Below are 127,499 nucleotides of genomic sequence, written 5' to 3'. Positions count from 1 at the left end.
AACTTAACTGGGTGGCGCCAGCCAGGCGGCGAGGAAAGCATGTAGTGACTCTACAGGGAATTTGGTTTTGACCGTAGAGGTGTCGGAGGGGGATCACGTTAACAGCTCGCTGATCATTGGGTAAGAGTGTACCACGTGACAATGGGCAAATTTGAAGTGATTGGTCCGTCTCTGGAGGGAGAGGAGGCCCTTACGAGTCTAGAAAAGGGGTGCCAAGAGGATTCTCGGGGGATTCGGCTCTTGACACTGGGGCCTAAAGTAAGGATTTTAATTTTGGGAGTTTTGTATTGTAAATTACTGTTGACTTGTCGCTTTGTTTTGAAATAAACGTGGCCACACTGGCCATCGTAAACCAACCAACGTCGTAATGTGTCCAGCGGGATCGAACAATTTTTAGTTTTTTTTTTTTTTTATTATTCGACTTCCTGGGGGACGTTCATCGGACGAACACCATCATCGGTCGTCACCATCCTGGCCGGCCCCCTACATCGTGTTGCGACCGAGGAGTTCCCCAGGCAGCCTCAGGCAGGGCCAGGCGAGGACAGGAACCGCAGGCCGACTCCAGGCAGGGACATCAGGAGACGGGAGGGTGTCTCGCGATAAACTCTGTTGTAATACATATGTACAGAAGTTTTGGTTCGTCGGAGAGCACACTCGCGGCCTCTCGTTTGCTCTTTTTATACAGTCGCTGTTTATGTTCCAGCGGTTGGCAGCCAATGGTGGCCGAACTGCCAACGGACGTCACGTTCAGGCCCCGCCCCCACACCTCTCGAGCGCGCACACACATACACGCACACACTGCAGCGTCGGACGGGCTTCCCAATCCGGCGCCGGGGCATTCTTGACCTCAATAAGCCGCGCCAGGAGTCGGTGACGAAGGGTCCGCTGTCAGCTCGTGAGACGTTGACCGTGATGGAGATGATCCCCTCATTATGCGGCGTCCTGGCTCGGGAAAGGTTTAGCGGGATAATCCGCAAGTGGCGCCGGACGAAAACTTGAGCCGAACGTACTCGGCCGGAAGTCCCGCCGCCGGCGTCGTCCCCCGGAATCCTCTCTCGGCAGGGCAGCTGGTTCCTGGATGGACTCACCCCCGCAGCCAGAGAGAAGAGTCCGGCTCAGCTCCGCTCCCAGGTGTGGCGCCGTCCACGCGGCGCCGGGCGACGTGTTCTGTCAACAACGGCTCAGACGGCCGGTCGCCGATCCTAAATGCGAAGGCCGAACCCCGCCGGGTGGACAAGAAGGGGAGGCGAAGGAAGGACGTGACCTTCGCCAAGGCCTATCGCAACAATCGGAAAGTTGACTCCGGCTTAAAGGGATAGATAAGTATATAGAAACCATGCTTATAAATTAAGGTGTTTTCTTTTGTTAGAACTTTCTAGAGTTGCGTCAGCATTGTTTTTTTAGCTTTCTTTGTGTGTGTCGGCGTTTTGGAGGGAACATTTGCGTGGGCAGAGCGGCCGAGAGGTGGGAGCGGTACCCCCGCGGTCGTTAGGAAACGTCTCGGGTTTCGGGAGTCTGCTCGGACACATCCCTGGGACAGCCCGTTCTTGGGGCTACGTGTGGATGTTAACCGAGTGTGTCTGTGTAAAGAGAGTTTTGGCGTTTAGTGTAAAATTGTCGCTTTTTGCCCGATGCAATAATTTAGCGGTTGGCGCCAGCCAGACTGGAAAAAATGCAGAGGACGACTCTACAAGGAATTCGGGTTTGGCGGTAGGAGCACCAGGCTGACAGCTCACCGACGATTGGAGAACAGTGTACCACGTGTGAGTGGTGGAATTTGAAGAGATTAGTCGGTTCCTGAGGGAAAAGGAGGCCCCTACGGGCCTACAAAAGGAGTGCGGAGAGGATTTTGGAGGGAGATTGGGATTCGATTGAGAGAAATTGGGGCCGAGGGTCGAGACTCTAGACGAGTCAGTATGGTCTCCCAAGTTGGGACTTGTAACTAGAGTGTAAATAAATGCATATAGTTCTCTACAAGCAGTGAGTCGACCCGTCACTCAGCGACGTTCGTGCCACCTCGCTCCAGACCATGGGAGCGGAACCTGCCTTCCATACCACCGGGAGGACCAACACCTTAACTGGGATACTTCAACGAAATTTGAAATATACTCTTCGAGTCTAGAAATAGGCTGAATATAATCCACAGACAATCGCACGTTTGTATTTTGAGCCTGGTGGCCGTATTTTTTGTTATAGACGGCCCACTCTTGCAAGCGCTAGGAAAGCAGCCAGCGGAGAGCACGTCACATCCGGCGCAATCGTGACGTACTTTGTCTCGGGATGAGCTTGCGGCGAGGCTGACGTCGTCAGGATGCCCTTGGTGTGGCAGCCACCGAAGCGGTCGAAGCACACCAGCAGCCACCACAACTAACCGCAAGGCTGCTTTTGTGTGAATTTCGAGTGACGGGTTAATCTTCTATGAACTTGTAGGAGAAAAGCGACATCTGGGACACACAAAAAATAGTCCCGTTGAGTGGCGAGTTCCTCCCTCCCCTCTTCTCTTGTACTGGCCGTAGCGTAGAGCTATCGGGATGACGTCGTCACTACCTGTCAAGGTTACTAGACGGCCATTACAAACGAGGCTTTAGCGACATCCACCAGGTGCTCTTTGCTAATCGTTTATTTTAAAATTCCCTTTCGCGTCTTTTTATTGGTGTGTCCGATGTGATACTGCGCCTTTGAACACGCACAGACCAAGAAATAAGCGCCGAAATTTTGTTGTAGTATCCCTTTAAAGGGGGACTCCGGCGTTTCCTTCTTAGTCCCCGATTTGCCTGAAAATTGGCTAAACACATCAACGAACATTGCTGAAATGTAACCCAAATATTGGGTCGCACTAATTTCTTTTTCTCGCGAAGTTATTGGATTTAAAAGGGTCGTCCTCATCGTGTTTTTAAAAGTAAAAGTCTACTGGCAAGAATGAAAAAGTGACGTCAGGGGAAGGCAGGCGTTCACTCTTTGGACTGCAGACTTTGTTCCCAACTGATTACGAATAGTTTCATGGTGTCAAATGGATGCTTTGGAAGCTCGTTTCAGCATCCGCGCAGCAGCACGAAGCAAATGCTCGGCATCGTCCACTTTTAAGACTGCCCGCTCGATCTGCAAGCCTGCCTTCCCCTGAAGTCAGGGCGGGGGATCGGTGGCCGAGTGGGCTAGCGCACTCTGGATCGGAGCTCGTGGAGCGAAGGCTCACACCGCATAACCCACGAATCCTGGGTTCAATCCCCGCCCCTGCCAGTTTCAATCGGGATGAGCATTATGCCGGCGTGCGGTCCTGTATCACTACTGCGTGGTACACGTTAAAGACCCCATGCTGTTGTACCGCACTGGCTAAATTGCTCATCTACAGCCGACACACCAGACGCCCACTGACGCAGACTAACTTCCCGCTGTATAAACATACACATTTTTTTGTTTTTTAAGGCGCGGCGTTGAAAGAGCACGGGTATATTTGAATGTTGGTTTTGGGCACAATTTTAACTTTCTGATTTCACGATAACTATTCTATATTTCACGACACTGAATAGTTTACCGGAAAGGGTAAATTCCGGTCATTCTGAAAATATACTTAGTTGGGTACCTCAAGAAATCACCAAGCTTTTTTTTTTTTTCTTTTTGGTCGATTGGTGTTAATGCAGAATGTACCAGTAACACCAGCCAAAATCACGCTGCGACATAAACGAACCTCACCCACAAGGTGGGTGAGGTTCGTTTGCTACCTTTTTGGCGGCAAGTGTTGTACTTGTAAATTGCATTATGCGGTAAGGAGTAGCCGGCGCTGCTATAGCAACAGCCAATGTCTCCTTTTTAGTTATTAAAGAAAGAAAGCATTATGCGGTGCTGAACGTTTTGTTTGAAAAAAAAAGAAAAAAAAAGAATGAAGACTTTTTTTTTTAAAGTCATTTTATTTCAAGTATGCAGATCGGGAATCGCTGGACATTTTTTTAGTCATTGTCCTGAGATGTGGTTGCAATAACAGCTATAGCCACCGAAATACGTCAAGCAAAAAGTGAATAAAACGGCCGCCGCAAAGCAGTACGGAGGTCCCGATTGAGATAGGCCAACGGAGAGAGTGCTCAGGGAAATTCCAATGTACAGAACACTTCGATACGCCCTGCTATGTCTCGTGCCCTGTAATCTTACACTCAAGTGAGCTAACGTGCAATGGGGTGGATATACATTATGAAGCAAAATCGCAAAACAAATCGAAAAACGCTTTTTTTTTTTTTCTGCCGCTCTGTAAGGTTTTGTTTACAGCAGGGTTGAAAGTTGGGCAAGTTGGTAGCAGTTCATGATAAAATATAAAGCGCACAAAACACAAGGACGTCCTTTTGCGCGCGCGCTTTATATTTTATCATGAAGGCTGTTTACTTTTGTTTTTGCCTGAGCTTTCTTTCGGAATCTGATGCCTTTTTGCTTGGTGCTGTTATTGTAGCACCCTGGCACACGATAGGTGAGGTCCCTCATTGAAACCCGTGAGTTAACACCCGACGAAGCCCCGTGCTAGTTCAAACATTTCCAAACGCCCGCCGGGCGTACTACGCGTAGTAGGCGCGGCCGGAAGACTAGGGAAAGCTACAGGTACCAGAATGCACCGCGGCAGCGATGGCGTCGCGCAACTCCTTGTGGAATCGGTCTGTCTGGGCTGGTAGGAGGAGTATAGAACATAGTTTTATTTGAAGAAAATACATTTTCTTCAAATAAAAACTAGCAGCGCTCCTAGCGGTTCAGAAGCACTCCAATAGCAGACTGTCAACTATAGTTTCGGTTTTGGTTTCGCCGGGTTGTGCATCTGTCGTCTGCTATCAGAGGTCTGCACACCATTATGCTTACGTCGTCGTGAATTGCTCCACACTTACACGCGATGCAGGACGTCCGCGTTTCTTCCCGTCGCTACTTATCAGACACAGCGAATAACGAAACAATTACGATTTTACTGGCACGGGTGACGGGGAGCGAGTGAAAACGCCTCAGTGAGTCAAGCGCCGAATGCTGTGCCAGCTCCACTGCGTGCACTTATTTACAACCTCGAGAACAGCCTCCGAGACTAGCACTCCAGTTTTATAACAGCCTTGTGCCCATGGCCAATTTCCTCACAGCGACGTAGCAAGATGTGCATGTTTGCGCTTGTACGCGTTCTCGAACGTTCGTCATGCACCGGGTTAGCCCGATTGAAAACAGCGATCGGCGAAGCCTTTGTCAGTTGTAAGAAATTTCTCCTTGGAGACGACGTCGTGCGGCATAGCCCCTATAAACGAAGACAAGCTAGACCAATTTGAGTGAATGTTTGTTGTCATTCCCCTCTTAACAGTGCAACGATTTTCAGACTTTGGCCATTTAACTGCGGAAATTATTCTGCGTCACCAATGGAACGAAAAACCGTAAACCGCATTTTCTTGCGAGCTAGTTCTTATTTAAAAAAAAAAAAAAAAATGAAACAAATCGAAGGTCGAAGTGCCTCTCAACTCTCCACGCCGGCTTTCGAGTGACGTACTCTGGGAGTTCACGTGGTTTCCCCTTGGGCCCTCTCTTAAGCCCCCACCCGCTTCCTCTGTGATTGTCGACTTTCAAAGGATTAGCCTCGTCGAAGGTCGCGGCGAGCGATGGACACAAAGGGCGGTTCGCCACGGGGCTGACGGCGAGTGCAGCAGCGGAGGGGGACAGGGTTTGTTGACTTCCGCGTACAACCCAGAGATGCCGTCATTTCAGTTCCCGTAGCCGCCACAGGCGGCTGCAGATCGGCAAATACTTCGTTTTTTGCCTTGAGGTTACACAGCAGAATAGCAGTTTAGAGAAATGAGCTGCGTTTCTGCATTAATAAAATGCAATAATGGCTAAGCATATTATTCTTACATATTCGTAAAATGAATTTAAAGATGATCATTTTTATACATTTTGTGTCGTTTTATATTCAGTTCGTTGGGAACGAATCTGCGAATATGTTTCTAAAACATGTTTATTTGTCGTGTTTCGTAATTTTTTCCTTCAAAATCTTTTATTGTAGTTTTTAATATTATGTGTACATGTCGTAATCCTTTCATAAAGCAAGTAGAAAAAAGTATCAATACATGCTTGCTTCGGGGCGAAATTAACGGCTATTCAAAGTACCACAACGAAACCTTAATTGGCAACGTCCACGCCTTGAGCTTCGAAATTTTACATTTCCGGGAGAAAATTAGCTACGGCGTTTGCATATGGCCAACTTCTCCCCTCAAGAACATGGCTCTAATGTATATTTAACATACATATAAAGAACATGACCCGGACCCTCATTGCACAATCTGACTGGAAACACCCTCTATTACGCTCTCCAGAGGCACCGTTCAACCGTACACGGGGACACATCCCTGTTTGCTTCATTTTATTTAGAAGCAAATTCCCAAAGGAATAACTGGTCTTTTCTGCCGTGGTGTTGCTGCAGCTTACTGGTGACAGCAAGTGGCACGAAGCTTGGGATTGCTCTAGCCGCTGGGAGAAGCAATCAACCACCGTACCTCCCCTCTAGCCCACTATAACATCCATGTCGAATTCGGTCCACGCTGCGCAGCTGGGAAGCCACAGTTCTTTCTCAAACCTCCGAAGTCAACCCTTTCTTTAATAAAAGAAAAATTACACACATCAGCTTTTTAGAAAGGAATGCTTAGTTTTTGGTGACAAAGCAAATATTAGATCAACAAAAAAAAGATCCAGGCAATGATTTGCTTGTGATGTCTTCCCTCAGCAGACGCCCCCTTCTCTTCAAGCATGACCCCTAATGAACCAGAAATTTGCCGTGCTCTTTTGGCTATGCGTTTATTATTCCTATGTGAAACTATGGCACCTGGAACGCGTCCCAAACTGCTGTGTTTGGCATTCCGCCCGTGCATCGAAGGTGGTCCCGAATTGGCAACAAACGGCATCACAAAAGCCAAAGTTTCATGCTGGTAAATGTCAAAATCCTAACAATTAAATTAAAAAAAAAAAGCAGGAATGCCACTGTCGCTGTTGTCGCGGGGTGCCCGAGTCCTAGCCGCCGAAGCTTCCGTGGACTGTCAAGCTGAAGAGTGACCTGTAGCAGTTAACAGATGTCAGCAACGTCCCCCATGCCGCCGCAATACCGCCAGGGTGGCGGCCGGCCACGACACGACGCTTCCCCCACGTCATTAGGCGGAAATCGAAGGACCACTTTTCAGGATGCAGTAAACGCACCGGTCGGAGACACGTCCCAGGCACCACAGTAAAACTAAAGGAGTCTCGGGACAACCATTACATCTGGCAGTGCCTGGACCACCGGGGGAAAGTGACCACGTCCTTGATGTTGTGGATGCCCAGGAAGTACTGCAGCATCCGGTCAAATCCCAGTCCGAAGCCTCCGTGGGGCACCGATCCGAACTCCCTCAGGTCCAGGTACCTGGTAGGAACCGTAACGGTCGACACAAGAGCAGAACGAAGCCAATCGTAAGCGCTGACACCGGTCAACACTTTCTAGGTAACGAAGCCACAGTAAGGGCTGTCTACACGGGTCACAGACCCGCACAACGTTTGCCGGACGGAAAGACTCCGCTGGCATCCTTGGACAAAGGCATGCTCATGACGAAGTAGTCCCAAAACGTGCCCACTCACAGGCTCCCCCGGCTATCAGTCAAGTCCTCTGCTGTTGTCAGGCTCCAACCTCCCAAAAACACGAGAGAAGGAGACAACAGCGAGGAAGCGAGAAGGAAAGCCGTGCTGAACTCGTACATGCGCACCAAAATTTTCACAAACTAAAAGGAAAAAAAAAAAGTTTTTCTGCTGTTGTGCACGGCACAAGCTGCGCCTTGTGTAGGCAGCCGTATACTTAATCTCTGGTGTTACCTAAAGAAGGCCAACAAGGGGCACAGATTGGAGGGGACGTACTGTGTCAGGGTTATGAGGGGGTGGCTCCACACGAATGTGCCGTCGTGCATCTCACAAATCTCTCGAAGGTTGTGGTTGTCGCATCGTCTGCTAGCTTAGAGCCACCTTGAAAGTGTGCTCACATTATTAAAATAACGCAGTTACACATATCCAGGAGGCACATGCAATGTCCAAAGAGCTTTCAGCTCGTCATACTTAGGTGCGAGATCTACATTTCGCAAGTGCAAAGCGAAACATATCCCCCGCCCCAAACCAAGCGCTCCTCGAGGCAGCTTTCCCGCGAGCGCAAAAGTCAAATTTGGCGGATGTTACCCCTTCTCAGCCAATGAGAAGTTGATGGAGCTGCTGTCTATCCGAGTGCGCGGCAAAAGCCGGTATGTACTGGTGGCCGAAGTTTGAAACCGGAAGGTTCATTTTGCAGCAACAGAAAGGACGAGCGCTAGCCCGTCCAACCAACCAACAAGCTCATCAATCCACTCTTTTTAACAGAAATAGCTTCTGGAGCACAAGCATGTATGTATGTCATTCCCATTAATTCCATAAACTACATTATGACATTTACGTGGGTCTGTCCAACTAAAAGCCAATGCCATCTATGCTTCTCTGTACAGCCAATCACACATCAGCATACATTGCAAACTAGCGTTGGATTCGCTCGAAGACGCAAGTAGCTATTGTTTTTGAATACACCAAACAAAGAAACAAGAACATTGTGACAAGGGCCACTCTTTTTTGTATACAAAAAAGGCCCATTGCACCACTCACTTCCCAACAGATACTGCTTTATAAAAGACGTAGCATGAATATCTCTGAATGGTGTTAGGTGTGGGATCAAAGGTAAATTAAAGAGTATTCCACCGGAACAATGTTAAGTAAAATAATTTTGAGGAAAAAAAAACAATGTCTAGTTGAAGCTTTGGAGGTTGCCATAAAACTGAAAAATTTTAGTTCAGTTAAAAAATAAAGCATTTGTCATTGAATAATGTACATCCATGGTATTCTGTGTAGAGATTTTTTATGCAAAATCATTCTACGGGTGACAAATGTCCCTTCTTAGAAATAGTCAAGCTGAACTCAAAAGTTTATTCCCAAGCCTGCAATTGTCGACTGCTGTCCCACTAGAGCGACAGACAGCAACAAACGACAGCGACACACAACGAGCGACAGACGACACCGACAGACAGCCTGTTTGTCGAAGTCCGCCGTCCCACTTGGCGGCATACCTCGGCATACCTCGGCAAACCTCACTCATGAGGGCCCTCACTCACCCTCACTCACCCTCATCTTCACAGGTGAGGTGAGGGTGAGTGAGTTTCTGAACCAGGAAAATTCATGAGTGTGAGGGTGAGTGAGGGCCGTGATGGCTGTGAGGGCGGTGAGGGCGGTGAGGGCTGTGAGGGCGGTGAGGGCCGTGAGGGCCGTGAGGGCCGTGAGGGCCGTGAGGGCGGTGAGGGCCGTGCGGGCGGTGAGGGCGGTGAGGGTGGTGAGGGTGGTGAGGGCCGTGAGGGCCATGCAACTCGGAGCAATTCGAATGCGTCTGAAGCGGCTGCATCCAATCAGGGACGCAAAATTTTCACGTGATACCTCGTGCCGGTGATGATGACACCGAAAGACTTGGTTCTGGTTTGAAATCGATAGTTTTTTTGGAAATAAACTGTTTCAGAAAGGTGCATTAGTATTTTTAATGAGATTTAAATGCATAAAAACACGTTTATAATGCGTAATTGTGTCTAAATAGTGCAAGAAAAATAAAATTTTATGATGACGATGGCAAATTGCAGCAATTCGTTGCTGCGTGTGATCGCGGGCGGCCCGTGTTGCTGGTGTTGCGACGTAAAGTTTCTGGGCGAAATTGCCCCATCTGAAGCTGGCCTGACTGGCGTGAGGGCCATCAGTGCGTGAAGGGGGTGAGGGGTGTGAGGGCCGCAAGGGCGGTGAGGCGCGTGAGGGCGGTGAGTGGCGTGAGGGCGGTGAGGGGTGTGAGGGCCGTGAGTGCGGTGAGTGCGTGAGGGCCGTGAGTGTGGTGAGTGCGTGAGGGCCGTGAGGTTCAGTGAGGGTGAGTGAAGGCCTGAAGGTGAGTGTGACTGTGAGGGTGAGGGTGAGTGAGGGGCTGAAGGTGAGTGTAGCTGTGAGGGTGAGGGTGAGTGAGGGGCTTAGGTAAGTGTGGCTGTGAGGGTGAGGGTGAGTGAGGGCGACCTAAAATGCCGACCTCTGCTTGGCGGACACGACGCAGAACACAGGGACAAGGAAACTTGTTTCCTAGTGGGACTGGAGTTGTCAACAAGACACTTCGAAATACACAGACAAACTGAGTCTGGCGACGCGGTTTTCGTGTTTTGCTCTTTGGGCATAAAACGCGCCGACAAACACGGTGAAAGAGGAGACGATTATTTTATTTCTTGATTAAAGCTTCCGCTTGTCTTCATTTGCTGTTGGCGACTTTCCGCAAACAGTCGTGACAATCGACGCCAAACTTTTTCCGAGCTAGAATACCCGAATCGTTCCTTTTTTGAGTCGTTCGAGAAATTCTAGGTGAGCGCCACGGAATTTCACGCCGATTTTGAGAATGTTTATAACCTTGTATCCGAATGATCGAGGGCAAGCGTTTTTTTTTTTGGATGACAATAAGACATCTCGACTATCACAGAACGTAATGACAAGTCTCTCGTCTACCGGAATGGCTTGTCGCGGAATGTCGTGTCATACTTCGTGTTGAGAGGTCTTACTCTGGTTAGTCCTCGAACATGAGTGTATCCATCCTGATGCAGGGCCGTAGACCTCGGCGTCTTGAAGCACCACCGCACCAAGTTTTCGCGAGCAAAACCAACCACAGCAAATTCCCTTTCGCAACACGACCGCCCGGCGCCAGCAAGCAAGCCGCGCCCGCGACCACTACGAGCATTCGAGGGAACGGAACTGCGGGAACGAGGAGTGGCCGCCAAGGGCTTCTCTGAAGGTCCAGCGGCGAAGCGAGCCATGGGAGGAACGGGAGGAAGGGTATAAGGGTGGGAAGGGAGGCAACAGAAGGCACAACCGGGCGAGGAGGATAAGTTTGTCTCCGAGACATGTTCCTCAGTGGGACTGCTTGCTGCGCTTTAAGTCCAACGACAGACAAGAACTCGTCCGTCGTCGATCGTTTGTCGGCGCGTGTTGGCGATTATCGCGGGCGTTGGTCGTTGTAGTGGGACAGCATCGGTGACACGGAACTTTGTGGTGTCGTCGGACAAAAATCGGTGTTTGTCGCTCTAGTGGGACGAGGCTATAAAGCCAATGGGTTATGCTCAGCCTTTACTGACTGCGCCCTCAAACAGTCGGAAGCCTGCATGGAGGTGGAAACTAAACAACAAATCTTACGTGAGAAATCAGACCTCTAGTGCTGCCAGGCTACACCTAATCAAGAGTATTTGGAAATCCTCTAGCTTTACCTCGTGTATCTTTCACCAAATCTTAAATTTAAGAAAACAATTGCAGCCAATAATGCATGCAACTCGTCACAATCTCAGTTCACAACGAGACATCACAATGCAGTGATGTCTCGTAAATATGGACGCCTCCGTTCCCCAAAAAATCGTCCATAATGCGAGTTGTCCACATTAACGAGACAAAAATGCATGTATTTTCCCAGTTTGTCCCCAAAAATAGTGTCCATATAGTAGCGGGGTACCCATATTTACGAAACGAAAATGCATGTATTTTCCCAGTTTGTCCCCAAAAATAGTGTCCATATGGTAGCGGGGTACCAATATTTACGAAACAAAAATGCATGTATTTTCCCAGTTTGTCCCCAAAAATAGTGTCCATATAGTAGCGGGGTACCCATAGTAACGAAACAAAAATGCATGTATTTTCCCAGTTTTTCCCCAAAAATGATGTCCATATAGCGGAGTATCCATATTAACGGGGTCCATATTAACGAGACATGACTGTATATACTAGCCGTAGTTTCATTTGAAAAATATTACTGCAAGACAGAGTTATAACATCAGTATTCAACAAGTATAACTTCTTTTTCTTAAATACCTGGTGCAAGGGGAGTGCTTTTCTCTTGACACGTGGCGAACTGCAGTAAAGAGGTACACGCAGGTTTCTTAAATACCTGGTGCAAGGGGAGTGCTCTTCATTCGACACGTGGTAAACTGCGGTGAAGAGGTACACGTAGGAACGCCATGTCTACTCTGCGGGTATCGCTTCTATGCGGTGCATCGGGGCGCAACGAGCAATGTATGTTGTAAAATAAAAAGAAGAAAATGTGGAGATGCTTGAGCCGGGAAGAGGGAAGGAAAAACAACTTCGAAGACGAGCAGAAATTGAGGCACCAGCCCCTTTCCAGGAAACCAGGGAGAGGGACGGAGAGCCGCAGGGAGAGCGCGCCCCACCGTGGGGTCATAAATGACGAGCCCCCCTCTTGGACCAACGCTTGGTGCGGGCGACTTCTCCCTGCTTGTTCGAACGACGGTCAAAGGAGGACGTGCCTTCTCTAACTTTACTTAAATGAGTTTTCAATATAAATAAACCATGTTCTGTTACTCTAAAAACCAACGAGTCCTTTCCCTAATTCCACACTGTTAAAAAGTTGGTGCCGAAACCCGGAAATGAAGGAAATTAGGACATGACTTCAACGCAGAACATCCAACGACTGAAAAGTGAAAACGACGAATGAGAAGAAGGCAGGAGCCATCTTGGAAAGCCATCTTGGATTCGCCAATGGCTGAGGCAACGAGAAGAAGGCAGGAGCCATCTTGGATTCGCCAACGGCTGAGGAAACGAGCTCCGGATCATGGAACGACTCAAGGGGAAATGAACTGCACTGCGAACACAGGTGACCAAACTCCTTTCTGAAATTGATTCATACATCGAAAGCAATGAGAAAAACGAAAAGAACCTCAGCATCTCCTCCGCAAGGCTTGGCACCCTCCAAGCCCAACTGAACGAGGTGGACGCCGCCATCGGGCCACTAGTGCCGGAAGGAGAAGCCGAGCAAAACTTTGTGCGAACAATTGAATACAATGATCGGGTCGTCACCTGTACTGCAACACTTCAGGAACAGCTGAAGGAAGTCCGAGCAACGGCACTACGAAATTTGGATTCATTCCCGATGAGCAAAAACGATTGCCTGCCGAGTGAAGCTCCCGAAGCTCGAGCTACACAAGTTTGACGGCAAAAGCATCTCTTGGCAAGAGTTCTGGGAGCAGTTCGAGCAAGTAATACACACCAACGACCAGCTAACGACTTTGGACAAGTTCGGGTACCTCAGGGCTGCGGTGACTGGCGAGGCGTCAAGTGCCATCAGCGGTTTGCCTCCCACATCACGGTGCTACGAGGACGCCGTGCTTCTGCTGAAGAAACGCTTCGGAAATAAGGACGTCCTCGTTCAGACACACATGCGGAAGCTCCTAGATCTACAGCCAGTGCGAGACACCGACGACGTCCGGGCTCTCCGTCGACTCTACGACACCATCATCTCCCATCTCCGAGGACTGGAGGCACTCGGACAAAGGCATCAGACCTTCGGTGCTCTTTTGTTTCCTGTGGTTCAGCGTGCACTCCCAAAGGAAATCCTGCTGGATTTTAACAGAACGATCATGAACGAGCAAGCATCGGACGTGTCGACGCTGGACGCTTCAGCCGGAGGCATGTCCACGAGATCCAAGGACTCTCAGGAACGACCGACGGAGACAAGCACCACTGAACAAGGTATCGTGACACTATTCTCACGACTGCTTGCCTTTTTGAGAGTCGAAGTCCAAAGCCGCAAGAACCTAGCTGCACAACAAGCTATGGACACGAGGCAACAGCCACGTGGATTCAGTTCAGAGAAAAAAAACGAGAAAAAGGGAAGTCCCGGAGAACGCTATCAATCCTCCGCAGCATTACAGCATCAATCAACGAAACCTGATAGCTGTTCGTTCTGCAAAGTGAAAAACCACGCGACAGCTGCCTGCCCTGCTGACATTTCAATCGAAGAGAAGAAAAGACTGCTGCGCTTGGAGAGACGATGCTTCCGTTGCACGAAACCTAATCACCGCTCGAATGAATGCAGAAGCAGCATGCAATGCACGAAGTGTTGGAGACAGCATGCGACAACGATGTGCGACCCAGGCTACACGCCAACCAAGGTAGAAGCAAACCAAAACGCGATAACGAGCACTCCAGTGAAACTGGAATCGGCCACAAGCGGAGCTGCCGGGCCAGCTGTCCTCCTCCAGACTGCAACGATCTGGTGTGCAAGAGAAACCAAAGGGACGCTCGTCCGAGTTCTCTTCGACGGAAGGAGCCAACGTTCGTTCATTACAAAGAACGCGTCCGAACGTCTCCAGTGCAAGATCTTGGGACACGAGACACTGACCGTCGGAGTATTTGGCGGACACCAATCAGAACGAGTATTTAACAGGGTACTGGTTTCATTAACAGCACGAAACGGCAAGATACATAAGCTCGAAGTTCTTGAAATGGACGTGATATGCGATCAGAAGATCCCTATCCCCGAACCCAACCTGAAGAAACTACTCGGAAAATTGAGGATGGCCGACTCAACTAACAACGAGCAACGTGGTGATATTGACTTTCTCATCGGCTCAGAGCACTACTGGGACCTTGTGACGGGGAAATCCAAACCACTAAAAGAGAAACTAAGAGCGGTCGAGACCGCATTCGGATGGAGTATCCAAGGTCCCGTGAGAGCAAAAGTTCACGACGTACAATGTACCCAAACGATCGCCCTCAAGACGTCCGTGGCAGAGGCTGAAGCAACAGACTGCTTAGAGCGGTTTTGGACACTGGAGTCAATCGAAGTGACTGAAGACGAAGGAATTAACTCGGCAAAACAACGGCAGCTAGACTTTTTCGAGGAGAGCATCAAACGAGTTGGTTTCCGATACGAAGTTGCTCTTCCCCGGAAACCAAACGTGAATCTCGACGACAACAGGGAAATAGCAGAAAAACGACTGACCCTGCTGACGAACCGTCTCCAGAAAACACCGGACCTGCTTGGCGAGTACGACGCTGTAATGAGACAGTACTGTTCGAAAGGAATGGCGGAGCCGGTAACGAGGAACGACGTCGACGAGCAGAAGCCGACCTACTACATGCCACATCAAGTGGTGCTCCGAGAGTCAAGCGGTACGAAGAGGTTGCACGTCGTGTTTGACGCTTCATCGCATTGCAACAAGTCAAGGTCACTAAATCAAAACCCCAAGAGCGGACCTAACTTGATCGTTGACCTCGCTGGCTTGCTGCTCAACTTCAGAAGCCACAGGATCGCGTTGGTGGAGAGAAGGACGATTGAGGTCCTTCAGGCAATGAGCTCCACTGCAGTACCTTCAGTACTGAACATTGAACACTACAGCGATGCAGCACGCCTCTTTGGGGTGACAGAGTGGATTCTGCGCTATGTCGGCAAGCTACGGCATGTAAGCAGTAACGCCGGTCAACTTACAGCCATCGAACTGCATCGGGCCGAAAAATACTGGATATGTCACGCACACCGGGCAGAACTTCTACGAGAAATCGAGAGTACGCAAAGAGGGGAGCGTCTTCCATCGGACTCGACTCTACGAGACATCCCAGTGCACATTGGTGATAACGGCATTCTCCGTGTCACCGGTAGGCTTCAACAGAGTGACAAGCCGTACTCTGAACGACACCCCAGCGTATTGACAGGCAGACATCGCTTGGGAGAATTGTTCGTCCGACAGTCGCATCGTCAGGTGCTACAAGGGGGAGTTCGGGACACCCTGGTCCAGCTCAGAGAGAGGTACTAAGTGGTGTGAGCACGGCAACTGGTGAAGAAGATAATCAAGGGATGCGTGACGTGCCAGCGCTTCAATGCCCGTCCGGCGCAGAAGTGACCGCTCCGCTTCTACGAGACCGAGTGACACAGGCTCAACCCTTCGAAGTCACTGGCGTCGACTTTGCAGGACCACTGCTGGTAAAGGGAAAAAACAAACTGCACAAGTCCTATGTGACTTTGTTCACTTGCGCTAACGAGAGCGATTCACTTGGAGCTCGTCAGAGATATGTCCACCGAGTCATTTTTGATGGCGCTGAGACGTTTCATCTCACGAAGAGGTGTCCCTCGGACCATTTACAGCGATAACGCACTCTCATTCAAGAAAGCCAACAGAAACCTCAAACAACTATAAAGCGCTATTCGTAATCCCGAGGTCCTTGGTTACGTTACCAACGCACGAATCGAGTGGAAATTCATCGCTGAGCGCGCCCCATGGTGGGGCGGGTTCTACGAGCGCCTCGTCGGATCAACGAAGCTCTCACTAAAGAAAGCGATTGGTGCCAGATGTTTAAATTTCGACGAGTTGGCAACAACACTGACCGAGATCGAGCAGTATTGAACTCGAGACCGCTTACTCATGTCTACGATAAATCCGGAGAGCCCGAGCCACTCTGTCCGTCGTTCTTTTTGACGGGCAGACGACTGACGACGCTGCCAAGCATGGGGAGGAAAGATGTCGAAGGTGTTCACACCGACCTCCGCAGGTTTTGGACCCACCGACAGATGATAACGGAAGCCTTCTGGCGCCAAAGGAGCCAAGAGTACCTGGCGGAACTGAGGAACGTGCAAAGCCAGAAACAACGCCAGGGGAAACTGCTCGAAGAGGGTGATCTAGTTCTTCTCCATGACGGCCCGCGGCCCCGACAGCAGTGGAGACTCCCTAGGATCCAGAAGGTGTTTCCGGGAAGAGACGGCAAGGTACGATCATGCCTGCTCAAGATGCCCGGATGGTCAACGCTCAAAAGACCCATACAGTTATTGTACCCTCTAGAGATCGCATAACGGGACAAAAAAATGACGCTGTCATTTTGGGGGGGAATGTGTTGTAAAATAAAAAGAAGAAAACGTGGAGATGCCCGAGCCGGGAAGAGGGAAGGAAAAACAACTTCGAAGACAAGCAGAAACCGAGGCACCAGCCCCTTTCCAGGAAACCAGGAAAGGGACGGAGAGCCGCGGGGAGAGCGCGCCCCACCGTGGGGTCATAAACGACGAGCCCCCCACTTGGACCGACGCTTGGTGCGGGCGACTTCTCCCTGCTTGTTCGAACGACGGTCGAAGGAGGACGTGCCTTCTCTAACTTTACTTAAACGAGTTTTCAATATAAATAAACCATGTTCTGCTACTCTAAAAACCAACGAGTCCTTTCCCTAGTTCCACAATGTACTCAACGGAGTTAATTAACTAGCCCGCTAGAACTTCGAGTATGGTCACTGCTCGGTACGAAGAACAAACAAAATAGTATGTAATTCTAATTCATCCCCAAAGGCACCCCTCAAGCCTCCGTGATATCACTGCTTCTATTTAACATCACTACGAAGGACCCTCCCCTGCTCTTGAAAAATATCCTGCATCTAAGGCACGCACTCTACGCGGATGACCTCACCCTTTCAACCCCTTTGGGATCCATGGGCGAGCGACGGGACACCATGTAAAGCGCCACCAAAGAAACACGTTGGTATCTCAATGCCAGGGACCTTCAGTGTGCTTCGGAAAAATCCGCCCTCTTTGCTCTCTGCACCAAGATGGCACAACAACATAAACGAAGCATCCCAGATTCTGAGATCACCATAGCAGAAAAAACCGGTCCCTAGCGTTCTCAACCTCCACATTCTAGCCCTCACGATCCCCCAAAATGGATCGGGTCTCTACACCATTGCACCACTTCAACGGACACTCTCCCAACTTATGCACCGATTACACCAAGTATCACATAGAATATTTGGCATGCAATAATCTGATACATTACGCACTGAACAAGCCATGTTCATTAGCCGGGTCACCTATGGCACGCCGTATTTGGCCCTCAAAATGACTGAAAAAGCAAAGCTTAATTTTTCCCTCTGCCAAGCGTACAAGACCACCATGAGACTACCTCCCAAGACTTCAACGAAGAATTTGTTGCAACTAGGAATCCACAACATCTGGGAAGAGATACAAGAGGCACATCACATCTCCCAGTTAGAATGCCTTAAATTAACACCCACTGGACGAGCCACCCTGAGTGGCTATGCGACACCCCCCTTGCAAAAAAAAAACAAAGAATGAGTACCTCTGCACCTAAAAAAAGCCATTCGTGTAGCCCAGATGCCAAAGAATGCGCATCCTGTTCACAACAAAGCTCGACGCATCGCTAGAGCACAAAATACGGCGACAGCCCAACTGCAGGACACACCGACGCGTCCCCGTATCTGCATCAGCCAGCCCATGCTATATGTGTAACCAATGCAGCAGGGCAAGAAATGACCACCCTCACAGTCCGCACAACATCTACAGAAGCCACCGAGGAAATCATCATTGCCCCAGCTGCCACAACAGGCAACGATACCATCACATTGCTCACAGACTCCCAGGCAGCCTGCCGCAATTACCTCTGGGGACGCATCTCCAAAACGGCGCTTTGCAACCTCAAAACCATCCCCCGGCTCCCCAAAGTACACCTTGTCTAGGTACCCGGACACGAATCCTTCGAAGGTAATGCCACTGCCCGTGTGCATACACACCGGGCCATTACCCAAGAGGGAACAACCTCGCTTGTTGCCCCCACAACCGACCTGGTCATCAAGTAAGTCGACATACTAGCTCACTACCGTCACGACCGAAGAAAATACCCAGCACCGCGCCCAAGACTATCAGAGATGAAGCCACCATCCTCCAAAGACTGCAGACCAACACATACCTCCACAGCACCCTCTTCTCGCCATCTACCCCGCTTAGTACTTGTAATTTCTGTCCTTCTCCCAGTAACCTTTACCATTCGATATTGGAATGCCAACAAACCGCGGACCTCACTCCCAATCCCACCCCATCCTACGAGCAGTGGATGGCCTGCCTGACCAGCCCGGACCCTTGGATCCAGCAAGACCTGGAGACGAGGGCCCGAATAGCCAGTTGCAGCCAGGGTATCCCGGACTAAGGATGCTCTCCACCAAGCGGGTGCCCTAACATCTGCACCTGATGCTCGCTAAAGATTTATTAAATCAAACTAAGCAAGAGTCTAAAACTTTTCAAAATTCGCCCAACCCTACCGTAACGATCAGACAGTGTGACGGGGCCCATCAGGTTTAGTACTGAGAAAGCAAAATTAATGTTTGGCACGACATCCGTGCCTCACGTCTTGGCAAAATGTAGCCAGAGGTAGCAGTGCACTTTGCACTGCTACCTCCGGCTGCAGGTGCACTTTGGCACTTTTTGACTTTTTCTTTCTTTTTCAGCTAGCACTGCATCACTTCCCAAGAATCGGTGTGTGTATTAATATGCAGACTTAGATTCGCACCTGGCGACATCTATTAGTTCAGAACCACTAAGCGACATTAAGAGTTTAACGTTTAAATGACACCAAGAAACAAACCTACTGAAGTATTGTATACCTCTGTCATAAAAATAGAAGGGAAGTGAGTATAAAGACGCTGAATGCGGCATTAGTACATTTTTTAAATGCCCGATATATTTAGTAGAAAAAATATAGAAACTGAAAAATTCAGTGTGTCATGCACAAGTTGCAGGTCATCCTAAGCTTTCATTTATACCTTACACTACTCTGTAAGCTTACAGAAGTAGATTTTTTTTTTTTCTTTCTTAAAGGGATGCTGAACCGAAATCTGGATTCCACAAAGCATGGTGGCAAAAGCGTGCAACGGGATGCTACAAACATCAAAACATCCCTCGTGCAACGATGTATCAAACGGATGACCATATTTAAAAAAAGAAAAAAAGGCGCATTTGACAGATATTGTGACATCTTGTTTTTCCGAGAAGAGCTGAGAAGGAGAGGGAACGGCCCTCGCGTCTTCTCCACCTCGCCGCCTTGAGGGGGTGAAACAAAGAGAGGAGGAAACAAGATACCCCATGTCACGTGCCTCGTCGGCCTCGCTCAATCTCGACCCTTTTTTTTTCAGAAAAATATGGCCGTCGATTCGAGATGTCACCTTGCAAGTAGTGTTGTAGGGATTGCAGCGTCCCTCCTACAGCTCCTGAATTGTTTTTTTTAAATCCAAAGTTCGATTCACCATCCCTTTAAAAGGTCACAAAAGGGTTTTTATGTGCTTCCAGCCCATTTCCTGCAAAGCAAAGAAAAGGGGTGCATAGCAATATTTTATCATCTCTTTAGTGACAAATAGGGCTTCCATGATCCTAATTTTGGATATTTCAGGATGCATACAGCATGCAGAATTAATAATAGCTTGAAAAAAAATATTTCAGGAACATATTTTAGTGCCTTTTTAATACCTTGCTTCTGTTTCAGTTCAGCTCATAAACATTGCAAAAATGGAACTCAATACTACTCGAAGGTTTTTAGAGCATCTTGGTATATATTACAAATAGGAAAAAAAAGAAAATAAAAAAAAACTTCAAGAAGGTTTTTACTTTAAAGACCAACCTACGATCCCACAGTCAAGATAGCAGAGGGAGAGGGAGAAATGGGAAAGGTGGAGAGGAGGATTTTCATTCCTTGAGGAAAACCTTCCTGTAGGTCGGGCTTTAGAGGGACACCAAACTTCCCCAGACATTTTTGTAAGTACCTACACTTGCATTCACCTCAAGAAAGAAGCAAGTTCTGAGCATCGCTCATACATTGCGCAAAGTACTTCCTACAAGATTTGGTTGTCGGAGGAAGACAGAATATTTTTGGCGTTTGAAACGTGTATGTCTCGATAACGTAACAAATATCTCATCTAAAATGCAACTACAGGTACCATGTATATCCTAATTCTCCACATAAAGGGGAAAATTAGTGACGTACTACACAAGCAGCCGGACTTCTTTTACTACGGCTCTCGAGGTGAGACGAGTATGGGTAGGACACTTATATAACAAAATAACAACTCCCTCCACAAAAAAAATAAAAAAATAAAAATGAAAAAAATTATGAGATTTATTTTGAGTTAAAGGCCGACAACCAGACCTGAGATTCTGCAAGGCAAAAGATCCTCCTCCCCATGGGGGAGGAGGAAAGAGGCAACGGTGGACAGGGTAGAAGGGGGGAGGGGAGGAAGCGAGGGAAAAGTGGAAAGCGTAAAACTGGTCGTCGGTCTTCAAGAGGGATCTCGAAACGTGCTCTTACCTAAAGACATCAACCCCGAAATGGAAGCATGCTTCCGAAACGCTCATACGAGTCTTACAACATAAATATTGCCCTCCAAACAATTTTTTTTTTTAACCAAAGATTATTTTGTGGCTTGAAAGTAGGGATTTTTCGGTGCTTAATATTGAGAAAAGCTGACGGATGTTTTTCGGTTCATTAATGCAAAAGCAGTAACTGTCCCATGGAGCGAACCGGCGTTATGAGCTTTTGAAGCCGCATGCCAAACGGCACCTAAATTTTCCCGTCCCAATGGAGCGAAGCCTGTAGTCTGTGACAGCGATTTCATGGATAGGCTCCCATTGGCTAGCGCACATTATAGTTTCAAGGAACGAGGCTCCTCCCACTGGCCGGAACGCATCACAGCTTCAGGGAACGCCACCCCATCAAACTGCGGGCCCACGCCAGCAGCGCGCCAGTAAAAGGAACACGGAGGCACGAGCACGCCCGCTGCTACTCTTCTTGTTGACGCCGACAAACATGGCGGCGCCTCAAGCATCCACATCGGCGGCGGCCGCAACCTCGGCAGTAGCGAAACCTCCCATCCACGCAAGTACACCGGAGACAAACGAAGGAAGCGGAATAATGCAGCACAACGAGCAAGGAGGCAAGCAGCAAAATCCAGCATTGTTGTCAAGTCTCCGAATAAACGGCGGGTGGAACAAGTAGTGGGGCAACGTGCTAGGAGACAGAACAAAGCCTTTTGAAAGCGTGAGGCACAGGCGGATCGTGATTCAGAGCGTCGGGGCAGGACGGGGCGTCAAAACGTTAGGGCAGGACAGGGACAATGCGAAGCGGAACAATACGTCGCAGGCGGCGTGCTTTCACATTCACAACTCATAAGAAGTGTTTAGGTGTCCTCGGACTTTTTTATTCTTTAAACACCAATGTACTTCGGTTGGACGACTCGTGGCGAGGCTAAAAATGGCGATTATCGGCGAAAAACATCAGGCTCTGTACATCCTTAGTCAACTTGAATAAATGCTACCACAGCGAGAGCAATGGAGGTTCACTATTTTGATGGAGCTAGATGCGGACGTCGAATGTTGAAGATGTTTTTAATGCAAAAGCATTAACTGTCCCATGGGGCGAAGCCAGCGGCGTCTGTAACCGTGCCAAACGCTACCGACATTCTCATTTTCCTATTGGCTGAGCAAACGGCGCCGAAAGAGCCATTGGTTGCAATGCGTCGTAGTTCCAAAGAACGCCACCCCACAGACAAAATTTCTTCCTGGTGCTGCGGCCCGCGCGCCGATAAAAGAGAGAGGGTGGCATGTGCGCGACCGTTACTCTTCCCTCCTCTCGGGCCATGTGTCAGGAGTGGTCGGAGAGGGAGGGAGAAATTCCCCCTCCCTCTCTATGAGCACTACTGCGTCACATGCTCTACGCTCTGCTTTCAGTCGTGTCGCGCCGGCCGGCCGGCCTCTGCGGAGGACAGCCGGGCGCACTGCTTGTAGGAATGATCTGCATGTGGGAATGCTCTCGCATTCCTACACGTAAGCAGTCTTAAGTGTCCTCCTGTATTTTTCTTGTAGCCACGCCACTAACTTCACCCTCAGAATTTCAAAAAAGATGCACAGCTTCATTTTCTTTCTTTGTTCAGTTTTTTGTTATCGAAACTTGAGAAAAGACGCACAGAATCCATGTGTCTTGGTGGAAGAGGCAGGATTTTCGGAGCACCTTCTGCGACTGCGAAATTACCGGAACGTATACACCCGTCAGCCCCCCATCCAAAATAGGGGAACAGTTCCAGCCAGGCACGTAGCCAGGATTTTGATTCGGGGAGGGGCTGCCGATAACAAAGTGCTGTAAGAGGGGGAGGGGGGAGAGGAGGCCCCAGCAAAATGGAAGATCTGGGGGGGGAGGGGGGGCCTGGATACGTGCCTGGTTCCAGCAATCCCAAGCCGGGGTGAAATAAAACCGAACCTGTAGTCCCAAAAGCCCTTGAGAATGAAACAGATATAACAATAAATACATTTCCGTTCCCCAGGCAAAGAGACGCGTTCGACAAGGCTAGTGGCCCTGCACAACACCCGTGTCAGCAGTGTCTTCCAAGAACCACAGCGACCTCTGAATAGACACTCGAAGGACGCAAGAGCAGGATCCACGAGACAACATGTTTGACAAACCTCTACAGGAGAAGAGGTTCAATGAAAACAGCCGTTGCTAGGGCGGTTTAAATCGGGGCAAGAACATTCAACCACCGGTGTTTTTCGATTCTAACCAATTTTGTATTTTCGTCGCCGGAAGATGTCCATCGGCGTTTTTCGGTTAAAGAGGTAGTGCAACGATTTCAATGTTAAACGAATTTGTAGTTTGTACTTGTTCTATTGTTTATCTAAGCACTAGTGACAAAAAATGTGTCACCTTGCATCGATAAACTGCTACTTTGCTGCACAATCGTAAAGGAAAAAGAACTAACACTTCGCCGATCTGCAGCCGTGTGCGGCGGTTACAGGAACTACGATGAAACATCTTCTGGGGGGCGCGCGGAAGTCAACGAACTCTGTCCTTCTTCGGTGCTACACTCGCCGTCAGTTCCATGGCAAACCGTCTTTTGTGTTGATCAATTGCCGCGAGCTTTTTGTTGATGCTAATCCTTGTAAAGTCTACAATCGTGGAGGAAACAGCTGGGGTCTCCAAAAAGAGATCCCAATGGAAAACCAGGTGATCCCCCGAAGTACGTCACTCGAAAGACGACGCAAGTGTTGAGAGGCACCTTGACCTTCGACATGTTTCATTTTTTAAAATAAAAACTAGGGTGCACAAGAAAACAAGGTTTTCCATTCTTCGTTCCATAGGTGACACGGATTAATTCCAGCACTTAACTGGCCAAAGTCCGAAAATCGTTGCACCGCCTCTTCAAGACCGGTAAGTGCGCAGCCTACTCGTAAGCCACAAAACAAACTTTTCGGACACTTTCAAAGGAAACCGTCCTTGGGAGTTGAGTGTGTGTCTCTTTAACTGTCCTCCCACCAAAGGTTTCAGTTGCGACGCTCACCAGGAGAAGTTTTCAGACATGCCCAGAGCCTCCATCCTCTCCTTCAAGACTTCGTAGCTGTCCTCACGAAGGCTTCCTCCGCAAAGCTCTCCGCCATACGGGACGAGCAGGTCGAATCCCTCCACCTGGTTTGCCGGAACAATCGACGCGGGCGTTGCACAAACTTGTCCCTCAAACGGCAACGGCCGCGGAGAAAGACCAATTCGGCGTTCCGAGCGCACTTTGAGTGCCACGTCCGATTAGGCTCGTGTGGTTTGTTTCGGTTTGCTATCTGCCCCTCACAACCGAGTTGTCATTTTTTTTTTTTATGTGTAGCGGCATGTATGAGCGAGGTATGAAAGCAATGTTTCATTTCGTAATGTGACTTTCTGACTGCGTATGATTTTTTTTTTTTTTTCTTTCTTTAGGCAATCTAAGTTTAGGCGTACTCTTTCGTTATAAAATGGTGAATATATGTCCTTCAACCTCGCGCTTTATGGTGAACAGTGAGACCTCAAAGTTACTAAAGAACTCGGCAATCCACGACGAAAAGCGGGGAAGTTACAGTTCCGAATAAACGAAGGCCGAGCGACGCCGCTCAAAAGAGTGACCTCAAAGTGCAAGGTCAAGCTGCCACTGCATAGTACCGTTTCTCGAAAAGTACGATACAAGAAATATGCCGTAGGCTGGACACGCACATATCAATTAAAACTTTTGCCCATAAAATAATGCGTCTTTTATAAATAAATATTATTCGCGGAATATGCTACAGTTTACGTTCAGCATGCGGAAAAGAAAGCTCGGCACTGAAACGGTTAATACGGCAAAACGGGACGTCTTCCGTCACTTTCCACGATGTATTTATACAAAGACCCGCGTGATATTTTTTCAATCTCCAACATATAGTCGACAAGAATTAGAGACCGTACCAGATTTCCAGTGCTGTCCCTCTTCATGTAGAATGGCTTGAGGCTGGCTGGAAAGTGGGTCACAAATACGGGACGATTGCCACAGTGCTTCACAATGAATTCCTCATGTTCTGTTTTCAGGTTATCTCCCCACTGAAACAAAAATGAGACACAGAAACATTTAATAAAAATTGCTTTACTCCAACATTATCAGAGTCGCAACGTGCAATATACACAATTAGCTTTAACCACCTATTTTTTGTTGCAATACATTTCTCATAATTTACGCCAGGCAGACGCCGAAGCATATGCCGCGAGAGACGAGCACACGCTATTATTTCTTTTGAAGAGCAGCCAGTCTGTTAGCGTGAACACGACTTGGGCACTTTTCTCTATTTTACTTCAATAGGCTATGGGCGGGCACCAATACTCACTGCTTACCGTAATATTGTCACAAATAACAAATGATGAAGCGAAGAATAACTGAAGAAACTAAACGTTTGTTGGGGCAACTTGTGCCCAAAACAATATAAAGGTAAGTTAGCATCACAGGCGTCGATGTCGGCGAAACAGCAGGATCAAACGCTGGAGCGAGATGACTCTGCAAGGTCGCAGGGGGGCTCTTATCTAGAGAGTGTCACTATCTTGAAGATTCGACAAAGAAGACTCCAGCCGGGCGAGAATAAACATGCACTTTCTAGAACAAGAAAGCAGGAATAAATGATAAAGTTACGTCCAAAGCAAGAATAAACGAGAACCTTCTAAAAGTCCGTGACCGAGCGTTGCCTTCTCGGCCCTGCGCACCACGGCAATATGGCGTGAAATAGCCCACTTATAATTGAAACCAAATTGGATGAGCCAAATTTTGGAGTGCAGCCGACGAAAAAGAGCCGATTGTAGTAGCTAAATCGAGAAAGCACTCTTCTAAGGAACGTAAAAGTCAGTTTCTTCGAGGTATTTTCACACGCTCATCACATATGTTATCGAAATGTGAAAGTTGGTTTACAGTTGCAGACTGATTTTTTGAGGGGATCAGGTGGGATTGTCCCTCGCCGCATACAGTTAATAAATAATGGCGACAGAAACTTCAGGCACCGTTCAACTCATTGCTCAATTTTTCTAACTTCCTTGGCCCACAGGACCTCCGCTGGAAATCAAATCGTCGCCATTTTGCCTTCATACCACATTCCACTTCCTATGCAATAGAGGTCAGCCAAACGCTGTCTTCAAGCGGCTCTAACTGGCATGCAAAAACGCCCCCGAAAATGTGCCAAATATATTGTCTTGGATGAAAAATGTTGAATGTAAAACTGAGAATAGATTGGATAGAAGCCCCGAAGGACAGGGACAAAGTGAAGGAGGCAATGACAACATGGAGCGCACTCACAACTGAAAGTTTATTAGAAAGACGCAGACTTAAATATTTTAATAAAACCACGTCACTTCCAGCCACCCCACTCTCTCTCTCTCTCTCTCTCTCTCTCTAAAAATAACATCTCCTTATCAAACAGTGCCACGGACGGCTCACCGATACATCAATCGGCGCCCCTTGTTTTGATGACAAACGCTTCTTAAATTTCCCTAGTCGTCTTTCCACTGTGTCGTCCCAGGATGGTTGTGTTTGAAAACAGGGTGGTGCACGGGCATCGATTGCAATGCGTGGCTAGATGCCCAGACGGCGTCCGTTTGATGGCTGCTGCGTGTTCTCTAGCACGGTCATTTAGACTGGCAGGGTTCGAACCCCATGCCTTCACGTACGAGCCACGCGCGCGGCAATATCACGAAGACAAGGCGACCGCCTTACCTGCACGCTGTGCGAGAATGCCCGGTTGTCCGCAGCCTTCAGGTACCCGATGCACTCGTTGTATGTCAACCTGCGGCGAGGAATGAGGATCCGCTGCAGCAGAGCTTTCCAAAGCTTCGAGCAGCAGCAGCTGGTCAAAAATCAAGAAATCGCCGCAGAGACTCCGCGTTGAAAAAGATATAACTAATCTTTCGAGACTGAGCACTTGTTGGGAGTTTGACAATGAGAACAATAAAAGCTTGCTTCCGTATTTTCTTAATTTTAATAACATTAGCCCTTAAAGGTTCTCAGTACCATATTTTCCGGATTACACATAATTTCAAGTAGAAATTTTATGTGGTGCAAACTCTACGGACTGTTTTCTAGATTTTTTTTTTTTATTATTATGGTGAGATGCAACAGATTTTGTGAATGACAGAGTATGTTAATAATAATTTTTGCACGATACAAGCTTCTTTGTAAGCTAAAAAAAGCAGGCATTTGTCAAGGTGCGGTTTGCACAATCATTTTTTGCATTCAAACTAGGCACAGGGTGCAGGCCATGCACCGCAAAAATGTGGTATAAGCAGGCCACCTAGGAATCTCTTTAAAAAAGTCGCTCTGCTTTAAATTGGTGTCTTGTCTTCAGTTTGAATGGATAATGCGGCCAGTACATTATGACCACTAACCTGGCATCGAGCCATAAAACAGTTTTTCTACTTTTGCTAAATACTACTCAAAATCCCTGCCTAATGTTAATAACCATATAAACTTGACTTAGTTTGTTCTTCTAAACGATGGCAGTTGGCAAATGAATTCGAGAAATACAAGCATCGTTCATCCCCTTAACTCAGAGGCGGAACAAACGGCCACGTGGTTTGATGTTTATGCTATGCCGCCAACGTTAATCATAGCCATGCGCTGGGCTTGGCAAACTAGAAAATCCATGCCAAGCTCCAGGCACTGTTAGGGTTCGGCTCTTATCATCACCATGTAACTGGACACGAGCCACTACCCGAGTGTCTGCCGAAGCATTGATTGTTACGAGCCGAAGTCAAGTGTTCACGCACTTCTCGTGTTTAATCCATGAGCCGCGCTCGCCTGTCGTCAGGTGGGCGATTTCAAGTCCCACCATTACCTCACCGAGCTTTGCAAAGGCAAGACTGAAAGAAATAGTCCCCTCTTAAGGCCCGTTCACACTCTTGTAACCGAGTATGACCGAGAGAAACCAGATCTGTTAAAACTTTTTAAAATTTCTTAGGACGAGGGAACACACTGGCATGCTGGCGCCATCTATGCAGTGACTTTAGAACTGCATTTCACAAGAGCAACGGTTTTGCAGCATTTCCGAGGTCAAATGTGCGTAGTATACCTATAAGAAAGGCTCGTTCATTTACAAAAGTTTTTCGAGCCAAGGAAGAAAGGATAATGCACGGGAGAAATAGAAAATATGCCGGACCGCCAAGTTTATTCTGCTACCCGATAGTTGGCGCCTGTGTGTCCTCTCGTTGTAAGAGGTTTTAAGGAACCCAGTTTTAAGAAGTCGCAGGAGTGTGAACGGGCCTTTATTCTCGCAATTTCACCGCGACAAAGAAGCTTCTGAACCAATGGCGGTCTGTGCGAGTATACTTGTGCCAGGATAGGACCAGTGCGCCTCTGTAAAATCATGAACATTCCAACCCGACAGCATCTAATGACCCCTTTAATGCCCACAATGCTGTGGTGATGATATGACCACACTCTGGTGCGACGCTCATCTACGTCGAAATGGGCGGGGGCAGCGATCAAACCCAGGTAGGGATCCTGGGTTCTGCAGCACAAGCGACCGCTCCATGTGTTACGAGCTGCTGTCTTTTAGAATATTTGGCCACCAGTTGGCGAAGAAAACATACTTTTGAACAAAGGGGGTATTGATTATGTTTATGCCCCGACACCATATAGCTTTGTTTGGAGAAAACTTTAATTACCAATCCTTCGAGCCACTTGAAAGTCGACATTACCAGTTCCTCAATGCACGAAAATATTTGACCAGGCTTCGTTTTTCTCGTCTTAAAAATAGGTTGCCCGATAGCAATCCACTTCTGCTGAAACAATTAAAGAAATCCTTGCAAAAGTGAGCATTTCATTAAGACAATATGCCAAATATTAGTCGCCAATTTATCTGGAAAAAAAATAGTTCAGCCTTCCCACTCTCGTGAAGAAGGGAGACCAGTGGAGCTATACTCAACACACTGCCGCAACGCGCACCCGCGCCCGTTTCCTGCTTTTTCTCGTTCGACACGCCGCCAATTGTGGATACGTCTCCGGCGAACCACAGTCAATCGCACACGGCGCACGTGACGCCAAACTGGTAATCCACGATCTCGCTCCGGAACATTGCCGTCGCACCGGGGACTGTTCAGCCGGCGTGGAGTGCAGTCGTCGCCGGGCCTCGCGCTTGCGCTTGGCCTCCGTGGCACGATCGTCGTCTGTGGCGTTGACCCGCCAGCGCCCTTTACATTGCTGGTTCTGTTCTCGGCAGTGGCTATCCAGGCGAGCGATGTGCTCTTCTTTGACAAGAGAATCTGAAGCTCTCGATACAGTGGAAGTCGAGGCGACAGCGGCTTTGCGGCAGTTACGGACCCAATAGGGCTGCTGCGTACGTCGTCGCTCCTTCCGCAGCCAGTCTTCTTTCCCCGAAAGCGCACGCGGCTGACCCATCCTGAGTCCAAACCGAAACTAATAAGAGCGTAGGAAACAGCGCGCAAAACAGACGAGGACAAAGAAACACACGTGACGAGTGCTGCGCCCGTTACGTGTGCTTTTTCTTTGTCGTCGTCTGTTTTTTGCACTGTTTCCTACGATGAATTCCCACCAACGCGCCGCCCAACTATCCATTCTTCCATGATAGCTGGAAAGGTTGGCGCCATCTACCAGCGACGGCAACAACCATACTGGTTGTGTGCTTGCCGCTGTTGCTTATAGATGGTGGTAGCTGTCCAGAGGCGTTTTTGTCGACAAGTGTTTTGTACCGGACATAATCCTTGGGAACCTAGCCCTTAACAGCTTCGCTGTAATAGCGAGGCGAAATTAGTTTTCTCTCAAATAAATCGGTTCTCTAAAATTCAAAGCAAAAATGGAATGCAGATTTTGAAGAGTGTCACAGTAAACAATATAAATTTTTTTTAACCAAAGCGTCAAGTTTCGGAGTTGGCTAGACATTGTACATGACTCAAAAATTAGTGAAAACTAGGGTTGGGCGATTGATTAATCGATTGATTCTTTAGTCACAACTTCACCAACAAGTTAACCGGTTGGGCTCTAAGTTATGCACTTTGGGAAGACAGTAAAAATGGACTTTGTGCATGTTTTACCCATTTTAGGAAGTGGCAGTGTTGGTAGTGTTCCACAGTGAGGCACTTTAGCATTCCCAACGATTGTCATCCAGAGTGATTATAGTGTGATACATTACTGTAAAAACAATACGAGTTTCAAATTGCTTGCCCATTTTTTTGTGCATGCTTTTTATGGGCAGCGGTAATGCGTCAGTTTCAAATAGATTGTGCGCTGCGCCACTGATGAGACGGCAAGGAATAGTAAAAACAAAAGGTGTAGTTTGGCACTTTTTTAAGATATTAGGCCTAAAGATCAATGCAACCGATTAATTGATTAATTAATCGACGAAATGGTAGCAATTATTCATATTAAACATATTAATTGACACCCGACCCAAGTCGAGATTGAACGTTGGCAAATTTGCGGGTTCAAAACAAGCGAGAAACACCAACAGCACCGGTAAATCATCCACGTTGAGGCCCGTCCACACACTTGCGCCTGCTTATGACCGAGTTTTCGCAATCTCTTATGACAAGAGGACTCACTGGCACACTTGTACCACCTGGGAGGTGACCCTGGAACTGCATTTCACTAGATCAAAAGTTTTGTGGTATATGCAAGATCAAATACAAGTACTATCTGCAAGAAACGGTCGTTCATAACATTGTCAAAAGGTCTTCAAGTCAAGAGATTTTAAGAAATTTTAAGGGGTTTTAAAGGCTAGCTCCGGTCAAAAGTCGAGCCCAAAATAAATGATTGCTACAGATTTACGGAGACTAAATACGAGCACTGCCAAAATATTTCACGAACAAGAAACCACAATCCACTCCGAACACCGATATATAAATAGCTACCACCAGCTCCTCGGCGGGTGTTCGCTGGGTCGGCTGTTTGTCGAGCAACCTTGTGGCCCGACGTCATACTAGTCCCTTTCGTGCCCAAGGAGGCCAAACAGGTTACTTGTCTGTACTTCCAGTTCTTTCACCAAGTTTTTCTGTCACGTTATCCGCCGTCCCAGTGGACAATGCCGGTTTCTCATGTTCTAGTGGCAGTCTTTTGTAAGTGCTTTTAAGCGACTACGCACAAAGATTATTGACTCTCTGCTGGCTCGAGCGGGTTGTGGTGCCGAAGGTGGCATTCACTGGCGATTGACTACAGTTTAGTTCAACCCCACTCGGAGCGAGCTTCCGATTAGCTTGCCGAACGGTTCTGCAATGTGCATTGCACAGCACCAAGATTGTAGTTCTTCTCGGAATATAAGTGGGGCCCGTTCTGAGCCTGCATTCATCTTACAAACTTGCAACTTCATGAATGTGCACTAACATTTGCTACAGATGTTTGATACCTGCAAAGCAAAGCAGTAAAAGAGCCGTAACAGCTTACAAGACTGATCGAAACTGCTCTTAAGAATAGGCCAGTCCTTCATTTCGCGGTACCGTGAAATGAGACTTGCGTCACACAATGGCCATGCAGCTGATGACAAGCGTTGTTGCTTTCATGTCATGCTTGAGCCAGTAGTTTTGGTTTCGCCATAGACTCCCGAAACGAAACTTCGAGATCAAATATTTGCACAAGTACACGAGGCATTAAAAACAAAACGACATCATGTCATTTAGGAACACTTTCTGCGCTAAAAACAGCCGTAACCCCAAAATCAAGAAAATGTACCGGAGCTGCTTTTTAACGCGTCCAGTCCTAAGCAGTCACAAGTGTGCGAACAAGCCTTTAGTTTTGTATAGATAGGAAATCCCACGATCGTGCAGTATCATTGTCCTAAAACGCTACAGAAACGCTCGCAAAACACGAAAGCCACAGCTATGCCTACGTTTGCAGCAAACTGGTCGAGAAAACTTCATACCTCGGAAACGGCTCGTCAAGGGCTGCCGCCACCGTCTTGACGTGACCGGCGGGGGCCTCTCTCGTGACCAGGTCTACATCTTGCTCCGCGGAGCCAAGGACGTGATTGAACGACCTCTTCACCAGCAATTCTGTACGCTGCACAAAAAAAGAAATGCTCGATTGATCTTGATCCTACGAATGAAGTCGGCATGCACAAAATGTGTTTACGTGGCATTCTTCGGGATTTGTGATGTACATTGCAGCTTTCTTTTCCTTTTTAATAGCTCAGTTTTCGGATAAATAAAAAAATCCGTAAAACACTCGCCGGTAAATTTTCCGTCAATTCGGATTTATCCCAATTGACGGAGTCGCTGGAGCCGGTTGCAAGTTGGTCGAAGTCAAACTGACCAGCTTCCAACATCTTTTGATAACATCATTCTCATCGCTGCTGCAATCAGTGTCGAAGACTCCAACGAAGCGAGTGATGCCATAGACATCTCCATTTCGAAACCGCGTGCTCGAAATGCGGAAGGTAAACGTGGAAGCTGAAACGCAAGACGCTGAGAGAACCGAGTCTGCGAGTGCTTGCAAGGGGATGCCGCGTGTTGAGTGGATGACATTTCTGACCCAGAACACTGCAGCATTTCCGAATGGAGTGGATCCAAGGGTCCCGTATATAAATGAATTAATTAACGAAACTATCCCGCCATTTTGAAAACAAGCTTAGCAGGAGTATAGGAACATATAATGAGTCCTAGCAGCATAGTTATGTCATATTTTATTTGTGGCATGTCCTAACCTCTTTAAACACATTCTATATTTTAAAAATATTACGGAGGAAAAACAAAGGGAGTCTACCAGTACTTGTGCGAGACATCTTTTGGGAGGCAAAGCAAATAAGGTGCATGCATCTGACATCATTTACGTCACTGCATGCTCGAAAACTATGAAACCGGATGTCCATAAGCTGTCTGCTGGCACACTGTTGAGACGTATACCACTATTTTCTCCAGAGGGAAATTTCATGTGACATACTTTGAGCACGAAATCTCGCCGGATGCCATGTTGATGAAGTTTCGCCACGCATCTTTCGGAGCACTGAGGCATTGTTTTTCAGCTCGGTCGAGTTCTCCCGTCTCATAATTGATTGCGTCTGCCAGGGCAGTCTGCAACACAAAGGAGCATCGCCTGGCGCTCGATTTTTATATAAGACTGAACAAGAGCCGACGATCAAGAAGTCAAACCGTCGGCGACCATAAAACCGCAAGTGGATGCCACCCGGTTGACTCAAGAAGGAAACAAATCGGAATAAACTTAAATTTATGTAACCAAAATACGTTCCGGATCATTACTTACTGAGTTCTGTCGTCAACAAAGCCACTCGCCACGCTTCAGCATTTTACTGACGCCAGAAACGACGCCAACGACCGAGCATCTGTGTGCAAACAGCAAAGGTGGCAGACACTGTTCATCAACATGGCAGAACGCAGCTTAGTGTTAGGGAAAAGGCGTTTCGTGGAAGAGCCCCACTGGCTTGCGCGAAAATTCATCATTTTTCACAATATCTCATTGATTAATAAGCTATCCAAAATTTGCTTCAATCCGAATTTTGATAGTCCGAAATTTAGAAGTATTTGAATAGAGCAAATGGTGGAGCTGGGGGCACTTATTTCAGTGGGTTTCCGTTTCAGTAAGTTAAGCCGAATAGCCATTAGCAAGCATCCAAAGAACAAAGCCCAGACAAGAAAGGACTTGCAAGAACAGGACAGGAGAAGTCGGTGTTTGCTGCTGCTTTTGAGCACATAATGAAAGTAAATGTGCATGGTGTCATACATCACGATACAGGCGTAAAATTTTCTTTTATAAATAAGCCAATCAACAAAGTGCAATGAAACTTTCCACGGAAATGTCTTTAGATAGTGCACTGAAATTTCATGTGTAGACTCCTAAAAAAAATAATCAAAACAAAAACAAATTTTGTTATCCTGACGCATAAAGAAGAAAACGGAAACAAACCATCTCGTTGTTACTGCTCCTCACAGATGGCACCACATGAAACAAAAACATAAAAGCTTCTTCGAGATACACACAAACGCAGATACAGCGGATCCGAGCCTGTGTGGCAACATCTGCGAGTAGTAGCATCAACCAGACTGTTTGTATCAGTTTTCCTCAATATGCATACAAATAACAATTTTTTTCGGCTTGAATAATTTTTTTTTTTTTTTTTTTCACATGTCTACATTTTTGAAATTTGAGTACCTAAAATATTGGGGATGTGCCAACCTGACTTTCACTGAAAGATGGGCTAATCTGGCCATGGGCGTTTGTCCAGTCAAATCGGTAAATACCAAGATGGCAGTCAATAAAAACCTTTGGAGGCAGGGAGGGTGAACGGAATTGGAGAAAGCACATTTATGTTTACATGGGGAATGACGGGGTCCCCCATCATTTATCATGCGAAAATAAATAAACTAGTACTTATTCATCGTCACTGAACCCAGAAAACGACTCTTCTTAGTCAGTGCGGGATAAAAGGTGAGGGCTTTCATCACAAGTAGTTTTTTTTTCTTTGATTTGTTTGCTATTTTGTATTCCTGCCTGTCTTATTTACCAAATGTACCCACCTGCCAAAATCAATTTCAGGGATTGCAGTATCAATAAATAAATAAAATAAATAATATCGCAAAAAAGCGGATATCCCAGTCATTGCTCCTGGCGATCTCATGGCCACCAAAAACGGGGTGAATACTTTCGGCTGATGCCGGTACTTTGGAGAGGGTGGGCGCTTACAGTCAAACCCGTTTATTACGAACAGCAAGAAACGCTACGATCAGTTCGATATAGCAAGTAGTTCGATATAGCAAAAAACACTTACAACAAACTTCGACGATGAGTTCGTTGTAAGGCGAGAGCTTTTCTTTCTTTCTCATCTCTTCACTTCCGCCTTGTAACAACGCGCTATATAAAAAGCTTTTTTTTTTCCTTTTCTTTTTTTTGCATGCCTGCAGGTTTGTTATTTTAGCTTATCTCCCCTTCTGAATCACTTCTCTTCATGGGCAAACGCTTTGGTATGTTTACCATTTTTAGACCACCTGAGACTGGGTGGAAAAAACATGATGACTTCGAGAAGTCGACGTGTTTCTTCCACCCAGTCTCAGGTGGTCTAACAAAATGGTAAACCTACAACAGCTCGCCTGCGCCCGAATTAGTTTTTGCTTTGGAATGAAACTTTTTTTTTTTTTTCCTGTGCCTGCGTGCAGAGTGGATTTTTAGCTTTCTCCCTTTCTGAATCGCCTCTAAAGGCGCGTTCACACTCTTGCAACCGAGTACGACCGAGAAAGACTTCTTGGGACCGGATGCGCTGAGCGGAGCTGGTCCTAAGAGATCGCAAGAGGCTTAAAAACCGGTTTGGTCTCTCTCGGTCGTACTCGGTTGCAAGAGTGTGAACGGACCTTTAGTCCAATTTCGTTTGCAACTTGAGCTTTTGGAATTTTCTTTCTTTCCTACTTCTTTTTTGGGGGAAGGGACAGGCTAGGAGGCGATTGTTAGCGCTTTTTTGGAAGCCTTCCTGCGGGGAAAAAAGTTTGATATAGCCAATAGGTTGTTCGTTATAAAACATACTTTTACATGCATTTTTATTTAAATCTTCCGTGAGTTCGATATTGACAATAATTCGTTTAGAACGAACGTGGGTTCGTTCTAAACAGGTTTCACTGTATTGTCTACTTTGCAGAATTCCCAAGTTTGGGAAATGTCAATAGTGGGCGCTTGTACGAAGTGGGCACTTCCGCGGTATTTTAGAAAACAATAAATGCACCACTTAAAGAGCCTTTGTGAAAAGCTTAATTGCACTTCATTCATTGGTTTATTTATATGCATATTTTTATGCCCCAATAGCGCTTAAGAAAAACCTTTATATGAGGGCTGAACAGCCCTTTTCAACTGCTACAGACATTGTAAGCTGTGTAAGAGAGCACCCTCTCACCAGACATATCGAACAGCTCGAGTGCTTGGTATACTTTGCTTCAGCTGACGTCCGGATGCAGCCAAAGCTACGAGCTGATGGGTCCAATCAAACGGCGTCAAAAGTGCAAGTCACTGGGCCTTTTCTGCACGATTGGTTCAGCAATAATAAAACACATACAGAAACATGACAAACACCGTGTTACTGAACTTTCAACGCTGTTTGATTGGTCCCATCAGCTTAAAGTGTTATCTGCGTCCGAACTTGAGGTGGAACGAAATATAGAGAATTCAGAGAACTTGGGGACTTTTGCCAGCAAATGGATAAATAACTGTCTTCCTACTGCATAAGGTTTCTCCTTATGCACTTTAACAATTCCAAATGTTTGCTTCGAAATTATTTGAAGTGAATCACTGATCATTTCGCCCGTACATCCATGAGCGCGTCCAGGCTGTCAAGAAAGGCCTCCTCAGCCTCGACCATGCAGAACTCGCACAGGTGCCGCCTCGTGTTGCAGTTTTCCGCACGGAAGGTGGGGCTCACCGTGTACACCCTCGACAGGGACCTGCGGCAGACGACAAGCCAAGCGTCGCAGTCTTGCCATCGTGCCTCCTCCAACAGACCCTTTGTGGGTTTACAAACACAAGCCATCTCTTGCGCCCCAAGCGACTACCGGTAGCTCCGTCTAGTTAAGCATACCGCGCATGTTTATGCCACAATCCCTAGGACGTTTAACTGCCGCAGAAATGGCAAAGTTGGAGATTTAGTAAGGTCCTCCTGCTGTGTTACTATACACCATCTCTCAACTATGTTACGTCACACCGCGGCAGAGGCACTTCAGAAAATTTCCAGTCTGGAGTGTGGGCAGGGGTCGCCATGCAGGACAGGCATTCCTGTGTTGTTTTGGAAGAGACCAGATTAAAACCTGTCTTCTCGTCAAAATGCCGCAAAAGGGGCTGTACCAAAAGAGCTGAGAAAGGTGTGAAGATCAGTTATCCTGTGTTTTCCTGCCTGGCCGGTTCATCCGAGGATGTGGTAGGTGCCGTGAGAAGGGAAAACCAGACTCCGTAGGACAACTGTTGCTCGTGTCGGAAGCACTTTGGGTTGAATTCATGGAGACTTAGGGTTATCAGATGTATCTTTTTTGTTACAATGTGAACGCAGAAAAACTGTCAAGTTGTCAGAATTACCTGCAAACTATGTTCAGTGCATCTTCACATTCAAACTGCCAACTGCCCTTTCAAACTCGTCTGTTCTAACTGTCGTCTGCTCGTTCAAACGACAGCGGCCCGTAGACCAACCACTGACCCGGTAACTGCGACAAGAAGTAAGCGCAGGCCTCAAAAGACTTAAGTTTGAAGGCTGTTTGGGGTAAGTAGGCTCGGTGTGAACAGTAGATACAAGAAGATGTTGATTATAGTTAACAGTGGCCATCACCGACTTGTTATGCTCAATTACTTGGTTTGATGCTCCTTGCGATTTTCAGTATCAACATCGAGCCTCGCAGCTAGAGTCCTTGCAGCCCGAGCGACTTTGCGACTGGAAATGGAGGGTAGAATCTCATCATGTGAATCAGGCTTTAACATGCATTCTGCGGCATTCACGCGGAATGGATCGCTGCTTGTCACATTTATGCAAAGTTGTGCGGTGTAATGAGCCTCGTCAATTTCGCTCAGGCCACTAAAGTAGTAAGACATTGCTAGAGAGACATAGAATCAACACTTCCAACGCGGAAAACAGCACAAGGTCTCACAAAGATGCCAAAAACATCACATTCCAATGGTTTGTCGAAACGGGATGGCGCACTTCTTGTCCACACCCTACCACGCATACACGGCGCCGACGGCGTGCCACCAGGGGCGCTACTATTTGTTTGTAAATGCAAGTTGGTGCACATACCGCTGCAGGTTAAAGGGGCCGTGAAAAGTTTTTCGAGAATTCTGCTCTACGCGCTTATTTGGATTACCAGTCCTCTATTATGTAACTGACGTGCATTTGTTTTATCGTCCGGATTCATTTATTAGCGCAAAAACGACAATTTCAATTTCGGTTTCCCGGAGAGCTTCCCTCTCAGTTCTACGACTATACGTCACATCAAGACAGCCAATCGGAAAGTTTTGCTTTCTGACATCACACGTACAAGTCATAGACGACCAGATACTTTCCTCTGATGCAAGATGTCCGGTCAGCTGCAAGAACCACGGTTTGGAGGTATAAGACCTGACCTCTTTTAGTTTCCCTCAGGAAACACATATGCAAGTACACAGCTTTTAGTTTTAAATTGGTCGCTTTCAAATAAATGATGTGGTGTATCATTCCAGCTACTGAGAATGGGTAGTTCGCTGCGAGTTTGTAGCGATTGATGCCTTTTTCAAAGAGCATGAACTGGAGTCTTTGCATTAAAATGTGTGTGCTTCAATCACTTTTACCAGAGCAACTTCTGCAACCTGTATAGTACTGTATGCTGAAAAACAAAATTCCTCGTTGAATGCCAGAAAAGAGTTGTTCGAGAAATGATACATATATAACGATTTCCTAGAATTATCCAGTTTTTCTGTGGGTGCTGGTAGCACATAAAAGATGGAATGTATCAACGAGTTATTACTGTATTGAAGCTTCATAACTCATTGGCATCTGATGGTTATGTTACTTTTAAGAGATTTATCTATCCACAGATTTCTAAATATGACGAGTGAGCTTTGGCCACTTTATTTCCACATAAACCGTGTACAAAAATGCTTCTTCTAATTCAATTTAGAAAAAACTATTTGTTCTTTTTTACGCTTGGGGAAAAATGCTGTGAAATATTGACCGAACATATCGTGGCACATCCACTGAATACCAGAGAACGCCTAGTCAAGTGCTTTGAGCCGCCACATCCACAACGATAAACGGCACTCGCCAGCACTCCCGATTCAAGGGGGGAAAATCCTAACAATGCAACACATCCAGCCGTTTAAACTATGCGAAACTTGGTCACGGGATAGATGCCGTAGGGCCCAGAAAGAGTGTGAAGGTTCTTATGCACAAACCTTGAGGATTTTTGCAAAAGGTCTAGCACAGAAATTTCCCGCTCCTGCAGCCTCTACCATGCCGGTAGAAGCTGATTTCTTGCTCTCGTCTATACAAGGAGAGCGAGTAAAGAGGAAAGAAAGAGAGAGAGAGAGAGGCCAGCACGGCGGCTCGACTCGCCTCCCCTCTTCCAGTCGACTTGAGCCAAGAAATCATGAAGCGGGTGCTAGAAGCCAAGCATTTCAAAGACACGCCCTGCAGTTCTTATTCTGTCAACGACTGTAGCAATGACCTTTTCATCCGACATTTCAAAAGGTCATGGACGTAACTTGTTCTAAGGAAATGGAACCGACGAGTGTCTCTCAGTGTACGAGGTGGAATGGGTTCTTATCACACTCACATGGCGGCGGCTTCTAGGTGCAACTGGCCAGACACCGTCAGAAACGCTGGACCACCAAAAAAGTGCTCCCTGGCGGCAGCATCCTCCTTTGTGCCTTTCGATTCCTCGGCTGCCTGACTTGCCGGCTTCAGGGGCTGTCCAGAGAGCATTTTTTTAATATGACACGCTTTATAACGAAATGCTCCACACCCAGACCTTTGTCCATTTACGCATACCTCTTGAGGTGTGTAAGCGGCAAGGCACATCAGCGCATCCGGTTCGATTGCGTAACGGGAATCGAACGCAGAACCTCTTGGTCAGCAGTCCAACGTTCTATGCCAGGGGGGGCCAGGCTGACCTGGCCTAAGAGCCGCAAACAAAACCACGGAACTTCTAAAAGCCGCGGGGGGGGGGGGGGGGGGGGGGGGGGGGGGGGGGGGGTGCCGGCGCTTAATTTTTTTCAGTCTGACTGTACGTATGAGAGCACAAGGCTGTACGGCTGTACGTATGGGAGCACAAGGCTGTCAAACTGCAAGCTGCAGTGTGCTTTATTCTGAAATCCTTTCTTTTTTTTCTCTGTTTTTCTGGGGAGACGCGGAAAGGGGCGAAGGAGGGGGGGGGGGGGGGGGGAGGGGGGTCCCCTCACGAGGGATCCGCGAGCCGCACTTGAACCAGCAAAGAGCCGCATGCGGCTCGCGAGCCGCGGTTTGGCCACCCCTGTTCTATGCCTACACAGCCTAGGGTGCAAGCCCTGGATTTCCCACCACAGTTGCAACATGCCTATACTCCTTGTCATGCATGGTGATGTTGTAAAGGTGGGTGGTGGCAATTAATAAACAATCTGTTCTTCTTGATATATTGGAACGACTCTTTATCGTATTGTAAACAAATATAAATGATTGCTCCTTTAAAAAATTAATTTCATGCATTATAACTTTGGAGATAAAAGGTTGCTGCCAATGTTTTTTTTATAAATTCTCTTTATAAATTTATTCAATTTCCGGGCATAGTGTGTACTGATCTCACATAAAAAAAAACCGGATGAAAGTGCAGTATGTGTGAGATACCACCGTTTTCCCCTTCAACCCAAACACACTTTCCCCAAAGGAGTGAAGAGCCCAAACCAACATACACTAAGCAATTCAAAGTGCGTCCCTTTTCCTTACTTTTAATGCAAAACATTTTCCTCCAAGCGACCAAAAACAGACAAGCCTTCCCACACCTTCAAACCGGAGGCCAAGGAACAAAAAAGGGGACGACACACACAGAGTGCTTTGCCCAAGAGAATTTCCCAACTGTGAGCAAACGACCCAGGATACAAGGGTCGTTTCAGGTTAATCGGGACTTCTATTCCTACAGAGGAAACGGAAACTAAGACAAGCACAAAACAATGTCCACTTTACAAAGTATTCCTCGTCCGTGTTCAGCACCACTGCTATCGTTTTTGCAGCATCCCGATTCTTTTAGTGTAGAATGAACTAGGCTGCTTGACGGCAGGGCCGTACCCAGAAAAAAATTTCGGGGGGGGGGGTTTTCGGGGACAACGGCGGCCATTTTGAAAGTGTCTATTGTCTTATTTTCGCCTATGAATCATGTGCATCGGTGGCATATAATGGAGAGTTACAGCAAACCGGAGAACCGGTCCCGGTTTGGTACCCGGTAGCCGACCGGCGCCACTGCGCGTGCGCAGAGGTGGAGATTAAGATCGGCTGGCTGCCAGTGCACCGACCAGGGCCGTACCCAGAAAAAAATTTCGGGGGGGGGGGGGGGTCAGAACCCCCTATCCCCCCCCCTGGTTACGGCCCTCCTTGACGGCAGTCAGACAAACATGCCCGTGCGGTTGACCTGTCACCAGCTGTCGTTCTTCCCCAATCTGTTTCCACACTGTTGTCCCTGACATCGCTTGTTCCCCGGACTGTGCTTGGAATCTTCTCAAAATTATGTGCCACTGCTCTACAGCTACACATTCCTCATCGCCATGATAGCTAGAACTGTTGCACATGTGCCAAATACGTCAATCTGGGCATAGAATATTCAGAAAGGATTACAATAACATCCTCCACAAATTTCATCCGTTGTTCAATGATATCTTATGGACAAAAGTCCCAGTCAAACCTGAATGACCTTTTTACACACTTTCTGTTAACTACAGTGTTGTCAGTCATAGCTTTCAGACTAGTGGCAAGGAAATTACTATACTCTATCTCACTAGTTGTGCACAGCGCTACCAAAGGTACAGGGACGACAGCTTAACCCACGCAGTTGCAAAAGAGGGAAAGAAGGAGCTCGCGCCTTAGTTGAACCCTCTTTTGCGTACACCCTCCCCCTCCCTCGCTGTTCACACCTTCAGAGATTAGCCCGCCACTCAAAACTCGTACGAAAGTGGCTTTTCTCTTTCTCCCACCCATGGCTCCCATAGCAATACGCACAACTACCAAGATATAAAAGGCATCCACGAGACAACCGAACACTGTTTTCTGCACCGCAAACATGAACTAGGCATCGTGGACAACTCAAACTCTGTCAGAACGTAGCCCCAGCCATTTGAGCAAGATGCCAAAGTTTCAGCACCAACCGTCATCTTACTCAAAAGTTATGTGATTTTCTCCGCGACGTCTAGTTTATTTTTGAGGTGTGAAAAACAAAGTTTGGTCTTGTCACAAACTCCCTGTAGATCCAGATCGCATTCCTAGGCTACAAAGTGCTCGTCTGTTGTACATGTCTTGTTTTGACCATTTTTTTGTGAACTCTGTTTGAGAATGAATCAGTACCAGTCAACCCAATTTTAAACACTTCAGAAACAATTTTAAGTTTGTTATTAATTTTCTTGACTCCCACTACACAGATGTTTCTTTTCTCAAATTCTACACTACGTGGCACTGCACCGTAACGCATTATATTCCAAAACATATTACACTCGTTACTGGAAAAGGGGGTTTCTTTACAGCGCTATAAATCAGCGCCAACTCGGAGATGTACTGCACATGAGAACCAGTCTCGACAGAGACAACTTCCGGCATTTGCAGAAGCCATGCGAGCTTTACGACGGCAACATCCTCAAATGCATTCGCAAGTTCGCTCTCGGCTCTTTGTCGACAAAACGCAGACGCTCTCACCTTGACGCTGAAGACGTCGCCGCCCCCTTCGCAGTCGTTGGACGTTATCACCGGGGTGTGAACGTGGAAGAATCCCTCTGCCTGCGGCGACGACGAGACAAGAGTTGGCCAACCGTGACGCCACGGCAATTGGAACGCCTCTACGACCGGCGTGCTCACCGCACCCTATGAAAATATCCCTCGATTTCCGCCTAAGAACGTCACAGAAGCGTTACGTTGCCATTGGCCGCGATCTCGACGGTGGATGTGATGAAAGCTTCGGCGGCCAGGACTCGAGACCTCGCGACAACAGCGACGCTTGCGTTCGTTTTCGCCAGGGACTTTACACCCAATCGCCAGGATCACGACATCAGACAGCGTAACACCGCGGCTTTTACGACATCGTCTTTTGCCGCTCTGAGACCACTTTTGACACGCGGGCAGAATGAGACGCTGAAAACAGGCCGGCCGAAGACGCGTTTCCAGACGTCCTAACACGAGCGAACATTTGTTGGGAGGATCACCTGGAAGGCCGAGTGCACCGCCACCAGGGCGGCGCTCCGAACTCGCAGCAACGCGGCCTCCTGGGACAGCCGCGGTCGAAGGTGGAGGAAACTGCGCACGTAGTCCGGGGCATAGTTCTTGCGGGGCCTGAAGGGAAATTTCTGCCAAGGTCGGCAGAGCACGGGCGAATTCACTTCAGTCGAGCCGCTAGTCTCACGTCGAGCACTCGCGTAGCACGCAGGCCGAAGGCGGACACGGTTTCCCGAGTTACTAAATGTATTTTCCGAATAGCCTGGGCCTTACTCTTCTCGGCATGCTATTCATTATATCTCAATTCAAAATAGCTTTTGAGAAAATGGCAAATGAAGGGTATGCAAAATATTCCAAGCTTTTTTTCTTTTTTTTTTAGCTTTAATTTAACACCATCCAACTTCTTGTAACTTGACAATAATAAACTGTATGCCCCCCCTCCCCCCAATACAATGTTTGACACTACATTTTTATTGTAGCCAGCCTCTCAAATCAAATTTTAAAGTTAGTAACTTTGAGAAAAAACATTATTGTGACTTGTAATTTTGGCTACTATTCCAGACATGTCTATTAAAGGGCCCATGAAACAATTTTTGGGTTGGGATAAATCATTTTAGATTGGGATTTTACTAATAGCACATCGTTTAGTGGACCAAAAGAAAAAAGGTAGAAGGTCAAAAGCCCGACTTTCAGTGCGAAAATTTGAAAACAGAGCGGACTATTTCGTACCTCCTCCCCTTCGCAACCTCTCTGCCTTTTCACTATGATACATCCGCGGTCCCAAAAGCGCGTCATCGGGTCCAAACTGACGTCACACGCAACCGGACCTCACTTATTCCCTTCACCCCTAAGCTGACATTGTGCTGGAAGCTACGCGCTTGCCGGACCAATCAGCCGCCTCCCTTTCATCATCTGACTTCATTCTCTGCAGCCACATTTGCCATGCTCACGTGGCAAGTGTGGCTGGCCCAACGGGCACGTAGCTTTAACAGCACTGTCAGCTTCGGGATGAACGGGGTGGGGAAAGCAACTTTTGTCTGAATTTTGAAGGACGGGCTAATCTTCTAGGGGGAGAATGGCTCAGTCCGACTACACAAACCAGATTCCGAGCGAGAGGGGCCTCCCTTCTTTTCGTCTTCTTTAACTGTTTGGTGGAATGGGCGATTTATGAGTTGAGGAGGAAAGCTAAACAGGAAAAAGTTGGAAAAGCGTTTCATGACCCCTTTAACTCATTGACAGTCAAGATTTTTTTCCCCAGGTGTTTCCCAGCGGTGGCAGTCAGTTCACTGAATGTTTCATCGACAGCTCAGATCAGCTTTTTGTGTAACAAGCTGCGTGAGACTGTCGACGCAAAGCGGCGTGTACGGATCGGTCAGGTGGCGTAACATCTTTGTAATGAGCTGCCGCAGACTGTCGCCGCAAAGCGGAGTGAAGGCAAGGGGGGGGGGGGGTGGGTTAACGCGCAAACCAGTGATGCACGCGTGACGAAATGTCCCTACAGCGTGCCATTCGCGTGACGAGTGTCAATGAAATGTTTTTGTCGACAAAATGTGTGTCCATGAAAAGTTGGCCATGAAACGTAATTCAACAGAACGATAGCGTCCCATTTCCCAGTGGTTGTGTTTTGTTTCTAAAGGAATAGTACAAGGGAAGGGTCAATGCGCAGGTTTCTTCTTAATTATCAAGCGGGAGCACATACAGTGCTTGCAAGCTGTTCAGGTTTAAAAGCATCAAATAGAAATACTGAATTCAAAAAGTTGCTTTCTTCCATTCAGCTTCATTTTGGCGCGTCCGCTTCCACGACATTCCAGCGGTTTCAGATTCTGAACCGGAGGTACTTCACAGTGCTTCTCTATCGAATGGGAAGCTCTCATTCTCTGAATTAAATTCTGAGAAGCATTAAAAGTCTGGCTCGGAGGAGCCTGCATTCCCAATGCCACTACCGTCAGAGCAGCCGACATGCTAAGGTGACCATTTTGCATGTATCACATGTGCAAAGCGTCTAATTTTAAAACTATAAATAGCCCCAGCAAAGCGAAACACTGTGTGAATTAAACGTTTATGGTTTCCAAAGACATAGCAAATAGCAACCCCTCTCACAGTGCACACGGTTTTGCATCTAGGTGGGCACTTTCAAACTTGTGATCACCGCTGCAAACATAAAGGCCCGTTCACACTCTTGCGACTGCTTGCGACCTCTTAAACCTGGGTTCCTTAAAACTTCTTAAACCAGAGAACACACTGGCGCCATCTATCGGGAAGCAGTGTAAACTCGGCGGTTCGGCATATTTTTTTTTTTATTTCTCGCGCAATATCCTTTCTTTTTTGGCTCGAAAAGCTTTTGTCAATGTTATGAACGAGGCTTTCTGTGGGTATTACGCACATTTGACCTCGGAAATCCCGCAAAACCTTCGCTTTTGTGAAATGCAGTTCTAGGGTCACCGCATAGATGGCGCCACAATGTCAGTGTGTTCCCTCATTCTAGAAACATTTAAGAAGTTGTAAGAGATCTCGTCTCTCTCAGTCGTACTCGGTCGCAAGAGTGTGAACGGGCCTTAAGGCAAAAACTGTCAAAGGTTTTTGTCATATGTGCACACATGAATTTGTTGGGGACTCCCAAGTAGAGAGAGCACGTAAGCGAGCTTGCTTGAGGAACGACTGCATGGTTCAAAATCTCTAAGCAGATGACAATGAATAACAGTGCACAAAGGACAGGACAAGAGACACACAGAACACACAGGCACTGACTCGCAACTGATATTTATCAGAGGAAGAGAAAAACGACATTCATACATTAAAAAGAAAAGGACAAAGCATGTACAATACATTTACACCATGAATACTTACAAAAAGAAATCCTAGAGGCGTACCATATAGCAAAATTAAGAGTGTTGCGTTAGCAAGCCATTGCCAACCCTGCATGAGAAGGAAGTGCTCTTCCTAACCATTGCTTTTAATGATGATTTTGCTTTACAAAGTTATTCAGTTGCATTAAAGAAAAGGTTTGAAGAATTTTAGGCGGGCAGATTCAAACCAACGACCCTTTGGTTGCAAGCCAGACACACTATTCACTAGGCCACGGATGAACGGCTTGGGAACGAGCAGGAATTTATGTTTAGCTATCGTGTTCCGCTCTTAAAGGCCGACGACCAGACTCGAGATTCTGCAAGGCAGAATACCCTCCTCCCCATGGGGGAGGAGGAAACCGGCAACGGTGGGCAGTGTAGAGGGGGGGAGAGGAGGAAGCGAGGGAATAGTGGAAAGCGCGAACTGGTCGTCGGTCTTTAAAGGCGAAGCTTAAAGGGGCCCTGCAATGACTTTTTGACTGGTTCTTAATTTTCACTGAACCTGAGCGCACTGATCGTAATAACTTAATGAAACTTTTCTTTTCTCAAATTTCACTTTATTTTAAAAGTTATAGGCAAATTAGAATTACAAAAACAAGCAAAAAATGACCTCCTTCATGACGTTGTAGGTCCTGCCTTGAGCGGCCTTGAACTAGAGGAGGAGTAGTGAGCTCATCGAGCACATACGGCTGCCGCACTCCGTGTCGACGGCTCGAGAGGGCGCCACTAAAGCACATGTTGGATAAGCTGTATGAAGCAGGCGGCCAGGGCAGCTCGTATATGCATTTGCAGCGCGACTAAACACTAATTCGGCATAACATTTCATTGGCCACAAACGACAGCAAACACGGGGTAAAGATCAGTTCAGAACGGGAGCCACTTCGCGCTGACGCACCGCCAAATGGCCAAATCGCCAACAGGGCCCGCGCCGAAGGCCTTCGGAACGCTCGGAACCGGTCGGAATCTTGAGCCAGTATACGACCACAGCGCCGCCGCGTACATCCGGGACCTTTCTACTCTCCTCGTTTGTCGTAGCCTCATCCCACTAGCCTTTTCTAGTATGCGCCGTTTTTTTCCGCCGCTTGGTGGCGGGTATGTCGACGGGTCATTCCTCGTTTCCGTACTTTCTAAACTGCATTTGTTTCTTTTCTGATCTAAAATAGTGAACAAAAACTATTTTCATACATAATTGAAACGGTTCGCGACACTTCTATTTTGTATCTCGACTAAAAAAAAGCTCTTAGCGGCTTTGACCAGTGACAAGCCCAGGACCAAAGACGTCACATTTTGCGCGCTTTCGGTACTGCGGGTCGCCCTCATCGATGGAGGAGGTTTCCGCGTCGTCCGGTTAAAATATGACGCACTCATAGTTAGTTACTCTCTCCGTGCCCGCTGGCTTGCTCCAACCCCAAGAGACGTGGAAACCGCAAAAAAGGTAGACGCTAAAATATGATTGCAGGGCCCCTTTAAGCGTCCTCCTGTAATTTTCCTACTTTCATATTATTTCTTTTTTCTAAACACGTGTATGTTGTGAATCATTGTGCTTTGTCCTTTTCTTTTTTTATGTATGAACATCAATTTCCTCTCATAAATATCAGTTGCAAGTCAGCGTTTGTGTGTCCTGTTGTCCTGTCCCTTGTGCCGGCTGTCTCCGGCTAAGGCTGACATCTGTAGCGAAAATGTAGCCTGCGTGTGTCCCAAATGGCAGGAGCAGTGCACGATTAAAACGGCTCGCTGAGTGCTTACTCATCCTTGCTGCACATGATGAGTAGAGGTGCGGGATGTGTTTTTGGCGCCTTACTTATGACTAAATGGTATTCATCTATGCATGCTATTAGGTTCAGTGTTGTGTATTTGTGTACTTACATGGGCTATTCTATTAATATATCTATGTTAATTGATTTCACTTCGGCAAGCTCGTGTCAAAATAAATTTAATTTGTATATTACAAATTGTCGTTACTGCATTTTTCTTTTTACCATTTCAATCCCACATAATTGCTCCCCCTCCCCTGACATGCCGGTTTTTTCTTCGAGGAAAAGTGGCAACCCTAAGCACGCGTGTGATGTTTTGAACGCAGAACAAACATCTTCGCACATATTCATGAGCAGAAAGAATAAAGCAGTACTTATTTATTGCAAATCGGACTTTATCATGTGGCTTACAATTTATCTTCAACGTCTGGTGCAAAAGGAGTTACTGATCCAGTGTTACTGCGCAGTTCTTGCCGTCTCTCTTGGTTTTCCACAAGTCCTTTGCTTGTTTGGCACGTATATTCCCCATGCTTGAAAGTGCCAATGCCATGTTTACTCTAACGGTGTGCAACATGCACATAAATACATGTATGAAGCCATTTTTAGCACTGCTTTCAATGCCATGAATTGAAAATAAAAACTCCGTAACTGACCAATTATATCATCTGTGTGACCGAGAAATGTTCCAGAGCATGTACAAATTATTTGTGATATTTGCTCTTATAATCTAGCGCAGGGAGAAAAAGCACTCGCTTTTTCCCCACACAAATGTGTTACCGGAAGTCAATTTCCAACTGGTTGCTGTCGGCTTCAATTTGCCGCAGCACACTAGCGGCATTTGAACCTCTAGCACACATTATAATAACTCTATGATTTCTAGATGTCGACACATATGTCACAATCCCCTCCCCCCCCCCCCCCCAAAAAAAAAGAAACAGAAAGAAGATTTTTAGCACAATAGGTATGTTTGGAATCACATTTTGAGTGGGGAGCAATACCAAAACGTGCTTCCATTTCGAGACGTCGAACCTGAAATATATTCGTGCAACGTAAATGTAGCGCTAAAAAAAACGGCAAGTTAGGGCGCAAACAAGCTGGTGAAGGTTCGACGTAATAGACAATAATGGACCTTTTGTGGAAACATCGGTTTGAGAGTAAATGGTTCCAGTACCCTCTCTCTCTTCGTTCTGGCCGAACAGAGAGGGAAGATGATTTTGTTGTGTCGACTTCAGGGTGGAAGATTACGCACGATGGGGACAAAGGCGAGTTTGGCAGGGCCGTATCTAGGTTACAGCGCCTCAATGGGTGAACAGGATGTAGCTGACGTTTTGGGTGTGGAACGGGTGGGAGAGGCCTTGCGCACATTGTTTTCTCGCCACTTAGCCTCAAACCCAGTCGCGTGTCCAGGTGGCAGCACATATTCGCCAAGAGGTCCATTCCGAGACTATGGAAAATGAGGGACGTAACATGGCTAACATTTATGAACGAAACTTTCCAGTTTGAGATATGTCTCAAGCCTCTATAAACAGGATTTTTTTTTGTCAATAAATGTTAGCCGTGTTCTTGCGTCGCATCGTCTCTCATTCTCCCTAGTCTCGAGATTTTAATCTAATAAATGGCGACAAACTTTTCTTCTTTTTCTTTTTTTCTGAGAAAGTTTATTTTGTGACAATTGTGTCATATTTACGAACTTAAAGACTATCTGGGGGCAGTTCAAGTGTCCCAATAATTGCAGGCTTGCACCGCTGGTGGGCAGCCCGTCGAGAACTAAGAAAAGCAGGTAATACCTCGACGTCACACGGGCCCAGGACAGTCACCTCGTCGGCATGAATTTCGACGTCCTGTGCCTTGTGCCGGCTCGGAACCAGGCTTCCCACAACACTCACAGACGACCCGCAGGATAAGTCCGGCCTGGAATCCAAAAGGGGGGAAAAAAATGTTTCATTTAAATTTTGTTTCACAGGAATTAAAGGGGCACCAGAAAGGTTTCTGCGATCGTCCATTCACGGCCATAATTCAATATACGGGCCCTAAGCATTCCGAGAAACCTAGAAATACATCAATGTGTGGCCTGTTTCCCCGTTAAGAAAGGGATCACAGATTATGGCACGCCCCGTTTTCTGCGATCAGGTGCAGAAACCAGAAAATGTATTTAGACGCGTGACAGTCAATCACAAGCAATCAATTCACCCCCCCCCCCCCCTCGCCACACGGCAAGCGATCACTCGCGATTGGATGTTGCACGTCTGTTGGCGTCCTTTGGTATCTGTGCAGAATTGCAAGAAAAGAGGGCGTGTCACAGTCTCTGATGCAATTTTTAAAAGACAAATTGGCTATGCACCATTGCGATACTGTTTTTTGTTTTTTTTCTAGAATTTCTAAAGTTTATAGATTGAGTTTTGACTAGGGTGACCAGACATCCCGTTTTGGCCGAGACAGTCCCATTTTAGAGGCCCGTGCCCGTCGTCTTGTCATTTTGTCCGAATAAAGCCAAATGTACTGGTTTCGTATCACTTGCTCGCAATATCAGTAACAGGCCAGTGACAAAAACAAGGAATTGTTACACTGTTTATAATGCAAAGGTGCAGGCAAGCTGGACAAGAAAGACGATAATCCCAGGAGAGGGGAACAAGGGGGACAAAGGACAAACACATATCTCCATACCCTACCCATTTTTACCTCCCTCCCGGGTGGCTCCGGCCCAAAGTCTCAACCCTGTCCCCCAGTGGGTCTGGTACCGGTGCTGGGTAACGCCGACAAGATTTGACCAGAGGAAACTTGTCGACTCCCTCGCCGGGGAGATGAAACAGGGGGTGATGTTTTTAGTTTTTTTTTACCTGATTTAAGATCATGTTGATGATGTTGTTATGTACCGACGTTGCCGGCAGGTGGACTAAGCAGCCGATGCCACAAGCCTTGTGACAGTCGCGTGCCAGCGAGAGCTCAGGCACTTGTTCCTGAACCAAGAACCGCAATAGACGCACCGTCCACACTGTAAAACTGGCAGTAAAGCTTGTATTTAACAATTGGCGACAAGGATGGGATGAACGGCTGAACAGTTCTGACGGCCGGAGATCAAAATGTGCTTGGAACAAATTCACAATCTCCTCGAAAGTTTTATCACTTGGAGATTTGGAGCCACCAATGCCTTGACCGTTTCAAATATGGAAGGACCACACAGAGTTAGCAGAACGGCCCATTTCTTGGTGCCCTCCCTGATACCGTTGGCCTCGAAGTAGTAGACGAGCCGCTCCACCCAAGATGACCAGCCCTTTTCGGAGAACGCTTCCATGGTGCCATGAGTTCCCACCTTCTCGAAGCCGCAGGTTCGTTTCTGTCACTCATCGTCAATTGTTAAATACAAGGTTTACTGCCAGCTTTATACTGTGGACGGTGCCTCCATCGCGGTTCTCGGTCCAGGAACAAGTGCCCGAGCTCTCGCTGGCACGCGATTGTCACGAGACTCGCGGCATCGGCTGCTTAGTCCACCTGCCGGCGGCGCCGGTACATAACAGATATCCCAGACTGCCCTGTGATAGTTAAGGGGAGAAAATTGGCTTGGAAGGGTGGCAGGAATCATATGTTTGTCCGTCTAGACTTCGGCTAGGTGGTGCAAGCTACTGCCCGTTATAAAGGGTATAATTAACATCCACCCATCCATCCAGGTGATAGTTACGAAATTGCACATGGTAAGCAAACAGGCAAAGGAAAGAAATCATACTTTTGGTTCTTAATTTATAGACTAGGTGGTGGAAGCTACCGACCGTTATGAAGAATACAGTCATTAGCATCCATCCATCAGGGGAAGGCAGGGGTTGACACTTTGGATTGTAGAATTTGTTCCCAAGTAATTACAGGCAGTTTCGAGGTGTCAAATGAATGCCATAAGAGCCCGCTCCAGCACCCGCGCAGCAGCAAGAAACAAATGCTCGACATAGTCCATTTTTAAACTGCCTGCTTAACTGCAAGCATGCCTTCCCCTGACGTCACGCCACTGAAAAGCGCGGGTATATTTGAACATTGGTTTTGGCATCCAATTTCACAATAGCTATTCTGAATTTCGCAATACTAAATAGCATGCTGGAAACTATAAAAGCTGGTGATTCCGAAAATATAGTTAGTTGGGTTAGCTCAAAAAATCGCCATAATAAAAATAGTAAAACAAAATGTAGTTTTAATTTCTTTCCTGTAATTTGACTACCGAAAAATTAACAGATTTATCAATTGAGTAGTCTATTAAAGGGTGGCAATAGTAGGGTAATTTTTTAAACAACCCCCAGCTACAATCATCATTCAATATTTTATGACAGCTATGAACTGTGCGAGATAACAAAAATATGCAGGACCAGCGATTCTACAAGCCACAGTACAAAGATGATAGAGGCATCAGTCTTAATATTTCTCACTCTGCTGAATTTTCACGTGTGTGAAACGATACAACACAACCTTTAGTAAGAAGAAACTGTAAAAACAAGCATTAATAGGGAGGGTCTAGCTCAGCCGGAAACATGCTGCGTCGTTGAGATCCATACTTATCATGGAGGTAGGACTGGAGGCGACACGACGCTGTGGTGAGGGAAACGCCCCCAACGATGTCCAAAACCAAGAGACGCTATTGGACGAAAAAGAGGAGGCGCCAAGTCAGATCTTGTTTTTGTTCAATAGTCTCTTGGTTTTGGTCATCATTGGGGGCAGGCCCTTTCCACTGCGTTATGTCCCCTCCAGAAGCTTCCTACCTGCATACTTCTGAACGTGCGCCCGTAGCAGACGACGCGCAGCGGTATCCCCGCTATCATATGTTACCAATTTTGGCCGCACAGTAATGACAATTCAATATCTTTGCAATTTTTGTTTTTTCAGGTGGGAAGAGCATAGTTGATACCAGACTTGGGAAGTAATCTGCTACAAGTAACGGATTACTTGTAATTTATTATTTTTTCAAGTAATTTTGTAATTGCCACATTACTTTTTTAGAAGTAATTTGTAATGTAATTTTGTTACAAAATATTGGTAATGGATTACTTCAATTTCGCACAACATTTAAAACATATGAGCATAATACAGTAACTGGAGCCATACGAGCAGAACATCCAGCAGCTTAGAGAGAGCAAGTTAAAAAAAATAGAAAACATAAGGAAGGGAAGAATAGTCAAAAAGAAAAAACAATTTCTTGTATGACCGGTCACTACAATCACTAAAAAAACAGGCAAGGCATGTACAAACATACGAAAGACAAAGATCAAGTAAGACAACGCCGAGTAGGCTCTCCGTTGCCTTCCATCGTGTTTTCTTCTTCCCCTGGGCAGAAGAAAGCTCTTCGTGGTTATTTGTTTTTGTCTTTTACACCGTTTCACCCTTTCCCACTTCTTCGACGTCTCCTGCCACCTGCACAGACGTCAAACATGCGTCCGTACCCCATCGATTTGTGGGTTCACAACTCGCGTAACAGACGATGTAGCCTTAAGCAAGGGAGTCAAATACTTTTTGTGTTTGGTGTGCACTACCGTATTCTAGCACGCCCTTGAGGAACGGCTGAAAAGCGTTCGGCGCGAAACTAAGATCATCGCCTTCAAGGGTATGGACGATACTTTTTTTGGTTTATTTGTCTGGGCATGGCGGTCGAGACTACTCCTCACTTTACAGTCAACTGTCAACATAAAGGGGGAGGGGTTAGGCCATCTAAGGAGTGCTGACAGAGAGAGAAAGAGGGAATGCGTAAAAGTGGTGTAATCCTCCATTGTTTTGTGAGACCAAAGTCCACCACTTCTCTTGCTCTCTATGCCCTCCCCTCCCGTGGCCTTCAAAATATTGGTATGAAAGTAAGAACCGATGAACGATGGATAGCCCGTAACCGCCTCTTTTTCTCTAACTGGTTGAGTTTTCAGTCATGGAGTGACCGTCGTCTCCATGGCCATCTCTTAATGAGATGTTCGAAATTCAAGGTATTAAGGAGAACAAAAACCTACAGTTTCAGTGTATACTTTGCTTGCCAAAAAAACCCACATTGTCATCAGCCTGCACAACAAACTCTAATCTACGGAAACACATTAGGTAAGCTGGGACACCTGCATTCTGCATAGGCTATACATTGTAACGTTAGAAAAAAAATTTTCTTTTCTTGTGAATAACAGGCGAAACACCCGAGACAAAAGGGAGCTTTCGTAGATCGGTTCTTTAGCTCCGAATCTTGTAGCGGAGGTAGACGCTGCTACTGAGCATGCGCGCCGCTAGCTTCGTCTGCACAATTCCAGGGATCATTTCCGGACGCCGTAAGCTAGCGGAATGCCGGGCGTCGTTGCAGCTTTTGGTGCCTTGTCAGCTTAAAGGTAAATGGAGTGCACCTACATACTTTTTCTTAAATACAATATTTTCTTTTTTTTTTACAAAGACTACCATAACGCGGCCGTATGAGAGATGGAAAGTAGTGTCGCAAAATTTTTTTTTTTTTTTTAATATAAAAATTGTTTTTATTGTTTGTTGGCCATGTGTACGGAAAAAGTAACGTGGAAGTAATTTGTAACATAAGGAGTTGAGTAATCCGTTAATTTTCAGCACAAGTGATTTGTAATGGTAATCCCTTCCATTTGAAGATCGGTAGTTTGTAATTGTAATCCAATACATTTTTCAAGTAACGAGCACAAGTCTGGTTGATACCAGTATGCCCAAACAGCGACACAGCGCATGTGCACTGCGCACCAATGCGGAGGCACAGCGACACAGCGCATGTGCACTGCGCACCAATGCGGAGGCACGGCCACGCGCAAACCAATTTTCTCTTCTACCAAACCGAAACAAACGAATCATTACCTCATGTTGTCCGCAGGAAGCACGACTTGAAGCTTAGACGCAACAGTCCCGTCCGAAACGTCCAGAAAAACAACATCCTTGTGCTTACGTAGCGCCTTCACCCAACCCTGAAAAGCGAAATCCGAAATAAACATCCCAATTTTGAGCTCGGCCTTGCTCGCACCGCAAATCTACGGAAAAAGAACGCTTTCTAAACTTTCTAGCACTGCTATTTTCAACGAAGCCCGGGTATAAGCCACATTTTACTAGTATTTTAAATACATCATCTCAAGAACATTACCAATGTTCCAAAAACTTTGGTATTTGATACGAAAGTTTTAAACGCACATGTTAGTAGGCCGATGGAGAAGGCTTCCACTACGTACCTTGACCTCGATCTTTTCGTCTGGTTTGCTCGATGCTAGTATCTGTTTTAAAGATTCTGCGTGCCGAATCTTGCTCACATGCAAGTTTCTGCAAATTTGCCGAACCACGGAGGCAACATTCATTTGAATCTTCATGAAGGAGCCCCACGACCACGATGAAATTTACCTAGCGTCGCGCTCGAGAACTAGTTTTTGTAGTTCTGCAGAAACGATAAAAATTCGTATAATGTTCAGTAGTAATCAAAATTTCTATATCACTTAATATTTATTTTAATATTTATCAATATATAGTTTGTTACTACACTTATTTATGCTATTATATTTACTGGTGACTAATTATTATTAACTGCGGGCTGCTCTTACTCGGTTTGTCATATGACTCGCGTGGGTCAAAATGTCCGATGAGAAGTTTGTTTACTAGTTGGGAAGCGCTGAGTCTAAATAATTCAGAATGGGTTGCTGCTTCAGTAACGACGAAGACAAGCGAGAACAGGTAACGTATTTCAATCTCCCCCATAAGGAGAAAAAAAAAAAGTTGCAAGCGATAACAGTCGTTCCTTCCACCGTATTCACATGTCCGGTCAAAGTGGGAGGCTAGAATCGACATGCGCCCGGAAGGGATTTCAGAATTTGAAACGTTATTCACCAGTCCATTAAAGGAATTTAAATTTGAGGCTCGCTGATATGACGTAACCTTGTTCGGCAACGTATCGTACGCTATGCGTGTTCGTTTAGCGCACGGTATCGGCGAGATCTCGTCACAATTTGCCGAGCTATCAACGCCCACAATCTCCGATGTTATTGTATGGAGTTTCTGCGTGGTTCGTCGTTTTGTGCTCGACGTAGACACTAGAATATTGGTGTGTGAACATTTCTGGTGCGAGTTTTAACTGTGCCGTCTCAATTCAGGGTGAGCCCAACGAAAACTCTAGGCTTTTGGCGAATCCAGTGGGCAACTCGTCACAGCACTCTTTCCAGTAAGTTTGTCGCAATATATATATATTTGTTCGACTGGATTTGTTCTGCGAATATTTGTAGAACACTGCATGACATTCCGCTGGTGTTGTGATAGATTAAAAGAAACTCATTAAAGTTGATAGATTAAAAGAAACTCATTAAACCATGGTTTGTCTTTTTGTTTTTAGATTTGATCAGTTTCCACATGCTTTTCCTTACAAATAGTTCATCATGGAAAGAGATATTCATTAACCTTCAGGTTTAAGGTTCTTTGGATGCACCTGTAAACTATAGATGCCTTGCACGTGACGTCATATGGCACCGTATCAGCCGCCATTGCTCCGTACCAGGTTCCTGTACGGAGCCTTCTGCGGCATACATTTGGCACCATCGCTTCTGCTCTTCTCGGCAAGCCTTGACCAGAAAAACAAATTCAGTGGTGTCAAATGTAGACTGAAGAATTTACGGGCACAGGAGAATGGTACGGAGCAATGGCGGCTGATGTGACGTCAATGCAAGCCATGTATATGTGACTTCCTTTTGGCAGCTACGAACACAACAGGGTTTGCTGTTTTTGGAGCTTCATGTCTTCCGTCCTTTCTTTCCCCCTCCTCCTTTGTTACTCTCTCTGTCTTAAAGGGGTCGTGAAGTGATTTTTCAACTTTTTCCTTCTTAGCTTTTCTCCTCAACTCTCAAATCCCGCATTGTACCAAACAGTTCAAGAAGACTGAAAGGAGGGACTCCCCCCTGCTCGAACCATCGTTGGTGCACCCAGACACACCCATTCTCCCCCTAGAAGATTAGCCCGTCCCTCAAAACTCTGTCAAAAGTTGCTTTCCCCACCCCGTTCACCCCCAAGCTGACAGTGCTGTGGAATCTACGTGCTCGTTAGGCCAGCCACGCTTTTGCTACATGATCGTGCTCCCTCGCGCATACCCACCCGCAAAGAATGAGGTCAGATGATGAAAGGGAGGTGGCCGATTGGTCCGACAAGCACATAGCTTCCACCGCACTGTCAGGTTAGGGGTGAAGGGAGTATGTCAGGTCCGGTATCGTGTGACGTGTTTGGGCCGGATGACGCGCTTTTGGGTACTGCGGATGTATCGCAATGAAAAGGCAGAGAGCTTTTGAAGGGAAGGAGGTATGAATAGTCTGCTGTGGTTTCAAATTTTCGTGTCAAAAATCAGGCTTTTGGCTTTCTACCTGCTTTCTTTTGGCACACTAAACGATATGATATTAGTAAAATCTAAATTTAAATTCATTTATCGCAGCCGAAAATTCGTTTCATGGGCCCTTTAAACCAGCTCGCCTATTCGCTACTCCAGCAAACTATAGGGGGCGCGCTGGTCTGGCAAAATGGCGGACGAAAGGAAGTCGTTTCCGTCGTTCAGCACGCGGACCACCATAAATTTCTTACAGTGCAGCGTAAAATCGTTGTTGCATATGAAAGCAAAGCGATTTTTTTATGTTAAAAACCTTCTAGTCACTGCATAGGAATGACATGGCAGAAGCATAAAAATAGTTACTGGAAACAATGTTTGTCTCTAGGCTGCCTACAAGAACCAAGCAGCGATAGCAGACGACAGAGTCGAAACGACCTCCTCTCCTGAGCTTCTCGGCGTTGCCACTACGCGGCGTCAATTTTGCTCGAGTCGGCAATACTCTGACTATAGTTTTAAAACCCGAATTTTCCAAATATAAGATTGAAAAATGAAACTTTCTCGAAATGTTATACCTAAAAAGGAAGCACCCAATCTCTTTGTAAACCCATAGAAGCAAATGGAAGCTCAAGGTAAACGTGGAGAGAGACTTTGCATGTGAGAGTGTGAAATAGAAGCTTCAGTAGCTCCTAAAACACCCTAGAGCAGCATCTCTCCAAAGTTAAGCTCTGGTATAGTAAACAGATAGATTTAATGAGGAAAAGTTGAAGTGTCAGTTGTATTGTTTTTGCAACTGTGCAAAGAAACAAATGTTCATAATAAGTTGACTCGACGGGTATAGCTAAGGTCAGCCCCTCAGTGAGTGTGAACAATGGGTCTGCGATGATAAGTAACAGTACAGATTGCATCGCACTCCTCGGCCCTGTGAATGATTGCGGCTGGGATAGCAGCCATAAAAGTGAATTCTGGCTGCCCAAGTGACATGATTGTTTTGTCACTTTGATTGCAGTTGTCTGGGTGTTGTTGTCGTCGTGTTGAGCCCTCTGTTTTTGTTTCAGCGATAGTTATGGAGGTGCGCAGGGTGGCACTTCCCACCAGAAGAAAGGGGACGACCAGAATGCTCTCAGCAGGATACTCCACCAGACGGCAGCGTGAGTCTTCTTAGCACTATGTCTATTTTTGTTTCATTTTTTTTCTCTGCATTCACGAGAAGAGAAAACTGTGTCTTGTTTTTGTTTGCATCGTATAGACTTTTGGGTGTTATCATTATTGGCCAGAAATTGGCTAAAATTGGCCAGAAAAAGCAGCCTCTGCAGTTATGGATTTTAAAATAGTTGATTGGTGTATTTTAGTGATGAATTTCACTTAGGGAGGTGAGGATTGGCAGCCGCGCATGTTAATGTGCCGCAGCTCGGCACATGTGGAACGAAAGTTAACGTTTCAAAACCGGGGATCCTGAGTTTAACCTCCGTACCTGCCCATTTCGATCTGGACGAGTATTGTACCAGCATGCAGTCTTGTATCACTACTGCGTAATGCGTGTTGAAGAACCCAGGCTAGCATTCGCACTGCCCTGGCTAAATTTCTTGTCTAAAGCTGAGACTGCAGATGCCCATTGGAGTTATATACACACAATACAATTGCTTGGTGGAATTTACCCTGTGAAATTTCAAGGCATAGCACCCTTGCAAAAAATGAGATCAACACCCTTGAAATGGTCAGCTGCAGGAGCCTACGCAGATGATTGAGTTATCTGAGGGCTGTGCTTGTGGTGCCATCTCCCCTTAGGCACAGAGAGCAGATGGCACACTTGATCCAAAACAGGTGCCTCAAGCAAAGCCTTCAGTTACAAGGTCGTCTGCTTTGACATCCGCCATTGACTATGCTAAGGATATTGGCTAATTTTTTACGGGAAGCCGTTTCAGTAACTTTGAGGCAAAGCGCCGGCCTATGGAGCCCCAGTTGGCGGGTTCGAATCCCAGCTGTGGGGCCTGCAATCTGATAGAGGCTTAATGCAGAGGAGGCACCGCATAGCCAATATTTAGGCTGCATGTCAGGGTTGTCCTAAATAATCCTTAGTCTTGCTTGAACACCTTAGATGTTTCGTTTGGTTGGCACACGGAACCCCCATATTTGACTCGACTTTTTCAGAGTAAGGGAGCCATGCCTTCAACTTTCACGGGGCAAAATTCGTCACAAAAATACATCTTTAAGAAAAGAAACTGAGATAGCTATGTGCAAGCACCGATTTTATATCATGTTTGAATTAACCCCCAAATTTATAATATCATTTGCATATCATGGAGAGCAGAAACTCTGCCTGCCTTTGATGCTCGGGTTTGTAATAATGGGACAAAGTTGCCGAGAGTTTTGCGTCTGTTAGTAACAGCTTGCGACGTTTGTCTACACGTTGGCAGCTCTGATGGAAGGCGCTTTAATAAGATGCTCTGGAAGCTTAACACCTCGTCCCAACTGCTAGAGCTTTGCAGTGTGGTGTGGTTCGTTTGGTGCATGTTTAGGTGCGAGTCACAGTATCAGTGTCGTCACTTCAAGTTGATCCCACCCTTTGATTGCAATGTTTTTATTTCTGCCTCCTCTTCACCTCTACACGAAATAGCCAGCTTGAACAGGCATCAAGCCAAACCTCTGTTTCACACGCTTGCCATGTGTTTTTTATTCAATTAAATCTGTCGGTTTGGCTCAGGGCCCAGAGTCAATTATGATTATTCTTGGGTTACGGCAGTTCCTAAGCTTACGCTTGAGTTGTAGCGTTGCGACTGGCAACCCAGGATGGCTTTTTACCGCTTTCTCAAGCTGAGTCCCCACAACATGACTACCTACTGCCAACCTACCTGGTCTTTTACTGTAGAATACTGTGCATCCACCCATTCCACACGAAGCGCCCATTCCCAGATTTGTAGGATCTGAGAAAATATGCATAGTACAATTATAGTGTGTAAACTTGATGACTGGAGAAGCACCCATCCCCCATTTTTTCACTATTATCTCCTGATTTTGATCGGGTGCTTGCCCGGTATTTTATGGCAGTTGGCAAACTTTGCTTTGGTGTTGCAAGCTTGCATTTTCGCATCCGCAGAATTGGTGCACCGTGCTGTTGCCGATATCACGGTTTTGTGACCGTGGTTTTGTCAGTTTTGTCTGCTTACGTCCGTGGGCTGCCAACATCGCAATGGCTGGCTGTTTTTGCTTTTGCCATTCAGGTTCAACTCCGGCCCAAATTTTCCGTGGTACTTTCAGCACAGTTAGAGAAGTTTCACATTGCGATTGAAAATGGGGAAGGTATATCACTTCAAAAATTGCCTTTCATAAGCTGGAAACTCCACTAATCACTTTCTTTACAGTTTTTGGTCTGTTTGGTTGAACACCCTGGTTCGAGACTCCCGAACCCCTACCCCACTTCGAACGCTCAATACATTAAATTTTGGGACTCCTGAACTGATAGACATTGAACACTCAATGCGTTAAACTTGGGACTGCCGAATGCCCGCTCATCCGCTTTCCGGACATTCCAGGAACGTGATAGACGTGTCTGCGCTGGATTCTCACCTGGAGCAGCACGAGTATGCGAGCCGAGGCAAGCAGTATGGGCAGCGGGTGTCGACGCTGGCGCTGCCCGCCCAGGGGCCCCGCTGCCTGCTCAGGGACGTGGCCCCCCAGGAGGTGCTCTCCAGGCCCCCCGTGGCACCCGCACACCTGCAGACGGTGCGTGGGCTGGGGGGGCTATGGCGTTGCGGTCTCGTCTGTGGTGCTCTTAGTATGGTGCCTAGGAACGCATCTCCGACCAGTGTGTTTGGCATCCCGTTCTGCCCGTGTATCAAGTTTAATCCCAAAGTGGCAACAAGTGACGGCGCGAGAGCCTAAGTCTCATGCTGTCGGATGTCGCGATCCTGGCGGTAGGTCATGGACGCTCCCGGCCGCCGAAGCTTTCGTGGGCCGTCAAACTACAGAGTGACCTGCTGCGGAACAGGCGTCTGCCATGTCCATCACCGCTGCTGCGACACCGCCAGGATCTCGGCCGACGACGGCACAGCATGACACCTTCATGACCTCATCGGGCGGAGATCAAGGGACCACTTTTTAGTTCTCTGTAAACACACCGGTCGGAGAAGTGATCCAGGCACCATACTCTTGGTGACTCGTGTGAAATTGACTGCACCTATAGTCTGTCGCAACTCAAGAAGGTAGGGCAAGGGAAAGGAAGGCCTAGGGGAGGAGGAACCAGACGGAACGCCAAAGAAGAGAGACTGAAACCTCCTTTTTAGCGCTCCGTCTGCTTCCTTCGCCCTACCTTCTTGAGTTGCAGCAAACTACAGTGGCAAAAAGCTGAGTGGAAAATAAAAATCAAGGTGGTTTAATTCTTTTAAATCATGGTTTTAGTCGTGGTGTAAGTCAGACCAGTTTCACTATGGTGATTTAAATCTAACCTTTCCCACAAAAACATAATTCAGACAGTAGTTGTTTTTATTTTTTGTCTATCACTTAATGCTTTCTTTGTGTGTTTTTTTTTTTTGTACTGAAATCAAAAACTTTTGCAAGAAAGATTTTTATTGGGCCAAATGAGAGCGAAAAGCGTTGCTCTTCTGAGCAAATCTGATCATTGAGCTTTTCCTACCTTCCATGTTGTTCGTCAGTTACTTAACGTATGAAGCTGTTTTTGTTTTAGTATGACTGGAGTTACATCAGTAAAAAGTAATTAATTAAACTATACTTTAAATTAAGAGTAATTTTGTCTACACTGTTATCAGTGATCGGATAGATTCATCAATCTTCATTGTTTAAAAATACATGTAGCCTGAAGGGGGATTTAAATCAAATTAATCATATTTAAATCACATAGATCTCATTTACTTAAATTATAAAAAAAAGAATGGTTACAATATTTTTTTTTACTTTGGCTACAACCCAAGGCTGTTACAGCAAGTTCGCCTGCCAGCTTGCACAAGTGCATCAAATATTTACAGTGGTGATATAAAGACGAAGTTATTAAACTAAGCTCAAAAACAGATGATAAAGATTGCCAATACGACCGTTTCATGTGACATACTTCTGGCTCAAAATCAGGCTGAACACCATATTGATGAAGTTTTGACGTACATCTTTCTGTGGCAGTGTTTTTCATCCCTGTCATTTTTTTTGTGTCGTGATTGACTTAGTCTGCCGAAGTCTTCGGCTGCACGAAGGAGCATCCCCTGGTACTTGAGTTTTATACACACCGGTCTTTATCCAAACCTAAGACGAGCCTGCGATCTAGAAGTCGACCTGTCGGTAGCCAAAATGGCCCCAGTAGATGCCAGCCGGGCGACTTCAAAAGAAAAGAAATCGGTATAAGCTTGGATTTATGCAACCCAGATACGTGCCCAATTATGCTTGCCGAGTTATGTCGTCGAAGGAGCCACTCACAGTCCTTCAGTATCTCAGCAATACCAAAAAAACGAATCCAACAAATAAGCGTCTGCATGTAAACAAATGGTGAAAGCAGTGGACGCCGTTCATCAACATAGCGGAAAGGAAAGGATGTTTTGTGGAATCGCCCGGGTCTTTGAAACATCTAAACGTCCGTGCGTTTGATTGAGGGAGTTTGTATGTGGAAGGCTCTACACGCTGCCCCGAGAAGCTTCGTAGGTCTAACAAGACCAACGCGCTTTCACAGGGTGCCAGCCAAAGCTTGAAGCTCGATGACTATCCAAAGGTAGAGTTTATTAGAATTCGGTACGACCTCGTGTACGAGCTATGCTCTGCTTCACAATAACTTGCCAAACTGGGGAGCCTACGGCCAGTGCAACCCAATAAGAGTGTTGGAGCGATGCTCGTCGCACTAGGTCATGGGGCGTGTGTGTCACTGCGCCAAATGCAAGGCCCAGAGAAACCGGCTGTCGTCTGCTAGCCCAGAGTCGTCTGCTGCGAAACTAACCAACTTTAGAAGAATGTCCACCGCCGCAACATTGCCGTCCGCTAGAAAAGAGCTTTTTGGGAACAGTTTATGAGAAAACCATATGCTCAATTTACCCGCAAACCTGTGACTGTTGCTAATGTCTGGGCCCAGTGCCATATTTTCACCGGAATTGGTCGATTACATGGCTGTGATTGCCAACGGCCACGGCGCTACAAGGAGAAAAAAGCTTGGAGGACGCTGAAAGGGGCCCTGCAATCATATTTAAGCGTCTAGCTTTCTTTGCGGTTTCCACGTCTCTTGGGGTTTGGGCAAGCCAGCGGGCACGGAGAGAGTAACTAAATATCAGTGCATCATATTTTAAGCGAATGACTCAGAAACCTGCTTCACCGACGAGGGCGACCCACGTTGCCAAAAGCGCACAATATGTGACGTCTTTGGTCCTGGGCTTACTACTGGTCAGAACCGCTAAAAGTTTCTTTTTAGTAGAAATGCAAAATATAAGTGGCGTGAACGTTTCAGCTATTTATAAAAGTAGTTTTTGTTCAGTATTTTAGATCACAAAAAAGAAACAAATGCAGTTTATGAAGTACGGAAACAAGAAATGACCCGTCGACATATTCGCAACCAAGCGGTGGAAAAGGCGACTCATACTAGAAAGGAGTAGTGGGATCAGGCGCCGACGCGGAAAGGTCCAGGATGTATGCGGCGGTGCTGCGGTTGTAAGGACTGGAGGATCCGACCGGCTCCGAGCGTTTCGAAGGCCTTTGGCGAGCAGCTTTGTCTTGCGGTTTGGCCGTTTAGCAGTATGGCAGCGCGAAGTGGCTCCCATTCTGAACTGATCTTTACCCGTGTTTGCTGCCGTCTGTCGCCAATGAAGTGTCGTGCCGAATTAGTGTTTAATCGCTCAGCAAATGTATTGAGAGCCGTTCTGGCTGCCCGCTGCATACAGCCTATCCAGAACATGCTTTAGTGGTGCCCTCTCGCGCCGTCGACACAGAGTGCGGCAGCCGTGAGCGCTCGCTGAGCTCACTACTCCTCCTCTGGGTCACACCGTTCAAGCAACCAAGCACATCATGAAGGAGGTTATTTTTTGCTTGTTTTTGTCATTTTCATTTGCCTATAACTTCTAAAATAAAGCGAAATTCGAGAAAAGAAAAGTTTCATTAAGTTATTACGTTCAGTGCGCTCAGGTTTGGTGCAATTTAAAAACCAATAAAAAAATCCTCGCAGGTCCCCCTTAAGTTTCGCCTTAAGAGTGGAATGCGAGAGCGTTATTGGGGGGCCCCATTTGCATCACCTTCTCATTTGCTTTTCATGCTCTTCCTGCCAGTGAAGCAGGAAGTGCGGCAGACACGGGCTAGTCAGTAGCATGACTGGATCACAGGCGAAGGGTCGGGGGTTTGAATCCCACGTAAAATTCTTCATATTCTTTTTTAAAGCAAATAAATTACTTTATAAAGTGAAATCATTTGAGACATGTCATGACCTTTAATTCACATTGCATGTCATGTTTTTCTAATCACTTTCACTCCACATGTGACGCCACGTTTCACGCGAGCGTTGTAGGTTGTTTGAAATTCCTGCAAGAGGTCATGTGGCTGTGACGTCATAACCCTATCAACCAATCAGAATTTTCGTGTCACGCCACCGACGTGACTTTCAATGTTCACTGAACGCCGAACAGGCATCCATTTTCGTTTATAGGTTTATTCTGCACGAAAAATGATTGAAAAATTGAGTTTTCCTTCCTTTCCATCTCAACGCAAAACAAGCCGCGGTGTAATTTTGATGGTTGTGATGTGCTCTGTCACCGGAGCCGGAAGTTCTCTCGGCAGTAGGAGATTGGGAGCGTTAGCGGCGAGCTGGCGGTGTGCCGGTAGGTTTCACCACTGGGTTTTACTGCGCTGCTGGCACCGATGCCACCGACATATTTTGTGAATCGGCGCCTCTCATCAGCACGATAGCCATGGACACGTCGCAGCTGAGCGAAATTCAATTATATACGTTGCGCTTCAGCGACAGCATGGGACTGGTCCCATACGCCAGTACGCCTATTGGAAAGTGCGGCGACTCTTCCAACGAAGACTCCTGTTCCTCATTGAAATCGAACGACGACGAGTGGCGACTCCAATGTATGGAATGTTTCGAGCATACACGGATGACCTTAGACCTGGGGTCCCTCAAACTGATGAGCCTGCACCAAGAGCTTCGAGTGGCAGTGAAACTGTAGTTGTTTCTTTTTAAGCTCCGGACTGCACAAACTGTAATTCGGGCATTTGTAACGAGTGTGTTAGCTATGACTCGTTTGTTGCATGCAAAACAACCGCTTTGCGCCGCGCTTACAGACTTCAAGAAGCGCAGCAGGTTGCCAGCACGACAGCTGCTTTTCCGCCGCCGCTGCCGCTCACTGGCGCAGCAGAAAGTGTACAAAGGTTTCTATGGGCTCCAGCTTTGTTAACTTCTGTTTTGTCAGGATATGATCACAGGGCCAAGTGGACGATAGAAGAAAAAAAACGATGCAGTACGCCGTCTTGGACGATCACGACTTCACTGCTAGTACAAATCTCGCCACTCGCCCTTTCTGCTATTGCAAAAGACGTGAATAGGATTTCGTGATCACATTGACGTTGCGATTGTTCCAAGAATGCTAACATTAATCATGTTTCTAGGGTGATGAAAACGCATTGGAATTCTCATTCTTCATACACACCTTTAAATACAATACGTGCCAGTAATATCTTGAACTTGAGCACACGCATGGAATGCGCAAAATAAGAAATCCGGGTGATGTCCGAGGACGAAAATGCTATGAAAGCACCACTGTAGTCAAAGTAAACAAGGACGACGACACAAGCGTTTCTGCTGTCTTGAGAGTGCCGCCACAACATCGCCGCACAAGTAGATGGATCTTCCCTTCTAGGACGTACTGGGCTATCATTGTGACATGCGATGGGAATTTAGTCAAGGATAGCGCTCTACGCAGAACGATGAGCTTCCACTATGCCGACGACGTCAACGATCAGCACCGACGTCATGTTTTTTTAGCAGAGCAGGAACCGCGACTGGCGCAGGTGCAATCTCTCTTTCTCTTGCTTCATTTACCACACGATAGAGGGCACATGGCTCAGAGCAATATAAAATTCAACAGTTTCGGTCACATCGCTGATTATGCTACAAAATAAGGATCAGTTTATTTTTTAACAAAACTCTTGAGAAACATTTGCTGACTATTTATTGTTTATGAACGCGGTGCAGGTGAGGTAGGCTTTTATCCAATAGGCAATTTTGTCCAATAGGTGGTTTCGGCTGACGTGCAGATGCATCGCAGTGAAAAGGCACAGAGCTTTCGAAGGAAAGAAGGTGTAAAAGAGTCTGCTTCTCTTTTAAAAGTTCCATAGCGAGCCATTTTTGGGGAGGGGGCTCTCTATTTTTTTGTTTTAGTCTTCTTTTCACACCTTTTACGACGTGCGGTGGATGAAACTCGATTTCAAAATCGTTTCGTGGTCCCTTTAACGCTATTGCGTTAAAAAATCGGGAGCGGATGCGGGTGTAGCGTCACTTTTTTGTTGTAATTGTATTGAAACTCTTAAATCTGGGATTATTCATTCCTTATTTTTTATATCTTCTCGATAAAGATGGGATCACGCGAGTTCAATTGCCATTAAAAGAAAAAGACGCCTAAAACTACCTCTTGTCGTGGATGGCGCAGCTGCTGTGGTGTCCGTGGGCTCAACCATGGAGCGTTATCACGTGCCTCGCTCCGGCACTTTTATTGGGTCGTGGGGGCCGCAGCCTCTGCAGTTCGCCACGTTATTGTGAAACGGAGTATACGTGGGATCATCTGCTGGTCGTACCTCGCCAGCAGCCATTCCCGCTCAAAACAACAAATGCCAAATGTAGAAGCGGTGCGATATGAAAACGAAGTTGAAGCCTGGATTGTTTATTTGGAGTGCGCTGCAATTTCGAACACGTAGGCAGCGTAATTTAAGGATCATCCACTCCTTTCCATCTTCTATGTATGTGAACATGGAAGGCTGCTGCGAAACACGAGTGCATCAAATACATGGAAGCTGGCCGGCGAATGCTTTGACGAAGGCAACAATGTGATCTCTTTTCTTTTTGTCGACTTTTGCGTGACATTGGGCAGAAAATAAATGCTTATTTGCACTTGTTATTCCCAGCATTTGCTTTTTTTCTTTTAATTTTTTTATTATGGTGCAACTTTTTGATCGCACCGCGCTGTATTCTGTGATAGGGTGTGGCGAAGCAGACAACAAATATCGTTCTACTCTAGCGCGCGTTGGCTTTGCCGACACCGAAGTATAAACGGCCCAGGTCCATTGGTGACATTTGGAGCCGATAGCGTTTGGAGCCTGAGCTAGCGACAATTTCAAGGGGCTTTAGCGATGAGGCCGACAGATCGTGCAAGTCCTTGGTGTGGCGGCTGGCATGAGCCTAACCCGCAGCCAATCGGCCAGCCACTTCGCTCCAATCCTCCGATTATTTCATTTTTTCATCCGTGTCACAAAGAAAAATGTTTTGCTTTTTTTTTGTAATTTCCATTTGCTAATCGCTTCTAAAATACTTCGATTTTCAGGGAGAAGATTTTACTTCTGTGGTTCCCACGTTCGATGTGGGAACACGTTTCACTGCAAATATCAAACCAGTTCAAAAATCTTTGGGAGCTTCTTTAAGGGGGTCATGAAACCATTTTTCAACTTTTTCTTCCTTGGCTTTCCTCCTCAACTAACAAATTGCACATTGTACCAAACAGTTCAAGAAGACGGAAAGGAGGGACTCCTCTTTTGCTCGGACTCTCGTTTGTGTATCCGGACACCGCCATTCTCACCCTAGAAGATTAGCCCGTCGCTCGAAACTCTGACAAAAGTTGCTTTCCTACCCGTTCACCCCTAAGCTAAAAGTGCTATGGAAGGCAAGTGCTCGTTGGGCCAGCCACACTTTTGCCACGGTATCACACTCCCTTGCGCATACCCACCCGCAGAGAATGAGGTCAGGTGATGAGAGGGTGGCAGCTGATTGGTCCGGCAAGCGCATAGCTTCCACACTGCGGTCAGCTTAGGGGTGAAGGGAACAAGTGAGGACCGGTGTCGTGCGACGTGCCTTAGGGCCAGGCGACGCGCTTTGGGTACCGCAGATGTATCGCAGTGAAAAGGCAGAGAGCTTTCGAAGGGGAAGAGGTATGAAATACTACTCCGCTGTGTTTTCAAAATTTTGTGTCGGAAATCGGGCTTTTGACTTTGTATGTTATTTCTTTTGGCCCACTAAACAATATGCTATTAGTCAAATTCCTATCTAAATTGATTTATCCCAGCCCAAATTCGTTTCATGGCCCCTTTAATAAGTTTGTTTCAAATGCTTGCTGGCAAAAATTTGGAGGTTGTTTCATGGTCTCACCCTTTCGTTGTTGTTCCAGTCGCGCTGAAGGGGGGGGAATCGGTGGCCGAGTGGTCTAACGCACACCAGCTCGGAGCGCGTGGACTGAAAGCTCGCGCTGCACGACCCAGGGATCCTGAGTTCAATCCCCACCCCTGCCTGTTTCAATCTGGATGAGCATTGTAGGCGTGCGGTCGCGTATCGCAACTGCGTGGTGCAAGTTAAACTCCCCAGGCCAGCGGTGGTACTGCACGCTGAATTTCTCGTCCACAGAGCATAAGCTTGTGTTGCCACACCTCAAAGGCAGACCGACCTTACGCCGTCCGAACTCCAAAGTCAAATATATGTTTTGTTGCCTGCAGATGGACGACCTGACGATGAAGGTGCAGCAGGTGCTGAGTGACATTCAGGTGGAGCACAGAGAAGACTTGGTAGTTCAGCTGTGTGCCCCGCCCTGATGAAGGGGACATCCCCCCTCTCCCACCTAGCCCCATTGCAGTTTGACAGACAGCCTTGTTGATGATGACGCAGCATATGACCTTCCTCGTTTGCTTGTATATATATATAAAGACGCTCTCTCTTTCATGCTCGTCTCTCATTTCATTACAAGTGACTGAATTACGACTGATTACTTTTTGTAGAGGCACTGGCACGGTGAAGACGACAGGGAGGAGCTTCAATTGTTTAGCCTCCAGCGGGAGACCCCTACCTTTGACAACGCTTGTGGAGGTCTCAGGGGTGAGGGCGTCCGGCAAGGTGGCCGACCGCTCAACCTACCACTCCACAGCGTATCATGCTAAGCGCTGCGGCGGGTTCGACTGTCGGCTGCATCCGTTAGCGGCGACTCTCAAAAAGGAGCACACTGACACGCCGAAGGCAGTGGATAATCGCGCGTTAATTTAACGTGTTAATCATATACAGATAAGAAACACACTAAGGCGATGAGGAAGGAACAGACCTTGTCGTGCCTTCCCGAGAGGGGTTCGAAGGTGGGCCATCAGGGAGGGCCGGGCCACACGCCCGAACAGTTGGATGTCCCCGCGAGCAGTCCCCTCGAGCGGGGCGCAAGGCCCCCCTCTCTCTGGGTGGTTCCCGTTTCGACCCGGCTCAAAACGACCTTCTCGTTTCATCCTTTCCCATTTCGCCCTTTTCCGAAACAACCTTGCCGCTTCGGCCATCGTTCGGTTCGTTTGTATTGTTCGTTAACAGTTGATTAGGTTCAAGTGTCCAGTGTCTGTTCTCCTTGCTCCACATCACGTCTCCCTCTCCCGAAACAACCTCAGAGACATGGCACCGTAAGGTAAACGCTGTGTCAGGGAGGGCTCACCCGAACATTAAACAACTTTATCGACCTGCGAACGGGATGAGGCCTTGACAAGGATATTGCTGCAGCAGCTTGCAAATGGTGGTGCCGTGCAAGCCAGGTGACCGCCGTGAACTATCACAATTGGAGTGTCTCCTTTCCGATGGCGCGATTTTCCTGCTCAACTTCCTCAACCAAGGCGATAGCATTTTGTGGTTTATGATTTTTGCCTGTGTATGTGACGGTTGTGTGTTTGAACTTGTAAGAAAATGAAGTCGCAATCATATGCCCGTCAGCCTGTCCGATTTATCACTTTTAAAAATATCCCGTTGACTATAAGGAAGTTTAAGAATAACATACGCTAGCGCTTTGGGTAGCCTAAAAATAGCGTCGCAGTATAAAAACTTGGGCAACGCTAATTTTTGCTTACTCGTAGTGCTTGCCTGCGTTACTCTAAGACTTTATTAGGGAATTTTCGTAGACCGCGTTTCCCCTTTCGCTAAGCCCTCCGCAACGAAGAAGCCGCTACTGCGCCTGCGGGCCGACGGCCTTGACTGTAGACTTCCGGCTATCGCAGCAAGTTGTGGAGGAGCGTCGCGTGACGTCGAAAACTGTCTATGAAAGCTCCCGGTTATTGTACAGAACGCGAAACCGTTAGCGCGAACAAGCAATTGTTGGTTTTAGCCATTTGTCTAAAAAAAATCGGAAGACTGCCATCACTATTATTAGTGTGTTTGAAAGTGCTCATGTGGGCCACTAACATAAGCGGTAAAATGTGGAGGTACCTTCTAATACCATTTCGAAGTAAAATTCTAAAAATCGCCAACATCGTGTTCGTGGTAACGTTGTCGCGCAGTGTACATACTCCATTTAGTAGTTACACATTTTGGGGACCATCTTGAAAGAAACATTTTAAGAGGTTCAAGTAGAAATATATTTCGTTGAAGCTTGTCTGAAGGTATTCTAACGGGACGAATTCTAACGTAAAACATGTCTTGGCTACGGGTGGAGACCTGTCAAGAAACTGTTATGTTGCTTTTTTCTCTGTCTTTCCTCTCCAAATCGAGAAAAATAAAGCATTTTGATTTGATTTGACTTGGGTTCAAATATGAAGGGCGTTTTAGGAACAGGTTGAAACGGGACAGGTTCAAACGGGAAGGGCGTTTCGGGAATGGGTCGAAACGGGACGGGTTCAAACGGGAAGGGCGTTTCGGGAATGGGTCAGAACGGGACGGGTTCAAACGGGAAGCTTGTTTCGGGAATGGGTCAGAACGGGATGGGTCCAAACGGGAATGGGTTGTTTCGGGCTACACCCCTCTCTCTTCCTCTCTGTGCTGGTGGCCTCAGCCCCGGCACCAAGAACCAACCGCCAGGGGGACGTTTCGCGTGTCCCCGGAAGGTGTGGGGGCATGGGGGGAGGCATGCGATGCGAGGGTAAGCAGGCAAGATGGCTGCTCCTCCGAGGCACGAAACGGGGCGCTCCGACTGACTGTTGGACAGCTCGGAGTGCTTTTCCCGCGGCCATGGGGCCTAATCGGGGAAGTGGAGGGGGTGGCTCCCACAATTCCCCCCTGCTCAAGATCTTGAGCATCCCTTTAGAACAAGGGATGCCGGCTCTCATTCCCCCCCAAAATGACGAGCACAGAGAAAACATAAGACTACAAAATACATTAAAAGATATATAATAATCCATCATACATAATACAATAATCCTGAATACATAATACATTATAAAAATAGAAAGGAAACACACTCTTGAGTTCGCCGTCGCCCGGGGCTCCCGTTTTAAAACTGCATAAGTTCCTCCGTGAGCTGCCGCTCCTCTTCCGGGCTCGGCGCTGGTGCTGAGGGTGCCGCCTCTTCACTGAAACCGTCCATCGCCACGTCCACTGTGGCCACGTCCACCGGGTCCACTGGCATCCTGAAGAGGCTGCCGTCCAAGATGGTGGCCGCGAACTCCGGCCGTCGCGCCATGTACGACAGCACGGCGTCCACGGCTCCAGGCTGATCGAGGGCGGCGTCCAGCTCAGGCGGGGCAGGCGGGGGAACCACCTCGGGCACCCGGACCCAGCTCCGATGAATTTTACTGTCGTCGTGGACTTCCCCTGCAGCCCTCACAGTACACCGCCGCAGGGTCCGGCGTCATGGAGGCGCCAGAGGCGCCCTGGGCCTCAAGGTCCGCGTCCTGGACCGTGCGGCCCCGAAAGAGCGGGGGCAGCTTGTCGGCCGGGACCCCCGGTGTGGGCCGCCAAGAGACGAAGCCGTGCGGCGGCCCGGTCAGGCCCGGTCCCTTGCTGCCACGTCCATGTTGCGACGTGGCGGGTCGATTTGATGGCGGGGAGCGGGGCCGCCCCAGCCCCAGGAGGGGGGGTGTGCAAGGATGACTGTGATGGAGTCCCCGAGGCGGCCCTGGAGGAAGCCGCTGACCGGGGTCGCTCCCAGACCCCGTGGCGCCCGTCTCGGCGTGAGTCTGCGGACGTGTGGCGCTGGGCGGTGCTTTGGGGGGAAGGAGCCGCTGACCGGGGTTGCTCCCGGACCCCGTGGACACCGTTTTGGCGGGAATCCGGGTCACGGCCGTAGGGGCGCCGCTTCCAGGAGGGTCTCCATTGCCCCCTCCACGAAGGCCAGGCCGTCGATGCTCGCGGCCCCCGTCCAGCACCGTCCTCAAGTTGCTGCTGTTGTTGCATGTCTCCCAAGTTCAAACTGGATTTCGGCCCGCACACTTGTCGGGGCGTCCCCCCAAAATGTGTCTCTCTCTTCCCTTGCCCTCGTATCCCTACATGAGAGGGAAGAAGGGCAGGAACCCCCGGGACGGACTTTCGGAGCATCTCCCCGCACGCGGCAAGGAAACTCCGCTCGGTCCCCCGTCATCCGCGTGGTGGGGGATGGGGGTGGAAAACACTAGAGTCAAGTCAAGTCAAAAGTCTTTATTTTCTCTGTTTGGAGTAGGGATGCCGCGAACTTTTTTCGAATCGAAGTTTCGATGATCGAATCAAGCGGTTCGAAAGGTTCGAAAGATTTCGATTTTTCGAATTATCTATATCGTAAAATTCGACGGAGGTAGAATTTTCGAACTTGTTAAGCTAAGAAGTTCGACGCTTTTCGAACCGTCGAACTTATTACGCTAAAAAATCGATCGTTTTCGAACTTTCGAATTTATTGCGCTGCAAGGTTCGATGCTTGTCGAACTTTCGAACTTGACTGACCAAAACATTCGATGAATATCGAACTTTCGAACTTATTTATCAAGAGAATTCGAAAAGTTTCGAACTTTCGGATTCTGCAAAGTCAGAAGTTCGACGAACTTCGAACTTTTAGGGTAAAAGTTCGACGTTCGTCGAACTTCGAAAGACCGGCGGACGGTTTCATTTGATTTCAAGTAGTGGGGTACATTCGTAATTTTTTTTTCTCGAACTTTTACACGCGGTGCTGCGTTCCTTACGAAAGACAATGTCGTTTATTTCAATGTTCTGGCATGCTTAGGTTTAAAGAAATAAATCCCCGAAGGGGCGAGGAAGGACGACGGGTTTTTGACGATTATCGTTTGTGCCAGATTTGAAGCACGCTGCAGCCGGAGCTATTTACGGTAGATATGTTATACTTTTTTTAAGAATGATCTATGTATAGCCTAGGTAAGTGCCGTCTTAAGATGTGATTATTGTTATTCAACGTGAGTTTCGAAGAAATGTCCAAACATGTATCTGCATGCAATTATAACCTAAACTTGATATTTATTTTCGTCTAAGTTGTTTGAGGTATCGCATTTAAATTAACACCACAGACAGTACATATCATTGCCATCTGCAGAATACGAAATAATATATTTATTGTTTTTTTCACGTTAAGGAATAAATTAACTCATGGGAGAAGATTTCTAATAGTGTTCAAGTTCAGCACGTCATTAAAAGAAAACTTTTTTTTTCGCTTCACGTTCTTGGGACGTGTTTCTTTTAGCCTGTACACATTTTGGTAAAAGAAACTTGTTTCGAAGTTCTGAACCTCTGAATATGCAAGAATAGAACACTTCCGACGAATTCTTGATAGTTTTTTTTTTTTTCCTGCTTTTTATTCCCGCATTTATTATTTTTTTTTTTTGTTTTTTTTTTTGTTACTATCGGCACAGGTGTTTAGGTCGAAAAGACAGCTTTGAACTTCCGAACCACTAAGCATGTGACGAGCAGTGCCTTCTGACAACGAGTTTCTAACAATGACCATCTACGCAACCTTTTATGCAGTGAAGAGCGACAGTAGCTATACATATGCATAGATAATTTCAGATTCAAATAAGCTGGACCACGCCCTCTTTCCCCGTATTGTTTTCTTTAACAGTTCGAAATACCTGCAAGGGGGAAAAGGAGGCTAAAGCCCCCTTCTCCCCCCCCCCCCCCCCCCCCCCCCCCGCTACCCTCTTTCCCCCCGTTTTTCCTCTTCCGACGCCACTTGTATGGTAGAACGCTCCTCGACCTCGAGTTGTGTCGGCTTTTGTGCTTTTGCGAGGCGAATCCTCCGTCCCAGAAAATAAACCTCCAGGACAATTATAAACTTCACCGGATCGGATTACTACCAGCGTGCAAGGGGTGGCGAGGTAGTTTGCCAGGTCGCTTCAAGGTTTTTCTGAGCCTCAACCTCCTGCTCGCCCCTGGCCTTTCGAACTGGATGAGTCTCGTAAAACAGTGTGTTCGTGCAATCACTACTGCGTGATGCAGGTTAAAGACCCCCCCCCCCCCCCCCCCCCCCCCCCCCCCCCGGGGGCTGGCAGGCACAATTCTGCACTGGCAAATATTCTAGCACGTCCGGGACACTCGTCGTCTCATTTAATTGCCTGACCCACTTCGCAGAATCTAGATATCACACCCTAACTTTTCTAAACTTGATTTCGTGAAAACCATGTGAGTCGTGAAAACGTTATTTGAAACTGAATGTAGTGTTGCAAAATAGCGACATCTACGGGAGTGTGTAAATAAATGGGGCGGCTCGAGGAGCTTGCTTGGGGCGGCTCGAGGAGCTCGCTCAGAGATTGGCCCGAACGTTGACCCGACGACATGCCTCTTTGATCCGACGATCCGACCTCCGGCCCGGCTTGCGTCATGGGGCCCCGTTGGGCAGCCCGGTGAGTTGCGCCCTTGCCGGCCACCCTCGTCCTTGACATGTAGCTGGACCAGGGGGGATCGTCGCGTGTACCCCCCCTAAAACATAACATAATTTTGGCGACGAGGTTATCTTTCTATGTTTCGGTTGAGGTCGCTGTTCCGAAGGATAATTACTGGCATAGGCGCCCGGTGACTATCGCGGTCCTGATTCTTCTTTTTGTGGGTTGGTTCCCTGTGAACACAACGATTGTCAAGTGTTGTTCGCGGACGCGGTTTGCCGGGATTGGGCCCTCGCCAAGAAGCCTTGTTCGAACGAACGAACGAACGAAAACAAAATGGCAGTCATGGCGGCCGGCCTTCCCGATTCTCGCAACATGGCGGTTAACCCCTCGTATTGAAGGAAGAAAAGGACGAAGTATTGAATTTCGGATTTTCGGATTTGTGACATTGCAAATCGAAATCTTTCGCTTGAAGGATTATGAATCCGACTCGATCGAACACCTAGGTCGTTATGTTCCAGCTGTTTTGTGGTTTGCATTTCCGACCGGTGTTCTCGTCTTCACTGCAGTACCATAGCCCGAAACTTCATTCTTTCGAGAACGTCTCTACATTATGAACTAGTGTGAGCAGGTTCCTGTTATCGTAAATAGTGTTTCGTGACGGGATTTCGTTCACCTAGTTGGGTTTTGAGGCAGTTGTGTCCCGCTCGTGCAAGCGTACCATTTACAGCTTTTGCACTTTGACGTAGACTTGAAACACCATACAGAGGTTTACGCCTGAAAAGATTCGGTGTATTAATACAGTACGCCGCACAAGGCTACCCGAGTCTTTTACAGCCGTTTACCTACATTCACTTACGGACTTGTAGTCTTGTCTCTTTGAAATTCAACCTTGTCGGTTGTGACCGTGTCCACACGTTGTGAACGCGCGACGTACGTCACACGTCTTTTGCATAACGGTGTGATTGCTCACCATCGGTTTCGTCAGTCAACCTGGTGAGGTTCAAAGTCGTTGATAATAAGTTGTCAACGGTCATTCGAAAGTGTGCTGCACGTGACAATCTCTCTGTACGTTGCGCACAAAAGCTCACGCGAGGTCATAATTCTTTTTGGTGTCCCGGACACGATTCCATCTTGGGTTGAAACTCGCCTTGAGTATACATGCTCCTCACTGGCATTTGAGCAATTTTTTTTGTTTCTTTCGTCATCTTCGGAAACAGACTTTGAAATACTCCTTATACCTGCAGTTACATAATGGAAAACACACAGCACATTACAGTCATACAGTCTGCGGCATTACCTCCACCTGCACCATTCCTTGCAGTCGCTGGATCGCCACCGCAGGCATGGCCCGCATGGAAGGAAACGTTCCTGTCATTCTTAGGAGCGTCGGGTCTTGAGCAAGTAGAGCCCAGAAGAAAGAAACAGCTCTTGTTTTCGTTGCTGGGAGTCGAAGGGCAACGTGTAGTGGCTGCTTTTGGGTTAACAAATCTTCCTGCTACAGAGCTTCATGATGAATTCGACACGTTCATGACGGCGGTAGAAAAGCATTTTGTGTTCTCCGGCTCGCTCGCGCTGGAACGTAAGAAGTTACGCAGTCGCGTACAACAGCCCGGTGAAAGTGTCACCGAGTATCTCGCGGCACTGCGCCGTCAGTATGACCTTTGTGCATTCCAAGAGCAGTCAGACGAACGTATGTGTGACTTATTCCTCGATGGTTTGGACTCCCGTCGTGTCCAAGACCGGATCTTAAGAGAGTGTGTGGACACACAAGTGCCAACACTAGATCGCGCCGTACAGTTGGCCCTCCAGTTTGAGCAGTTAGCGCTTACATCTCAACAGTATCATCAGTCTCGTCGAGCGGTGCCTGACGCCCCTAATTCCACTGCCCCGGTGCAGTATGTTGCGGTGCCCAACACCGAACGCGCACAAGTGACCAGTCACGAAAGTCGGCAATCTCCGGTTTTCCCGAGAGACGAACATTCAGCTATGCAGAGTGCAGGTTTTCCGGCATGGTCATATGAGCCGACCACGTCTGCACCAAGGTTCCATCGAGGACATCCTGCTTCAGCTCATGCATCTCGCCCATCGGGACGACAGAGTCACATGCAACGTCGTGACCTGCCTCCCGCGAGGTACGGACCACAGCCAAACACCTCCTGCTGGTTTTGTGGTCGGGGAACCCACTCAAGAGAACATTGTCCTGCATTGAGCGCACAGTGTTACATGTGCGGTAAGATGGGACACTTTGCGATAGTTTGTCGCAGCCGTGCACCACCACCAGCCGTGGACGGTGATCGCCGTCGTCATCCAGCCTCAAGCCTAGGACGACGACAACTCTCCAGACGTCCATGGAGGCCTGATTCGTCAGCAGCAGCATCAGCGTACAACTACAACGTTACCACGGACGACATCCCAGTTCGGTCTCTGGAACCGCAGGCTGAGGATCACAGCCAGTACAACCAGTTCATCGCAGATGTCAAGGTAAATGGAGTTCCTCTCAATCTCCTCATTGACACGGGATCGCATGTCTCCATTTTAAATGAGAAGATCTTCCAGCAAATTAACAGAGCTCGGAATATACGTCTACAGCGACCACGAAGACGTCTCATGCACTACATGCATCAGCCAATTCCAGTATTAGGTTGCTTCCTTGCTCAAGTCAAGTTCAGAAATAAAGAAGCGCCATTAGAGTTCTACGTTATTCGGGGCGGGAGACCACTACTTGGCATTGATGGAGTACGAGAATTGAAGATGACCATGTCAGGCGCGGAATTTGAATGTTCCTACGTTGATGCAGCTGTCCAAGGACCAGCAGCAAGTCACCCTGTGAGACCGGCCGACGACTCCCGGAGGACTCCGTTCACCGTGTCGTCACAGCAGTCCAGTGGTTTCGGATCAAGTCAACCGTATGCCCCAGGCAACGAATCGTCTTCACTACAACCGGGTGTCCACTTCCGCTGGCAGAATTCAAGGGTACCAACCGTTCATGGCGACGGACCATCGCGACCAGTACTTTCAAGTATCAACGCTCCACGATTCTCATCTACAGGCACAGACGTCGTGGACATCGAGTCTACAGAGGTGAAACAACCAGTTGTCACCAGTTCAAGGTCTTCTTCAAACCCGCCAGCACGGGACACATCAAAGCTGCCTCCTGGGTTCACGGAGTTCGAGCACTTGTTCACGCCAGAACTTGGTCTGGTACGGAACCAGACGCATACTGTAAAAGTACGCCAGAACGTGCCTCCTGTACAGTCAAGACTACGTCGTCTGCCGATCACCCTACGTGATGCAGTTTCCGAAGAAATTTTCAAACTTGAACGTCAAGGAGTCATCGAGAGAATCAACGCCTCGGAATGGGTCTCACCAATCGTAGTAGTTAAGAAAAAGGACGGCAGCATCAGGATGTGTGTCGACCTGCGTGCGCCCAACCAGGCCGTCGTCACAGACTCTTTCCCTTTGCCACACATCGATGAGCTCCTCAACTCTTTACAAGGAGCATCACACTTTTCCAAGCTGGACCTAGCATCCGCGTACCACCAGATCCGACTCATGAAGGACTCTTTAGATTTAAGAGAGTATGTTTTGGTTTGGCATCCGCTCCTGCAGCGTTTCAGCAGATAATGTCAAAAATCCTCAAAGAATGTAAAGGAGTGCAGTTCTACTTGGATGACATTATAGTTTACGGATCCTCTCAGAAGGAGCATGATCATAACTTGCGAGAGGTGCTGTCAGCTATCTCCCGAGCGGGAATGAAGTTAAACAAGAAAGGTGTGTTCAATGTACGCGAGCTCTCATTTCTGGGCCATAGTCTGTCCATGGACGGGTTAGCACCCCTTCCATTAAAGGTAGACCACGTTCAGAATTTTGAAGCTCCCTCAGATGCAGCCAAGCTTAAAGCATTCCTAGGTCTCATCGAGTATTACAGCAAGTTTATTCCGCACTGTTCAACCATAGTCGAGCCTCTGCGGCGCCTACTGCGAAAAGGCGTGCGTTTTGTCTGGTCCCCTGAAGCTCAGGCGAGTTTTGAGAGAGTTAAGGCGAGCATCCAGAATGCTCCCATCTTATCCATGTTCGATCCGTCCTTGCCAGTCGTAGTATCGACTGATGCCTCTAACTACGGTCTAGGCGCTGTACTTCAGCAACGAGCCGGGAGGCATCTTCAAACAGTTGCTTTCGCTTCCAGGTCGCTCACCGACGCTGAGCGTAGATATTCCACAGGTGAAAAAGAAGCCCTAGCTTGCCTATGGGCGTGTGAAAAATGGCACGTTTACCTATGGGGACGTCCATTCACCATTCGTACAGATCACCAGGCGTTGGTGACGTTACTCTCTAACAAAGGCTCAGGAGTACGTCCGCTGCGTATCACCAGATGGGCATCTCGTTTGTTAAACTACAACTTCCGTATGGAGTATCAGAAAGGTGTTGATAATCTAGTAGCAGACGCCCTGTCTAGGCTTCCCAGTCCTGATACCGAGAACGGTATGTTTTTCGAAGAGGACGTAGTATCCCTAGTCATTGCTCCCTTGTCTCGCACAGATTTTCAGACAGCTACAGCCAATGATCCAGTTCTGCCTGGTGTGATACGGTATACTATGTCGACATGGCCACCGGATAGTGCCAGTGTGCCAGATTTGCGTCCGTACTACAGTGTAAGAAATCAGCTATCAGTGCACAATGAGTTGTTGATGCAAGGCGAAAAGATAGTTGTCCCGCAAGCTCTCCGAGAAAACATTGTAGATATGGCACATGAGACACATCAAGGAATCGTAAGAACCGCCAGCATCATCCGTGATCGTTATTGGTGGCCACGGATGGATGAACAGATCAAGCATAAAGTACAGCATTGCGCAGTCTGTAACGCGACAGACAGACCAGTCAAGGCAGCATCTGCTCCGCTCCAACCAGTCCAGTTTCCAGATCAACCGTGGGATAAGATTGGGTTGGACATTGTAGGACCAATAGATAAAGCGCCGCAGAGTCAGAGATTCTTCATAGTCGTCGTTGATTACCACTCTAAGCGGCCAGAAGTCCAGCATACTTCGACAGCCACATCAGCAACAGTGATCGAGTTTCTAAAAAAGATTTTCGCTCGAGAAGGACTTTCTCGTGAGATCGTCACAGACAATGGTGTACAGTTTGTCTCCAGAGAGTTTGAAGAGTTTCTAAAACAGCATGGCATTAAACATCTCAAGTCGTCATTGTACCATCCACAGTCAAACGGCCAAGTGGAAAGGTTTAATAGAGTTCTAAAGTCTTGTCTGCAACTTGCTACAGTTCAACACCGACCTCTTCCTGAAGCCGTTCAAGAATACTTAGAAGCATACAGACGCACGACACATCCAGCTACAGGGCGAGCCCCTTCAGTTTTGTTGCATGGTAGAATACATAGATCAAGAATGGATATCCAAGGTGTACCGACACCACAAGTGACAGAAAAGCATAGGAATCAAGCACAACTCCATGAGCGAGTTGAGAAGTATCAGTTCAAGATGAAGCGATATGCAGACACTAGAAGAGCGGCTAAAGCACCGAGATTTTCAGTTGGACAGTCAGTCCGAATTTTTCGTCCGTTGCATCAGACTAAGCTCCATAGCACGTATACAGAACCGCAAGTTATTGAAAAGCAAGTTGGTCCAGCAACGTACCGTATGCAAGATGGCCGAAAATGGAATGCGAAGAAACTTACGGCGGTACCTTCACAGTTGCAGAGGAGTTCGTTGCAAGCAAGCGCAACCACAAATACAAGTCGTTTGCCACAAGAATATTTTGATGACGATGATAACGATTCAGTTACTGACAAGATAACTGTGCCTTTTATGCGTATGAAGTCTAAAGTTTTCACAGCATCGCCTTGCAAGGACGCTGTCCGTGAGAGTCCAGCGACTACGACTACAAAGGAGCCAACGGTCCCTCCCGCTGCCCAGCCGGAGCCCGTCGTGACTTCATCAGCCCAGTGCTTTCAGCCACCGGATGCAAGCACGCCGGTTGCAACGCCTCTAGCGACGCCAGAATCGACGCCTCTTCTAGAGCCACCTGACGGTGAAGTGAGTGAGTCAATGGTGCTTGTAGATCCCTCAGCAGTGACAGAGTCCGTCGGAATCACAGAGTTCCCTGTAGCGACCACAGTGCCTTCTCTATCGGTTACGGAAAAAGAGACTTATGTACCTGATGACCGATCACAAACGGACAATCAAGTAACAAGCTCCACAACAAGACGTTCCACAAGGCAAAGACGCTTGCCCGAGAAACTTAAAGACTATGTACTTTCCTTTGTTCATGATACGTCACATAGTACGTCTAGCGAGATTTTTGATGTTTAATTAAGACTTATAAACATAATTAGATAAAAGTGCCTAACGCAAATGTGAACGTTTTCAGAAACTGTCGAGGACTGTTTTTCCCTTCGGAAGACTGTAACGCAAGTCAAAGATTGTATTCTGGAAAGAGCATAACGTGCCGTTACAGGCGTTTTCAGAATTTGATTCTCAATGTGATACCGCAAATAAGTTCTTTTGTTAAATCTTTTTTTTTTTCCAACGGACATGCAGTGTAAAACGGACATGTGTTGCGAAGAGTTCTTGTAGTTTCTCGAAATATTACGGCACTGTTAGTGTTACAGTGTATAGCCTAATGTTCGTCCAGAATACTGTCCAGTCAGTTAAGCAAAGAGTGTCTACGTCATGCTCTGGGTAAGCTAACGTAACTCACAACTAACCATTGTTCTGAGCATAACTTAAGAACGACCACGTTGAGAATTTTTTGAAGGAAAGGAGGAAACGATCAGGAAGTGAAAAGTTCAACTTTCTAAGCAGTGTTCTCCTAACATTTTCAATTCATGGAAGGGAGAAATGTAGTGTCAGCGTATCTTCCATGTACAGCGTTTCAGTTGGCTTCACGAGCGGTAGCAGGTTTTCCTCTGTCATTTTATGGGGAGGAGAAATGTAGTGTTGCAAAATAGCGACATCTACGGGAGTGTGTAAATAAATGGGGCGGCTCGAGGAGCTTGCTTGGGGCGGCTCGAGGAGCTCGCTCAGAGATTGGCCCGAACGTTGACCCGACGACATGTCTCTTTGATCCGACGATCCGACCTCCGGCCCGGCTTGCGTCATGGGGCCCCGTTGGGCAGCCCGGTGAGTTGCGCCCTTGCCGGCCACCCTCGTCCTTGACATGTAGCTGGACCAGGGGGGATCGTCGCGTGTACCCCCCCTAAAACATAACACTGAAACTGTGGAAAAACTTGAAAATCGGACTTCGAACTTTGAAAACTTGGATTAAAAAGAAATTCAAAATCTTCGAAGTTTTTTTTTTTTTTTTTTTTTTTTTTTAATTTAGCGTTAAAAGAGAATCGAAACCTTCGACCTTTTCGAACTTCATGCAAAAAGAAATTCGAAATCTTCGAATTGTTCGAACTTCATGTCTGTAAAAATTCGAAGCGTTCGAAGTTTTCGAATTTTTTTTACAAAGAATTTCGAGATCTTCGAATTTATCGAACCTGAAGTAAAGAATATTCGAAATATTCGAATTCGAAATTTTGGAAACCGTGAAAGCTTCGAAATTTTCGAATTCGAAACTCCGCTGTGGTCAAAAGTTGCGAATTTTTCGAAATCGAACCTCGGTCGGTACGAAAATATCGAAATTTTTTGAAATCGAACCTCAGTTCGCTTCGCAAATATCGAAACCTTTCGAAATCGAACCTAGGATGGTTCGCGACATCCCTAGTTTGGAGAGGGGAGGCAGGATGGATGGATGGATGGTAATGGCTATACCCTTTGTATCGGGCGGCAGCTTGCGCCACCTAGCCTAACATTTCGTCATCCCTTCTACCATTTTTTTTTGTATGAATTTTGTTATAACAGTTCCCCCTCTCTTTTAAATTGAATTTATTGCCTATTTTTATATGTATTTGTTTTTTTTTATCCTTCCCTAGATTTCTTCCACCAATCTTCCAATCTCCTCTTAGTTATCGCAGACCGTTACGCCCCAAGCGGTTAACTTATCAACTACACGGATGGGGACAACAAACACAATGACAGAGCGCTCGGCCGACATAACCGAACGCGGCGTCAGCGTTCGACTGGAGTTCGTGTTCTCCGGCGAGGGGGAGGAAGGGCTCTTTTGTTTCCACGACGGCCTGCATGAACAATGCAGCATGCACGATCCCAGCTTAGCACAAAAGCCGAAGTGGGTCAAGCTCGCATTCTCAGAAGATAGATCCGGCACTTAACGTCGCTTCGTCGATTGTTAGTATTTTTTACATTAAACTGTGCCCCGCGCTCTATTGTAGAAGATGACATGGCCATGCCCATAAGGCCTGTTGGCATGTGTACAGGCCTTGTGTTGAGTAAACACCGAGCGTGGGGAAAACAAACGGGTTAGAGCGCCCCCTATAGTTCGATCTCCTGCCCAATTCATTCGTCCATTCATGTCCGGAAAACCCAGCGCCCCCTCCAAATCCGTAGTCATCCCCCCCAAGAGGGTGGGACGAAGCCCCGTGCACCTTAAAATTAGATGTTCCATAGTTTCCCTTTCGCGGTTGCATACGTCACACAGAGTGTCTACTTCCTGAAATTTAGCCCTATACGTTTTCGTTCGCAGCACCCCCGTTCTAGCCTCAAAAAGCAAAGAGCTCCCCACTGAATTATCATACAGCTGTTCCTTCTTTATTTCTTGTTTTTGTGCCCTGTATATTGCTAAAGCTGATTTCCCCTGCATTCTCTCTTCCCACAATTTCCTCTCTGTTTCCTTTACTCCCTTTTCTACTGTTATGCTCTGATCGGCTCCATCTCGTTGAATGTATTTAAATCTCAGCTTGCGGGTTCGGTTTGTCCACCTAGTGTTAAGACTTTTCATATATAGATACTTGTACACTTTCGCTGCCCACCGTGTATCCTCAATTTCAGCTAGTCTTTGTTCAAATTTTACTTTACTGATCGCTTCTCTACTCTCGAAAGATGCCCAACCCATATCCCCCTGTACTCCCTCATTTGGTGTATTCCCATGTGCCCCCAATGCCAACCTACCCACACTCCTTTGCTGTATCTCTAAACCTGCCTGAATTTCTGACCTCATACACAATACCGCATTCCCAAATGGCAGTCCTGGCACCATGACTCCCTTCCATACACCCCTAACAACTTCATATCTATTATAGTTCCATAGTGCCCTGTGTTTCATGATAGCCGAATCTCGTTTCCCCTTCTTTATTACAATATATTCATGGTCTTTTAGATACCGTCTTCCTTCACTTAACCATACTCCCAGATATTTGTACTTTTCTACGTGTTCTATTAATGTGTCCTGTATCTCCAGGGGCTCCCCCTTCTCGTCGTTGAAAACTATTATACCAGACTTGTCCCTACAAAATTTTAGTCCTAAATTGTCCCCTTCCCTGCTGCAAATTTTAATCAGTTCCTGTATTGTCTCACGACTTTCTGATATGAGTACAATGTCGTCTGCATACATTAACCCTGGCAATACTTCATTTACTTCATGTCCTTCCTCCATGTAAGTCAGGTCAAAACCTAGGTTGCACCGTTCTAAACTTTTTTTCATTTCACTGAGGTATATCATAAAGAGCAAGGGAGACAATGGGCAACCCTGTCTAAGACCTCTTTTTATTGCTGCTGGTCTTGTAGTTTCGGCTTCCCATGTTATAACCACCCTATTCTCCGTATAAACCCGTTCTAGAAACTTAACCATGGTTCCCTCTAGCCCATATCCCTTCAGTTGGTTCCAAGGTTTTTCCTGATTCACATTGTCATATGCCCCTTTGATGTCTAAAAATGCTACCCATAATGGCCTTTGACTTGTCACTGCTATCTCTATGCACTGAGTGATTACGAATAAATTATCATCTAGTCGTCTATCTTTCCTGAAACCGTTTTGAAGCTCCCCTAGGATCTGCTTTCTCTCTGCCCATTCTTCCATTCTTCTTTTTACAATGTGCATAGCTAGCCTGTATATTACTAAAGTTACTGTGATTGGTCGGTATGATTTGATACTGTCTTTGTCTCCCCTTCCCTTATATAATAATCTCATCCTGCTCAATTTCCAGTCACTGGGTACCTCCCCTCCCATAAGTATCTGGTCAATCACCTGCCTTAGTTTCAATTTGCTTGTTTTGCCTAGCACTTTTATCAATCTCATTGGTATGCCGTCTGGACCTGTCGCAGTTCCAGCCGGAACCATTCCTTCTGCTTTTTCCCACTCCCCAGTGGTCATTTCCTCTTCTTCGCTATATCCTCCTCTTGTGTTGTGTAGACGCTATTATTCCCTACGGCCTGATCTGATTCTAACTCTGAAAATGCTGCTTCGATTGTATGTCTAATGTATTCTCTTGCCTCTTCCCCCTCTACCTTTGTCCCTTCCTGTGTGGTTAGTGTCTGCTGGTACCCCTCGGTCTTTTTTCCCTGCGCACTGATGTGTTCCCAGAACCTTTTTGCCGCATTCCTATCCTTCTGGTTTATCTCCATCATCCACTGGACCCCTGCCCTCCCAATTTTGGCCTGTATTAATGCTGATGCCTCCCGCTTTCTTTCCTGAAATTCCTCCCATTTTGATGCTACTTCGTCTAGTGTGGCCCCCTTTTTCTTTGCCCATCTGTGTTCTTTAGATGCCGCCTGGCGTCTCGATATTGCTGCCTTAACCTCTTTATCCCACCAGCTTTTGAGCTTACGTTTTAGTTTTCTACCTCCTTGTTTGATTCGATATTTCTTTAACTCTCTTTTGAAAACAAATTAAGTCTTCATATGTCCATTCTCTTACCGGTTGCTTGGATACTATGTTCTCGATTTGCTTAGATACCTCCTGTAGTTGTTTATCATTTAAGTTATTCCTTCCTTCTTGTTTTTGATTTTGCGTCTCTAATTTTACTGTGCCGAATCTGATCTTGATTCTCTTATGGTCGCTCCCCAGACTTTTTGTACCTTCCTCATCTATTTCCATGCCTCCTAATCTGTTGTATATCTTACGCGACATTAAACAGTAGTCAATAGTCGAGTGAGAGTTCTTTCTTTCCCATGTTATTTTTCCATCACATTTTACCTGAGCATTAACCAATACCAGATCTAGAGCTTCGCAGAACTCCTCCAACAACCTCCCTGTTGTATCTGTATGTCCATCAAAGTCTTCCAAATGTGCATTCATGTCCCCCAAGATAATTATTTCCTTGTTAGTGTCGATTTCCCTAACGTCTCCTGATATACATGTCAGCGTTCTGCATTTTCCTCCGCTGCATCACTCCCTGTTTTTAGATAAACAAAACCCAAGATTGTGTCCAGACCCCCAATATTGCCTTTGACCCACATGTGTTCCCTGCAGTCCTCTTGTTCCCTTTCCCATTCCTGACCCTTAACTAACACCCTAATCCCCCTCCCTTGCGTTCCCCATTGCCCCGGTTGCATCCCATCCAATGATATCCTGGTATGTATGGTGGTTCTTCCATATCCCTCAGATGTGTTTCTGCTAATCCATACACTGCAAAGTTTTCGCTCTCTAATTGCTCCTGAATCTCCTCCCACTTTATTCCGTTCCTGCCCCCCTGCATGTTTATGAACCCTATGTTAAGCTGTTTCTTTTTCTTAGTCCTGCGAGGCTTCCTCTCACCCTCCGAAACCCTCCCCTGTGTATCTACATTTTGGCCCTCATTCACACCGGCACCCTCAGGGCTCCGGGACCCCCCCAAAAATGTACGATGTGACGTCCAATCCTATCACCTACCGTGCTCCCAGTGATTCCACTGTAGTGGATGCCCCATGTAAAAGGGTCGGAGCGAGCCTCGTACACCACCCTGTTGACTTCCATTACTCCGTACCCAAATCGTCGGCTCAACCCCCTTATCACCCGGTTTGCTTCCACCACCAGCCTCTCTATCTGCAAAGACTGTCCCCAGACGTCTGGGACGGTGCATATTTGCACATGCACAGTCTCAGAGACCTCCCTCAGCTTACGTAACCCCAACTCTATCTGCCTGGCAAGGTTCTGGCTCCGTCCCTTTAACACATCATTTAGTCCCGCGTGTATTACAACTAGGTTCTCTCCCTCCCTGTTTTCCCACACCTCATCCTTCGCTTTGGCCATAGCGTCTACCATGCACTTTCCTGACTGAGCCACTACATTTACCCTCCCATCCCCTTTCACCCTGCCCAGCAGCCCCTCCTTAACCCTTGTTATGTTTGAGTCTACTACCACCAGCACCCTCTTAACCCCCGACTGCCTGTCTTCATCCCCTCCAGCTATATGTGCTTTCTCTGCCTCAACTTCTGCTGCCTTCCTCGAACCCTGCTGTACTGCAGCACTATACAGCTGTGCAGGCTCCTTTCCTGCACAGTCCAACACCCCGTCACACCTGTCTGCCGCCCCCGCCGCCGTCTTCTCTGCCACCTCCTCCTTTCTCTTATTAACTACTCCTGTCAGTTGCTGCACCATCTCCTCACACTTCTTCTTGTGCTCCTTCAACTCCACCTTCCACTCCTCCACCTGTCGCTCAAGTTCGGCTCGCTGTTCCCGTTCTCGCCTCAGCTCTCCCGCCACGCTATCTACCTTACTTTCCCATTCCCTGGTCATCTCCTCCACATCCGCTTCGGCCCTCTTAATCAAATCTCCCACCTGCGCCTCGAGCTGTACCCGCTTCTCCCGCTCAGAGAAAAAAGCAACTCAGTGTTGCATGACGAGCCTCTGCCCCCCTCCCTTCAGCGGCAGAGAAAAAATATATACACGTACACAAACTCATACAAATTCACAATCTCTACACCAATAAAGAGAAAATAAGTGAGCTAAATCGTACAATCGATTCATCCTTTAACTATTCCGGAACGTATTTAAGAAAATCATTAACAAATACAGAAAGCAGTGCGTCCTTCTGAGTTCCACTTAAAATATTTATATCCAATTCACTGCAACAATTTAAAAGGCGCGGTAGTGTATATCTCAGAATTTGATCGCCGTAATTGGTCCTGGAGTGCGGTACTGCCCACGCATCTTCAGAACGAGTGTTGTAGATCATTTCCCTGAACTGAAGATTTGAGATCGTTAAAAGTAAACGGTTGGTACAAAACGACTTTTTATAGACAAGGGCTAATTTGTCACTATAGTGATTGCTAATTTGCACAATATTAAATTTTAATGGTTTCGTATGACTGTCATAGCTAGTATGACAGATCATACGAATCACTCTCTTCTGAAGAATATGCATTTGATTTATATACGCCTCGCAAGTGGGCTCATTTTTGTGTTCTGCGCATGACAAAGGAAGTAGCGGTGGCGTCAGAATGCCGAGCCCTGATTGGCTGATCGCGACCCCCTATCTGAGCGTCGTCTGCTCGCAACATCGTCTGCGTCTGTCTTACCTTTCCTGCGACTTTCGGAGGTGCAAGTCTTTACGAGTGAGCTCGACTTCGCCTTTAAGAGAGGGCAGACGAAATAACTCGAGCGGTATGTTGTTTTTGTCTAACAACTAGCAGACGCGCATCAAGGAGGGAAGTCAAAGGACTTACTGGCGAGGTGTCCGGAGGCGCCGAGGTTTGTTTGCTAAGAACCGAGAGGTGAGCGTGTTACTGTCCACAAGTTCCCTCCCAAATACTTTTTCCCTCCTTTCGTGTGCGGCGAGACACCTCATTTTTTGAAGGCGTCGGCGGGTTGGCGCAGTTAACGTCGTCTGCTTTACGTCTGCTAGTCAAAGCGAAGGCTGCTTTACCTTTCCTGCGTCTGTCGGAGATTCACCGCTTTTTCACCGCGGAGAGCCACCGTTGCCTCGGGAAACAAGGAGATAACAAGAGGAAGAAATTGACCTCTTAATCTAAAATTGAGGTCAGCGATCAAAGTATAATACGGGAAGGGTCACGCGGGCATATTACATTCAACACGCCAGCCGGTCACGGGCAGACGGTCGCCGAGTCGCGGAGTGCTTGCTAGGCCTAACTGCGGAGCTCGCTTGGTCGCGTTCGGTGGAATCGTGGCCGTTGGAGCTTTTCCCGGGTGTTTGTGGACTCAGCGTTCTTGTTCGTCGTGGTCTGTTTCAAGTACTTTTTTTACTTTTTTCTTGCTGCTTGAGGTCGGGACGCGTGAGAAGCGCACGTAGAAAAATAAACGTCCGTGGGTCGTCGCGACCGCGACGCTGTCGGCCATGCTGATTTGATCGTAAGAAGTGCGTAAGACAGCTTCGGAGCTCTCGTAGGATTTCGTCGTAACCTGCGCAAAAGTTACGAAAATTTCGTTTCGTGAATACGAATTCGTTCTCAAGTTTTGTCTTACGCACATTTTTGGCTTAAGGTCGTTTCGTGAATCTGGCCTCTGCACTTCCGAAAGTCGCAGGAAAGGTAAGACAGACGCAGACGACGTTGCGAGCAGACGACGTTGCAAAGGAGCAGACGACGCTCAGATAGGGGGTCGCGATCAGCCAATCAGGGCTCGGCGTTCTGACGTCACCGCTACCCCCTGCGCAAGGAGCTGACGAACTTGCCCTCCGCATTAGTTAAGGTCGTATTTCCCCATACCAAAAGGCAATAGTTATATTGAGCGTAGAAAATAGAGTTGTAAACGAGTATCATGGCCGAACTAGGAATCATATGGCGATATCTGTATATTATACCCAGAGCCTTCGATAGCTTTTTACATGTGTATTGCACCATATCGTTCCAAGTCATGTACTGATTAAAGATTACCCCCAGGACTTTTACACTCTCAACTATATCAATAGTGTCTGTACCAAGCAAAAGTACAGACCTAGGACTACAATTTGTATTCCGAGATCTGAATACCACGGCCTTTGTTTTACTTCCGTTTATTTGCAGGGAATTTGATAATGCCCAAGAATTTAATTGATAAAGATGATGGTTCGCATTGCTTATAATTGTATCTATGTTAACGCCGGAAAAAAAATATACTCGTATCGTCCGCATAAATAATGCAGTTCACATTACCATCAATATTTACTAGGTCATCGCAATATACAAATTGAAGAAGAGTGGCCCCAAAATACTGCCCGGTGGTACACCGGCGGTTAGTGGTCTGAAATTTGATCGTTTCTTATTTATTTCAACACGCTGATTGCGGTTTTGAACGTAACTAGTAATCATTTGTAAAGCGACCCCGCGAACACCATAAATGAACAGTTTCTTAAGTAACGTTTTATGACTTATGCGGTCGAAGGCTTTTGTGAAATCAATGAATATGCCGAGTGTTATCAGCTTCTCTTCGATGTTGCCTAAAAGTAGTTCTTTTTGTTTTAAAAGTGCAATCTCAAACGAGCGACGTTTCATAGATCCATATTGACAGGGCGTAATGATTGAAAATTGCTCACAAAAATTATCAAGCCTTTGATGTATGATTTTCTCTAATCCCTTGGAAAATATGGGTAAAACCGAAATAGGTTGATAATTTCCTAAGTCATTCTTATCACCGGTTTTATATATTACAGTCACCTTTGCTATCTGCATTTTTTTTTGAAAGGTACCATACTTAAGTTGAATATGCATGTGCGTTAAATAAGGTAAAATCGCCCGCAGTACATGTTTAATTTGTTTTATTTGAATGTCGTATATATCGAAGCTTTTACTGTTTTTTAAGTTTTGAAACGCTGAGAATACTTCCTCTTCGTCGGTTGGGGTAAGAAATAAGCTGTCAGAAACACTAAGCACGTATTTGGAGGCATTCATAGAACACACACTTTGAGCGGGCTTAACAAACTGTTCATTAAATTTCTCAGCTAATGCTTCCCCATCTATATCGGTGCCTTCAGTTTTGGTTTTCGGGATTATCTCCTTGTGCGGCCCATTCTTAAGTATACCGTTAAAGTTTTTCCATATGACATCACATCTGTTTACACCTTGAAATAAATTGTTAAAATAAGAACGCTTTGACTGCCTTAAGGCCCTGGTACACTGATTTCTTTGTTCCTTAATTTTAGCCAACACGCTAACGTCTTTTCTACGTACGAATTGATGGTAAAGAGTATTTTTCTTATCATGTTTCTTATTTCTGACGTAACCCATGGTTTACGTGACTTGTGGGAAATATTTCGCTGTTGGTAGGGGAAGCAACGGTCGTATATTATAATAAACTTATCGAGAAAGTAATCAAATGCTGTTCAAAATGTTGCAAGTTTTTTGTGCTGATGTTTCTAAAAAAAGGTTGAGCAGCACTAGTTTTTTTGCTGTTGAAATTTACATGGCTAAGCATAAAGATCGGCAGGTGATCGCTAATCGTTACCCCGATCACGCCAGCAAGTATCCCTGTGGTGGGAATGTTCGTTAAAAATAAATCAAGCAACGTGTCATGCAGAGGCGCTATACGAGTAAGCAGTGAAATAACATTAGACAATCAATATGACTGATACAGTGACAGTAAATCAAGCTGATGTTTAGAGGAGGTTAGCATGTCTATATTAAAATCACCACCAAGTTAAAGACAGGATTTATTTTCACCAACAACCTTTAAAATTTTTTTCAAGAAATTCAAGGAAGGTCGCAACATTCCCAGATGGCGGTCGATAGACGACAGAAAATGCAAATTTAGCATGTTCTAAAGTTAAAATCTCATACTCCTTTGTTGTCGCTGTGAAATCACTAACAATATTATATTGAAGGTCTTTTTTAACGTACATACATACTCCTCCTCCTACTTTGTTGCTACGATTTAAATTGAATACTGCATACTTCTCTAGTTGATCCACTGCATCACTCTGGTTATACCATGTTTCAGTTAGCATTATTATATCCAAAGAAAATGTAAAACTGTCCAGAAAGATGCCAAGTTCATCAAACTTGTTTCGCACTGATTGAACATTTAAATGAAATAACGAAAAGGGCACATTTGGTTGGTCTTTAAAAAGTTTAACAACCTCATTTGGCATTAAGTAAGAAAGAACTGTCATTGCGAGTGAAGTTAAAAAAAAAATGCAATACCCAAAGCAAAACTACACCAATTTTTGCAAGTCATCCTTAGTGTTTATTAGATGTGCTTGAGTTCCGTCCTTCTCCCTGACAAGAATCTTATCGTTTTTATACCAAGCGTACTGGAACCTGTTGGTTTTTGCCCATTCTTTCGTTTCCCACAGTAGTGCCTTATCTTGCTGCGTTAAGTTTTCCAAGATATGTGTCTTACTCTGAGCATTCCTCGAATAACTGTATAGGCTCTGCTTGCAGAGCCTAGGGGAGCATATCAGTTACTCTAGAAAACACGACTTCGAAACGGGGCTTGGAGAAAAATCAGTGGGCCAACCCCTCGCCGAAAGTCGTAAAATCCCTCGGAGGCGCTCCTTCTGAAGGATCGCTTTGGCGGGACCGGGAGAAGGGCGCCATGCTCCTGCAGCGGGCAGAAAACATTGCTACCGAGGGGTGACACGTTTCCGAGAACAGGCTTGTTAGCAGGGTTGCTGTTAAATAACGAAGGTTTTTGTTAGAAATAAGTAAGATTTGTTGTAGAAAAGTCTATCTTTCTACAGTTGCGTCGGCATCGTTTTTTTTTTGTTTTTTTTAGCTTTCTTTGTGAGTGTCGGCGTTTTGGAGGGAGCATTTGCGTGGGCAAAGCGGCCGGGAGGGGGGAGCGGTTTCCCCGCGGTCGTTAAAGGAGCTGTGCAACAATTTCAGGGCTTTGCTTAAATTATTGTGGAAGTTGATGCCTGACACTTCTGCAGTGAACTACAGAAAATAGATTTTGCCTGGATACCCTAGTTTTTATTTAAAAAAAATGAAAAAGATCCAGGTTTTGGCCGCCTCTCAACTCGTACGTCGTCTTCCGGGTCACGTGCGCAGTGACGTCACTTGAGTAGGCGCGGGGTTCCGGAAAAGTTCTCTCTTTAGAGCCATCACCGAGCAGCGAGAACTCATCCGCTCGCGACCGCGTGACCACAGTCTCATCCGGGTCCGGCCATACCCGTCCTTGCCCGCCCGGCGCTGTCCCTCTCCCCCTCCGGCTTCTGCCACTAAAACTCCGTATTATAAAAGTTTTGTCGATGATACCAGGGTTTTGATGCATTTATATATATGTTGGAACGACAAGATCTATAGAAAAGTTACCTTTTATCGAGCAGGTATTCGCACAACTTTCTACCTTTTTTACAACTACCGAAGTGGCGTCATGCCGCTTGTTTCCTATGGCCGCCGCTCGTGGCTGCAGGTCGGGAAATATTCTATGTTTTGCCTCGCTATTACGCGGCGGAATCGCAACATTTAGATGAAAGGAGGTGTGTTTTCTATCATTTGTGACACAGTGAACAATATCAAAAGCAGAAAATCCCAATTCGTTCAACGTTAAAATCGTTACACAGCTCCTTTAAGAAACGTCTCGGGTTTCGGGAGTCTGCTCGGACAGATCCCTTCTTGCAGCTGGTTGTGGCTTTTAGCCGAATGTGCCTGTATATAGAGGGTTTTGCCGCTTAGTGTAAAATTGTCGCTTTTTGCCCGATGCAATAACTTAGCGGTTGGCGCCAGTCAGACTGGCAAAATTGCAGAGAACAACTCTACAAGGAATTTAGGTTTGGCGGTTGGGAAGCCAGGATGACAGCTCGCCGACCATTGGACGACAGTGTACCACGTGGGAGTGGTGAAATTTGAAGTGATTGGTCCTTCTCTAGAGGGAAAGGAGGCCTTTACGAGGCTACAAAAGGGCTGCCGAGAGGATTCTCGGGGGAATTCGGCTCTTGAGACTGGAGACTAAAATATGGGGTTTTAATTTTGGAAGTTTTGGTATTACCGTTGACTTGTCGTTTTGTTTTGAAAATAAACGTGGCCACACTGGCCACCGTAAACCTACCAACGTCGTAATGTGTCCAGCGGAATCAAACAACTTTTAGTTTTTTTTTTTTTTTTTCTTATTCGACTTCCCGGGGGACTACCATCGGGCGAACACCATCATCGGTCGTCACCATCCTGACCGGCCCCTTTCTCCCTTGGAAAGTTGACTGGCGCAGTCGACAGGATCCTGCTGACTTCCTGCGACGGGCGGTGAGCGAAAACGACAGCATCAACGGAGGCAGGCGGAGCGTACCTGGGCTCTATGCGACAAGTGTTTCGTCTGTTGGATTGCGGACAAGGGTCGCGCCTGTTGGACTGCAGACAAGGGTCCCGTCTGCTGGACTGCGGACAAGACTCGCTCCTGCCGGAGTGAGGACCGTGGCAATATCTACGTGAGAAGCCCGGGGGGGGGGGGGGGGGGGTACAGTTACCCAAAGAAGCCGTCTGCTGGACTGCGGACAAGGCTCGCTCCTGCCGGAGTGAGGACCGTGGCAATATATACGCGAGAAGTCTGGGGGGGGGGGGGGGGGGGGGGGTACAGTTACTTAAAAGGAGTGGTGGCAGCTGACAGGTGGTCCTGGACGTCATCTCTGTCGGAGAACAGGACGACCTGTGGCTTCACCTGCGGACCGGCGAAGCATCTTCAGCGAGCGGCGACAGAATATCGGGGCAAGCCTCAAGAGGAGAGACGAGATCGTCGCTGCAGTGCTGAACTTCGTTGTGGTGCCAAAAAAATTGTGCGTTTTTTTTTTTCTGCGTGATTTTTATTTTTATTTTTTTTATTTTCGGTGAACGAAGAAGGAGCTGAGACTTCCAGACGACGGGCACGATCGCCAGGCCGAGTGGGGACACTGCGGCAAGTGGGTGGCGGCGACTGGAGGAGCAGCTAATTGGATTTTGCCAAACAACAGTGGGTGAGTCCCTTTCCCGTTTTGTCCGAGGCTCATCATGACCAGAGAGACTAGATCGAAGACCCCAGGGTCTTCCCTCAGTGAGGCCAACTCGGAACCAGATGTTGGCGACAGTGGGGGAGGGCAGTCACCGGATTCGGATGACCTCAGTGCTGAGATAACACTCATGAAACTAAAGATAGATCTCGAGAAAATAAAATTAGAGCAGCTAAAAATAACGGGGCAGCCTCATGATGAGAGCACTCGGGGTGCGGGGGGAGTCGGACGGTATTCAAAGGAGCTACGTGCGGTGCTGGCGCCAATGCCCGTGACAGACACATTGGTGCCTGCATGGTTTAAAGGCGCTGAAACAATGTTGGCGAGTTGTGAGGTGCCACAGGACCTACACGGGGCAATCCTCTTGCCTTTTCTAAATGAGAAAGCGAGCGCCGTTGTGGCAAACAGAGCAGAGGGACGTATATTGAAGTACAAGGAGCTACGAGACGTTATCCTCGACGAGCTCAGGATGACTCCGGATGAGTATAAGCGGAGGTTTAATGTCGCGCGCAAACAAGAGAGTGAGTCGTGGGCACAGTTCTCTACAAATCTTAATACTATGCATGGATACTACATGGAGAGCCGCAAGGTAGAGACACTAGATGATCTACGGCAGCTGACCATCTCAGATCGCCTAAAGCATGCCATGCCGGATGATGTACGCGCCTACGTCCTTCAGAACGAAACCAAAGAATGGCTAAGGCCAAAGGAAGTGGTGGGACTTGCGGAGAAATTTGAGGAGGGTAGGCACAATCGAAACTGGAGGCCCCAGAGACCGACTGAGAGGCCACAGGTGAACTTGCGGGGTAGGCCTGCGAAAGTTGGGTGCGACTAGCGAAGGAACACGCGAAGCGCCACCAGGGTGCTTCGCGTGTGGGAAGCTGGGGCGTTTTAGGCAGAACTGTCCTGGATTAGCGCATAGAGCCGTGGACTCCGGGAATAAATCGGCCTCCGCGGGTCTGAGTGCAAGGGCAGCGCTTTTGCCGCAGTCACTTGAGACGGCGGGGACCCGCAGGCATGGGGAAACAGGTTCGGGTATAAGCTGGGTGCAGCTTACGGCAGGGGGTACACCCTTCTCTGCCTGTTTGGACTCGGGCGCTGACATAACTGTCGTGAGGCGGGAGGTGGTGCCCGAGGAGTCACGCAGGCTGGGAGGGGGAGAAATCATGCTCAGAGATGCATTCGGCCAGACGGTGACGGCAGAGCTGAGGAGACGGCGGGACCGGCCAACATGTCGCCATGCTGTGTGCGGTAACGGAAAGACTCGAGCAGGGGGTGGACGCGCTGCTGACACCGGACGCATTTGAGGAACTTACGCGAGCAAACGCTGAGTCTGCTGAGCAGGCAGAACAGGTGCAAAGGCTGGAGGCAGAAATCAGAGCGGAACAGGACCACGTCTCCGGCGATCCCCCTTTGGAGTTCGAGGAAGTGGTAGAGGGTATTGATTCGGCCGGGAGCACGTGTGATGTAGACTTGGTCGAGACAGTTACGGAACGGAGCGCGACCGAAATGGGGTTCGTAAGCGAACAGCGAGACGACGGCTCTTTGCAGGGCTCGTGGGAACAGGCCCGAAGCGGCACGCATGACATGTTCATTGAAGGTAATTTGTTGTATCACATGGAACAAATTGACGGGAAAGAATGCAAACAGCTGGTGCTCCCGAAGCCCCGTAGGGAAGAGGTGTTACAATTGGCGCACGACATGCCATGTGGAGGGCACTTCTCACAAAAGAAAACAAAACAGAGGATTAGAAATTCGTTCTTTTGGCCAACCATGGCGGCGGATGTCAAGAGATATTGTCAGTCTTGTCATGGGTGTCAAAATTTCGCGCGGGAAATGGCGACGGACCGAGTCCCAATAACTCCGTTGACGAGACCTGAGCGACCTTTCGAGACTGTCTTTATGGACTGCATCGGTTCCATGGAGCCATGCTCAGCTCGCGGGCATAGGTACGCTCTGGCCGTCGTAGATCTCTGCACGCGATGGCCCGAGGTAATTCCTCTCCGCTCGCTCACAGCAAAGTCCACGTGCCAGGCACTGGTTGGTGTGTTCTCGCGACACGGGGTGCCCGAAATGATCTGTTGTGATCAAGGGACGAATTTCACGTCTCAGCTCACAAAAAAGCTCCTCAGCCGATTAGGCGTGGAAATTCGGTTTTCTACGCCTGATCAACCCCAGAGTAATGGTATCGTGGAGCGTTGGAATGGCACCTTTAAGACAATGCTTCGCCACGTAGTGAGTGAGAGGGGAGGATGTTGGGACCAGTACGTGCCGTGCCTTCTTTGGGCGTATCGGGAGGTCCCGAATAAGGTCACGGGGAGGTCCCCATTCGGATTGATGTATGGTAGAGAGCCTCAGGGCCCGTTGTCTATACTGAAAAGAACATGGACGGGGCAATGGACGCCGCCTTTAGGACTATATAGGCCAGCGGCCAAGTACCTGAAAGATTTGAGAGAAAGAATGGTAGACTCAGCCCGCGTTGTTGACGAGCATGCTAAGGCGAAACAACAGGCATATGCCCACCGGTACAATTTGAGGGCACGCCCGAAAGGGTTCACAGTGGGCGAGAGGGTTCTTGTTCTTGAGACGGGGCTTTCCGGTAAACTCCAGCCGAAATGGTCGGGGCCCGCAGTGATCAAGGAGCGAAAACGCGCGGACAGTTACATCGTTGACTGTCCGGAGAGGGGTGACAGGTGGGTACACGCTAACAAGTTGCGCAGGTATGTCGCACGGGCACAGAATGTTGGGGTTATCTTTGAATCCGATAAAGAATTCGGAGATGTAGAGAGCATTCCGGCAAACAATCCGCATCACGCGACCATCGAGGAGATCACCCATGACTCGCCGCATCTTGGTGCGGACCAGCGGGTGGAACTCGCGACATTGCTGAGGAAGTTCAGGAAAGTATGCTCTGAAAAACCAGGGAGAAGTGCGGTAGGAATACATAAGATAGCGCTGGTTGCCGAAGCGAAACCCGTGAAGTCATATCAGTATACAGGGTGCCGATCGCCCTCAGAAAAGTGGTCGAAGATCAGGTAGCACAGCTGCTCGAGTGGGACTTTATCTACCCTGTGGACAGCAGCTTCGCGCACCCTGTCGTGTGTGTCGCCAAGAAAGACGGGTCGATCCGAATGTGTATAGACTACAGACGTTTGAACGCAATATCAGAGGCAGACAGCTTTCCGATGGGGAATGTCACAGAACTTCTTTACGACGTGGCAAAAGCCAGATACATATCGGTGTTGGACATAACGCGAGGCTATTGGCAGGTACCGGTAGACGAGGACTCGCAGAAGAACACAGCTTTTGCGACCCCACGCGGGCTGTATGCGTGGCAAGTGATGCCGTACGGGCTCAAAAATTCCGCTCCTCCCAAGTCTCGGTTGTGAGGGGCAGATAGCAAACCGAAACAAACCACACGAGCCTAATCGGACGTGGCACTCAAAGTGCGCTCGGAACGCCGAATTGGTCTTTCTCCGCGGCCGTTGCCGTTTGAGGGACAAGTTTGTGCAACGCCCGCGTCGATTGTTCCGGCAAACCAGGTGGAGGGATTCGACCTGCTCGTCCCGTATGGCGGAGAGCTTTGCGGAGTAAGCCTTCGTGAGGACAGCTACGAAGTCTTGAAGGAGAGGATGGAGGCTCTGGGCATGTCTGAAAACTTCTCCTGGTGAGCGTCGCAACTGAAACCTTTGGTGGGAGGACAGTTAAAGAGACACACACTCAACTCCCAAGGACGGTTTCCTTTGAAAGTGTCCGAAAAGTTTGTTTTGTGGCTTACGAGTAGGCTGCGCACTTACCGGTCTTGAAGAGGCGGTGCAACGATTTTCGGACTTTGGCCAGTTAAGTGCTGGAATTAATCCGTGTCACCTATGGAACGAAGAATGGAAAACCTTGTTTTCTTGTGCACCCTAGTTTTTATTTTAAAAAATGAAACATGTCGAAGGTCAAGGTGCCTCTCAACACTTGCGTCGTCTTTCGAGTGACGTACTTCGGGGGATCACCTGGTTTTCCATTGGGATCTCTTTTTGGAGACCCCAGCTGTTTCCTCCACGATTGTAGACTTTACAAGGATTAGCATCGTCAAAGCTCGCGGCAATTGATCAACACAAAAGACGGTTTGCCATGGAACTGACGGCGAGTGTAGCACCGAAGAAGGACAGAGTTCGTTGACTTCCGCGCGCCCCCCAGAAGATGTTTCATCGTAGTTCCTGTAACCGCCGCACACGGCTGCAGATCGGCGAAGTGTTAGTTCTTTTTCCTTTACGATTGTGCAGCAAAGTAGCAGTTTATCGATGCAAGGTGACACATTTTTTGTCACTAGTGCTTAGATAAACAATAGAACAAGTACAAACTACAAATTCGTTTAACATTGAAATCGTTGCACTACCTCTTTAACCGAAAAACGCCGATGGACATCTTCCGGCGACGAAAATACAAAATTGGTTAGAATCGAAAAACACCGGTGGTTGAATGTTCTTGCCCCGATTTAAACCGCCCTAGCAACGGCTGTTTTCATTGAACCTCTTCTCCTGTAGAGGTTTGTCAAACATGTTGTCTCGTGGATCCTGCTCTTGCGTCCTTCGAGTGTCTATTCAGAGGTCGCTGTGGTTCTTGGAAGACACTGCTGACACGGGTGTTGTGCAGGGCCACTAGCCTTGTCGAACGCGTCTCTTTGCCTGGGGAACGGAAATGTATTTATTGTTATATCTGTTTCATTCTCAAGGGCTTTTGGGACTACAGGTTCGGTTTTATTTCACCCCGGCTTGGGATTGCTGGAACCAGGCACGTATCCAGGCCCCCCCTCCCCCCCCAGATCTTCCATTTTGCTGGGGCCTCCTCTCCCCCCTCCCCCTTTTACAGCACTTTGTTATCGGCAGCCCCTCCCCGAATCAAAATCCTGGCTACGTGCCTGGCTGGAACTGTTCCCCTATTTTGGATGGGGGGCTGACGGGTGTATACGTTCCGGTAATTTCGCAGTCGCAGAAGGTGCTCCGAAAATCCTGCCTCTTCCACCAAGACACATGGATTCTGTGCGTCTTTTCTCAAGTTTCGATAACAAAAAACTGAACAAAGAAAGAAAATGAAGCTGTGCATCTTTTTTGAAATTCTGAGGGTGAAGTTAGTGGCGTGGCTACAAGAAAAATACAGGAGGACACTTAAGACTGCTTACGTGTAGGAATGCGAGAGCATTCCCACATGCAGATCATTCCTACAAGCAGTGCGCCCGGCTGTCCTCCGCAGAGGCCGGCCGGCCGGCGCGACACGACTGAAAGCAGAGCGTAGAGCATGTGACGCAGTAGTGCTCAGAGAGAGGGAGGGGGAATTTCTCCCTCCCTCTCCGACCACTCCTGACACATGGCCCGAGAGGAGGGAAGAGTAACGGTCGCGCACATGCCACCCTCTCTCTTTTATCGGCGCGCGGGCCGCAGCACCAGGAAGAAATTTTGTCTGTGGGGTGGCGTTCTTTGGAACTACGACGCATTGCAACCAATGGCTCTTTCGGCGCCGTTTGCTCAGCCAATAGGAAAATGAGAATGTCGGTAGCGTTTGGCACGGTTACAGACGCCGCTGGCTTCGCCCCATGGGACAGTTAATGCTTTTGCATTAAAAACATCTTCAACATTCGACGTCCGCATCTAGCTCCATCAAAATAGTGAACCTCCATTGCTCTCGCTGTGGTAGCATTTATTCAAGTTGACTAAGGATGTACAGAGCCTGATGTTTTTCGCCGATAATCGCCATTTTTAGCCTCGCCACGAGTCGTCCAACCGAAGTACATTGGTGTTTAAAGAATAAAAAAGTCCGAGGACACCTAAACACTTCTTATGAGTTGTGAATGTGAAAGCACGCCGCCTGCGACGTATTGTTCCGCTTCGCATTGTCCCTGTCCTGCCCTAACGTTTTGACGCCCCGTCCTGCCCCGACGCTCTGAATCACGATCCGCCTGTGCCTCACGCTTTCAAAAGGCTTTGTTCTGTCTCCTAGCACGTTGCCCCACTACTTGTTCCACCCGCCGTTTATTCGGAGACTTGACAACAATGCTGGATTTTGCTGCTTGCCTCCTTGCTCGTTGTGCTGCATTATTCCGCTTCCTTCGTTTGTCTCCGGTGTACTTGCGTGGATGGGAGGTTTCGCTACTGCCGAGGTTGCGGCCGCCGCCGATGTGGATGCTTGAGGCGCCGCCATGTTTGTCGGCGTCAACAAGAAGAGTAGCAGCGGGCGTGCTCGTGCCTCCGTGTTCCTTTTACTGGCGCGCTGCTGGCGTGGGCCCGCAGTTTGATGGGGTGGCGTTCCCTGAAGCTGTGATGCGTTCCGGCCAGTGGGAGGAGCCTCGTTCCTTGAAACTATAATGTGCGCTAGCCAATGGGAGCCTATCCATGAAATCGCTGTCACAGACTACAGGCTTCGCTCCATTGGGACGGGAAAATTTAGGTGCCGTTTGGCATGCGGCTTCAAAAGCTCATAACGCCGGTTCGCTCCATGGGACAGTTACTGCTTTTGCATTAATGAACCGAAAAACATCTGTCAGCTTTTCTCAATATTAAGCACCGAAAAATCCCTACTTTCAAGCCACAAAATAATCTTTGGTTAAAAAAAAAAATTGTTTGGAGGGCAATATTTATGTTGTAAGACTCGTATGAGCGTTTCGGAAGCATGCTTCCATTTCGGGGTTGATGTCTTTAGGAAAGAGCACGTTTCGAGATCCCTCTTGAAGACCGACGACCAGTTTTACGCTTTCCACTTTTCCCTCGCTTCCTCCCCTCCCCCCTTCTACCCTGTCCACCGTTGCCTCTTTCCTCCTCCCCCATGGGGAGGAGGATCTTTTGCCTTGCAGAATCTCAGGTCTGGTTGTCGGCCTTTAACTCAAAATAAATCTCATAATTTTTTTCATTTTTATTTTTTTATTTTTTTTTGTGGAGGGAGTTGTTATTTTGTTATATAAGTGTCCTACCCATACTCGTCTCACCTCGAGAGCCGTAGTAAAAGAAGTCCGGCTGCTTGTGTAGTACGTCACTAATTTTCCCCTTTATGTGGAGAATTAGGATATACATGGTACCTGTAGTTGCATTTTAGATGAGATATTTGTTACGTTATCGAGACATACACGTTTCAAACGCCAAAAATATTCTGTCTTCCTCCGACAACCAAATCTTGTAGGAAGTACTTTGCGCAATGTATGAGCGATGCTCAGAACTTGCTTCTTTCTTGAGGTGAATGCAAGTGTAGGTACTTACAAAAATGTCTGGGGAAGTTTGGTGTCCCTCTAAAGCCCGACCTACAGGAAGGTTTTCCTCAAGGAATGAAAATCCTCCTCTCCACCTTTCCCATTTCTCCCTCTCCCTCTGCTATCTTGACTGTGGGATCGTAGGTTGGTCTTTAAAGTAAAAACCTTCTTGAAGTTTTTTTTTATTTTCTTTTTTTTCCTATTTGTAATATATACCAAGATGCTCTAAAAACCTTCGAGTAGTATTGAGTTCCATTTTTGCAATGTTTATGAGCTGAACTGAAACAGAAGCAAGGTATTAAAAAGGCACTAAAATATGTTCCTGAAATATTTTTTTTCAAGCTATTATTAATTCTGCATGCTGTATGCATCCTGAAATATCCAAAATTAGGATCATGGAAGCCCTATTTGTCACTAAAGAGATGATAAAATATTGCTATGCACCCCTTTTCTTTGCTTTGCAGGAAATGGGCTGGAAGCACATAAAAACCCTTTTGTGACCTTTTAAAGGGATGGTGAATCGAACTTTGGATTTAAAAAAAACAATTCAGGAGCTGTAGGAGGGACGCTGCAATCCCTACAACACTACTTGCAAGGTGACATCTCGAATCGACGGCCGTATTTTTCTGAAAAAAAAAGGGTCGAGATTGAGCGAGGCCGACGAGGCACGTGACATGGGGTATCTTGTTTCCTCCTCTCTTTGTTTCACCCCCTCAAGGCGGCGAGGCGGAGAAGACGCGAGGGCCGTTCCCTCTCCTTCTCAGCTCTTCTCGGAAAAACAAGATGTCACAATATCTGTCAAATGCGCCTTTTTTTCTTTTTTTAAATATGGTCATCCGTTTGATACATCGTTGCACGAGGGATGTTTTGATGTTTGTAGCATCCCGTTGCACGCTTTTGCCACCATGCTTTGTGGAATCCAGATTTCGGTTCAGCATCCCTTTAAGAAAGAAAAAAAAAAATCTACTTCTGTAAGCTTACAGAGTAGTGTAAGGTATAAATGAAAGCTTAGGATGACCTGCAACTTGTGCATGACACACTGAATTTTTCAGTTTCTATATTTTTTCTACTAAATATATCGGGCATTTAAAAAATGTACTAATGCCGCATTCAGCGTCTTTATACTCACTTCCCTTCTATTTTTATGACAGAGGTATACAATACTTCAGTAGGTTTGTTTCTTGGTGTCATTTAAACGTTAAACTCTTAATGTCGCTTAGTGGTTCTGAACTAATAGATGTCGCCAGGTGCGAATCTAAGTCTGCATATTAATACACACACCGATTCTTGGGAAGTGATGCAGTGCTAGCTGAAAAAGAAAGAAAAAGTCAAAAAGTGCCAAAGTGCACCTGCAGCCGGAGGTAGCAGTGCAAAGTGCACTGCTACCTCTGGCTACATTTTGCCAAGACGTGAGGCACGGATGTCGTGCCAAACATTAATTTTGCTTTCTCAGTACTAAACCTGATGGGCCCCGTCACACTGTCTGATCGTTACGGTAGGGTTGGGCGAATTTTGAAAAGTTTTAGACTCTTGCTTAGTTTGATTTAATAAATCTTTAGCGAGCATCAGGTGCAGATGTTAGGGCACCCGCTTGGTGGAGAGCATCCTTAGTCCGGGATACCCTGGCTGCAACTGGCTATTCGGGCCCTCGTCTCCAGGTCTTGCTGGATCCAAGGGTCCGGGCTGGTCAGGCAGGCCATCCACTGCTCGTAGGATGGGGTGGGATTGGGAGTGAGGTCCGCGGTTTGTTTGCATTCCAATATCGAATGGTAAAGGTTACTGGGAGAAGGACAGAAATTACAAGTACTAAGCGGGGTAGATGGCGAGAAGAGGGTGCTGTGGAGGTATGTGTTGGTCTGCAGTCTTTGGAGGATGGTGGCTTCATCTCTGATAGTCTTGGGCGCGGTGCTGGGTATTTTCTTCGGTCGTGACGGTAGTGAGCTAGTATGTCGACTTACTTGATGACCAGGTCGGTTGTGGGGGCAACAAGCGAGGTTGTTCCCTCTTGGGTAATGGCCCGGTGTGTATGCACACGGGCAGTGGCATTACCTTCGAAGGATTCGTGTCCGGGTACCTAGACAAGGTGTACTTTGGGGAGCCGGGGGATGGTTTTGAGGTTGCAAAGCGCCGTTTTGGAGATGCGTCCCCAGAGGTAATTGCGGCAGGCTGCCTGGGAGTCTGTGAGCAATGTGATGGTATCGTTGCCTGTTGTGGCAGCTGGGGCAATGATGATTTCCTCGGTGGCTTCTGTAGATGTTGTGCGGACTGTGAGGGTGGTCATTTCTTGCCCTGCTGCATTGGTTACACATATAGCATGGGCTGGCTGATGCAGATACGGGGACGCGTCGGTGTGTCCTGCAGTTGGGCTGTCGCCGTATTTTGTGCTCTAGCGATGCGTCGAGCTTTGTTATGAACAGGATGCGCATTCTTTGGCATCTGGGCTACACGAATGGCTTTTTTTAGGTGCAGAGGTACTCATTCTTTGTTTTTTTTTTTGCAAGGGGGGTGTCGCATAGCCACTCAGGGTGGCTCGTCCAGTGGGTGTTAATTTAAGGCATTCTAACTGGGAGATGTGATGTGCCTCTTGTATCTCTTCCCAGATGTTGTGGATTCCTAGTTGCAACAAATTCTTCGTTGAAGTCTTGGGAGGTAGTCTCATGGTGGTCTTGTACGCTTGGCAGAGGGAAAAATTAAGCTTTGCTTTTTCAGTCATTTTGAGGGCCAAATACGGCGTGCCATAGGTGACCCGGCTAATGAACATGGCTTGTTCAGTGCGTAATGTATCAGATTATTGCATGCCAAATATTCTATGTGATACTTGGTGTAATCGGTGCATAAGTTGGGAGAGTGTCCGTTGAAGTGGTGCAATGGTGTAGAGACCCGATTCATTTTGGGGGATCGTGAGGGCTAGAATGTGGAGGTTGAGAACGCTAGGGACCGGTTTTTTCTGCTATGGTGATCTCAGAATCTGGGATGCTTCGTTTATGTTGTTGTGCCATCTTGGTGCAGAGAGCAAAGAGGGCGGATTTTTCCGAAGCACACTGAAGGTCCCTGGCATTGAGATACCAACGTGTTTCTTTGGTGACGCTTTACATGGTGTCCCGTCGCTCGCCCATGGATCCCAAAGGGGTTGAAAGGGTGAGGTCATCCGCGTAGAGTGCGTGCCTTAGATGCAGGATATTTTTCAAGAGCAGGGGAGGGTCCTTCGTAGTGATGTTAAATAGAAGCAGTGATATCACGGAGGCTTGAGGGGTGCCTTTGGGGATGAATTAGAATTACATACTATTTTGTTTGTTCTTCGTACCGAGCAGTGACCATACTCGAAGTTCTAGCGGGCTAGTTAATTAACTCCGTTGAGTACATTGTGGAACTAGGGAAAGGACTCGTTGGTTTTTAGAGTAGCAGAACATGGTTTATTTATATTGAAAACTCGTTTAAGTAAAGTTAGAGAAGGCACGTCCTCCTTCGACCGTCGTTCGAACAAGCAGGGAGAAGTCGCCCGCACCAAGCGTCGGTCCAAGTGGGGGGCTCGTCGTTTATGACCCCACGGTGGGGCGCGCTCTCCCCGCGGCTCTCCGTCCCTTTCCTGGTTTCCTGGAAAGGGGCTGGTGCCTCGGTTTCTGCTTGTCTTCGAAGTTGTTTTTCCTTCCCTCTTCCCGGCTCGGGCATCTCCACGTTTTCTTCTTTTTATTTTACAACACATTCCCCCCCAAAATGACAGCGTCATTTTTTTGTCCCGTTATGCGATCTCTAGAGGGTGCAATAACTGTATGGGTCTTTTGAGCGTTGACCATCCGGGCATCTTGAGCAGGCATGATCGTACCTTGCCGTCTCTTCCCGGAAACACCTTCTGGATCCTAGGGAGTCTCCACTGCTGTCGGGGCCGCGGGCCGTCATGGAGAAGAACTAGATCACCCTCTTCGAGCAGTTTCCCCTGGCGTTGTTTCTGGCTTTGCACGTTCCTCAGTTCCGCCAGGTACTCTTGGCTCCTTTGGCGCCAGAAGGCTTCCGTTATCATCTGTCGGTGGGTCCAAAACCTGCGGAGGTCGGTGTGAACACCTTCGACATCTTTCCTCCCCATGCTTGGCAGCGTCGTCAGTCGTCTGCCCGTCAAAAAGAACGACGGACAGAGTGGCTCGGGCTCTCCGGATTTATCGTAGACATGAGTAAGCGGTCTCGAGTTCAATACTGCTCGATCTCGGTCAGTGTTGTTGCCAACTCGTCGAAATTTAAACATCTGGCACCAATCGCTTTCTTTAGTGAGAGCTTCGTTGATCCGACGAGGCGCTCGTAGAACCCGCCCCACCATGGGGCGCGCTCAGCGATGAATTTCCACTCGATTCGTGCGTTGGTAACGTAACCAAGGACCTCGGGATTACGAATAGCGCTTTATAGTTGTTTGAGGTTTCTGTTGGCTTTCTTGAATGAGAGTGCGTTATCGCTGTAAATGGTCCGAGGGACACCTCTTCGTGAGATGAAACGTCTCAGCGCCATCAAAAATGACTCGGTGGACATATCTCTGACGAGCTCCAAGTGAATCGCTCTCGTTAGCGCAAGTGAACAAAGTCACATAGGACTTGTGCAGTTTGTTTTTTCCCTTTACCAGCAGTGGTCCTGCAAAGTCGACGCCAGTGACTTCGAAGGGTTGAGCCTGTGTCACTCGGTCTCGTAGAAGCGGAGCGGTCACTTCTGCGCCGGACGGGCATTGAAGCGCTGGCACGTCACGCATCCCTTGATTATCTTCTTCACCAGTTGCCGTGCTCACACCACTTAGTACCTCTCTCTGAGCTGGACCAGGGTGTCCCGAACTCCCCCTTGTAGCACCTGACGATGCGACTGTCGGACGAACAATTCTCCCAAGCGATGTCTGCCTGTCAATACGCTGGGGTGTCGTTCAGAGTACGGCTTGTCACTCTGTTGAAGCCTACCGGTGACACGGAGAATGCCGTTATCACCAATGTGCACTGGGATGTCTCGTAGAGTCGAGTCCGATGGAAGACGCTCCCCTCTTTGCGTACTCTCGATTTCTCGTAGAAGTTCTGCCCGGTGTGCGTGACATATCCAGTATTTTTCGGCCCGATGCAGTTCGATGGCTGTAAGTTGACCGGCGTTACTGCTTACATGCCGTAGCTTGCCGACATAGCGCAGAATCCACTCTGTCACCCCAAAGAGGCGTGCTGCATCGCTGTAGTGTTCAATGTTCAGTACTGAAGGTACTGCAGTGGAGCTCATTGCCTGAAGGACCTCAATCGTCCTTCTCTCCACCAACGCGATCCTGTGGCTTCTGAATTTGAGCAGCAAGCCAGCGAGGTCAACGATCAAGTTAGGTCCGCTCTTGGGGTTTTGATTTAGTGACCTTGACTTGTTGCAATGCGATGAAGCGTCAAACACGACGTGCAACCTCTTCGTACCGCTTGACTCTCGGAGCACCACTTGATGTGGCATGTAGTAGGTCGGCTTCTGCTCGTCGACGTCGTTCCTCGTTACCGGCTCCGCCATTCCTTTCGAACAGTACTGTCTCATTACAGCGTCGTACTCGCCAAGCAGGTCCGGTGTTTTCTGGAGACGGTTCGTCAGCAGGGTCAGTCGTTTTTCTGCTATTTCCCTGTTGTCGTCGAGATTCACGTTTGGTTTCCGGGGAAGAGCAACTTCGTATCGGAAACCAACTCGTTTGATGCTCTCCTCGAAAAAGTCTAGCTGCCGTTGTTTTGCCGAGTTAATTCCTTCGTCTTCAGTCACTTCGATTGACTCCAGTGTCCAAAACCGCTCTAAGCAGTCTGTTGCTTCAGCCTCTGCCACGGACGTCTTGAGGGCGATCGTTTGGGTACATTGTACGTCGTGAACTTTTGCTCTCACGGGACCTTGGATACTCCATCCGAATGCGGTCTCGACCGCTCTTAGTTTCTCTTTTAGTGGTTTGGATTTCCCCGTCACAAGGTCCCAGTAGTGCTCTGAGCCGATGAGAAAGTCAATATCACCACGTTGCTCGTTGTTAGTTGAGTCGGCCATCCTCAATTTTCCGAGTAGTTTCTTCAGGTTGGGTTCGGGGATAGGGATCTTCTGATCGCATATCACGTCCATTTCAAGAACTTCGAGCTTATGTATCTTGCCGTTTCGTGCTGTTAATGAAACCAGTACCCTGTTAAATACTCGTTCTGATTGGTGTCCGCCAAATACTCCGACGGTCAGTGTCTCGTGTCCCAAGATCTTGCACTGGAGACGTTCGGACGCGTTCTTTGTAATGAACGAACGTTGGCTCCTTCCGTCGAAGAGAACTCGGACGAGCGTCCCTTTGGTTTCTCTTGCACACCAGATCGTTGCAGTCTGGAGGAGGACAGCTGGCCCGGCAGCTCCGCTTGTGGCCGATTCCAGTTTCACTGGAGTGCTCGTTATCGCGTTTTGGTTTGCTTCTACCTTGGTTGGCGTGTAGCCTGGGTCGCACATCGTTGTCGCATGCTGTCTCCAACACTTCGTGCATTGCATGCTGCTTCTGCATTCATTCGAGCGGTGATTAGGTTTCGTGCAACGGAAGCATCGTCTCTCCAAGCGCAGCAGTCTTTTCTTCTCTTCGATTGAAATGTCAGCAGGGCAGGCAGCTGTCGCGTGGTTTTTCACTTTGCAGAACGAACAGCTATCAGGTTTCGTTGATTGATGCTGTAATGCTGCGGAGGATTGATAGCGTTCTCCGGGACTTCCCTTTTTCTCGTTTTTTTTCTCTGAACTGAATCCACGTGGCTGTTGCCTCGTGTCCATAGCTTGTTGTGCAGCTAGGTTCTTGCGGCTTTGGACTTCGACTCTCAAAAAGGCAAGCAGTCGTGAGAATAGTGTCACGATACCTTGTTCAGTGGTGCTTGTCTCCGTCGGTCGTTCCTGAGAGTCCTTGGATCTCGTGGACATGCCTCCGGCTGAAGCGTCCAGCGTCGACACGTCCGATGCTTGCTCGTTCATGATCGTTCTGTTAAAATCCAGCAGGATTTCCTTTGGGAGTGCACGCTGAACCACAGGAAACAAAAGAGCACCGAAGGTCTGATGCCTTTGTCCGAGTGCCTCCAGTCCTCGGAGATGGGAGATGATGGTGTCGTAGAGTCGACGGAGAGCCCGGACGTCGTCGGTGTCTCGCACTGGCTGTAGATCTAGGAGCTTCCGCATGTGTGTCTGAACGAGGACGTCCTTATTTCCGAAGCGTTTCTTCAGCAGAAGCACGGCGTCCTCGTAGCACCGTGATGTGGGAGGCAAACCGCTGATGGCACTTGACGCCTCGCCAGTCACCGCAGCCCTGAGGTACCCGAACTTGTCCAAAGTCGTTAGCTGGTCGTTGGTGTGTATTACTTGCTCGAACTGCTCCCAGAACTCTTGCCAAGAGATGCTTTTGCCGTCAAACTTGTGTAGCTCGAGCTTCGGGAGCTTCACTCGGCAGGCAATCGTTTTTGCTCATCGGGAATGAATCCAAATTTCGTAGTGCCGTTGCTCGGACTTCCTTCAGCTGTTCCTGAAGTGTTGCAGTACAGGTGACGACCCGATCATTGTATTCAATTGTTCGCACAAAGTTTTGCTCGGCTTCTCCTTCCGGCACTAGTGGCCCGATGGCGGCGTCCACCTCGTTCAGTTGGGCTTGGAGGGTGCCAAGCCTTGCGGAGGAGATGCTGAGGTTCTTTTCGTTTTTCTCATTGCTTTCGATGTATGAATCAATTTCAGAAAGGAGTTTGGTCACCTGTGTTCGCAGTGCAGTTCATTTCCCCTTGAGTCGTTCCATGATCCGGAGCTCGTTTCCTCAGCCGTTGGCGAATCCAAGATGGCTCCTGCCTTCTTCTCGTTGCCTCAGCCATTGGCGAATCCAAGATGGCTTTCCAAGATGGCTCCTGCCTTCTTCTCATTCGTCGTTTTCACTTTTCAGTCGTTGGATGTTCTGCGTTGAAGTCATGTCCTAATTTCCTTCATTTCCGGGTTTCGGCACCAACTTTTTAACAGTGTGGAATTAGGGAAAGGACTCGTTGGTTTTTAGAGTAACAGAACATGGTTTATTTATATTGAAAACTCATTTAAGTAAAGTTAGAGAAGGCACGTCCTCCTTTGACCGTCGTTCGAACAAGCAGGGAGAAGTCGCCCGCACCAAGCGTTGGTCCAAGAGGGGGGCTCGTCATTTATGACCCCACCGTGGGGCGCGCTCTCCCTGCGGCTCTCCGTCCCTCTCCCTGGTTTCCTGGAAAGGGGCTGGTGCCTCAATTTCTGCTCGTCTTCGAAGTTGTTTTTCCTTCCCTCTTCCCGGCTCAAGCATCTCCACATTTTCTTCTTTTTATTTTACAACATACATTGCTCGTTGCGCCCCGATGCACCGCATAGAAGCGATACCCGCAGAGTAGACATGGCGTTCCTACGTGTACCTCTTCACCGCAGTTTACCACGTGTCGAATGAAGAGCACTCCCCTTGCACCAGGTATTTAAGAAACCTGCGTGTACCTCTTTACTGCAGTTCGCCACGTGTCAAGAGAAAAGCACTCCCCTTGCACCAGGTATTTAAGAAAAAGAAGTTATACTTGTTGAATACTGATGTTATAACTCTGTCTTGCAGTAATATTTTTCAAATGAAACTACGGCTAGTATATACAGTCATGTCTCGTTAATATGGACCCCGTTAATATGGATACTCCGCTATATGGACATCATTTTTGGGGAAAAACTGGGAAAATACATGCATTTTTGTTTCGTTACTATGGGTACCCTGCTACTATATGGACACTATTTTTGGGGACAAACTGGGAAAATACATGCATTTTTGTTTCGTAAATATTGGTACCCCGCTACCATATGGACACTATTTTTGGGGACAAACTGGGAAAATACATGCATTTTCGTTTCGTAAATATGGGTACCCCGCTACTATATGGACACTATTTTTGGGGACAAACTGGGAAAATACATGCATTTTTGTCTCGTTAATGTGGACAACTCGCATTATGGACGATTTTTTGGGGAACGGAGGCGTCCATATTTACGAGACATCACTGCATTGTGATGTCTCGTTGTGAACTGAGATTGTGACGAGTTGCATGCATTATTGGCTGCAATTGTTTTCTTAAATTTAAGATTTGGTGAAAGATACACGAGGTAAAGCTAGAGGATTTCCAAATACTCTTGATTAGGTGTAGCCTGGCAGCACTAGAGGTCTGATTTCTCACGTAAGATTTGTTGTTTAGTTTCCACCTCCATGCAGGCTTCCGACTGTTTGAGGGCGCAGTCAGTAAAGGCTGAGCATAACCCATTGGCTTTATAGCCTCGTCCCACTAGAGCGACAAACACCGATTTTTGTCCGACGACACCACAAAGTTCCGTGTCGCCGATGCTCTCCCACTACAACGACCAATGCCCGCGACATTCGCCGACACGCGCCGACAAACGATCGACGACGGACGAGTCCTTGTCTGTCGTTGGAGTTGAAACGCAGCAAGCAGTCCCACTGAGGAACATGTCTCGGAGACAAACGTATCCTCCTCGCCCGGTTGTGCCTTCTGTTGCCTCCCTTCCCACCCTTCTACCCTTCCTCCCGTTCCTCCCGTGGCTCGCTTCGCCGCTCGACCTTCATAGCCGCGTCCCACTAGAGCGACAGACAGCGACAAACGACAGCGACACACGACAACGAGCGACAGACGACACCGACAGACAGCCTGTTTGTCGAAGTCCGCCGTCCCACTTGGCGGACACGACGCAGAACACAGGGACAAGGAAACTTGTTTCCTAGTGGGACTGGAGTTGTCAACAAAACACTTCGAAATACACAGACAAACTGAGTCTGGCGACGCGGTTTTCGTGTTTTGCTCTTTGGGCATAAAACGCGCCGACAAACACGGTGTAAGAGGAAACGATTACTTTATTTCTTGATTAAAGCATTCACTTGTCTTCATTTGCCGTTGGCGACCTTCCGCAAACAGTCGTGACAATCGACACCAAGCTTTTTCCGAGTTAGAATACCCGAATCGTTCCTTTTTTGAGTCGTTCGAGGAATTCTAGGTGAGCGCCACGGAACTTCACGCCGATTTCGAGGATGTTTATAACCTCGTATCCGAATGATCAAGGGAAGGCGTTTTTTTGGAGGACAATAAGGCATCCCGATTATCCCAGAACGTGATGACAAGTCTCTCGTCTGCCGGAATGGCTTGCCGCGGAACGTGCTGTCCTACTTCGTGTTGAGAGGTCTTACTTTGGTTAGTCCTCGAACGTGAGTGGGTATCCATCCTGATGCAGGGCCGTAGACCTCGGCGTCTTGAAGCACCACCTCACGCACCAAGTTTTCGCGAGCAAAACCAACCACAGCAAATTCCCTTTCGCAACCCGACCGCCCGACGCAAGCAAGCAAGCCGCGCCCGCGACCACTACGAGCAATCGAGGGACCGGAACTGCGGGAACGAGGAGTGGCCGCCAAGGGCTTCTCTGAAGGTCGAGCGGCGAAGCGAGCCACGGGAGGAACGGGAGGAAGGGTAGAAGGGTGGGAAGGGAGGCAACAGAAGGCACAACCGGGCGAGGAGGATACGTTTGTCTCCGAGACATGTTCCTCAGTGGGACTGCTTGCTGTGTTTCAACTCCAACGACAGACAAGGACTCGTCCGTCGTCGATCGTTTGTCGGCGCGTGTCGGCGAATGTCGCGGGCATTGGTCGTTGTAGTGGGACAGCATCGGCGACACGGAACTTTGTGGTGTCGTCGGACAAAAATCGGTGTTTGTCGCTCTAGTGGGACGAGGCTATCAGAGAAGCCCTTGGCGGCCACTCCTCGTTCCCGCAGTTCCGGTCCCTCGATTGCTCGTAGTGGTCGCGGGCGCGGCTTGCTTGCTTGCGCCGGGCGGTCGGGTTGCGAAAGGGAATTTGCTGTGGTTGGTTTTGCTCGCGAAAACTTTGTGCGTGAGGTGGTGCTTCAAGACGCCGAGGTCTACGGCCCTGCATCACGATGGATACCCACTCATGTTCGAGGACTAACCAAAGTAAGACCTCTCAACACGAAATAGGGCACCACGTTCCGCGGCAAGCCATTCCGGCGGACGAGAGACTTATCATCACGTTCTGTGATAATCGGGATGCCTTATTGTCCTCCAAAAAAAAACGCCTTCCCTTGATCATTCGGATACGAGGTTATAAACATCCTCGAAATCGGCGTGAAGTTCCGTGGCGCTCACCTAGAATTCCTCGAACGACTCAAAAAAGGAACGATTCGGGTATTCTAACTCGGAAAAAGCTTGGTGTCGATTGTCACGACTGTTTGCGGAAGGTCGCCAACGACAAATGAAGACAAGTGAATGCTTTAATCAAGAAATAAAGTAATCGTTTCCTCTTACACCGTGTTTGTCGGCGCGTTTTATGCCCGAAGAGCAAAACACGACAACCACGTCGCCAGACTCAGTTTGTCTGTGTATTTCGAAGTGTTTTGTTGACAACACTAGGAAACAAGTTTCCTTGTTCCTGTGTTCTGCGTCGTGTCCGCCAAGTGGGACGGCGGACTTCGACAAACAGGCTGTCTGTCGGTGTCGTCTGTCGCTCGTTGTCGTGTGTCGCTGTCGTTTGTCGCTGTCTGTCGCTCTAGTGGGACGCGGCTATAAAAGAACACCAGGGGTACGCTTCTGCGGACATCGACGATGTGGCGGTTTACTCGGAGACTTGGGAGGAGCACTCGGAACATCTCCAGAAGGTTCTGGAGACGATTCAGGTTGTGGGGCTTACTGTAAACCCGACAAAGCGTAGGTTCGCACAACCGAAGGTAAAGTATCTTGGCCACGTGGTGGGATCATCGTCACATGCTCCAGACCCGGAGAGGATGAGCGCCATCGCAGCACTCAAGGCGCCTAAGGCAAAGATAGAACTAAGAAGTGTCCTAAGCTTATTCAACTATTATCGAGAATACGTTCCAGGATATTCGGAAGTAGTGCGCCCATTGACTGACCTCACGAACCGCCGCCGGGTTCCCAACACGATACCGTGGAGCACAGAAGCAGAACGGGCGTTTAACTCGGTAAAGGAAACGCTGGCTACTGTGCCGACTCCGGCCGCCCCGGACATGAGCCAGAAGTTTATCCTCACGACCGACGCATCCGAACACGCCGTGGGGCATGTCTCTCCCAGGAGTCGCAGGAAGGGGAGAAACCAATAGCGTTTTTGAGCAAGAAGCTTACTGCCGCTCAGTCGAAATGGTCAGCTGTCGAGAGAGAAGCGTTCGCTGTGGTGTGGGCATTGGGACGTTTGGACACGTGGCTGTTCGGTTCAAGGGTAAAGGTGAGGACGGATCATAACCCGCTAACCTATTTGACTTACTCGGCCCCCTCGAGTGCTCGTCTGACGAGGTGGACTCTGGCGTTACAGAAATATGATGTTGAAATATCCCACATCAAAGGGTCTCTGAATACTTGCGCAGAGGCCTTGTCGAGGCTCGACCGCATCGAGTAAAGCGAATTCTAACTTTTCATGGATGAAGAAAGAATAAAACAATTAAAAACAGGGACAGCACAACCACATCTTTCACATCCATGACTTAAACCAACACGCTCTTCTCCCAAGCTACGTACTAACTTTTCAGTGTTGTAAAGGCACCGTGGATATTTTTTTTTTTTTTTCGGTTAGCGGTCCCGGATTGGTTGCCTGCGTCTACAGTTTCCTTTAGGTAAATACTGGTCATGGTGGAATCTGGAACGTACGGGTTTGGGTCTCACCGGACTGTGTTTGCTTGTTTGTTTTTTTGTTGTTGGTTTTCTCTGTCGCCCAACAGGTTATTTTTTTGGCAGGGGGTATAGCTCCTTTGTTGCTGTTTTGTTTTTGTATGCTACGCGTCTGTCTCGGAAAGGGGGACAGATGTTGCGCGAACAGCAAGTCTACTTGCAACATTCTTGGTGGGGAGGTGTTAAGTAACGAAGGATCTTGTTAGAAATAAGTAAGATTTTGTTTTAGAAAGGTCTATCTTTCTACAATTGCGTCGGCATCGTTTTTTTTTTTTTTTTAGCTTTTCTTGTGAGTGTGGGCGTTTTGGAGGGAGCATTTGCGTGGGCAGAGCGGCCGGGAGGTGGGAGCGGTTTCCCCGCGGTCGTTAAGAAACGTCTCGAGTTTCGGGAGTCTGCTCGGACAGATCCCTTCTTGCAGCTGGTTGTGGCTTTTAGCCGAATGTGCCTGTATATAGAGGGTTTTGCCGCTTAGTGTAAAATTGTCGCTTTTTGCCTGATGCAATAACTTAGCGGTTGGCGCCAGTCAGACTGGCAAAATTGCAGAGAACAACTCTACAAGTAATTTAGGTTTGGCGGTTGGCAAGCCAGGATGACAGCTCGCCGACCATTGGACGACAGTGTACCACTGGGAGTGGTGAAATTTGAAGTGATTGGTCCTTCTCTAGAGGGAAAGGAGGCCTCTACGAGGCTACAAAAGGGCTGCCGAGAGGATTCTCGGGGGAATTCGGCTCTTGAGACTGGGGACTAAAGTATGGGGTTTTAATTTTGGAAGTTTCGGTATTACCGTTGACTTGTCGTTTTGTTTAGAAAATAAACGTGGCCACACTGGCCACCGTAAACCTACCAACGTCGTAATGTGTCCAGCGGGGTCAAACAACTTTTAGTTTTTTTTTTTTTTTTCTTATTCGATTTTCCGGGGTACTACCATCGGGCGAACACCATCATCGGTCGTTACCATCCTGACCGGGCCCCTTCCCCCTTGGAAAGATGACTGTTGCCAATAGCTGAACTCGGGCAGCCCGCGCACATTAACCGGCCCAACCGCAGAGCCGGAGGTTTCAGTTGGAATGCAGACCAAGCGGTGCCATTCACAGGATATGGCACTCTGCGCGTACTCAAAATGAACTCGGTGGCAGAGGATGCGGCAACCTACCGAGGCAAGCAGGGGTTGCCCGGTTGCTAGGATTTTTATAGCCGTCCTTTTCGGTGACTCCGCAACCTGTAGCGGGGTGCCGACACTTGGCCGTTGACACCGCCTCGTCGCGAGTGCGTCTGCTGCCAGGAGAAACAATGGTCCTTGGTCGGCTTGTCCTCCCTCATTGTGTATGGTTGGAGGTCGCAGACGTGTACCGGTCCACCCACGTCCCTAAATTGTCGGTCCGTTAGCTTATAGACCAGGCGGGAGCATGTATTTTTGACTCGGAACGGGCCCGACCCCTTTGGCGCCAGCGAGGCCGAAAAGGCCTTGCTTGCATCACTAAGCACGTGCGTGCGCTTAAGCACGAGGTCGCCCGCCTGATAGCGGACATCTCTGTGCGTGCGGTCATACTGGGTCTTTTGGCTAGCCTGCGCCGCTTCCAGATTTCGGCGGGCTCCGGAAAAGAGATCCGTTAACCGAAACTGTAGCTGCCGGGCGTAGTCAGCATAGGCTGGCCGCGCGTCGTTCACCCTGCCGTTGGCTGCCAGAACCCGGTCCATGGGATTCATGAGCTCATGCCCAAATGTGAGCAGGGCAGGGGTGAATCCCGTCGATCGGTTAACGGATCAGTGACGACCAGCAGGTACTGATGACCCTTCGGGCTCCTTGAAAAGGGGCCGATGATGTCGCGCGCCGCAAGAGACCAGGCGTACTGACTCTTGATGGTGGTGGTGGAAAACCTCTTTATTGGTCCTGCGAAAACCCCTACCCCTCCGTCACCCCTTCACCAACACACCTACGCACAGTCTGCCGGTGAAGCAAGCGCCGGGTTCGCTGGACGAAACCCCTTTGTCCCTCCAAGTCCACACACATCACACCATCCTTGAAGTCCTCCGGCCAGTCCTGGGTCCCCGATGCCTCATGCCCCCGTTGTTCACAGTCCCACACAATATGCTGCAGCGTTGCCCGACTGTCCTTACATACCCTGCACAAGTCACTCTCAAAATTCCCTGGGTCCACATGTCTCCCCAACACCGGGGTATACACACACATCACCTGCAACTGCCTAAAAAGCACCGCATCCTCCCGACACAAATCCTTGTGAGGTTCCGGGAACCTCCTCCTATCCCGTCTGCAACATTCAAGATACTCTCCATAACCCACCGGCACATACGACCCCTCCTGCGAAGCCCGGCCTAAGAGTCCTCGGGCGCAGCAGTCGGCCATATCATTCCCCACCTCATGTGCAGGGCTCCATATTAGTTCCACTTGTCCCTTCACACTGATCAACCTCTTAGCCCTCTCACTCACCGTTCCATTCATGAAGCGCCTGACAACCCCCATTGCATCACTAAATACCTTCCTTACACCCTCGATAGAAATTGCCATTGCAACCGCCACCTCCTCAACTTCTTCCGCACTGTCACATCTCAATCCCGACGCTGTAACCACCCTACCATCTTTACCCGCCACAACCACAGCCACCCCCCGGTCCCCATCAAAAGCTCCGTCCACATAAACACTACCCTCCTCCTTCCCATACAGCCTATACAGCGCCTGCGCCCTTGCCTGCCTACGCCCCTTATCCCGTTCCGGATGCATGTGCCTCGGCACCGGCCTAACCCTCAACCTCCTCATGTCCTCATCCTTAATCCTTTCCAATCCCCCCCTGCCAGCCTCAGCACCCACCCCCACCCTGCTCAACACCCTACGCCCCACCGCAGACCCCCTCAACCTCTCCGTCTGCGAGATCCTCTGCGCTTCTATCACCTCTTCCAATGTATTATGCACACCCAATCGCTCCATCATCTCCGTGCTAGTACATGACAGCAACCCAATCGCCGCCTTATATATCCTACGTATCAGAGCATTAATCTTCCCTTTCTCCGTCACCCCCCACTCAGATACCCAGCCACATACGCGATGTGGCTCATCCCAAAAGCCTGCACCAGCCTCAAAACACTCTCCTCCTTCATACCCCTCCTCCTACTAGCCAGCTTCCTAACCATCTGCATCGCTGCCCCGACCTTCCTTTGCAACTTATCCAACATCACGCCATTACCCCTAGCCTCCTGTAACCACAGTCCCAACACTCTCAGCTCCTTAAAGGGGCACTCAAGTGGATTCTGAGATTGTCTATTTATTGTCATACCGCAATCCACGGGCTCTAAGCATCCTAAAAATCCTAAAATTACATTCAAGGGCGACCGATTTCCCTATTAAAAATCCAATCAAAGATCGGTGTTCTGCGCCTAGGCGCACGCCGTCAGGGGCGCTGTCGGACGGGAAGGCAGCAGGGAAGGGCGTGCGCCAGCCAATCACGAGACCCGGTGGACTGATTTTGAAATGCGCGCGTATTCGGCGGACTGACTTCGAAATGTGCGCGTATTCGGCGGACTGATTTTTTCGAACGTGCGCGTATTGGACGGACTCATTTGAAAACGTTTATCGAATGTGGTGTCGGTAGTGTCGGTCGTATGGAAATTCTTCGGCGGACGGCAGATATCAGGTTCATCCCGTGCGACGCCGCTCCTACGCGCGACGCCGACGCCTCGAACGCGCCGCAAACGTAGACGACGGCATTCCACGGTGCTGCGAAGCCAGCGAAGCGTCTTCGGCATCGACACCGGACTCCGGACTCAAAAGAGAAGAACGCACTCGGCGACGGAACGCAGCGGCTCCGCACGGACTGATAGGTGATACGCTTTTTATTGTAAAACTCGGATGTATAATTGATGCCAGTTTTCTGTTTTAAGGTGCCAGTGCGGTTGCTGGATGCCGATGGAGATCGTCGTCAGGTTGTCTGCCGCCGGGTGTACTCTGCCGCCATACGCAAGCAGCAGGGCCGGCGCGCTGCGTGACGAACTACTTGGATTTCGACTCGCTGTGCCTCAGCCGGGGTGTGCTATGACTCGCTTTACACAATAGACGCCACTATGGGCAGAAGAAAATGCGGGGCGACAAGGAACAAGTGAGTACGACTTACCGATCGTGAAACTTGCGATCGGCGTCGACACTGTTCCAATCATCGGCGCCCGTTTTTCTTGCCGCACGTCCGCACGGGATACCTTTCAATAGAAAACACTTCGCGATCAATTGCTTTTTTTAATGTTCGCTTCACGTGTCTGTTTATTGTTTTTTGTCTTGTTTGCCGTGCGTTTTAGTTTTCTTGCCCATGCCTCCCAAGCTGCGAGCCGAGGATGAGGACTCCTCCAGCGACACGGAGTCGGAGTTGGGCTTCGGTCCGTCGTCGACTGAGATCCTGGCCCTCAATGACCCTGCAGTGACCGTATGTCTACCGCCCTCGAGTTGGTGATGGAGCATTTGGCAGCCGTCACGGGCGGGACCGGCGGCCAGCGGCAGCGCGAGCCAGAGGAACTCGACGACCGCAAGTTCGTCGCCGACTTCGTGGTCGTGCTAGGCGTCTACGCAAGAGCGTCGAGCGCCTCGGACGTGTAGCGCCTCGGATGCCTACGTGCTGAAGCGGATCTTCCTCCTTGCCTTGCCGGCGAGTGCGAGACGATGTTGGGTGTTGCAGATTCTAATTGACTGCACCTCGACCGAAAAGGGCTATACGCACGACGCGAAACGTTTTGGTTCTCGAATAAAACTAACTGTCAAAACAAGATTCCCGAAGCTGTAAAGTAGCATAGGGGTAACGCGTCTTCCTCGTACGCAGCAGACCCCTTTTTTTTTCTCTCAAACATGGTTTTGTTGAGGCATTTAGCAATATTTACATTTTTATGATTAATAGTGAAAAAGAATGAATGTTTTCGACGAAACTTCGCTCAACTAAATGGTATGGTCCTCCCTTTCCGGAGGTGCATGGGGAACAGCAGAGCTTTGGTTGTCGGCTGGACGCCGTAAAGGGGGGGGGGGGGGGGGGGGGGCAATTGGCTAATACTGTATTCACTCGAGTAATAGCCCCGCTATATATGAACAAGAACCTCCCGTCTACTTTTCCACAAAACACACACACAGCCAATCATTGCGTTGCGCATAAATTACATAGCGAATAACCAGATCGAGACCATGATTCTCCATACAAGTGCAATCTTCACAGGTACCTTTGCACGAAAACATTATCTCTGTCCTGTAAACAGCTGGAATCATGCCGTCGATCGCGGTGATTGGCAATCTTCCTGCTCCGCGGAAAAGCGAACCCTCAGGTTTTCTTCATAAACAGTGCGGCTGTTACTCGAGTAAATACGGTAGTTTTGTAATTAGCAGCCGCATACTGTCGCAGCGAAGCGACGTGAACGCAGGCGGGGGGTTAACGAGCTCCCAGTGATACACGCTTTGTCCAGTGTGAGCTCTCTGCGTCGTGCGTATGGCCACTTCCGGTCAAGGTGCACAATGTCGTGCGTATGGCCTTATACCCGTGCCACACGGGCAACTCGAATGCCATTTACAACGAATGACATTTGAACGATCGGCCAATCAGCATGCGACACTCCGAGCGTGGGGCATTCCACCCGCGACATTGCGAGCCGATTCATCAATCACACGAATGTCATTCGCTGTAAATGGCATTCGAGTTGCCCGTGTGGCATGGGTATTAGTCATTCAATTTCCATCTTTTGAGGCGTTCCGCCGCAGCTTCCGAGAGGAGTTCCTGGCGCTGGGGTACGAGTCCCGAGTCCGGTGGCAAATCGAGTGTCGTACACAGAACCCAGAAGAAGGCCTTGTGGAGCATATTCGGGTCATGCAGGAACTGCTCAACCGAGCAGTGCAAGCTGCTCTCGAGTCGCAGAGGGTTACTCGCATTGTTCGTCAGCCACCCTTGTTACAACACGTGTCTTCATGGGTCCAACTACGACACCATTGAAGACCTCATGTAGGAAACCATCGCGGCTTGCGTGGACTACAGGCTTCCTGCCCCCAGCTGCAGAAGCCTCCGAGCCGTCCTGTGCACATGCGTCAACCGAGAACAAGCAACTACGACTCGACACCTTCCTAAAAGGGTCTGTGCCAACCTCGCCTACTTGCCCCTCGCCCTGAACCCCCTTGACTGTCGTCGGGAGGTCCAATGTTTTTACAACAAGCTGGGTCGTCAAGAGTCTAAATTCCTAATCCAGGGAAGCGCCAGGCAGCTGGAGTTGCTCCCCCTCCCCCCGAGGGCCCGCACCAGAGCGAAATTTTGCCGCAGATGCTGCAGACCTTCTCAAGCGGCTGGCTGCAGTTTCCCCACGGCGAAGGCCGGCTGCCTAACCGCGTTCGAGATCATTGAACGGCCAACAAATTCCCAAGCTCGGGCCGAGAGGTGGCTGGCAATGAGGGAATGAACTAGTAGAGTTGAGAGGCAGCGGCCAGTGTTGGAGAGACTGGGGTAACATGGGAAATAGAGCGGCAGAAGACCGTTGGCAGCCCAGTTCCTGCTACAACTACGGACAGCGTGGCCATTCTCGCAGCCAATGCCTGCACTGGTGGTGCCGGGGCCAGAGGAACCAGGGAAACCAACAGGGCCCGCGACGCTGAACTTGGAGATCTCGCTGCCGCCAGCTTGGGCCGGCGGCAGCGAGTTCCAGCGTCGGAATGAGCGAGTCGCCAGCACTTCTCTCATCTGTGTCGCATACGACGTACAGATCAGTACATCGAGCCTCACATGACACTTTGTCTACTTGCTGTTCCCTTTGCCACCCTTCTTGATAACGGAGCAGAAAGTTTGTTTATTGGAGACTTTTTTGAGCTATGCAAAACAAAAAAAAGAACCGCTTTGTTCCTAAAATACACTTCTGCAGTGCGCTGCAAGGCTCGGCATTCTATTCGACGAAGAGGCACGCTAGCATTTTCTTTATCTGCCAGGATTGAACGTGCCAATTACCTTTTGGTGGAGATTTTATTGCAGGCGAAAAACGTTTGCTCGACTTTGATGTTGGCGGCTATTGGCCGGATGGACATCCAGCTGGATGTGACCCCCTTCACGAGGCGAGAGGATTGCATTACCGGCGCAACTCTCCCGGCTCTCTATACAGCAAGGCTTGCTGCAGCCTTTCCTGCCGGTGTCTAAGACGCCCTGCAGGTGTGTCCAGCATCCAGGAAACAAAAGCAACAGCTAGAGAGCATCTTGCAGCCATTTCCACCAAAGTACTACACGGAAGTTCCGGGAAAGACTGATGTGCTGCTGCATCGAATCGAGACTGGCGAAGCTCGACCAACTGCGGTGCAACCCAAAGCCCCTCATCGTCCATGTACGAGCTCTCCTGAATGCAGCACTACAGGAGTGGATCGACACCGGAGCTGTTTGCAACTCCCCTAGTCATTGGGCTTCTCCCGTCACAGCCCCAACGCTGTCACGGTGAGAGATTCATACCAGTTTCCCTTGATCGACTTGATCATGTACGCGATCAAAAACACGAAAGTGTTCACAACGCTTGACTGCAGTCTAGGATAATCGAGATAGACCCAGAGGAGGTTTCGACAACCGCTTTCACCTGTTACAGCGGAGTGTTCGAGCCTTTCAAATTTGCCGGATACCTTTCATCATCGAATGGACATTGGTGTCGATGATACAAAGAGCAAGTTTGTGATGGCGTACATGAATGGCGTCATTTTCCCCAATCTTTCAAGAAATACCTCGAACATTTTATGATTGCTCGCGAGCAAATGCAATATGCCAACTTGACAGTTCACCCTGAAAAGAAAATGAACCTTCTTGGCTTTGCTGTTAACTCGAGTTTTTCACCCCAATCGGGACATGATGTGCACAATAACCAATTGCCCGCAGCCGCAAGACGTCAAGAGCTTGCAATGCCTTCTAGAATTGATTGGATGTTATTGCCAACTCGTCCCACACTGCGCCAGGATAGCTAACCCTTTGCATTTGCTTTTGTGCAAAAGAGAAAATTGGCATTGGAGACAAAAGCAACAAGACGCTTTTCCTTGGCTCTCGAAGGCAATCATCGACTTTGCTTCGTTAGTTTCCGGGTCTCTTTAACCCGTTTGTTGATCAAACTGCTGCCAGCGACTCTGGCCTTGGTGCAGTCCTGCTTCAGGAACACAACGGTGTTCTTCGGCCAGTTACCTTCACCAGCCGCATGCCGACAGCGGCCAAACACTACTATTATGCAATGCAAAGGAGTGTCTCGCCATTATTTTTGCCCTAAAAAAATTTAACATGTATCTCAATGGCACATACTTTCAAATTCAGACAAATCAAGTGTTCTCCTGGCCGAATAATTTGCGGAATCTAGTCGGACGTCTTGCACAATGAGCTCCGACATCGCAGGCATACCACTAAGCCACTATATACAAGGAGGGAGTTTTGTTGCGGCAGATGTGCTCTCGTATGGTCCTTTGCAGGTCCTTCCCCCTCAGGACGAAGATGCATTGGTGCGAATAACTGGCATTGTGGCCGACTGATGTTGGGGAGCTCCGTCTACAGGTGTGTGAGAAGCTTGCAAAACAAAGGGTAGGCCGCACCGAGAGCAACGGTCGGTACGACTCATATTTGCTGAGAGAGAATGGACTTCTTCTCAGCTACATTATTCAAGCAGACGATGCCGCCCATGGCTCGCCTTTCAGGATTGTGAAACTTCGAACGCCGTTCATCAGTCACTTCCATGATTCAGCCTCATCAGGTCATAGCAGCAGCATTACTTGCAATAAGTAACGTCATGTCGAGACTTGATCAGGAATCAGGCAGGATGTACGAAGTATGCCCACACTTGCCCAGGATGTCAGAAGTCAAAGCCACGCGAAGGTCTCCTACCAGGATTTAGTCAACCAATCGGAAGCCACTCTCCTTGGCAGATTGTTTCCTGCGACTTGTAATGGGATTGTTTCCTCATAATCTGTACAGTAATCAGTATCTTCCTGTCGTGACTGATCACTTCACGAAATTGGTTGAATTGTTTCCTTCACAGAAGCTTCTTTCGCAAAAAATCTGGAATCACCTTCTTGCCGTCCATACCAGATTCCGCTTTCTTACAGAGCTCATGGTGGATCATATTTCCGAAGCAAGGTTGTCTCGACATTTGTGCTGTGCTTGGCATACAGTACAAGCTCACTTCTTTGCAGCGTTTATAATCTGTTGTGCAGACTAGCTGTTCGTTGGCAGATGCATCACATGCGCAGCGAAAGGGAACATAAAAGCAGCATAATATATTATTGGTTTTCCAGGGAAACGAACACAAGACGTGTACACTTGAGAGTATAGAATATTGCTCCTTACATCTGATCTGATCAGTGTGGTCATTGCTTCAGTTTATGTGGTTAATTAAAGTGGTGTTTTTTTTCTTACATTCAGTCAATGGATATTGTTTCAGGTGCTTCTGGTATGCTGCCTATAGGCAGTGGATGCTATGGTTGTGACTGCGACTGGGGCAGAGCAACAGGCGACCACTTGTCTGCATGGTGAAAACAATGGGGGACTGACCGCCAGCGACACATTTCCCGGGTTCCTGTGCCCCGATTGTGCGACTGAATAAAAGTGTTTTTGTTATACTGGGTATAGAACCATGTTTTTCTCACCACAAAAGTAAACATTGCATCGTCCAATGGTCGGTCTTCACACAAATGTATTGTTAGCCGTGAGAGCCAAGTGACAACTTACTATTGCCCACTTCAAAGTTATAGTCGATTTGCATAACTTCTCACCAAGAACACTCGGGGTTTTGTTAGCTGCCATCTTCGCGGCGCTTCTGTGCAAATATTTCCATACTCCGTTTCACCTTACAACTGACTGCAGCGGACGCTATGAGCTATTGGAGCCAATGGGCAATAAGTAAAATAGCAGTGCCCCTAGCGGTTCAGGTGCACTCTGGGCGCAGGAGAGGGGGGATCGGTGGCCGAGTGGTCTAGCGCACACCAGCTCGGAGCACGTGGAGCGAAAGCTCGCGCTGCAGACCCCAGGGATCCTATGTTCGAGCCCCACCCCTGCCCGTTTCGATCTGGATGAGCATCGTACCGGCGTGCGATCGTTTATCACTACTGCGTGATGCACATTAAAGACCCCAGGCTAGCGGTTGTACCGCACTGGCTAAATTTCTCATCTACAGCTGGGAGACTCGTCGCCCCTGTGAGGCAGACCAAGTTCTAGGCTGTATAAACATACACACAACCCAATTTGGGCGCAGGAGACTGTCAATAGGTAGTTTTGGTTTCACCGGGTTGTAAATCTGTCGTCTGCTATCGTCTCCACATTGCCATTATGTCGTTGTGGATTGCTCCACACTTGTGAACGATGCACTAAGTGCCCTTTTCTTGTCGCCACAAATCTGACACGGCGAATAATGAAACAATTTATTTTGGTGGCACGGGTTTTGAGCGAGAACATTCCAACGGCGAACTGAAGTGAACGTAGAGCGACGTACACCGAATGCTGTGCCAGCTCGCTGCGTGCATTTGTTTGCCACCTCGAAAACATCCACTGAGACTAGCACTCATTTGATAACACTTTTGCTTCGCCAATCTCTATTTGCAATTGGGCTAACACAATACATGACGAAGCTCGCTGTACGAGAACGTTCAAGCACAAACTTGCGCCCTTTGCTTTGTTGCTGTGTGAAAATTGGCCGCGGAAACAAGGGTGTTATAGAAACAAAGTACTAGTCTCAGTGGCTGTTCTCAAGGTTGCAAACCAATGCACGCGGTAAGCTGGCATGGCATTCAATCTGCATTCACTTGACTTCACCGCTATGGTGTTTTTGCTCGTCCCCCGTGTCAGAAAAAATCCTAATTGTTTCGTTATTCGCTGCGATTGATATGTAGCAACGAGAAAAAAAGGGTACTTACTGCATCGTGCGCAAGTGTGGAGCATCCACAACAACATGAGCAATGGTGGTGCAAAGACAATAGCACAACAGATGCCCGACCCAGTGAAACCGAAACTACCCATTGACAGTCTCTTGCTCCCAGAGTGCACCTGAACCACTGGGGACACTGTTTTTTTGCATATTGCCCATTCATAGCTGTTCATGACCTCCAAGAGGAAGCACATTTTTTTAAGATGGTTTGTTTTGGGTGACTCGATGAATTTTGTGAATTGCAGATTATCTTGAAACAGCGAGACTAGATACTAGTGAGGGGCCTAACTTTTTACCGAATCGAAAATTCGGTGCCGAATCTTAGGATTTAACAGAACTGAATTTTCGCCTATCTTTTTTAAACATTCGGTAACAATATTCTGTTGCCAAACCTAAAAGTTGATATTTTGTATTTCAGGGAAAAAAGGTTTAGGTTTCTTTTTAAATGCATATTGACACAGTTATTACTAAATGAGGTAATATTCTGCAAGATGTCATTTTTGCAAGTTTACTGGCAATTTTACAGTGACTTTTTTCAGAAGTGGTGTGACACCAAGGTTGGGTAGTAGCGATCACAGCACTATATAGCCCCTAAGAGCAGAACAACACAATCCTTTGAATCCGGCTGTTTTACCGACAACATAACCGACAGCAGCTCGCCGCGAGTCACGTGGTACCGTTTATTAAAACATAAACTCCGAGTTCACACTTTTCGAAACAGTCTGTCGTGAGGTTTGCAGAGCCACATTGGCTGGGAAGGCTCGTACACTACACTGTTTAGGAGCAAGGTTTGTTATTGCTTTTTCAATGCACATACGAGCTACCCAGTAAATGAATAACTGACATTTCTTTCAGTGGTTGAAATCAAACCTTTTTGCCAAGGCACAAAGGAGAATGGTGGGGACATAGGCAAATGCTGAGTGCGCATGTCTTGGCATCTGCAACAGTTACTCTTGCAGATGCCGTGTGTAAATGCACTTCCAGCATGCTTCTTGGTGCTTGGCAAAAGTTCTACTGTCCGAACAAACCTCTGCATAATCATTCGGCTTTGGCTAAAACTATTTTCATTTGTTTCCTCAAAGGTTAGCAAGGCATGAACCCGTGAATTACCGAGAAAAGACAATGTTGCAGATGAGAGGGGAAACCGTAGTGTAGTTTGGAAAATACGTTTAGCTTTGTAAGTCTGAATGGCATCGAACTTGTGTTAAATGTTTGTGCTCTCATGCACAGTTGCCCGGGTTTGGTTTATACAGTTCCAGTCTACCTCCTCGATGAAAGCCCCATTTATTAAAGACCAACAGGAGAGCTGCTTTGCCAAGGTGTAGCCTCTTCAGGATGTCTGTGGCAGCACATGAAAAGAAAAGTCAGTGCAGTATTACGCGCGAGGCACATAAAAAAAATATGCGGAGAGCATGTATTTCATTACTCGTCTGTGGCGCATCGGAACACAAGGAGGGGCACACAAGCAACGGATAGCATAAAAGGCATGAGGAACACATGATGACGAAGCAAGCAAGCACTGTCACTGGGCAAAATTAAAGGGGGCACAAGCATGTGGACACATGCGGAGGGAGGGTAAACAAATGCACAAGGCGTGCAAAGATCAGACAAACTTCTAAGTTCAAGGCGCACATACGCATAGCTTACCTCTTGAAACCTTTAGCAGGGTTGGATGGAGAGTATGTCGCCTCAGAGTCTGGCATGATGCTGGGAGCAGGAAATATGCAGTTGTATGGCACCTCGCTGCTGCAGTAGGGGACGGCAGAGTCGAAAGTATCCAACGGTACTGGCTCCTCCACGACCAGGGAGATTCATCTCGACAGCGCAGTCCCTTAGGATCCTTTATGCCTTGCAGGATGCAGCGGTCTAGCTGCTGAGACTAGGACCTGCAAATAGCACTTTTATACTACAATGTTTTTCACAATGCCTGGTTTCTAACACTTAGAAGAATGGAGAGTCGGGCGAGTTGGTTGGAATTCATCGTAGGGAACAGCAAAAACAGACGAGGACGTAGAAGAATCATACGGGACGAGCGCTGCGCTCGTCCCGTGCTCGCGCACTGGCCGTTCAATGCGCGAGCCACTCCTGAAAACCCGCACGGCAAGCACAGGCACATTCGTTCGTTTCGCCGCGCTTTGGCTGCGCATACACGCTCTAAGCTCGCGAACGAAGCGTGTTCTCAGTTATGAAGCTGGAAACGGCAGGCCGGGATTGCTTGTGAGATGTGGCAGCTGTTTGAGAAAACAGAGCCGTGCATTCTGGTCCAAGTAAATAAACTGCACCGCAGAACACGACGACAATGAGTGTGCAGGCGAGCTGGTAGATGCTGATCATGTCCAAAATTACCCGAGTCTGTGGTAAAAGAGAGAAAACCTAGGTCCTAAAAGAAAAAAAAAATCGTGACGTTTTTAGGTTTAGGTGGACATCGGCTCCATTCCGGTATGGGCAGCATTGCCTTTTGTGACCCTGTACGCTTGGATAATCCTTCCCCACTGAGTACAAATAAAGTATTAGTATCCTTTTGATTCAGGTAACGTCATGCTCGCAAACTTTCGCATTCTGTCGCCATCACTAGTGTCTCAGCGATATTCAGCTTTCTACGATGCGCAGTTTATTTACGCGGATCGAAAAACACGGTTCTCTTCTACA

General features: G+C 47.9%; 3 protein-coding genes and 1 pseudogene across 3 annotated transcripts; 2 read left to right on the top strand and 2 right to left on the bottom strand.

The window, feature by feature from the left end:
* Positions 1-5,976: 5,976 nt before the first annotated feature.
* On the bottom strand, positions 5,977-54,795 carry LOC8041195 (probable asparagine--tRNA ligase, mitochondrial). Its single transcript, XM_029985172.4, has 12 exons — positions 54,548-54,795; positions 54,183-54,289; positions 49,163-49,286; positions 42,766-42,906; positions 42,263-42,343; positions 39,168-39,301; positions 36,188-36,320; positions 31,808-31,944; positions 26,656-26,725; positions 24,873-25,004; positions 23,965-24,089; positions 5,977-7,390 (listed from the first exon to the last, which is right to left on the bottom strand). The coding sequence occupies exons 1-12, from the start codon at positions 54,680-54,682 to the stop codon at positions 7,246-7,248; spliced, it is 1,464 nt and encodes a 487-aa protein (XP_029841032.2). The 5' UTR covers positions 54,683-54,795; the 3' UTR covers positions 5,977-7,245.
* A 95-nt stretch (positions 54,796-54,890) lies between these two features.
* On the top strand, positions 54,891-68,555 carry LOC8041196 (ragulator complex protein LAMTOR1). Its single transcript, XM_002414475.5, has 5 exons — positions 54,891-55,040; positions 55,457-55,524; positions 57,723-57,815; positions 60,198-60,387; positions 68,335-68,555. Exons 1-5 carry the CDS (start codon positions 54,999-55,001, stop codon positions 68,428-68,430), a joined length of 489 nt encoding a protein of 162 aa, XP_002414520.3. The 5' UTR covers positions 54,891-54,998; the 3' UTR covers positions 68,431-68,555.
* Positions 68,556-75,618: 7,063 nt separating this feature from the next.
* Positions 75,619-76,576, top strand: LOC120849857. The gene is made up of 2 exons (XM_040222112.1): positions 75,619-76,312; positions 76,410-76,576. Exons 1-2 carry the CDS (start codon positions 75,619-75,621, stop codon positions 76,574-76,576), a joined length of 861 nt encoding a protein of 286 aa, XP_040078046.1.
* Positions 76,577-90,711: 14,135 nt separating this feature from the next.
* On the bottom strand, positions 90,712-91,219 carry LOC121835419 (annotated as a pseudogene).
* Positions 91,220-127,499: the final 36,280 nt, after the last annotated feature.

Source organism: Ixodes scapularis, unplaced genomic scaffold (genome assembly GCF_016920785.2).
Source record: "Ixodes scapularis isolate PalLabHiFi unplaced genomic scaffold, ASM1692078v2 PGA_scaffold13__105_contigs__length_92229423, whole genome shotgun sequence".
Classification (NCBI taxonomy): Eukaryota; Metazoa; Arthropoda; class Arachnida; order Ixodida; family Ixodidae; genus Ixodes; species Ixodes scapularis.
This window is presented reverse-complemented; position numbering and strand designations above follow the sequence as displayed.

Coding starts and splice junctions, on each gene's coding strand:
- LOC120849857 (XM_040222112.1), top strand. CDS start 75,619: ATGGAAAACACACAGCACATTACAGTCATACAGTCTGCGGCATTACCT. Junction 76,313..76,409: donor ACAAGTGACCAGTCACGAAA/GTCGGCAATCTC, acceptor GTCTGCACCAAG/GTTCCATCGAGGACATCCTG.
- LOC8041195 (XM_029985172.4), bottom strand. CDS start 54,682: ATGAAGATTCAAATGAATGTTGCCTCCGTGGTTCGGCAAATTTGCAGA. Junction 42,344..42,765: donor CGGTGCACTCGGCCTTCCAG/GTGATCCTCCCA, acceptor TCGTCGCCGCAG/GCAGAGGGATTCTTCCACGT. Junction 7,391..23,964: donor ATGTCTGAAAACTTCTCCTG/GTGAGCGTCGCA, acceptor GGTTCCTACCAG/GTACCTGGACCTGAGGGAGT.
- LOC8041196 (XM_002414475.5), top strand. CDS start 54,999: ATGGGTTGCTGCTTCAGTAACGACGAAGACAAGCGAGAACAG. Junction 55,525..57,722: donor TCGTCACAGCACTCTTTCCA/GTAAGTTTGTCG, acceptor TTTTTGTTTCAG/CGATAGTTATGGAGGTGCGC. Junction 57,816..60,197: donor ATACTCCACCAGACGGCAGC/GTGAGTCTTCTT, acceptor CGGACATTCCAG/GAACGTGATAGACGTGTCTG.